General features: G+C 47.1%; 5 protein-coding genes across 9 annotated transcripts; 2 read left to right on the top strand and 3 right to left on the bottom strand.

Annotated features, from left to right (window-relative positions):
* Nucleotides 1-20,195: 20,195 nt before the first annotated feature.
* On the bottom strand, nt 20,196-39,458 carry LOC142906822 (uncharacterized). Of its 3 annotated transcripts, none has more exons than XM_076055408.1 (2): nt 39,342-39,458; nt 20,196-25,054 (listed from the first exon to the last, which is right to left on the bottom strand). In XM_076055408.1, exon 2 carries the CDS (start codon nt 25,042-25,044, stop codon nt 23,260-23,262), a length of 1,785 nt encoding a protein of 594 aa, XP_075911523.1. In that variant the 5' UTR covers nt 25,045-25,054; nt 39,342-39,458; the 3' UTR covers nt 20,196-23,259. The 3 variants fall into 3 exon arrangements, with proteins under 3 accessions (XP_075911523.1, XP_075911524.1, XP_075911522.1); XM_076055409.1 differs by having other exon boundaries at nt 20,196-25,084; nt 39,342-39,409; XM_076055407.1 differs by lacking the exon at nt 39,342-39,458 and adding an exon at nt 32,024-32,596.
* A 10,879-nt stretch (nt 39,459-50,337) lies between these two features.
* Nucleotides 50,338-55,369, bottom strand: LOC116957246 (uncharacterized). 3 transcript variants are annotated; one of them, XM_076055516.1, is made up of 3 exons: nt 55,255-55,369; nt 53,877-53,993; nt 50,338-52,473 (listed from the first exon to the last, which is right to left on the bottom strand). In XM_076055516.1, exon 3 carries the CDS (start codon nt 51,881-51,883, stop codon nt 50,669-50,671), a length of 1,215 nt encoding a protein of 404 aa, XP_075911631.1. In that variant the 5' UTR covers nt 51,884-52,473; nt 53,877-53,993; nt 55,255-55,369; the 3' UTR covers nt 50,338-50,668. The 3 variants fall into 3 exon arrangements, with proteins under 3 accessions (XP_075911631.1, XP_075911632.1, XP_032835200.2); XM_076055517.1 differs by having other exon boundaries at nt 50,338-52,443; XM_032979309.2 differs by lacking the exon at nt 53,877-53,993 and having other exon boundaries at nt 55,255-55,362.
* Nucleotides 55,370-56,275: 906 nt separating this feature from the next.
* On the top strand, nt 56,276-80,814 carry LOC116957224 (uncharacterized). Its single transcript, XM_076055355.1, has 4 exons — nt 56,276-56,398; nt 56,936-57,021; nt 62,442-64,790; nt 76,951-80,814. Exons 3-4 carry the CDS (start codon nt 62,482-62,484, stop codon nt 79,262-79,264), a joined length of 4,623 nt encoding a protein of 1,540 aa, XP_075911470.1. The 5' UTR covers nt 56,276-56,398; nt 56,936-57,021; nt 62,442-62,481; the 3' UTR covers nt 79,265-80,814.
* Nucleotides 80,815-80,947: 133 nt separating this feature from the next.
* LOC142906844 (uncharacterized) lies at nt 80,948-89,907 on the top strand. The gene is made up of 2 exons (XM_076055501.1): nt 80,948-84,242; nt 88,067-89,907. Exons 1-2 carry the CDS (start codon nt 82,926-82,928, stop codon nt 88,079-88,081), a joined length of 1,332 nt encoding a protein of 443 aa, XP_075911616.1. The 5' UTR covers nt 80,948-82,925; the 3' UTR covers nt 88,082-89,907.
* Nucleotides 89,908-96,611: 6,704 nt separating this feature from the next.
* On the bottom strand, nt 96,612-110,688 carry LOC142906817 (uncharacterized). Its single transcript, XM_076055386.1, has 2 exons — nt 110,549-110,688; nt 96,612-101,873 (listed from the first exon to the last, which is right to left on the bottom strand). Exon 2 carries the CDS (start codon nt 101,832-101,834, stop codon nt 99,102-99,104), a length of 2,733 nt encoding a protein of 910 aa, XP_075911501.1. The 5' UTR covers nt 101,835-101,873; nt 110,549-110,688; the 3' UTR covers nt 96,612-99,101.
* Between the last annotated feature and the right edge of the window lie 722 nt (nt 110,689-111,410).

Genomic DNA, 111,410 nt, shown 5'->3' with positions numbered 1-111,410 from the left:
GGTCAATCATACGACCAAGATAATATGTATTCCATAGAATCAGAGCCTCCCAACCGCCTTTGTCTTCCAACAGTAAATCGTGATGCAGGAGGGCGCCTCCCCTTAATATATCAAATACATTGCCCAAAACATTACGCAAAGTCACTTGCAGAGTCAAAACTGCAGAAAGTGGTATGGTACCAAGCTATAAGAGGTAAATAATGTTTTAACTTCCAACCGGTGCACGAGAAAACACGACTTCAAAGGCCACAGCGCCTCGCTTTGTGAGAGACCAGAAAATGTAACACCCCCAACCGTGAGGGAAGAGGGGGACGAATGCAACCAGGCAAAAGGACCCCCCCCCCCCTCCAGATTAATTGTTGCAGAAAGTAAAAAAAACTAGAAAAACATACTTAGGGGTAATTGAAAGCATCTGTTTCCATAGATGGCGAGATGGCTTGAGGAAGGGGAAAGGAACCAGGCCTTGATGAGACTTAACAGATTACTTCAATAAAACTAGAACACATACACCAGACAAACAGCTGTTCCCACAGGCTGAGAGCAAAATCAAAGGAATTCCGGTCCTTTGTGAGAAGGCGTACCGAGGTGGGAGAATTTCAGATATAAGCAAGAATACAGCACACACAATTCAGTCTTGCTGCGGCAAGCTTCGGGAGTGGGCCCCGCAATCAACCATGGATGTCGAGTCTTGCGGAGAAGAGGGGCGATGTGTTGCTAGGTGCTGAGTTCAGCGCTGACTGACAGATGTTCGCTGAAAGTTTAATTCTACATTTATCCTGATGTTTTGAGTCGCTTGCAGAGTCAAGGATTTCGATGAGTTGTATTGCACTAAGCAATAAGAGTTGGGAGAAGCTAAGAGGTGTGCAAATACAATTTATGAGTTCTGAGAGTAAGTGAGGAGCTACGACAAGCAGCTCACAGCAGGAGCCTTGAAGGAAGGGCGGGAGAGGCATCACCGGGTTCCCGCGTGAAGCTGGCAGCTGCACGCCAAAGGAGAGAGCATGTAGAGAGCACGAAGCAGTGGAAAGAGCTTGAACCAGGGCAGCCCTGAAGGAAGGGCGGGAGAGGCACCACAGGGGGCCTGCGCAAAGCTGGCAGCTGCCGCCGGAGGGAGAGAGGACGGAGCAGCGAAAAAGAGCCTGAATAGCGTCGCCAAGAGGTAGAGTGTCAGCGCTTGTGAGAGCACCGAGGGTTCGACTCACACACACCGACAAGCACCAGCTGGGAACCAAGACAAGAGTGCGGAACGGCGACCAGTGAACGAGCTGCAAGCACAGTCGTGCACCGCCGAAGGAGAGGACGGAGAAGGAGAGAGAGCGCGTGACCGGCGAAAATTATCCTTGTGTTTCAAAAAGGGTCGTCAACCAAAGTGGGTGCATCAACCATTATCTGATCGTGGAAAGCATTGCTGCCCATTGAGTTACGTAGATACGGTCATTAGAAGTATTTTAGTCATTCTTGTTGTTAATTGCATAATCTGTACCAATGAATTCATTGCTGAAACTAAACATTTATAAACATCTATGATATGAATCTCCACACAGGGATAATATTGTGTTAAAATCTATCTTTTGATCACAAAATATTGCCTGCGAATGTATTAAAGTCCTTAGCCAATTGATAAACATTTGTTAGACAAGCAGGCACACTACCACACACCATTGTTCCAAGACATTTCGTTTATTGCATAATCTTACCAATGAATTCATTAAGGTCTACCTTTGCCTTAGGCACATTTTTCTTTATTACTGTTCGTATGAATATTGTCACATTCATTTTTAAGGACTTTTTCCTGTCGCCGTGTTCGGTCGATTTACTCCAAGGAATTAGCTGACTGTTCTGTTACCCAGTTCAACAAACGCAACTATTGAGGGTTAAATGTACGGATCAATGAGGAGGACATCTCCAGGAGTAATGTGTTGACATTCCTAGCTTAAGAGTTCGCATATTAGAATTATATGGGTTTTTTTAGATTAAAGTTACTTAACACAGAAGAGTCTGAGTGGTGCCTTACTAAGTTCATGCATAATAATCTTAATTATAAGAACTGTATCCTGCGGGGAGATCTGAATTTTGAAACCTGACATAAAAACACTAAAACATAATCAGTAAAAGTCAAAGCGAGAATAAATGGATTATCACGATTGGTAATCCACCCTAGACAACAAAGCAGAGCCCAATTAGCATAATTACATTCACTTGCTTAACTTCATACAATTACACCTTCATTTCATTATCACGATTGAAAATACCGCTAGACAACGAAGCAGAGACTAATTCGCATAAATATATAATTTACATAAATGTGCATAAATTATTTTAATTTTCATTTACTTTTGATTATTTTTCAAGACCGAATATATAGAACACAGTGCAGCTGGAGTTGCCACAGATCCCGAAAAAAACGCGTGCGTGCACACGTGGCAGGTGTCCAAGTCGGTGGCGGATGTCCGCAGTTTCGTCGGATTTGCGTCATACTACCGGCATTTTGTCAGGGATTTTGCCACCATTGCTAAACCATTCCATGCCCTCACGGCCAAGGGCCAGAAATTCCATTGGGAAAAGGCTGAGGATTCCTTCCTCACTCTCTCGGCTGCCTTTGCCGATGCCCCTCCGCTCGTATATCCCGATTTCACCAGGCCCCTCATATTGGATATGGACGCCAGTGATACGGGCATTGGGACGGTCCTTTCCCAGCTCGTCCAGGGCACAGAGAGGGTCGTGGCTTACGGCAGTCGAGTCTTGTCTCCTGCTGAACAGCGCTATTGCATCATGCGCAGGGAGTTACTGGCCATGGTCCATTTATCCAGCTCTATTGTCGATACTTGTGCGGGCAGGACTTTGTCAAATGCACGGATCATGCGGCCCTCCAGTTCTCCCTGCACATTGACCAGCCGTCCAGGCAGCTGTCCCGATGGCTTGAAATCCTCCAGGGATTCTCATTTACTGTTGTGTACAGGAAGGGCGCCTGGCACGTCAATGCTGATGCAATGTCCCCCTTGCCGCTCCATATCGCATGCACGTGTGCAATGTCCCCCTTGCCGCTCCATATCGCATGCACGTGTGCCTCGGGTGCATCGCGATGTAAACCCTCGCAGGAGGGTACGCCCATGGTGCTTGCGGCGGGCCGGGAAAACGCGAATTAAGGGCACTCAGATGCCACGCGATTCTGTCTTGAATCTTGACCACGATGCGTGGGCCAAGCTACAGGTTGATGACGCCTCACTCCTGAGACTGCGCCATCATGCTTCTCGTGGGCCGGACCCCGCGGGTCGGCCATTTTTTGTGCTCCATGAGGGACTCCTCATGCGGTGGGAAGGGGAGTTCGAGCGTTATTCCTTGGTTGTACCCACGGTGCTTAGGGGAAAACTTACCAAAAGCCATACACGAAAAATGTATGCACCTGGGCGTTCATAAAACGTTAGCGACGCAAAAAAGAGGACTTTACTGGCCCGGCATGGAAAACGATGTACTCCTCCTGATAAAATTCTGTGCCGATTGTGCACGTCGTAAATCTCCTGCCCAGCAACCACAGATCCTGCTACAGTCCATTGTTGTGTCACGGGTGAATGAATTGGTGGCACTTGATATTTTGGGGCCCTTTCCGGTCTCCCAGAGAGGACACAAATACGTCCTCATGGGGGTCAAATACTTTATCAATTGGCCTATGGCCTGGCCTTTGGTTGACCAATCGGCCGCATCCATAGCCAACGCCTTTTTATATGGCTACGTTCTTGAAAAGGGGGCCCCCTGAGCAGCTCCTCACGGATCAGGGCAGAAATTTCTCCTCTAAGTTGCTTCAGGAGGTGTGTGACTCTCTTGGTACACGTAAAATGCATACCTCACCTTATCACCCACAAACGGATGGGATGGTCGAATGGTTGCACAGGACCCTCAGGCCATGCTATGCCAGCAGGTGACCACGTGCCAGACGGACTGGGATCTTCACATTACAGGTGTTCTCGCTGCCGACAGGCTAGCTACTCACGCCTCGACAGGGTTCTCACCATTTTACTTAATGTACAGGAGAGAGCCCGAACCCCCGGTACAGGTCCAGTTGGGCTTGCGCCCTTTTAAGCAGGGGTCGGTGGTGCCGGGGGTTCCTTGGCAAAATGGTGACAGGGCATGGTTACACTGCCCTCAGGACCCCGAGGCACGTCCCCTAAACTGTACTGTCCCTGGCAGGGGCCGTTCGAGGTTGTTGAGGTCCGGCGGCCGGAGTTTCGGCCAGCAGCACTGCTGCATGCATCTGTCGCGGCTAAAAAGATATATCTCGCCTAGTCCTGTTGATTAATTCCTATATCCTATGCGGCCAATGTCTGATGTGTCTGGCGAGCCGACCGCCACCCCTTGGGAAATGGGACGTGAGGTGGATTGTTCTGTTCCGCCTACAGGACTAGAGTGCCTATTGTCCAAGGACGGGGCAGCAGGGACTCCCAAGGTGGACCACCCGGGGGGTGGTCGTATTGTTTACCCTGTGGTGGGGCAGAGGCCTCGCTCTACTGACCCATCGGACCATTCCTCAAACCCGGGCGATACCAGCTCTGCCTGAGGTGACGGACCTGCCACAGTCGGTGTGTTTACCAAAGTTCCTGTGCCTGTCACCATTGCTATCATTGAAGATTTGGGAAGTGCGTGCGTTGTTGTATACAACACATGGCAGGGCTTAATTCTATCAGGAAATTAACCAATGGAACGTACCAAACAAATTAGCATAATGCTTGGTTGTCTGTTCGGGGAGCAAAGGCAAGCCATTGCAAGCAAGACTAGCATAGCAATTTGGGGACTCCCACCATACCTTCCCGTATGGGGAGAGCCTCGATGAGTCGCAAGACTCCCTACGGTAAGTGGAGATGTTATCAAATGTAATCCCAATTGAGTAGTATCTAGGTTATTATTTCAGACTGTGAGTGTATGATTGAGTTTCTGTGTGCGTGTAAGAGTGTAATGTTGGGAGTGGTGATGCAGTAGTTAACACAATCTGCTACTAACTCCATGGACAGCGTTTAATTCCCTCTCACGGCTATCAACAGTGGCAGTAAACATCTGAACCGTTCCTGTGCCCCATTGTATGATTACGTCGTGCAGTGTGTAAACATGGATCAAGATTGTTTCGATTATTTTGCTGTGATAAATTTCCACATAAGCCACTTCGTTAAGCTATCATTTGTGGTCAGATCGCTTCTAAAAAAGAAACTTAGTTGAGTGGGTCGTTCCTGATAAGAAAATTATCGTTAAGTGTTTTTTTGGTATATGTATTTTTTAAGTGGTTTGTTTACCTTTGCTACACTTTGCAATGTGGGTTGTAATGTTCTCATGCGTCCCTACTGGTCATCTGTGAAAACGAGCTTCATAGCATGTCAGATTCTTCCAGTATAAATACATATTCTGATTCTGATAAGCCGCGCTTGGAGCTGTGTGGGGGCTGACGCCCACCTCCTCTTCCCCCTCCTCCTCGGCCACTTCTCGCCGGGCCCCCGCCAATCGAGTGATCGGCCCCCCTGCACAAGCGCCCTCTCTGAGGGACATGGCTAGTGGCTGGCTCACCACCGCCCGGTGGTGAGCCAGCCACCCCATGTACACCACCACTAATGCGGAGGTGGCTGAGTGCACGCGCGTGTCCGTCAGGCGCTGTAACATGATACAATAAATCTGCGACAGAATGAATGAGTTTATATATTTTGAATACCTGGTGTGTCTGTGTGTTAAAATGTCATAGCTTGATTCATGCTCGACCACGTACACACAGGTATTCAAAATATCCGATCAAGCATGGGTCAGGCTGTGATATTTTGAATGTCTGTTCGACCATAGATCAAGCAGTGTGCAAGCTTTGTATCGTTAAAAATTGGTCGATTTGCGTTTAAATTCCTGTTCCAGTATTGATTATATAGACAAAGCCACGCTCAATTACTGCATATATGGTCCTAAACATTAACACAGTTTATCATTCACTCCATCGCTACGTCATTTTATCCGGCTACAGCGCCCTCTAGACGAGTGCTTCAGAGCCAGTAACGCGTGTGGAGTGTACACAGTGAGGGTATGTTCATTGTCATGTGTTTGTGTATAATACTGCAGTGGTAAGATGTTCACTACCGTGCCTGTATATTAGGAGTTTGCATGTTCTCCATGTGGTCACACTGATTTTTCTCCGGGTCCTCCAGTTTTTCCCCTTCACATTTAGAAATATTTGGCAGCTATAAATGTCCACGTAATGAGTTACTTGGTTGCACTATAATTTGTGGTCAGGTACGCTTTTGAAAAATAGCTCTATAGCTCGGTGGACCTTAACTGGTAAAATAAAAATTGTGTGCTGTGTGAGATAATTTTTCAGTTTAATGTCTTATTTAGCTGCAAGGTGTCCAACATTTATTTTTAAGGAGGGTCCTGTATTGGACTATATGGCGAACCGTGATGGGTGCACAAACCAGCGACGGCGACCGACATGAATGCGCACGCACTGCGGCAAACTCAACCTCGACCTCAACAGCGTCCCCCCGCCAAGGCCGGTGTAATTGAGGGGGCCGTACCCAGGTGGTACATGCGGACATTGCAGCCACGCCCTGTCCCCAGTTTTCAACGGGAGCCTGGACGCACGCTGCCCCAATGGAGCTTTTCATTCACGGCCTGTCCCTTGGCCCGAATTTCTCCTTGGACACTTCCTGCGCCTCTGTCAATCGCCTGAACGTGACTTTGCATGGGCATGGGCATGGCGGCCCTCTTTTTACCCGAGGCCATGCCCAATTGAGCTTCCAAGGGGGGATCGCTCTCCCTCCCATACACAAGATGAAATGAGGTGTGAGGGGCCATTCTATATGCAGCAAGGACACCGTGGGTGTGCAAATCCCAGTCCGACTGCACCTCATTGACCCCCTGGTACAGCACCGATGTTAAGAGTCCTGTGCAGGCGTTCCACCATCCCCTCTGTCTGAGGTTGGTAGTGCGAAGTCCTCACTTTTTTCGTACCTAGGAAGTCGCACACCTCCCGTAACAATTGGGAAGAAAAATTCTGCCCTGATCTGCGAGAAGTTATTCAGGGGCTCCCTTATCCATGACGTAGCCATGCGAAAATGCGTCTGAAATAGATGCGGCCAAATGGTCAGGCAGAGGCCATGCCATCGGCCACCAGCAAAGGTATTCCACGCCGACCAGGATACATTTATTTCCCCTCTGAGTAGTGGGGAACGGCCCAAGAATATCCAGTGCGACTAGCTCGTTAATTCGAGACACCGTGATTGAATTGTAACAGAGGCTGGGACTGCCTCGATGGTGGTTTGCAGCGTGCGCAGTCGGCGCACCCTTTAACCAGGTGGTATAAGTCACCCATCATACCCAGGCGAATAGAAGTCCCACTTCAGCATCAACAGCATTTTACGGACTCTAAGGTGCATTAGCTTCTGATGTACCAACCCGTGTTAGTTTACCCCGCAGGGCGGTGGGAACCACCGTACAATAAATTTTGACTTACAACTTTCGTGACTTCAGGGATTCACATTCTTTGGTTCTTTTCGGTAAAGTCACATAGATCGGAAAAACAAAATACGTTTCGATCACAACACAAGCGATCATCATCAGGATGAAAAAGGAGCTTTTTCCATTTTTCTTTTTACCCTTTTTCCTTTTCCTCCTGATGACGATTTCAGTTTTATCAGTTTCATTTATTTGGTATAGCCCTGTGAGCCATTCGGCTCTTGAATCGGGTGCAACTGTAACAAACAAAAAACATGAACAAGAAAACATCTTAAAGTGACTACGTGACTGTGCAAACAGAAAATCCAGGAAAAACACAGCAAAATATTCCTGAAAAAGCACTGTACACCAACGCTGTGTGCAAAAATCCGAGTGGGATACAAGTCAAACAACAACAACCACAAGACAACTTAGATTAAGGCCATCAGTCTAACTCCATACTACAACAAACAAACATGGCCAAACCATTAAACGTTTTCGAAATCACCAAAATAAAGCCATAAACGATCGCTTGTGTTGTGATGGAAACGTCTTAGTTTTTATTTTTATTGCATTTCTTTTATGTTTTCTATCTACGTGACTTTACTGAAAGAACCAAAGAACACCATACAATAGCGCTGCAGCTCCTCATCCCATCGCATCAACAGCCGTTGCGAAGGACTACAAGGGAGACCCCTGACGGAACGGCTCTACTACCCATCTTTCCTACGCAGTGCCACAATTTCATCAAGGAAACGTCCTCCATCTGCAGTGGTCCCCACTCTGCACACGTGAAGCCCAGCACACCATCACTGGGCTCAGCCACCACAACTGGCGCTGCATCCCCGGACGCCGCCACCACCTGAGGCAGGCCAGCCAGTGAAGATCTACACCGGCCCGCACCCATAGAACATGCGCACTGGTTATATGGTGGCAGGCGAGAGACAGTGCATATGCGTTGTGTGGTGCCACAACAGCGAAGCCGCTCCGTCGAAACCGGAGCCGTCGCTGTGCTGCTGCGACCGAGAAGCCACCCGGCTCCCGTCACAGCAACCCTCCCCCCCACCCCGCATAAACACACACACTCAAGTAGGGCCTCATGGGGAGGGGGGGGGGCACCTGCCCCGAGCTTTTACCCGAGAGGCCCCCTCGTGGGGATGCTCCACGGTTTCTCAGGGTCAGGGAATTGGCAGGCCCCCCTCCCCCCCCCCCAGGCCAAATGGCACTGCGGCACCGTGGCTTAACTTAGAATTAAATGACCACGGCGCACCCACTGAGAACCACAGTGAGGAGATGCCCAGGACACACGCGGACCAGCAGACAGGTGGGGAGCGGGGCAGCGCGGGTTAAGCATCTCTACCCATGGTGCACCGCGGGTTAGCGTCTCTACCCATGATGCACCGCTGATTAACGGCCCTACCCATGATGCACCGCGGATTAACGGCCCGATCCGTGATGCACCGGGGATGGGCGGTGCGAGGGCTTTGAAAGGAGCATAAAAAGGGACGCTTTGGGGAAGCACGGGGCCTTTTTTTTGACTGGAGATCAAGAGGAGGAAGGGATCGAGGAGCCGTCATCTCACTGTTACTCGCATGTCCGTGGGACGGGGCAAAGAACAGCCAGAGTCTGTTTACAGGATCATTTATCCGCGACCTCAATCGCTGCGAGGTCGGACCGTAAGTACGAGGGAGAGAGGTAAGACAAAGGGACGAAATTCGGAGAGAAAATAGAGAGCGGGCAGGCCAATTAAGAATCAGGCAGTAGAGAGACAGGTTAGACCTGTCCTGCTGGTCCATACTGACACGCACAGTCTAGTTCGTTTATTCGTGGGGAATAAACTGTCCGTAGGGTATAAACCGTGTCGTGTTGTCTCTGTGAGTACGGAGGGGCGGTGCGTGGTGTGGCGAGCCTGCCCGCGGTGATTCTTTTGTTTGCGCGTGAGTGAGTAATTTTACCCACGTGTTTACGCTCGCATGGGTGGGTTCACTCGGGGCTTGACGCGCATGCCGGGGCAGCAGTAACGTGCTATCACCCTGGGAATTAAAGTACGGGTCCTTCGATCATTAAATGCACTAGTGCGTGGTGTGGTGAGCCTATGCATCGTGTGGTACTGGTTGTAGTTCACCCGCGCCAGTACGGGGGCGTGTAGGAGCAGCGGCGCTCACGGCACGCGCCGCGCGTGTAGCTCGTAGAGATAAATTGGTGAGCGGGTATTCCGCAGCGCAGCCTAATTAGTTGCTTCCGAACGGCTGCGACGGTAAATAAAACAAGATTACACAATTCAAGCACGCGATGCTGCTGGCGGTGGTTACCGCGTGAGTAGAGCTGCGCTGTGAGGTACACGGGTACCCACGTGCATAATCATACACTGATTGTTGCAGTTGTGGTAGTGGTATGAATTTAACGGGGGAGTCGGCGGCCAATGGCCCCGACAATTCGGTGATGGCTGGGGACGGTAGCCCCCACAGTTTGGCGTCAGAAGCGGTATGAACCCCCGCGTTACCCCACGTGAAAATAAGGCATATATTCACCGGCCGGGGTACCCCTTCGTGGAAAGCGTTTGCCCGCAACATCCTAGGGGCTAAGGAAATTAATGGGTGGACGGACGCGCAGGCGTTACGTCAACTTATTATGAATCTGGATGGGAGGGCAGCCGATTTTGTGGAAGCCCTACCCACAAGCGCGCAAACCCAGCTAGCAGAGCTAATGCGCCAACTTGACTCACGGTTCGGCGTGAGTAATGAAGAGGCGAAAGCAGCCTTAGAGGCACGTTGTTGCCAACCCGGCGAGGACCTGCGCGATTATGCCGAGGATGTGCGTGAGCTAACAAAGATCGCACGCCCGAGATACACGACGGAAGCGATTGAGGAGCTGGCCGCCGAGAAAATCCAGCGATACTTGACTCGCACGGCGTGGTGGCAGCCAGACATGAACTGTACGCGCCTTCCCTTTAACACCCTTGTCAAGCGCGCGCGTAAGTGCGAAATAATTTCTAGCGAACGCGCGCAGCTCCGAGGACTGGGACGGGAGCACACCATCGCAAGTCTGTCCACCGAAGAGGAGGAACAGGAGCTCGCCAGGACGGTAAATGGTCGGGAAAGGGAGCCTCCGGTATCCCGCGAGACAACCCCGGGATGGGTAGCGGGGATACAGACGGGCATCGGGGGGATCGACAACAAGGTAACCCAAGTAGGTGAAAGAATAACCCAAGTGGACAACAAGGTAACCCAAGTACGGGCACATATGACTGCGCTGCAGACTACGGTGGAGACGGTTCAGACCGAGGTGAGAGGGCTGGCCGGGAGGGTAGCCCGACTAGAGGCGGAGTCTGGGCAGCGGCGTACGGGAGGGGAAAGAGGGAGCGGCCGGGGAGGCTCCTACGGGGCTGCCGCCCTTACCCGAGCATGTTACCTGTGCGACCGTCAAGGGCACCTCGTGAGGGACTGTCCTCAGATCGCCCACACTAGAAACGTGCCAGGGTTAAACGCCAATGCCCCCTAGAGAGCGGACCACCTAGGGGTGCAATCAACGAGGTCCCGAAACAAAACAACGATAATAAAAATGTTAAGCGAGTGACCCCCACACAGGTTCCGACCACAACACCCAAGGATGCGGTGAGGACGGGCGACTGGTTGCGGGAGCTGGTGGCAGGAATCACGGGGGCCACATCGCTGATGGAAGGACAGGTGAACGGGCAGCGCACCTGGATTCTACTGGACACGGGGGCCGTAGCCTCACTCGTGAGCGTCGCACACTGCAGCGTACTCGGGGTTGACGTGAGCTGCCTGTAGGTCCCTGATCGCACGCTGCACACAGCGAGCGGGGCCGGGATGGGGTTGCTGGGAAGGATCTCCGTCGAGGTCCGTCTCGGACACCAGGTGTGCACACAGGAATTCTACGTCTCGAGTGTGTTGTGCCATGAGTGTATTGCAGGGACGGACCTCCTGGAGAAACTGGGGCTCAACGTACAGTCCCGACAGCGATGCGCCACGGTGGAAGGCAGCGGGGAGTGGATCCCGTTCCTGGGACAGGAGCGGGATCGCCCTCGCTTCACACCCGTAGACGCTACGCTGGTGTCGGCCGTCACCATCGGGCCACTTGCCGAGATGCTGGTGCCAGTGGCAACCCCCTCCGCTGACCCCACACACCGACCATCAGGCGAGGTAATGCTAACACCTCACCCGGAGTTGGCAGCGCGGTACGGAGTCGTAGGGTCAGCCACGCTGGTAAACGCAGATGGAGGGCGACTGTTCATGCGGGTGTTTAACCCACACAGTACCCCGGTAGCTACCATACTCCCCCTGCACGCACGCCACTCTAACGACTCGATGTTTGCACTCTGGGCGGAAGACCCTGGCCACCCCGAGGACAACCAGGATCTGGCCTGGCGGGTCGGCCCCACCCCCCGGGTCGAGATCGTTCCCCTGCATGATGCGTTACATGTGCCTTGGGCAGATTTACCTAAGGCGGAGGCCGATCAGCTGCGCGGGTTGTTACGGGAGTACGCCGACGTGTTCAGTGAGCACGATTCAGATGTAGGCCGAACAGACCTTGTTAAGCACCAAATTGACACAGGTGCAGCCCGACCGATCAAACTCCCTGCATACCGGGTGGGTGCGCCCGAACGGGCCCAGATCAAGGAGGCAGTCGTGGATATGCTACGTGATAACATAATTCAGCCCTCGACGAGCCCCTGGTCTGCCCCGGTGGTACTAGTGACGAAGAAGGATGGGTCGACCCGGTTCTGCGTTGATTACCGAAAGTTGAACGCAGTCACCCTCGGGGAAGTCTTCCCCATACCGCGCATCGACGACACCTTTGACAGCCTCGTAGAAGCACGGTATTTTTCCACCCTCGATCTGGCGTCCGGGTACTGGCAGGTGGAGATGGCGGAGGAGGATCGGCCAAAAACCGCATTTACCACCCCGATGGGACTGTTCGAGTTTCGAGTGCTTCCGTTCGGACTCACTAACGCACCCGCGACATTCCAGCGGTTGATGGAGTTGGTGATGCGGGGCTTGCAGTGAGAACAGTGACTGATTTACCTGGACGACGTGATAGTGTTCAGTAGATCTCTGTCTGAGCACTGGCCCAGGCTGCGAGAGGTGTTCCAGCGATTGCGAGCAGCCCATCTCAAACTCAAGCCGCGTAAGTGTTACCTTGCGCAGCACGAGGTGGGGTACCTCGGACACCGAGTAAGCGAGGCAGGAGTGTGCACCGATCCGGAGAAGGTGTGCGCCGTAGTGGAATGGCCACGGCCAAAGAACCTGACGGAAATCAGATCATTCTTGGGGCTCGCCACCTATTATCGCCGATTCGTAAAGGGATTCAGCGGGGTGGCACGCCCCCTCACTCAACTCAACTCCCCTAAGAACCCCTATCAGTGGACGGAGGCCTGCCAGACGACCTTCGCCACCCTCAAAGACCACCTTACCCACACCCCCACCTTAGCTTTCCCCGATTTCACCACTGATTTTATTTTAGACACCGACGCCTGCAGCAGTTGGCTGGGCGCGGTGCTGTCACAGGTGCAGGGTGGGACGGAGCGGGTCATCGCATACGCCAGTCGGACCTTGAGTGGGGCCGAGCTGAATTATTGCGTGACCCGTCAAGAACTGTATGCCGTGGTCTTCGCGTGTAAACAGTTCCGACCGTATTTGTACGGCAGGAAATGCCGGGTGCGCACCGACCATTATGCCCTGCAGTTCCTCCTTACATTCAACGAACCGCGGGGGCAGATGGCCCGATGGCTGGCGCAGCTGCAGGAGTACAACCTGAAAATTGAGTACTGAGCTGATTCTCCAGCGCTGTCCTCTAGACAGTCTGATCCCTTCACCTGATGAAGGCCACTTGTGTTGTGGTCGAAACGTCGTGATTTGTTGTTTTATTTTTTACCTACGTGACTTTACCGAATAGAACCAAAGAGTATGGATCCTTGCAGTCACGAAAGCTTTAAATGAAGAACCACCACCATGTGAACTTCTCACCTCGGCTCTCAGTGAGCACGCGCGTAGATCGGCAGCTTCCTGGTGTCAAGTGAAGGCACGCAGGAGCAGGTGACATGACGTCCCTAGTGGGATACACCTCCCCCTCACAACGATGAGGTAATGCAGTGGTGACGTTAGAGAGCGGGGTTAGATTCCTATTCCATTGATCCCTCTATTGAACATTGACCCCTTGGGTGCGTGAGCTCAACAACGTGAACATTGTGTATACAGTGTGTGTGTACAAACTGTGTATAAGTGTGTGTGTACAAATTGTGTATGTGTGTATACAAACTGTGTATGTGTGTGGGGCCGTCCATAAATGACGTCACGCACCTGGGGGGGGGACGGTCAGACATTTGTGACGATGGGGGGTTGTGAGAAATGTGACGTCACGTGAAAATGCGCAAATTAAATAAATATAGACACGTTCTACTTAATTAAATAGACTTTTAAATAAATATTTTTTCCTACATCAGAGTGTAGCGCCACATTAAATACGCACTACAATGACAATAGTTTAAAGCGATTTGAAGTATGTTTTTTTGGGGGGGGGCAGAGCTTTGTGACGTCATATTTGAGGGGGGGGGTCTGACTTTTTGTGACGTCGTGTGACGAAGGGGGGGGGGGGTCAAAAATCGCGTGACGTCATTATGGACGGCACCTGTATACAAACCGTGTTAATACACCGTGTGCGTGCGCACGGTGTATTAACACAGTAGGGGGCACAGGTGGTGCATCGGCCAGTCATCTCAGTTCAACCATGGCACCTGAGTCTGCCCTGTGACCTCCTGCCGGCGGGAGTTCGACACTTCACGTGGCCTTAACGTGCACATAGCCTGGCACAAGCACCATGGTGACGTCACCACCACATATTGGAGAATGGCGGTCGTTGTTTTTGTTAGTGTTTGTGTATGCAGTGTATGTGCAGACTGTGTGTGTGTACGCTGTGTGTACATTGTGTACAATATCTAACGAAGATGACAGCGATGACGATACGAGCCCACTTCCAGAACCGGCAGCGCTGAGCTCCCGCTCTCAGCTGCTTTTATTGTACCCAGCGTGACCTGGCTCCGCCCTGTTTGCGCCTTTCTTCTTGAACCCTCTAGCAGGTTCCAGGGGCCTCCAGATAGGGTCTTCTATGACCCTTGCCCCAGTTCCTTCGCCCTGCCGACACACTTGTGTATATGCTCACCGGCGTGTGTACTGTTTGTCCACCGCAGTTGCCGTTGCAACTGCAACCAGTGGACAGGCAGAGCAACCCCAACCCCGAGGAACACCACCAACACGAAAAAACAATTTACCCCAAAAAAACGTTGGTTGCAAAACTTCCCGTGACCATACAGCACAACCGCAGCGTCTCCCGTGAACCATCACCGTGTAGCGCAACCCCGATGCCTCCGCGGACGGCCAACAAAAAAGACAACCCGCGGCACCCCCCCCACAAACCGCTAACACGCAGCGGAAACTGCGGCATGGGCAAGAACCCCATCAGGGACCGCGTAACTGTGACGCCCCCCCCCCCCCCCACGAGAACCGATAACACAAGACAAACAATATACACAACCCCCCCCACCCCCCCCCCCCCCCCCCTGAATCCCACCTTACAAGGGAGAGTCCGCCTTTACCAGAACATAGCTCACATGAGCCGGTCCTCGACACTGGTCACCCCTGCCTTGGCATTCCGAGGAATTGGGATTCCGAGGAATGGGAACAAAAAAAACAATGGCCTAAGGGCACGGCACCTCCCTGAATTCCGCAGTAGCATCTAATCGGATCCAGCCCCCGACACTTTGCACATGGCAGTCACGAAAAGCATCAGAGACTCGGATCTGGTGGAGCTTTGGAAGAGGTTGCCGGCAGGTCGGAGTGCGTCGGTGGCGCTGCCGGCACCCTGCTGACACCCCAGCATTCTATGGCGATGTGGCCCAGCTGACCACACCTGAAACACTCGGCCGTGGAACCCCAGGGCGAAGGGGGCTTCTCCGGTTGCCAACCCACCCGCGGGGGCCTTCTCCCGTGCGTCCCCAGGCTGCACACCACAGCCACCATGTCCTCCTCCCGCCACGGCCAATCCTCCACTTTGGGCCAATGCTGGCAGGCCTCGTGGCCCTGAATTTCCCAGGCCACCTTCAAGGACGTGATCCCCAAGCCTTCCACAAAGGGCAGGACAATCCCTGACTCCCTCGCCAGCAGTCTTTCCACCGCCAAGGAGTCGAGCACTATCTCACCCATCTGGGGGTACGCAGTCTGCCCCAGCACCAGCAGCGCCTCCCAGAAAGTGAAGGGTGTCTCGGCTTCCCCTCGCTTCCACTGGAGAAATCTCGTGCGGGCATCACACGGTAGGCCAAAAATATCCCCTTGCAGCACCATTGACTCCGCCGCCCCTCCAGCGCTGTCCCGCGCTCTTCGCAAAATATCGCCCGCCAGCCATGCCAAGCCCTACACGGGCAAAATGGCACTCACCACATGCACGGTCTCCGGCCCAGGCTCTTCCGCTATCCCACAGAGACGGGGATCGCCGTCAGGGTCCCCTCGTGACTCCGTTACATGCCGCTGGCTGTGGCGCGACTCCCGCGCTCCCCCGCGCTCCCCTCAACATGGTGGTCTTCGGCCATGCCGCGTGCTCGACACATGACCGCGGAGGATCGGGTTCCTTTCTCGCCAATTTGCCGCCGCTCTCCCACCGATCCGCAGCCGCTCTCTCTCCGCCAATGGGCTTCTTAAACGGGTTCCCGTGGCTGCCGGAGGGATGAATGTTTCGCCATTCCCATCCGCCGATGCCACTATAGGTGGGTTCTTTCTTCACCCCACTCCTAACACCAGTTGTATTGTCATCATTGCGGGAGACAAGGTTTCTAAGGGAGCACCTTTATTAATAGCTTCACAGGTTTGCCATCGCACTCCCTAGTCTAACCTAGCATAAATACAACCCTGACCATGTAATAACCAATGGCGCTGATCGAGACAGCGAACAACTATCTGGCCGTGCAATATCTAGCGAAGACGGCATTGACGAAGGCGGCGAAGATAACAGCCACGACGAGATGAACCCACTCCCAAAACCGACAGCCCTGAGCTCCCACTATCAGCTGCTTTTATGCTAACCAGTGCGGGCTGGCTCCGCCCTGGACGCGCCTCCCTTCTTGAACCCACTAGCAGGTTCCAGGAGCTTCCAGATGGGGTCTTCCGTGACCCTTGCCCCAGTTCTTCTGCCCTGCCGACACACCGTGTATATGCTCACTAGCGTGTGTACTATTTGTCCACCGCAGTTGCCATTGCTGGACAACAGTCGGCGTTATTACACTACACTACTACAGCACACCGGTGTGTTGGAGAACAAATCGCGTAGTGGCGGGTTTCACCAAACATTTAAATTAACGCGATCGAATTATGGGCAATTAAGCTCCACATGAATTAAAATATTATCATAAAGTGAATTCTTGGGAGCTTATTGGCTCTCACTCCTGTTTAGAGATCTACACAACCCACATGTCCACAAACACTGTCAGCTCTTACTCTGCAGGTTGAACCTAGGAATTGAGTGTTCAACTTCTCATTCTTTCATAAAATACCTTTGACAAAGGTGAATCTATTGGAGCTTCATTGTCTCAAGCTTACACATCTACCGGGTCTCCATTTGACTTTGTATTTTCTAAGAAATCAAGCCACACCTCCACTTCCACAAACTGCTGGGAGTTGCCTCGCTCTGCATCAGTCAGAATTCTCCTCCTGCTACACGTTGCCTCCATCGATGTGGAGGTCTGATTATGGAGTTGAATCATCTTCACATTTTACCGTCACTTCTTCGCTCTTCACTGCCGCATCTTCACATTTCACCTTCGCCTCTTCAAATTTCACCTTGATAGATTTTAAAGTGTCCAAGCTGGGATTTTCTTGCCGTTCTTATCATTAAGGATGGGTGCCTTGCAGCACTTTGACTTTCACAAGCCGATTTTTGACTCTACTACTTGGAGATCTTCTGATGCCTGTGTTCTCTGGTGATTTTTAAGAGCAGGTGAACCTGAAAATGCCTTCCCACACACACTGCACATGAAGGGTTTCTCCCGTGTGTGTTCTCTGGTGGATCTGAACAGATGACCGCGTAAATGTCTTTTCACAGACAGTACTTTCTTTGGTGTTCTTTAAGTCTTATTAAATTATCTCAAACACAACTGTCGGCAGTGGCAGAGCATGCTTGTCAACAAGGACACTCAATTGACTTTGATAACGTTGAAGTATTGTGTAAAACGAATTAATACTGGCCAAGACTAATTAGATAATCCATTGAAATTGAGAGAAATACAAATAACTTTAATTGCTCTGACAGCTACAGGCTTAGTGCGGCCTGGAAGCATATTATTAAATAAAATATGTATTACAATTCCCATTCCTTATAGGGGAAACAAATACAAATGAACAATTGAATGATTACCAATCTCCATATATAAAAGGCAAAGTTGTGATTATGTGTCTGTTCAAAATGTTTAGCGTACTTCCCGACATGCAGCAAACTTGAAATTTTCCATGTGGGTACTTCCAGACTGTACACCATGCAAAAATTATAAAAATACACTTTTTTTGGGGGGGGGGGAGCATATATTTTTTGTACGGACAGTGAGCTGTGACGTCAAATCTGTCATGTGACCCACGCATGTGGAAGCGTAACGCATTGTAGTGTAGTGGTTAGCGCACTGCGCTACGAACCCGGCGACCCGAGTTCGATTCCTGCTCACGGCCACCCCCGGTGACGATTATTTCAACCGGTCCTGGGCCTCCCCTAGGTCGACTCAGCCTCAAACGAGTAACTGGTGTAGTGTGTGAACATCGCCACTGGGGGGACAAAGGCGGCCGGGCGTGGTGCTGGCCACCCACCTCCTCGTGTGCCGTGCCGGCCTTCATAGGTGCTCGCTAACAGCACTTGAACCCTACAGTCTCACAGGCTACACGTGGGATCTTTGTCTTTATCCTGTATGTGGGGGGGGGGGGGGGGGCAGCGACTGCGTAGCGGTTCGCGCGCTGCGCTACGAACCCGGCGAACCGAGTTCGATTCCCGCTCACCGGTGACAATTATTTGAACCGGTCCTGGGCCTCCCATAAGTCGACTCAACCTCAAACAAGTAACTGGTGTGGTGTTTGAACATCGCCACTGGGGAGACAAAGGCGGCCGGGCGTGGTGGATCTAATTCCCGGGCGAAGCCGGGTAGTAAAGCTAGTCAATTATATAATTACAATACCCTCCCCGTCTCCGCCTCGAATCACTGCACCAGATTGAGCTAAAAGATTATGTCACCCTGTTGCTCTATTAAAGACCGGGAGCGAGTGGAGGGCCTCACCATTCTGGCAAATTGCCCAATGATGCTGGATGTAGTTACCAGCGAAACGTCACAGTACTCAAAATTTTAAATGATGTTGATTCACTCTTCAACACACCGGTGGGCTAAAGTAGTGAACTATTTGTCTTGGTAAACGTGACACATTTTTTGACTGTTTGGCAGTGTCGGGTGGTGGAGGGTTACGAAACATTTATAAAATAACGCGATGTAACCTAAAAAATATTTACGACTAATATTGGTCGCGAAAGCCTCCGTGTTAAACTGACCATGTACTGTGTTAGCTACTGGAAGACAAAGGCGGTTGGCGAGGTTCTGATCCTGTGGAATACGTTATCTTATTCTTGGTTCTTTCGGTAAAGTCGCGTAGAAGGGAAACAATAAAATAATAACCTGATGGTTCAATGAGCCACTGTCTACAGGAAAGCTAACCATATGGATGCTTACCTGAAACCGGATTTCCACCACCATCCATCCCAGAAGAATTCCCTCATCAAGACTCTGCACCGTGGTTTTCACACCTGATGATGATTGCTTCTGTTGCAGTCGAAACGTTGTGGGAATTTTGTTTTATATTTTTATTATTTTATTGTTTCCCTTCTACGTGGTGACTTTACCAAAAGAACCAAGAATATGAATCCCTGCAGTCACGAAAGCTTTAAATCAAAACATTATCTTGGTCGTGTGTGATTGATATATTTCGCATTGTATCTCTTCTGAATGACCCGAGGTCTAATACTTTCATAATGACTTGGTGCATGCTTAACCAAGATTTGTGGTATACCATAGTTGTTACCAAGGATATTACAAAGGGTTGTATTAATCTTTGTTCCCAGTCTGTATTGACAGGGATCTGTGCTTCTTATTCTCAAGTTATACTTTGATATCCTGAGGTTGAAGATATAGCTAAGCTTCAAACCTTACTGTTGTATTTCAAAAACCACAGTTAGCTCATAATGATTAACTGCCCTTTGATATATATGCCGGGTATTGGAAATTTAATGAAAATAATAAAAATATTTTTAAAGCGTAATTATTAGAAATTATGTTAATGTATATAATTATGCACATACATTATGCTAAACAGATATATAATCTTCATGATTTATGTGTGTGCGATTATGCTAATGCAAGCCGTTATGATAATTAGGCCCTGTCTCGTTGTCGAGGGCAGTATTACCAATCGGGATAATACAATTAATGTATGAAGTTATGCAGGTGTGCTGTAAGTATGCCAGATTAAGCTCGGCTTCGTTGTCTAGGTTCGTATTATCACTCGGTATAATACAATTATTCTCGCTTTAACATTTACTGATTATGTAATAGTGTGTTTATTTCAGGTCTCCAAATTCAAATCTCACCGCAGGATACAGTTCTTATAATTAAGATTATTACGCATGAACTTAGGAAAGAAACACTCAAACACTTCTGTGTTAAGCAATTTTAATTTCTAAACAAAAACATAACACTCTAATATGCAAACTCTTATGCTTGGAATTGTCAACACAGTACTCCTGGAGATGTTCTCCTCATTGATCCATACATTTAACCCTCAATGATCACGTTGTTAAATTGGGTAACAGAATTGATTAATTCCTTAAAGTAACGCGAGCAAATACGGTGATAGGAAAAAGGCCTTAAATTCATGCAACGACGTTGATACGAAGGGCAATAAAGAAACATGCCCCGAAGGCAAAAGTATATGGCAATTAATTCATTGGGAAGATTATGTAGTTACGAAATGTCTTGGGACAATGGTGTGCGACAGTATGCCTGCTTCAGAAAATGCTTATCAATTGGCTGAAGCTTCAATTAATTCGCAGGCAAGATTCTGTGATCAAAAGAACGATTTCAACACAGTATTCTCCCTGTCTAGTGTGTAGATTCGTAACGTAGGTTTCTAAACGTTTAGTTTCATAAATGAATTCATTGGTAATAGCTATGCAATTAAAAAGAAAGAGAAACAATAATGACTTAAATACATCTAAATGACCGTATCCACGTAACTCAATGGGCCGCAATGTTCTTCGTTATCAGCTCATAGTTGATGCACTTATCATGAGTCTTCTTGTATTTGTTAATGTGTGAGTGTTGTTGATCTTCTTGCGTTAAGAAAATGCCAAGATTGGGCATCTATTGTATCAAAAATGTGTTTGTCTCCTGCGGAGAGGTGAGGGTGTGAGGGTGGGCGTGTCTTACAACGGCCTCGTTGCTTTTTCTTGCTCGGGGTGTCGGCTTAGCTGCCCGTCCGCTGGCAGATACAGGCTCTTTCCACTGCTGGAGGAGTTGCGTTGGCAAGTTGCTCGTCCTTGAAGATGCCCGATCACGCTTGCCGCTGGTCCGTTGGCAGCAGCAGGCTCCTTCCACTGCTGGAGGAGCTGCGCCGCACGCGCCCTCTCCTTGAAGATGCTCGATCGGGCTCGCCACTGGTCCACTGACAGCAGCAGGCTCCTTCCACTGCTGGAGGAGCTGCGTTGCAAGCGCTCCTTACTGCCCCGTGCTCTTTGTCGATGCCCGATTGCGCATACAGTTCGTTCGCTGGTGGCAGACACCCTTGCTCATTATTCTATTGCTCGGCTGTAGCTGCTGGTGGGAGCTGGCACTCAGGATAGAATTACTTTGAGCGATACTTCTTCTGTCAGCTCTAAACTCGTGTTCGGTGACACCGCTACTCGGCAAGTCTCTCCATCCCTGGTTGATTGCAGAGTCTCACCCCGGAGCTTGCCGCTCGCCACCCTCTTCTGTCGCTCGCCCAGCTATCTCTTGCTGAGCTGTCACTTGTCGAGCTCCCCATGTCGAGCTGAACTGTGTGTCGTGTTGCTGTTTTTATCCGAAAAATCTCCCCTCTGCGCGTCTCTTGCGAGAGAAAAAAACAGATGCTTACTCCATCATGCTCTCCCCCTGCGGCCGCGCCTGATTGTCCCCCTCCCCTCTTCCCTTGGTGACCCCGGGCTGCTTTACATCAAATTGATGTTTGTTTGCCCTCCCAACCCCTCTCTTCGCGGTGTCCGCTAAGGGAGGGGACGCACATTTCATACGTTTTATGGCTACTATGTGTTTGTGTCAAATTGTTGGAAGACAAAGGCTGCCAGGGAGTCTCTGATTTAATGGAATACATTTATCTGGTCTTTGTGTTTGACCTACTCCTTGTACCTCTAATGAATTAGCCTAGGTCTAATCTCTTGTGATTATTATTTGGTTTGTGTTTAACCAAGATTTGTAATGTACCATTAGATGTTACCTCGGGTATTTCAAGGGTTTTATTAACTTTTGCTCCCTGTCTGCATCCAGGGATCCGTGTTTTTTTATTCGAGGTCAGAGATATCCCGAGGCTGGAGATATAACCAAGCCCTCACTTTCTTGACTGCCAGAATTCACATTCCTTGGTTCTCTTGGTGAAGTTACATAGAAATATACACTAAGAAACAATGTGAGTTGAATAAGGGTGAAATAATAAAAAAGTCATAATAAAGCCACTAATATAGACTGCAGTCTATCATGTCGACTTATTCTTATAGCCAAGCTTTAACTTTTTCCGTACAAAAAATATATATATCAGTTATAATGTCCGCTTGCCCTGTGCTCTGTGTCCGTGTCTGTGATTCTGGATATTTGTTTGTGAACTGTCAAAAGTGCCAAGCAGGTCATGGTATGTGGTCCTTTGGCAATCTGGAGATTTTGCAGATCGTCGTTAACCTCCCTTTGCCCTGGAGTTTATTAATTAATGGTCTTTTACGACCTCCAGATGCTTGGTGTTTGTGGGAGGTAGCGGGTTTGAGGCTGTCTATTTATTTATTTGATCGATTATTATTTTTAAAAAATGGCAGAATTATTCTTAATATAAATTTTGGAAAAAGGCCTATATATACAACACCTTGGGTGAATTTCGCTGTCTTTTGTTTTATTGTGGGTTTTTCCTTCATGGCGGCCTTCTCTTGAAGTCAACTGGGGATTTCCCGCAGAATCTCATTAGCCCCCCCCCCCTTGGGTTTGCCAATTTTAAAATTATATTTATGACTTCCCCAGCAGGCTTGTGAGTAATTATCCTCCAGCAGTCTTGTGTGGCAAGGCAGGAGGCAGCGGGGAGGGGGGGTGTGACTCACCCTTTCCGTGCCCCAGCGCTACATCCCAATCAAAATGATTACAAAACAGTACAAAGAATCAATCAATATAATTTCATGGAAAAGGCATATATACAACATGCTCTTCGAGTGTTTGTGATGAGATGATACGAAACAACTGAGTTGCTGAGGCGATTAAGCAAGCACCATATAAATGCTAAGATTATTATAACATAGTTTAACATAGTGAATGCTTCGGAGATTATTGGCTCTGGCTCCTGGTAAGAGATCTACCCAACCCACAGGTCCGCAAACACTAGTTGCTCTTACTCTGCAGATTGAACCTAGGAATGGAGTGTTCAACTTCACGTTATTGTAATTAAAAGCCTGTGACAAATGTTAATCTATTGGAGCTTCATTGTCTCAAGCTTACACATCTACAGGGTCTCCATTTGACTTTGTATTGTCTAAGAAGTCCACCCACACCTCCACTTCCACAAACTGCTGGGAGTTGCCTCGCTCTGCCTCACAATCAGAATTCTCCTCCTGCTTCACGTTGCCTCCATCGATTTGAAGGCCCAATTTTGGAGTTGAATCTTCATCTTCATATTTTACCATCACTTCTTCGCTCTTCATCACTTCACATTTCACCTTCACTTCTTCGCTCTTAACCATCACTTCTTCACATTTCACCTTCGCCTCTTCAAAATCCACCTTGATATATTTCATTGCGTCCAAGCTGGAATTAAATTCTGGTTCTTTTTTCAGCAGGGATGGGCTCATTGCAGCACTTGGGCTTTCACAAGCCGATTTCAGACTCCGCTCCTTGGAGATCTTCTGATACCTGTGTGTCCTCTGGTGTTTATGAAGCTGTGGTGACTGTGCAAACGCCTTCCCGCACAGAGTGCACTTGAACGGTTTATCTCCTGTGTGTGTTCTCTGGTGGTTGTGAAGAGTTGATGACCGTGCAAATGCGCTTCCACACACAGTGCACTTGAAGGGTTTCTCTCCTGTGTGCCTTCTCTGGTGGTTGCGAAGAATTGATGACTGTGCAAATGCCTTCTCACACACAGTACACTTGAAGGGTTTCTCTCCTGTGTGTGTTTTCTGGTGGCTCTGAAGAACTGATGACTGTGCAAATGCCTTCTCACACACAGTGCACTTGAAGGGTTTCTCTCCTGTGTGTGTTCTCTGGTGGCTCTGAAGAACTGATGGCTTGGCAAATGCCTTCTCACAGACAGTGCACTTGAAGGGTTTCTCTCCTGTGTGTGTTCTCTGGTGTTTTTTAAGACGTGATGACTCTGCAAATGCCTTATCACACACAGTGCACTTGAAGGGTTTCTCTCCTGTGTGTGTTCTCTGGTGGCTCTGAAGAACTGATGGCTTGGCAAATGCCTTCTCACAGACAGTGCACTTGAAGGGTTTCTCTCCTTTGTGCGTTCTCTGGTGTTTTTTAAGATGTGTTGACCGTGTAAACGCCTTCCCGCACACAATGCACTTGAAGGGTTTCTCTCCTGTGTGTGTTGTCTGGTGTCTCTGAAGAACTGCTGACTTTGCAAATGCCTTCTCACAAACAATGCACTTGAAGGGTTTCTCTCCCGTGTGTGTTCTCTGGTGGTCGTGAAGAAGCGATGGCTTGGCAAATGCCTTCTCACAGACAGTGCACTTGAAAGGTTTAGCTCCTGTGTGTGTTCTGTGGTGGCTCCTAAGAACTGATGACTGTGCAAATGCCCTCTCACACACACTGCACTTGAAGGGTTTCTCTCCTGTGTGTGTTCTCTGGTGGCTCTGAAGAACTGATGGCTTGGCAAATGCCTTCTCACAGACAGTGCACTTGAAAGGTTTATTTTCTGTGTGTGTTCTCTGGTGTTTTTGAAGATTTGATGACTGTGCAAATGCCCTCTCACACACACTGCACTTGTAGGGTTTCTCTACTGTGTGTGTTCTCTGGTGGGTCTGAAGAACTGATGACTTTGCAAATGCCTTCTCCCAGACAGTGCACTTGAAAGGTTTCTCTTCTGTGTGTGTTCTCTGGTGTTTTTGAAGATTTGATGAATGTGCAAATGCCTTCTCACACAGAGTGCACTTGAAGGGTTTCTCTCCTGTGTGAGTTCTCTGGTGCTGTGCCAAACTTCCAGTATGATCCGTGCTGTATGCACACTGGTCGCATTGTTTATTTTTTGTACCGAGCTGCGCTGAGTGCTTTTGCTCCATCAGACCAATTCTGCAGAGGAAGCGTCAGAGGAAGCGTCAGCTGCAGTCAGAAAAACGTATCCACACCATCTACGTCAGTATCAAGACACAGAGGAATTCATATATACACAGTCACACATGACTTACACATCTATACTTATTCATATATTCATGATATAGTGAAAATTATTCCCCAATTCATCACGCGGGGTGTTTAGGCACACAATGAGAGGGGCAATGGTCATACATATTCCTGGATGCCCTAGTATTTTCAAAATGAATGTTTACCCAAAACTCCAAGCACACAATTTCGGCTGTCTAGCTATGAAAGGAATATTTAAGAAAAATTCAGCTACAATAGCAAAGTGTGTTGAAAATAATACTATTTGTATTATGCAGAAATGCAGAAATTAATGTTCAATCGAAACTTCGAGGTGGAAGCCAGGCTCAGATTTGCTTGAATGCTCGGATGAACAGATCTAACTTCAGCTACATATGTGCTGAGATATTTTCCGGACTGTTTCCATTCTTACAAAAAGGCCCAGAGGAAAATTAAAATAAACTATTGTTTTGATTTAACCTCCATGTTCAATCGTTAATATACATTACTGCAAATACAAACTTGACATTGTCAAACACTGCATGGTAAAAAGGTGGTTGTGTGTCCAGAACCATGCCTGGTCACCTTCATCTGCTCATTATTAATGCTTTCTCACTTCAGCATGTAATTAATTTAAGATCAATCAACATAGCAGAGGCCCACAATAAGTTCAGCTTTCACTTACACTATGTAACACGATTTTTTTTGTCCCTGGATGGCTAGTGTTATCTTTTTATTGGTCATGCCCACAAACTTTATTTTTGTGACCAGGACTTTACGTGAAGGAATGACACAAATGCGCACGTTTTCTCATTGAAAATAGATACATTTCAAAATATCACTGTCCTGGTTACAAAAGCAAAGTTTGTGGGGAGGGAATAAGAGCCATTTTCTGTACTTTTGAGGCATAAGCAATTAGAAAATAACACTTACTACACAGGGACTTTTTTTGTTACAAAGTGTTATTAATCATGTTTGCTGTCGGCGATAATCAAAGTAATTGTTGAGTTCATAATGCAGTGACATAACTGCGAGATAAACTCATAAATACACGTACATTTCACATGGATCATTAACATATATACACAAAACATCCACAATTCATGATGAATTGCAAGTAACCTTATTCCAGTGCTAATGCCATGATAGGTGCAATTTAAGGCCATGTAAGTGTGGATTCCTTGTCAGCAGGCAATGGGAATGATCCAGGTGTCAAGGGATGACTGACATAAGAACCAGCGGGTGATCCCCACTGTCTTGCTGGGTTTAAGGAACCCAGCGTTCCACATATTATTCATGTGGGCATTGCTCTTCCGACCTCATCGTTATTGCAGAGCAACTATCTCTTATCTGCCATGAAGCATACCTCACGGGCCTCCTCCACAGAGGCCGATCTCCACTCCTGGCACCAGTCATAAGCAGCTCCGATCACCTCTATATCCTCTAATCTCTTCTCTAGGCAATGCCATGCCTGATCAGCCCCTAATATCTGGACAAAAAGCTGCTTGAGCATGGAGTGTCTGGGAATGCGGGATTCATGACCAAACCAATGTAGCCTCGGCTGCCAAAGAAACTCAAGATTATATTCTATATTGATATCTTAAGGATCTGTAAGCTTCTAATAGAATATAGTCTGGTTGAATAGAGTGAATCATAGGCAGGTCAGCCTTCATTATATAAGCCAGCATAGATTGTCATTTAAATAAGTTCATATTCTGAATCCACAGAGTAATATCTGTGGCCAAGAAGAATCACAGCTTTATTCGTTAGTTTTTAAAAACGCTTGTCCTGGCGAGGGTCGCGGTGGCAGCATGCTGAGAAGGGCGGTCCAGGACTCCCATTCCCTGGCGACAAACTCTAGCTCATCCTGGGAAATTCCCAAGCGATCCCAGGCCAGCAGAGCGACACAGTCCCACCAGCGTGTTCTGGGCCAGCCCTGGGGCCTTCGCCCAGTGGGAGGTGTTTGGTAGAGATCCAGGTGGAGTCTATTGGGGGGCATCCTTACATATATTCTATATTGTTATCACCCCTAGAGCCAGGCCCTGTGTTCACCAACAAGTGCCTCGTGGCCGTGTGACCCACGTAACTCAGTCAGGCCAACTCGAATTGGCTAAGTGGTGCCATCCTCTTCTTTGGTTATTTCGGTAAAGTCACATAGAATGAGAATAAAATAATAAAATAAAACAATAAAATTCTCACGACGTTTCGGCCACAACACAAGTGGCCTTCTTCAGGTGAAAGGAACAAACCTATCGGGACGACAGAGCTACAATGAATGCTGCTAAGATTCGCAGCGTCTTTTAAGCTGGTTGAGCGAAGTGGGGCACCTTGATAAAGGGGTTTACATATCAAACAGGAGAATTTATCATTGAAACAGTTGAGGGATTAGCTTGTGACTGGTCACAGAAATAGATATGTTAAAGTCAAAGCCTACACATCCACAGAGGCACCTTGTACATGGACGCCAAAGGGGGAAAGACCCAATGGGGGAAAGACCCAATGATGAATCCTCTTTGCAGATTGTACGGTCAGAATATCCGTTCATCCTGAGGGCTTGGTGTACGTGCTCCAGCTCACTGGCTAGGTGATGCTAGTCGGAGATGCAACGGGCCCTATGGTGTAGTGTTTTGACAAGGGAATTCTTCTGGGCTGCATGGTGGTGGGAGTCAGGCTTTAGATCGGCATCCATGTGGGTGGCTTTCCTGAAGACAGAGTGCCCCAATGAGCCATCAGGTCTCTTCTCGATCAAAACATCTAGGAATGGTAGCTTGACATCCTTTTCCAATTCCATGATTAATTTGATAGATGGGTGTATGGAATGGATGTGTACTCTTTGGTTCTTTTGGTAAAGTCACGTAGGTAGAAATAAAATAAAACAAATCACTCCGTTTCGAACGCAATACGTGCGATCTTAATCAGTTGACACAACCACAGCAAGAAAATGCTTAAGTTGGCGGGAGAGCTGCCGTGCCAAGAAGTTATATAGGTAAGAGAGGGGGGAGGAAGAAAGGGGGGGGGAGAGGGGGTGGAGGTGTGGGGTAGGGGCGTCGGGGGGAAGTGGGCGAGGCAAGAAGTGGGAAGGTGGTGGAAGAACAGATAGAGGACGTGAGGCAAATTGAACAACCATTGGAAGGATGTTATCAACCAGGTAATGCCTTAACTTGTTGTTCCCATCATTACCTGAGGGTTACTGCTAGCCCCACCCACGTCCCCCCCTCCCAGCCTCACGTCCTCTTCCCCTAGCGCTCACGCGGGCCTCCCCCCCTCTCTCCCTCCCCCCTTGCCTCCTCGCTCCTCTCTTACCTATATAACCTCTTGCCACGGCAGCTCTCCCGCCGACTTCAGCATTTTCTTGCTGTGGTTGTCCCACCTGATGAAGATCGCTTGTGTTGCATTCGAAACATCGTGATTTTTTTATTTCTACCTACGTTACTTTACCGAAACAACCAAAGAGTATGGATTCCTGCAGTCACAAAAATCTTCAAATCAAGATGGAATTGATGTGGTTGAGAAATTGGTTAAGTGCTGGCAGGCCATGTGGCTAGATGACGAATGTGTCATCTACGTATATCTTCCACAAGGAAGGACATAGGGTGGATGTCTGGATGGCATCTGTCTCAAATTTCTCCATGAAAACATCCGCTACCACTGGCGATAAGGGAGAACCCATTGGGGTACCCTCATTTTGTTTGTAGAATGTACCATTCCAGGTGAAGTAAGTGTTGGTAAGGCAGTGCAAAGCCCTCACGATGAACAGATATTCTGACCGTACAATCCGCAAAGCTGTCTCGCCATTGCCATGTGAGGATCCAACTGAAACCATAACTTTGCCATATATAACAGGGGCTACCAAAAATATTTCCAAAATCTTAAAGAAACACAAGATCTAGGTTCGTTTCAACACAGTACACAAAATCCGTGATTTGATCCCATCTGTAAAGGATGTGATTCCTGACATGCAGTACCCGTGTGTCTACAAACTGAGTTGTGGCTGCGGCACCAGTTACATTGGGGAAACGAAATGACATGTTTTGGACCGCGATCGCGAACACAAGGCAGATCTGAAACATGGTAGGACCAATACCTCTGCCGTTGCTGATCATTGTTTTAATGCTGCAGGCTCACACACAAAATATATTTTTCCAAGACGAAAGATGTGCATACCCAGACACAACTTCAACCGAGAAGATGGACACAAACTGAACAATCATTGGAAGGACGTTATTAACCAAGGAAAGTCTTAACTGACTGTGATGTTTCTATCCTACCTGCCTATGTCAGCTGTTATATCCGACTCTCTGAGTACATCACCAGGCTAAATATCTGTGAGGTGGCCCAGCCACAGGAGGATCACCGCCACCCCTGGTGGCTGGGACCGTCGCACATTGACATGCCAATCTCTCTTACATTGACATGCTAATCTCTCTCACATTGACATGCTCATCTCTCACATTCACATACAAATTCCTTCTCTAGCTCCGCCCACTTACTCTTGGGTTGAGCCCACCAAAATCTTATATATAAAAGTCTCCGCCCGCGTGCTTGCGAGGGATTTGGCTCTCGAACGGTGGGCTTGACGTCGAAAAAAATTGCCAGGCAGCACGCCCTAAGCCCCGCGGTGGGAATAGGCTATTCCGTTTTCCCATCCTTAAACTTTAATTAGTAAAATGAGCGATTTAATGCCATTCTAATTATTGACTTATTGCGCGAGCTCGACCGTACCAACTGGCGACAATTACGTGGGGGGGGGGGGGGCGGACCCTGCCAAGTGATGCGCGTTCAGTCGAGCTCACGGGGGACATTTTCTTTTACGCGTTTAACATGCAATTAATATAGACATAAAGCTGCGGCTGTTTCTTCACAGTGTGATGTCCTCTTCGCCCCCCCCCCGCCCCAACACGATGCGTACAGTTACTGCTATGAAGTCCGTAGATATTAATATTACAGCGCTTATATACCATTATTGTAGTATTATTGTTTATTATTATTAAACAAATACGCTGCCAGATATTACAATCATAATGTCTGTGTGTACAAAACTCATTTTTCATTATTACGTTGCTAAATATTCCCTTTTTTAACTGTGCTTTTATGACGCTGCGACGCTCTACTGCCAGTCTGTGATGTGGCCTGCTGCCTGTTGATTAACGTCAGTGCACTGGCACTCTATTATCTACACTGCTAATTTTCCTTTTGACCATTATGAGTGTATGCCAGTCTATAATCTGTTGCTGCTTCTTTACCTCACTCAGTGTCCTGCCAGCCTTTCATGTCGACTGTATTCTGCTTTTTCAGCTGCTGCCCGCATTGCCAGCTTTTTATGTCGACTGTAGCGATGCTTATGTCATTGAGTCGGCGTAGTGGCAGTCTATAATCTAGACTGTAACCTGCTTCTCAACTTACCTGTGCATACTCCTGCTCTTTAATTTACACTTATTTCTTCAATGCATTTAAATTTTTTAGATTGCTCACATCACGCTATTTACTCATACGTAGTACTGCGATACTGATAGCTGTGCCATCCTCGGGTATTGCTGTGCACGTCGATGTGTGTGTGCGAGTCGATGTGTGTGTGTTTGAGTCCATGTGTGTGCGTGTAGTTCCATGCGTGTGTTTAAGTCCATGTGTGTGTCTGTCTTTTCGATTGGACAACGCCCGATGTGTGTGTACGTCGAAGTGTTTGTGTGTGTGTCAGTCCAAGTGTGCGTGTCAGTCACTGTGTGTGTTAGTCCATGTGTGTTTGTTAGTCGATGTGGGTGCATGCCTCCACCTGAGTGTGTAAGTCAACGTGCGTTTGTGACAGTCAATGTGTGTGTCAGTCCATATGTGTGTGTGTTAGTCCACATGTGTAAGTCCATACATGTGTGTGTGTCACTCGATGTGTGTGTAAGTCAATGCGTGTGTGCGAGTCGATATGTGTGTTAATCCATATGTGTGTATCTAAAGTAGATGTCTGTGTGCCACGGTCCATATGAGTATGTGTGTGTAGCCCAATGTGTTAGTCAATGTATGTGTGTGTAAGTCCATGTGTGTGTGTAAGTACATACGTGTGTTTACACCAATGTGTGTGTGAGTCCACGTATGTCTGTGTGAGTCGATGTGTGTGTGTGAGTCGCTGTGTGTGTGAGTTGCTGTATGTATGTACGTCGATATATGTGTGGGTAACTCCATGTGTGTGTATCTAAAGTGGATGTCTATGCGTGTGTAGTCCATATGTGTGTGTGTGTGTAAGTCCATGTGTTTGTGTGAGTCGATATGTCTGTGTCAGTCCATGGGCGTGTGTTAGTCGCTTTTTGTGCGTGGCTCCATGTGAGTCAGTGTAAGTCCATTTCTCAGCGTGTCTGTAGGTCCATGTGTGCGTCTTAGTCCATGTGTATGCTTTATTGACCTGCTCAAGGTCTATGATACCATCAGTAGGCCTGGGCTCTGGGTTGTTCTTCATGCTTTCCGAGTCCCTGACCCACTGCTCACCATCCTTAAGGACCGTCATGATTGTGAGCGGCCCCACGTCAAACTACGTGCCCGTCAGTCAGAGCCATTCCCTCTACACCTTGGGGTGCGACAGGGATGTCCTCTGGCTCCCACATTATTTCACATATCTTTTGACCACGTAGTTCGTGAAGCCTTCAATGGCTGTACCGGTGGAATTACCATATGGTACAGATACAATGGGAGGTTCATCGATGGCCGGGTGCGGTCAAGGGATGGCTCCCTATTGCTCAGCCATGTTATGTATGCCGATGCTTTGGTGATTGCTGCTCACTCACAGGAGGAGTTGGAGGCACTGCTGCTGAACCTGGAGCATGGCACAAAGAGATGGGGCCTTACCATCAGCCCCATCAAAACGAACCACCTGCATGGGTATTGTGTACCATCGGACAATCCACCCCCACAACTCACAATTGGTGATGCGGCAATTGTGGAGAGATTGGAGAGATTCCCATTCCTGGCCATTTTGCTCATGACCGGCTCCGGTTTAACAGCAGAGGTCTCACTCCAAATCAGTCGAGCGCCATTATCTTTTCATTGGCTGCGTTACGCTGTGTGGAAGCTACCTGGTCTCTCGCTCCGCATGAAGCTTCGGGTCTTCTCGGCAACAGTCATGCCCTCCATTCTCTACGCTTGCGAAACGTGCACACACCTAATAGAACATCTTCGCCGGTTAGAAACATTTAGGCTGGCCTACTAACGATCCATCATGGGTTTAACCATGTGTGTGTGTGCGTCTAAGTCGATGTGTTTCTATGTGTGTAGGTCGATGTCTGTGTGTAAGTCCACGTGTGTCTACGCGTTTCACATGCAATAAATATACACAATGCTGCGGCTATTTCTTCACAGTGTCATGTCCTCTTCGTCCCCCCCCCAACACGATGCGTGCAGTTAATATTACAGAGTCCATAGATAATATTATAGTGCTTAGATAGCATTATTCTTGCACGGGCGGGGGATGGTGGGGGGGGTGCAGGGGTAGCGACCCAGCCCCCAGCCTGGCAACGTGCCACCTCCGTGGCCTCAGCAATGTAGGCCAGGACGGGGGGCTCCGCACGGAACTAGGATCATTGCTTACTGTTATGAAACAAATCAGTTGGCAGATATTACAATAATAATGTTTCTATGCACATAAGAACTCAGGTTCATTGTTTACGATTATGAAACTTATAAGTTGCCATATATTACAATGATTGTTTGTGTGCTGATAAGAACTCAGGTTCATTGTTTACTATGATTAAACTAATCAGTTGACAGATGCTGTACTGCGAGTCTGTGATGTGGCCTGCTGCCTGCTAATTAATTCACGTCAGTGCACTGCCACTCTATTATCTACACTGCAAATTTTGCTTTTGCCCATTACCAGTGTATGCCAGTATATAATCTGTTGGCTGCTTCTTTAGCTCACTCAGTGTACTGCCAGCCTTTCATGTCGACTGCTTTCTGCTTTTTCAGCTGCTGCCCGTATTGACAGCTTTTTATGTCAATTGTAGCAATGCTTATGTCATTGATTCGGCATACTGGCAGTCTATAATCTAGACTGTATCCTGCTTCTCAACTTACCTGTGTGTACTGATGCTCTTTCATTTACACTTACTACAGCTTAATTCTTCAATGCATTTCTATTGTTTCGATTGCTAACGTCACACTATTTACTCATACGTAGTACTGCGATGCTGATTAATATGTTATACTGCTAAATACGTTGGACTTTCTTAGCTACAGCCCATTGCATTTCGTCTATCATTTTGTTACATTGGTGGGAACATCACCCATTTCTATTTCGCCGTACCGCACCTTTACTCTTCACCAAAGCGGGGAGCACGCAGGGAGATTCAATGCCCCAAATATTGTTGACCTTGCTTTCTTACGGTGGGTGAGGAACATTGCCAGAGGGACATTGTTCCTCCATACCAGGAAAACACCATCGCACGATTTCCTGACACTCACAGAGCATACGATGCCCTACAATAACACATTTTCCTGTCGCAAGACCAAGATGCCTACCACGTCAACATTCCTCCAATTACAAAGCTGCAGGACAAAGACATCTTCTCAAAACTGTCTACTCTAAAAATACTTCTATTTTTTCGTGATCATGGACAGAAGAAACCGCATATGATGGTGCACCAACCTCTTTCACCAGTATGTTGTCGATTAGTATGCCAATATTGAGAGTGAGCACCTCCTTAACATTCAACTGAATCAAAACCGCCTGCGTGTGAACTGTATGCTCATCTCTGGGACGCCATCAATGCCGAAGGAGATAAAAACGCTCACAATATGGGCAGATTAGTTGCTTTGCCTTCACCCTTCACAGCTCCACCAAGATACATGCATGAGAAGACTCAGGATGCGATGACGTACATCAGCCAATATGCCACGCCCCATCTCTTCATCACCTTCACTTGCAATCCCGAATGAAAGGAGATCCAGCTTTAGCTTTATCCAAACCAAAAGCCACCAGACAGGCATGACATCTTAGCAAGGGTCTTCAAACTCAAAGTTTATGACCTCATGATGCTTATTACGACCAACGAAGGCGGCGTCTTTGGATAGACAAGTAGTACCTTGCACACCATTGGGTGGCAAAAATGTCCTCTTCCTCATGCTTACATTTCCCAATGGATGAGGGAAACAATTCATGCAATTCAAATTGACACATTTATCAGTACTGAGCTACCTTACCTTCATCAAGACCCTGCCCTTTTTTATGTGGTCTGCAACCAAATGGTCCATGGCCCAAGTGGCCAGTTCTATCCAAATGCACCATGTATGCAAGACCACAGCTGTACCAAGAGGTATCCACGGAACTACTTGAAAGACACTCAGTTGCCCCATGATGGCTATCCTCTATATCTTCACAGAAATACTGAGCATGGTGGATTTCAAACAATGCTCAGACCTGCCACTAACTCGCTAATTAAGGTTCACAACCGCTGGATCATTCCCTACTGCCCTCCCCTGTGCAAGATCTTCCACCATCTTCATAAAGCTATGACAGAAGCTTCTGTTGGTCAGTCCCCTTTCCAATTGACATTGCTCTTCTGCATAAATCTTCAAGTTTGCAGCCCATCTAACCCCATGGGACTCTGCCAAATATACAAAGAGGGCATGAGTAAGGACATCCTCCACGGAGCTCAATGACAAAATACAAACCTCGACGTCAACTTTTCTGATGTGATCTTCAAACAGGCCCTCATCCACCTTCAGGACAAACTGCACTCCATTGGTGCTAAATACCTCGCGTCTATGGGACTACCAACGCCCTACACGGACAACCTGCATGCCCTTGCTCAAGAGATCCTACGTTAAATATGCTATTATGCTTTACAGCTTCGTAAATTTACTTACGAAAATTAACCAAAGCTTAAGCATGCACAAATCCAAGCCTACACGAACATCTAGCAAGACATTGAGACTACAAATTGAGTATTTTTTTCCCCTTAACGCACCTGCCAGTACTGGGAAGACTTTTGTTTTCAAACTGCTCCTCGCTAAGGCTCGCCAGAGAGAGAAAATTGCTCTAGCTGTGGCATCATCGGGGATTGCTGTGTAAGTGGATGTGTGTGTAAGTCGATGTGTGTGTCAGTCGATGTGTGTGTCAGTCGATGTGTGTGTATTTCAGTCCATATGTGTGTGCATTTAGGTCCATGTGTGTGTGTAAGTCTATGTCTGTCTGTGTATTTTTTGCCCAGGCAACGCCAGATGTCTGTGTGTATACGTCGCTGTGTGTGTCAGTCGCTGTGTCTGTTAGTCAGTCCGGCAAAACAACCCCCTACCTCCTCGCGGTGCCGGACGGGCAACTCTGTCGTGGACAGTGCTGTGGGGGGAGGGCCAATTCCGATTGGCTCCTCCCCTCATGGCGTCTGTGGCCACCACAGTGGCTAAACAGGGGCTCTGGACGGGTGCGAGGGGCTGGTAACCCCTCCACCTTCAATAAATTACCACTAAACCACGAATTAAAAATTTAACTAATAAGCTTGTGCCGGAGGCCCCGGGGGGACAGGCGTCTATGACGTCTCCTGGCCAAACCCCATTTGGCAGAGCCAGGAGATTGAATCTCTACCCTCGGGGCTCCTCCAGAAACAACGAAAAGCCACTACGGATGGCCACGTGGAATGTTCAAATGCTCACTGCGAAGGAGAGGCTGCCACTGCTCTGTCGGGAGCTGGACCGGTACCGCTTGGATCTCTGTGGCATTCAAGAGGTCCGGTGGACCGGTTCTGGCTCCTGCCACCATGAGGGGTGGACAGTCCTCTACTCGGGGCAGCAGACTGCCAAACAACAGGGTGTGGCTCTTCTTTTGAACAAAAGAATGAAGGGGGTGTGGGAGCGTGGCAGTGAGGTGTGGGAAGCTGTAAGCCCCAGGCTACTTTGGGCTCGCCTTCCCATCAACCGGAGGTGAGGAGTGGTGGTCATGGTTACTTATGCCCCCACCGAAGACGAACATCCATGGAAGGAAGCAGGCAAAGCCGATGAGTCAGATGCCTTCTATGACCTCCTGTCACAGGTGCTGGCTAAAGTGGCCCCTCGGGATAGAGTCATCTTGTTGGGTGACTTCAATTCCCGAGTTGGTCATGTTGCTGGCACCTGGTCTGGAGTGATTGGAGGGCATGGGCCAGATCAGCTCAATAACGATAGGAGGCTGCTATATTTTTGTGCAGCCCATGGGCTTGTAATTACCAACACGCTGTTCCGGCATCGGCACATCCACACAACATCATGGATGCATGCCTGGTCCAACCAAGAATATCTGCTGGACTACATAGTGACGGACCAGCGGATGCGAGCCCATGTCCTTGACATCAGGACTTACCGTGGAGCTGATCTGTCCTCTGACCATCGACTAGTCATCTGTAAGATGTGCCTGCCATTCTTACGCTCCGGTGGTGGGTGTACACCCAGGACCCCATTCCAACCTAAAGTGGCCTGGTCTCAGTTATGTGATGAAAATGCAAGCGAGAATTTCATCATCGCTTGCGGCTGGGGTTGGCATCGTCCCTCACTCCTCCTGATGTCGAGGGTAAATGGGCGAGGTTTAGGACTGTGACTCATGCAGCTGCAATGGCTGCTTTGGGTACGCGGTCCAGACCTCCCCAGAGACCCTGACTGACAGAGGAGGTGTTCAGGATGGTTGAGAAAAGCGACAGGCCCACTCTCATCGGCTACAGAATCCCACGTCAAAGAATGAGGAGGCTTACCGCAGCCTTCGTTCGGAGGTTCGGAGAGCCGTGAGGCGCTGCAAAGATGGGTGGTGGTCGCGGATTGCTGAGGAGATGGAGTCTGCCTCAGTGGCCCGCGATCACAAATCTCTATTTCACTCCAAAAAAGTAACCTGCAGCGCCACACCTATTACCATCATTAGGGTGATCCAATCTACGACCCCCAGGAACAGGTTTGCAGATTTGCTGAGCATTTCTGTGAGGTCCTGGGGGAGGGAAAATCCCTCAGCCAGGAAAACATCATGGCACAAAGTGAGGATGACCCTGCTGAGGCTGCGATGCCTCAAATATTGGAAGAAGTCACCCCCTGTGAGTGGCTGGCTGAAGTGCCATCTGTTGAGGAAGTACTGAAGGCGATCCGGAGTCTGAGACCAGGAAAGGCAGCGGGCAGAGATGATCTCCCAAGCGAAATGCTGAGGGAGGGTGGCGTTTGTGCACAGACTGCCCTATATGACATCATAACAACAGTCTGGACCACTGGACGGGTTCCGCAAGATTGGAAGGATGCCCAGGTGGTCCCCCTCTTTAAGGAGGGGACCACACAGACTGTAACAACTACAGGGGCATCTCACTCCTCAGCATACCGGGAAAGGTCCTGGCAAGGATTATTCAACATCGCCTTGCCAGGCACGCTGAGGAGAGGCTTGCAGAGCCCCAATGCGGTTTCAGGAAAGGGCAGTCCTGCACAGATGCCATATTTTCTGTCCGTCTGCTACAGCAGAGGTGTAGGGAAGTCTAGCAAGACCTACATCTCTGCTTTATTGACCTGGTCAAGGCCTATGATACCATCAGTACGCCTGGGCTCTGGGTTGTTCTTCGTGCTTTTGGAGTACCTGACCCTCTGCTCACGATCATTAAGGACCTTCATGATGGTGAGCGGGCCCGGGTAAAACTACGTGGCCGGGAGTCAGAGCCATACCCTTTACACCTTGGGGTGCGACAGGGATGTCCTCTGGCTCCCACATTATTTAACATCTACTTTGACTACGTAGTTCGTGAAGCCTTCAATAGCTGTACCGGGAGAATCTCCATATGGTACAGATATAATGGGAGGCTGATCGATGCCCAGGTGCGGTCAAGGGATGGCTCCCTATTGCTCAACCACGTTATGTATGCCGATGATTTGGTAATAGCTGCTCATTCAGAGGAGGAGTTGGAGATGCTGCTGCTGAGACTGGAGCGTGCCACTAAGAGATGGGGCCTTACCATTAAACTAAGCACCTGCCTGGGTATTTTGTACCATCGGACACTCCACCCCCACAACTCCCAATCGGTGATGGGGCAGTTGTGGAGTGGAGCGTTTCCCATACCTGGGCAGTGTGCTTATGACCGGCTCCAGTTTAACAGCAGAGGTCTCACTCCGAATCAGTCGAGCGGCAATATCTTTTCATCGGTTGCGTAACGCTGTGTGGAAGCTACCTGGTCTGTCGCTCCGCACTAAGCTTCAGGTCTTCTCGGCCACAGTCATTCCCTCCCTTCTCTACGCTTGCGAAATGTGGACCACCCTAATGGAACATCTTCGCCGGTTAGAAACATTTAGGCTAGCCTGCCTACGATCCATCCTGGGTTTGACCAGGCTGGATTGTGTGAGGCGCTCACAAATCTTTGAAAGATCTGGGCAAGGTCCCATCGGTGAGCTCCTCCGGCAGGCAAGGCTGAGTTGGCTGGGTCATGTAGCCCGCATGCCCAGCCGCCCCATGCTGAAACAGCTTTTGTTCGGCCGGATCGAGGGGGCTAAACGGGCCCGGCACGGGCTACAGAGGAGATGCAGTGATGTGGTACAGGAGGACGTGGAGCTGAGTGGACTTGCCGATGACTGGTATCAGCGGTGTCAAGATCGGCCTCTGTGGAAGAGGCTCGTGAAGGACGCTACTGGGCAGTTGGAGGCAGTCGCCCTCCAACAACAACAACGGAGGGCGGAGGAGCGACGCTCACAACAACGAGCGGAGCGTCGGGTGGCTAAAGCACAGCAGGTTCGCACAGTAGGGGGCACAGGTGGTGCATCAGCCAATCATCTCAGTCATATTAGTCAGTCGACCCGTGGCACTTGGGTCTGCCCCGTGACCTCCTGCGCGCGGGCGTTCGACACTTCACGTGGCCTCAAGGTGCACATGGCCTGGCACAAGCGTCGTGGTGACGTCACTGCCACTTAGTGGCGAATGGCGGTTGTTGTTGTGTTAGTCGATGTGTGTGCATAGCTCAAAGTGAGTGTGTAAGTCACTGTGTGTAAGTCAATGTGTGTGTATCTAAAGTCCATGTCTGTGTGTGTAGGCCAATGTGTGTGTGAGTCGAAGCAGAGAATTAAAGCAAATACAATCAGGCGATGGGCAGGAGGCAAGGCCCCGCAAGGCTAGGCCCCGCGTTGTAATGTTCCAACCTGGACATCGATTCCATACTCGCTGCTACTCAATTGATATCCCTACGAGAGAGAGAGGAGCGAGGCTCTACCTGGGTAAACAACAACAACCACAACAACCACCACCACCACGATGTGAACTTCTCACCTCGGCTCCCAGTGAGCGCGCACGATCAGCAGTTTCCTAGTGTCTCGTGACGTCACGCGGCAGCAGGTGACATGACGTCACTTGTGGGGTACACCTCCCCCTCACGCCGATGAGGTAATGCAGTGGTGACGTCAGAGAGCGGGGTGAGAGTTTAAGTTTATGAAGATTCCTATTACATTGATCCCTCTATTGAACATTGACCCCTTGGGTGCGTGAGCTCAATAACGTGAACATTGTGTATCAGTGTGTGTGTACAAACTGTGTATAAGTGTGTATGTACAAACTTTGTAAACAGTGTGTGGGGCCGTCCATAAATGACGTCACGCACCTGGGGGGGGACGGTCAGACATTTGTGACGATGTGACGATGGGGGGGTTGTGAGAAATGTGACGTCACGTGAAAATGCGCAACTTAAATAAATATAGACACGTTCTACTTAATTAAATAGACTTTTTAATAAATGTTTTCTCCTACATCAGAGTGTAGCGTCACATTAAATACGCACAATGACAATAGTTTAAAGCGATTTGAAGCATGTGTTTTTTGTGACGTCGTGTGACGAAGGGGGGGGGTCAAAAATCGCGTGACGTCATTTATGGACGGCTCCTGTGTACAAACTGTGTTAATACACCGTGTGCGCACGCACACACCGAGTGTGTACACTGTTGGCACAATAGGGGGCACAGGTGGTGCATCGGCCAATTATCTCAGTTGAACCATGGCACCTGAGTCTGCCCTGTGACCTCCTGCCGGCGGGAGTTCGACACTTCACGTGGCCTTAACGTGCACATAGCCTGGCACAAGCACCATGGTGACGTCACCACCACATATTGGAGAATGGCGGTCGTTGTTTTTGTTAGTGTTTGTGTATGCAGTGTATGTGCAGACTGTGTGTGTGCACGCTGTATATACATTGTACACAATACGTCGACACTGCGTATGTGTACAGTGTGTGGGTGGTCCAAATCAGTCGGGCGGCATTATCTTTTCATCAGCTGTGCAATGCTGTGTGGAAGCTACCTGGTCTGTCGGTCCGCATGAAGCTTCGGGTCTTCTCGGCAACAGTCATGCCCTCCATTCTCTAGGCATGTGAAACGTGGACCCCTCTAAATGGAACATCTGCGCTGGTTAGAAACACTGGCTGGCGTGCCTACTCTCAAATTGAGGGAAGCCAAGTGGTAGCGCATTCTCTATTTATTGCAGAGGTTCAAATCCGACAGGCACCCCTGGCTACTCCAGTAACATCAACCAAAATATGCACCGTCTGCTTAAAGAGTCGATGTAAAACATACTGTGATGCCGCCGCCACGGAGCCGATCGGCGGGTGGCCCACCTGCGATCTCGCCGCCCCCGAGCGGCGAGGCCGACATTGCTCCACCCCACCACCTCCCCACCCCCCCCACCAGAACACACACGCACGCACTCCCCCCACCATTAGAGCGCGTGGGGAGACACCCTGGCCGACAGGTTTTCACCCAGAAGCCCTCGTAAAGGGATATTCTTCACGGTTCCCTGCGGCCAGGGAATTGGACGGTCTCCTCCGACGCTAACACCCACCGTGGCGCCGTGACTTGAGTAGAAATGACATGTTCACGGCGGGGCAGCCCCGCCACCGCGGTTAGTACGCACCTCACGCATACGGGTCGGCAGGGCAGGTAGGGGGGAGGGCAGAGCCACGAGCGGCGGGAAAGCAGGGTCGCCCTCTGGCTGGATGGCCGCTGAGCAGGTAAATTTCGATGCGGACGTCGCTGAAAGCAACGGCCCGGGGAATGCTGGGATACAGATGGGCCTACCGATTGGCGGGTGATCCCAGCGAGCTGATTGGCCCGCGAGTCGGCACCAGGTAGCCCCTTTGATGTAGAAAGAATAAAGCGGGTCAGGGCGAAGGGAAAAGGGTCTCTGGCTACTCGAGTCAACCCCAGGCCCGTCAACTCCCGAGTCCAGCCGCGCGAACGTCCGTGGGACGTATCGACGCGCCGCGAGGACCAGCCGGCAGTGACGACGAACCGTGAGTAAGCGAAGGAGAGAAAGAGGGAGTTGGGACTTAGCTTAAAAAGAAAACCGGAGAGGGTAAAGGGGAGAAGGACAGGTAGAGTATAGTGCCGACTATCGAGAGATAGATTGGTCCTGCCCCGCTGATCCCGACTGACTCAGTTAAATAAGGGCTCGCCGACCCAGTGGAATAAATCGTCGGCGATTACATAACGGACTGGTGTGGTTTTTGCGAGGGTGTGGAAAGAGAGTGGAAGCGTGGGTGCGCTTGCTGTTCGCGGTGGTCGCCGCGTGTGTGGAGCGGCGCCGCGTGGGGTGTGTGCGCTACAAACCGTCGGCTGCGGACTCCCACGTTGCGAGCGGATACCCATCTCGCACGCATGCCTATCGCATAGCCCTTTAAACCCGTTTAATCCAATCCCCCCAATCGCCGGAGTGGGTACGAACGACGTCGCTTACCCTCCGACCTCTAACCCCCTGTTACCCGCATGTGATTGGTGCGTGGGACTGCGCGGGCGGAGAGCGTCGCGTTCGGGTGCCGGCAAAGCGCTAGCGGGTCCCAGGGCGGTCGAGGGTGATGCCTCACCGGCAGGAAACCCGGACTCGGGGGGGGACAGCACAGGGGGGGGAACAGGAGCGCGGCGACCTTTCCCCGCCCGGTGAGGAGTGCAGCGGCGGTAGCTCCCACACTAGTGGAGAGTCTGGGGGCGTCGGTACTTCGCGGACAGGGTTGCAGGCAGGAGAGATCCCGGGGGCCGACGACCCTAACAATACTATTGTGTCATGCAAAACACATCGGTCTTTGCATGTTGGTGTCATTGTCAAAATTTGGGAAATTCCAAATATTATCCAGAAATTGCACAACTGAGATTACACGTCAATTATCGCCCCTGACTGACAGACTCATGCCAACATGCAGGCTGGTGCTGGGCCACCTTATGCCACACAGAGGCAGCTGCCACTTAGGGTTGCTCTTCGAGTGTTTGTGATGAGATATGATGCAAAACTCCGAATTGCTGAGGTAATTAAACAAGTTTAACACGTAGGCTTTCGCAACCATAAATATGAATGCACTCTCTCTAGTCGTCTAGCCTAGCCTAAACACAACCCTGACCATGTAACACCAATGGCGCTGACCGAGACAGCCAACAACTATCCAGCCGTACAATATCTAGCGAAGATGACAGCGACGACGATACGAGCCCACTCCCAGAACCGGCAGCGCTGAGCTCCCGCTCTCAGCTGCTTTTATTGTACCCAGCGTGGCCTGGCTCAGCCCTGGTCGCACCTTTCTTCTTAAACCCTCTAGCAGGTTCCAGGGGCTTCCAGATAGGGTCTTCCATGACCCTTGCCTTAGTTCCTCCGCCCTGCCGACACACTAGTGTATATGCTCACCGGCGTGTGTACTGTTTGTCCACCGCAGTTGCCTTTGCAACTGCAACCGGTGGACAGGCAGAGCAACCAGGCCGACACTGCGTATGTACCACCAACACAAAAAAACAATTTACCCATAAAAAAACCTTGGTTGCAACACTTCCTGTGACAATACAGCACAACCGCAGCGTCTCCCGTGAACCACCACCATGTAGCGCAACCCCGGCGCCCCCCCACAAACCGCTAACACGCAGCGCAACTGCGGCATGGGCAAGAACCCCATCATAACCGTGACACCCCCCCCACGAGAACCGATAACACAAGCCAAACAATATACACATGCCCCCCGAAACACACCTTACAAGGGAGAGTCCGCCTTAACCAGAACATAGCTCACGTGAGCCAGCCCTCGACACTGGTCACCACTACCTTGGCAGGGTCTTGCAGTCCTTGGGATTCCGAAGAATGGGAACAAAAAAACAATGGCCTAAGGGCACGGCACCTCCCTGAAATCCGCAGTAGCATCCAATCGGATCCAGCCACTGACACTTTACACATGGCAGTCAGGGAAAGCATCAGAGATTCGGATCCGGTGGAGCTTGGGAAGACATTGCCGGCAGGTCGGAGTGCGTCGGTGGCGCTGCCGGCACCCTGCTGACACCCCGGCATTCTATGGCGATGTGGCCCGGCCGACCACACCTGAAACACTCGGCCGTGGGACCCCAGGGCAGAGGGGGCTTCCCCGGTTGCCAACCCACCCGCAGGGGCCTTCTCCCGTGCGTCCTCAGGCTGCACACCACAGCCACCATGTCCTCCTCCCGCCACAGCCAATCCTCCACTTTGGGCCAATGCTGGCGGGCCTCGTGGCCCTGAATTTCCCAGGCCACCTTCAAGGACGTGATCCCCAAGCCTTCCACGAAGGGCAGGACGATCCCGACTCCCTCGCCAGCAGTCTTTCCACCGCCAAGGAGTCGAGTGCCATCTCACCCATCTCGGGATACGCGGTCTGCCCCAGCACCAGCAGCGCCTACCGGAAAGTGAAGGGTGTATCGGCTTCCCCTCGCTTCCACTGGAGAAATCTCGTGCGGGCATCACACAGTAGGCCAAAAATATCCCCTTGCAGCACCATTGACTCCGCCGCCCCTCCAGCGCTGTCCCGCGCTCTTCGCAAAATATCGGCCGCCAGCTATTCCAAGCCCTCCACGGGCAAAATGGCACCCACCACATGCGCGGTCTCCAGCCCAGGCTCTTCTGCTATCCCACAGAAACGGGGATTTCCATCAGGGTCCCCTCGTAACTCCGTTACACGCCGCTGGCTGTGGCGCTCCCCTCAACATGGTGGTCCTCGGCCATGCCGCGTGCTCGGCGCATGACCACGGAGGATTGGGCTCCTCTCTCGCCAATTTGCCGCCGCTCTCCCGCGGATCCGCAGCTGCTCTCTCTCCACCAATGGGGTTCATAACCGGGTTCCCGTGGCTGCCGGAGGGATGAATGTTTCACCATTCCCATCCTCCGATGACACTATAGGTAGGTTATTTCTTCACCCCACTCCTAACACCAGTTGTAGTGTCATCATTGCGGGAGACAAGGTTTCTAAGGGGGAAAATTTATTAACACCTTCACAGGTTCACCATCGCACACCCTAGTCATCTAACCTAGCATAAACACAACCCTGACCATGTAACAACCAATGGCGCTGATCGAGACAGCGATCAACTATCCGGCCGTGCAATATCTAGCGAAGCCGGCATTGACGAAGGCGGCGAAGATGACAGCCACGAGGAGACGAGCCCACTCCCAAAACCGACAGCCCTGAGCTCCCACTCTCAGCTGCTTTTATGCTACCCAGTGCGGTCTGGCTCCGCCCTGGCCGCGCCTCCCTTCTCGAACCCACTAGCAGGTTCCAGGAGCTTCCAGATGGGGTCTTCCGTGACCCTTGCCCCAGTTCTTCTGCCCTGCCAACAACACCCGTGTATATGCTCACTAGCGTGTGTACTATTTGTCCACCGCAGTTGCCGTTGCTGGACAATAGTCGGCGTTATTACACTACACTAGTACAGCACACCGGTGTGTTGGAGAACAAATCGCGTAGGGGCAGGTTTCACCAAACATTGAAATTAACGTGATCGAATTATGGGCAATTAAGCTCCACATTAATTAAAATATTATAACAAAGTGAATTCTTGGGAGCTTATTGGCTCTCACTCCTGGTTAGAGATCTACCCAACCCACAGGTCCACAAATACTGGCTGCTCTTACTCTGCAGGTTGAACCTAGGAATTGAGTGTTCAACTTCTCATTCTTTCATGAAAGACCTTTGACAAAGGTTAATCTATTGGAGCTTCATTGTCTCAAGCTTACACATCTACAGGGTCTCCATTTGACGTTGTATTGTCTAAGAAGTCCACCCACACCTCCACTTCCACAAACTGCTGGGAGTTGCCTCGCTCTGCATCAGTCAGAATTCTCCTCCTGCTACACGTTTCCTCCATCGATGTGGAGGTCCGATTTTGGAGTTGAATCTTCATCTTCACATTTTACCATCACTTCTTCGCTCTTCATCACTTCTTCACATTTTACCTTTACTTCTTCACATTTTACCTTCACTTCTTCGCTCTTCACTGTCACCTCTTCAAATTTCACCTTGAAACATTTCATAGCGTCCAAGCTGGAATTCAGTTCTGGTTCTTTTTTCAGGAGGGATGGGCTCATTGCAGCACTTTGACTTTCACAAGTCGATTTTAGATTCTGCTCCTTGGGGTTCTTCTGATGCCTGTGTTCTTTCGTGATATTTAAGAGCAGGTGAACCTGAAAATGCCTTCCTACACACACTGCACATGAAGGGTTTCTCCCGTGTGTTCTCTGGTGGATCTGAAGAACTGATGACCGCGTAAATGCATTTTCACAGACAGTACTTTCTTTGGTGTTCTTTTAGTCTTATTAAATTATCTCAAACACAACTGTCAGCAGTGGCAGAGCATGCTTGCCAGCAAGGACACTCAATTTATTTTGATAACGTTGAAGTGTTGTGTAAAACGAATTAATACTGGCCAAGACTAATTAGATAATCCATTGAAATTGAGAGAAATACAAATAACTTTAATTGCTCTGACAGCTACAGGCTTAGTGCGGCCTGGAAGCATATTATTAAATAAAATATGTATTACAATTCCCATTCCTTACAGGGGAAACAAATACAAATGAACAACAATTGCATGATTACCAATCTCCATATATATAAAAGGCAAAGTTGTGATTATGTGTCTGTTCAAAATGTTTAACGTACTTCCCGACATGCAGCAAACTTGAAATTTGCCATGTGGGTACTTTCCAGACTGTACACCATGGAAAAATATAAAAATACACTTTTTTGGGGGGGTGGGAGCATATATTTTTTGTAAAGGCCAATGAGCTGTGACGTCACATCTGTCATGTGTCCCGCGCATGTGGAAGCGTAACGCATTGTAGTGCAGTGGTTAGCGCTACGCTGAGCTACGAACCCGGCGACCCGAGTTCGATTCCCGCTCACGGCCACCACTGGTGACGATTATTTCAACCGGTCCTGGGCCTCCCCTAGGTCGACTCAGCCTCAAACGAGTAACTGGTGTGGTGTGAACATCGCCACTGGGGGGACAAAGGCGGCCGGCGTGGTGCTGGCCACCCACAACCTCGTGTGCCGTTCCGGCCTTCATGAGTGCTCGTTAACAGCACTTGCCCCCTACAGTCTCACAGGCTACTCGGGGGATCTTTGTTTTTATCCTGTATGGGGGGGGGGGGGGGGCAGCGACTGCATAGCGGTTCGGGTGCTGTGCTACGAACCCGGCGAACCGAGTTCGATTCCCGCTCACGGCCACTACCGGTAACAATTATTTGAACCGGTCCTGGGCCTCCCATAGGTCGACTCAGCATCAAACGAGTAACTGGTGTGGTGTGTGAACATCGCCACTGGGGAGACAAAGGCGGCCGGGCGTGGTGAATCTAAGTCCCGGGCGAAGCCGGGTAGTAAAGCTAGTCAATTATATAATTACAATACCCTCCCCATCTCCACCTCGAATCACTGCACCAGATTGAGCTAAAAGATTATGTCACCCTGTTGCTCTATTAAAGACCGGGAGCGAGTGGAGGGCCTCACCATTCTGGCAAATTGCCCGATGATGCTGGATGTAATTACCAGCAAAACGTCACAGTACTCAAAATTTTAAATGATGTTGATTCACTCGTCAACACACCGGTGTGGGGCTAAAGTAGTGAACTATTTGTCTTGGAAAACGTGACACATTTTTTACTGTTTGGCAGTGTCGGGTGGTGGAGGGTTACGACACATTTATAAAATAACGCGATGTAACCCAAAAAATCTTTATTATGACTAATACTGGTCGCGAAAGCCTCTGTGTTAAACTGACCATGTACTGTGTTAGCTACTGGACGACAAAGGCGGTTGGCGAGGCTCTGATCCTGTGGAAAACATATTATCTTATTCTTGCTTCTTTCAGAAAAGTCACCACGTAGAAGGGAAACAATAAAATAATAAAAATATTAAACAATAAAATTCTCACGACGTTTTGACTGCAACACAAGCAATCATCATCAGGTGTGAAAACCACATGGTGCAGAGTCTTGATGAGGGAATTCTTCTGGGATGAATGGTCGTGGGAATCCGGTTTCAGGTAAGCATCTGTATGGGTAGCTTTCCTGTAGACAGAGTGGCTCATTGAACCATCAGGTTATTATTTTATTATTCTTGGTTCTTAATTTATACGAATGTGTGCGATTATGCTAATGCAAGCCGTTATGATAATTAGGCCCTCCCTCGTTGTCGAGGGTAGTATTACCAATCGGGATAATACAATTAATGTATGAAGTTATGCAGGTGTGCTGTAAGTATGCTAGATTAAGCTCGGCTTCGTTGTCTAGGTTCGTATTATTACTCGGTATAATACAATTATTCTCGCGTTAACATTTACTGATTATGTATTAGTGTTTATGTCAGGTCTCCAAATTGAAATCTCACCGCAGTTCTTATAATTAAGATTATTAAGCATGAACTTAGGAAAGAAACACTCAAACACTTCTGTGTTAAGCAATTTTAATTTCTAAACAAAAACATAACACTAATATGCGAACTCTTATGCTTGGAATTCTCAACACGGTACTCCTGGAGATGTTCTCCTCATCGATCCATACATTTAACCCTCAATGATCACGTTGTTAAATTGGGTAACAGAATAATTGATTAATTCTTTAGAGTAACGCGAGCATATATGGTGATAGGAAAAAGTCCTTAAAATTCATGCAACGATGTTCATACGAAGGGCAATAAAGAAACATGCCCCGAAGGCAAAAGTATACGCAATCAATTCATTGGGAAGATTATGTAGTTACGAAATGTCTTGGGACGATGGTGTGCGACAGTCTGCCTGCTTCAGCAAATGCTCATCAATTGGCTGAGGCTTCAATTAATTCGTGGGCAAGATTCTGTGATCAAAATAACGATTTCAACACAATATTCTCCCTGTGAGTGTGTAGATTCGTAACGTAGGTTTCTAAACGTTTGGTTTCATCAATTAATTCATTGGTAAGAGTTATGCAATTAAAAAGAAAGAAAAAATGACTAAAATACTTCTAAATGACTGTATCCACGTAACTCAATGGGCCGCAATGTTCTTCGTTATCAGCTAGTAGTTGACGCACTTATCATGAATCTTCTTGTACGTGTTAATGTGTGAGTGTTGTTGATCTTCTTGCATTAAGAAAACGCCGAGGTTGGGCATCCCTTGTATCAAAAATGTGTTCGTCTCCTGCGGAGAGGCGAGGGTGTGAGGGTGGGCGTGTCTTACAACGGTGGGCGTGTCTTACAACGGTGGGCGTGTCATACAAACGGCTTCGTTGCTCTCTCTCGCTCGGGGCGTCGGCTTAGCTGCCCGTCCGCTGGCAGATACAGGCTCTTTCCACTGCTGGAGGAGTTGCGTCGGCACGTTGCTTGTCCTTGAAGATGCTCGATCACGCTTGCCACTGATGCACTGGCAGCAGCAGGCTCCTTCCACTGCTGGAGGAGCTGTGTTGCATGCGCTCCTTCCTGCCCCGTGCTCTTTGTCAATGCCCGATTGCGCGCGCAGTTCGTTCGCTGGTGGCAGACACCCTTGCTCATTATTCTATTGCTCGGCTGTAGCTGCTGGTGGGAGCTGGCACTCAGGATATAATTACTTTGAGCGATACTTGTCAGCTCTAAACTCGTGTTTGGTGACACATCGCTACTCGGCAAGTCTCTCCATCCCTGGTTGATTGCAGTCTCACCCTGGAGCTTGCCGCTCGCTGCCCTCTTCTGTCACTCGCCCAGCTGTCTCTTGCTGAGCTGTCCCTTGTCGAGCTCCCCATGTCGAGCTGAACTGTGTTGTGTTGTTTTTATCCGAAAAATCTCCCCTCTGCGCGTCTCTTGCGAGAGAAAAAAACAGATTCTTACTCCGTTATGCTCTCCCCCCGCGGCCGCGCCTGATTGTCCCCCTCCCCTCTCCCCTTGGTGACCCCGGGCTGCTTTACATCAAATTGATGTTTGTTTGCCCTCCCAACCCCTCTCTTCGCAGTCTCCGCTAAGGGAGGGGACGCACCTTTCATACGCTTTATGGCTACCAAATTGTTGTCAAATTGTTGGAAGACAAAGGCGGCCGGGGAGGCTCTGATTTGATGATATACATTTATCTGGTCTTTGTGTTTGACCTATTTCTTGGACCTCTAATGAATTAGCCTAGGTCTAATCTCTTGTGATTATTATTTGGTTTGTGTTTAACCAAGATTTGTAATGTACCATTAGATGTTACCTCCGGTATTTCAAGGGTTTTTATAAACTTTTGCTCTCTGTCTGCATCCAGGGATCCGTATTTTTTTTTATTCTCGAGGTCAGAGATATCCCGAGGCTGGAGATATAACCAAGCGCACACTTTCTTGACTGCTAGAATTCACATTCCTTGGTTCTCTTGGTGAAGTTACATAGATGGAAATATACAAAAAATATATATCAGTTATAATGTCCATTTGCCCTGTGCTGTGTCCGTGCCTGTGATTCTGGATATTTGTTTGTGAACTGTAAAAAGTGTCAAGCAGGTCATGGTATGTGGTCCATTGGCAATCTGGAGATTTTGCAGATCGTCATTAACCTCCCTTTGCCCCGGAGTTTATTATTTAATGGCCTTTTTCGACCTCCAGATGCTTGATGTTTGTGGGAGGTAGCGGGTTTGAGGGTGTTTATTTATTTATTTTTTCGATTATTAATAAAAAATGGCAGAATTCTTAATATTAATTTTGGGAAAAGGCCTACACACATATACAACACCTTGGGTGAATTTCGCTGTCCAGGGGAGGCTCGTGACCCCTGCTGTTTTCGCCTTTTGTGGGGTTTTTCCTTTATGGCGGCCTTTTCTTGAAGTCAACTGGGGATGTCCTGCAGAATCTCATTAGCCCCCCCCCCCTTGGGTTTGCCATTTTTAAAATTATATTTTATGACTTCCCCAGCAGGCTTGTGAGTAATTATCCTCCAGCAGTCTTTTGTGTGGCAAGGCAGGAGGGGAGGGGGGGGACTCACCCTTTCCGTGCCCCAGCGCTACATCCCAATCAAAATGATTACAAAACCAATACAAAGAATCAATCAATATTTTATGGAAAAGGCATATATACAACATGCTCTTCGAGTGTTTGTGATGAGATGATACAAAACAACTGAGTTGCTGAGGCGATTAGGCAAGCACCATATAAATGCTAAAATTATTATAACATAGTATAACATAGTGAATGCTTCGGAGATTATTGGCTCTGGCTCCTGGTAAGAGATCTACCCAACCAACAGGTCCGCAAATACTGGTTGCTCTTACTCTGCAGGTTGATCCTAGGAATGGAGTGTTCAACTTCACGTTATTGTAATTAAAAGCCTGTGACAAAGGTGAATCTATTGGAGCTTCATTGTCTCAAGCTTACACATCTACAGGGTCTCCATTTGACTTTGTATTGTCTAAGAAGTCCACCCACACCTCCACTTCCACAAACTGCTGGGAGTTGCCTCGCTCTGCCTCACAGTCAGAATTCTCCTCCTGCTTCACGTTGCCTCCATCGATGTGAAGGCCCAATTTTGGAATTGAATCTTCATCTTCACATTTTACCATGACTTCTTCACATTTCACCTTCACTTCTTTGCTCTTCACCATCACTTCTTCACATTTCAACTTTGCCTCTTCAAAAGCCACCTTGATACATTTCATTGCATCCAAGCTGCAATTAAATTCTGGTTCTTTTTTCAGCAGGGATGGGCTCATTGCAGCACTTGGACTTTCACAAGCCGATTTCAGACTCCGCTCCTTGGGGATCTTCTGATACCTGTGTGTCCTCTGGTGTCTATTAAACTGTGATGACTGTGCAAACGCCTTCGCGCACAGAGTGCACTTGAAGGGTTTCTCTCCTGTGTGCGTTCTCTGGTGGTCGTGAAGAGTTGATGACCGTGTAAATGCGCTTCCACACACAGTGCATTTGAAGGGTTTCTCTCCTGTGTGTGTTCTCTGGTGGTCATGAAGAATTGATGACCGTGCAAATGCGCTTCCACACACAGTGCACTTGAAAGGTTTCTCTCCTGTATGCCTTCTCTGGTGGTTGCGAAGAATCGATGACTGTGCAAATGCCTTCTCACACACAATGCACTTGAAGGGTTTCTCTCCAGTGTGTGTTCTCTGGTGGATCTGAAGACCTGATGACTGTGCAAATGCTTTCTCACAGACAGTGCACTTGAAGTGGTTCTCTCCTGTGTGCGTTCTCTGGTGTTTTTTAAGATATGATGACTCTGCAAATGCCTTCTCACACACAGTGCACTTGAAGGGTTTCTCTCCTGTGTGCCTTCTCTGGTGGTTGCGAAGAATTGATGACTGTGCAAATGCCTTCTCACACACAGTGCACTTGAATGGTTTCTCTGCTGTGTGTGTTCTCTGGTGGCTCTGAAGAACTGATGGCTTGGCAAATGCCTTCTCACAGACAGTGGACTTGAAGGGGTTCTCTCCCGTGTGTGTTCTCTGGTGTGTTTTAAGATGTGATGACTGTGCAAATGCCTTCTCACACACACTGCACTTGAAGGGGTTCTCTCCTGTGTGCGTTCTCTGGAGTTTTTTAAGATCATATGACCGTGTAAACACCTTGTCACACATAGTGCACCTGAAGGGTTTCTCTTCTGTTTGTGATCTCTGGTGTCTCTGAAGAACTGCTGACTTTGCAAATGCCTTCTCACACACACTGCACTTGAAGGGTTTCTCTCCCGTGTGTGTTCTCTGGTGGTCGTGAAGAAACGATGGCCGTGCAAATGCGCTCCCACACACAGTGCACTTGAAAGGTTTAGCTCCTGTGTATGTTCTCTGGTGGCTGCTAAGAACTGATGACTGTGCAAATTCCCTCTCCCACACACTGCACTTGAAGGGTTTCACTCCTGTGTGTTCTCTGGTGGCTCTGAAGAACTGATGGCTTGGCAAATGCCTTCTCACAGACAGTGCACTTGAAAAGTTTATTTTCTGTGTGTTCTCTGGTGTTTTTGAAGATTTGATGACGGTGCAAATGCCCTCTCACACACAGTGCACTTGAAGGGTTTCTCTCCTGTGTGAGTTCTCTGCTGCTGTGCCAAACTTCCAGTATGATCCGTGCTGTATGCACACTGGTCGCATTGTTTATTTTTGTACCGAGCTGCGCTGATTGCCTTTGCTCCATCAGACCAATTCTGCAGAGGAACCGTCAGAGGAAGTTTCAGCTGCAATCAGAAAAACGTATCCACACCATCTACGTCAGTATCAAGACACAGAGGAATGCATATATACACATTCACACATGACTTACACATCTATACTTATTCATATATTCATGAAATAGTGAAAATTATTCCCCAATTAATCACGCGGGCTATTAAGGCACACAATGAGAGGGCCAATGGTCATAAATATTCCTGGATGCTCTAGTATCTTCAAAATGAATGTTTACCCAAAACTCCAAGCACACAATTTCGGCTGTCTAGCTATGAAAGGAATATTTAAGAAAAATTCAGCTGTAATAGCAAAGTGTCTTGAAAAGAATATTATTTGTATTATGCAGAAATGCATAAATTAATGTTCAATCGAAACTTCGAGGTGGAAGCCAGGCTCAGATTTGCTTGAATGCTCGGATGAACAGATCTAACTTCAGCTGCATATGTGCTGATATATTTTCCTGACTGTTTCCATCCTTACAAAAAGTCCCAGAGGAAAATGAAAATAAACTATTGTTTTGATTTAACCTCCATGTTCAATCGTTAATATACATTACTGCAAATACAAACTTGACATTGTCACACACTGGCATGGTAAAAAGGTGGTTGTGTGTCCAGAACCATGCCTGGCCACCTTCATCTGCTCATTATTCATGCTTTCTCACTTCACCATGTAATTAATTTAAGATCAATCAAAATAGCAGAGGCCCACAATAAGTTCAGCTTTCAGTTACACTATGTAACACTATTTTTTTTTGTCCCTGGATGGCTAGTGTTTTTTTTTATTGGTCATGCCTATAAACTTTCCTTTTGTGACCAGGACTTTATGTTAAGGAATGACACAAATGCACACATTTTCTCATTGAAAATAGGTAAATTTAAAAATATCACTGTCCTGGTCACAAAAGGAAAGTTTGTGGGGAATAAGAGCCATTTTCTGTACTTTTGAGGCATAAGCAATTAGAAAATAACATTTACTACGCAGGGACAATTTTTTTTGTTACACTGTTATCAATCATTTGCTGCCGGCGATAATCAAACTAATTGTTGAGTTCATAATGCGGTGAAATAACTGCGAGATAAACTATTAAATACACGTACATTTCACATGGATCATTAACATATTATATAAACAAAACATCCACCATTCATGACGAATTGCAAGTAACCTTATCCCAGTGCTAATGCTATGATAGGTGCAATTTAAGGCCATGTAAGTGTGGATTCCTTGTCAGCAGGTAATGGGAATGATCCAGGTGTCAAGGGATGACTGACAGAACAACCAGCTGTGCTCCCCACTGTCTTGCTGGGTTTAAGGAACCCAGCGTTCCACCTATTATTCATGTGGGCGTCGCTCTTCTGGCCTCATCGTTATTGCAGAGCAAATATCTCTTATCTGCCATGAAGCATACCTCACGGGCCTCCTCCACAGAGGCCGATCTCCACTCCTGGCACCAGTCATCAGCAGGTCCAATCACATCCTCCATTCTCTTCTCTAGCCAATGCCATGCCTGTTCAGCCCCTAATATCTGGACAAACAGAAGATGCTTGAGCATGCAGTGTCTGGGAATGCGGGATTCATGACCAAACCAATGCAGCCTCGCCTGCCAAAGAAACTCAAGATTATATTCTATATTGATATCTTAAGGATCTGTAAGTTTCTAATACAATAGTCTGGTTGAAGAGAGGATGAATAATAGGCAGGCCAGCCTTCACTGTATAAGCCAGCAGAGGTGGTAATTTAAATAAGTTCATATTTTGAATCCACAGAATAATGTGTCCAAGAAGAACCACAGCTTTATTCGTTAGTTTCTAAAAACGCTTGTCCTGGTGAGGGTCGCGGTGGCAGCATGCTGAGAATGGCGGTCCAGGCCTCCCTTTCCCTGGCGACAGACTCTAGCTCAACCTGGGGAATTCCCAAGCGTTCCCTGGCCAGCCGAGCGACATAGTCCCGCCAGCGTGTCCTGGGCCAGCCCTGGGGTCATCGCCCAGTGGGACGTGTCTGGTAGAGTTCCAGGGGGAGTCTATTGGGGGGCATCCTTACATATATTCTTTATTGATATCACCCCTAGAGCCAGGCCCATCGGTGGTGTTCGCCAACAAGCGCCTCGTGACCGCGTGACCCACGTAACTCAGTCGTGCAAGCTCGAAATGGCTAAGTGGTGCCATCCTGTGCGTCGAACATCCGCAGGATGAAGGGTGAGGGGCGGATGCGATGCCAGTAGTCAATAGACATAAAATACAGCAGCCCTTTGCATATTGCGGAGATAACGTTCTTGGGAATTGCCGGGCGAAAGCTAAAAGCGCAATATTCAATACTTAAGCCTGACCTAAGTAATGGCGTTAGGTATACGTCAAATACAATTCACAACATCACAATTGAAATAAGTACTGGACAGTATTCCAAATAAACTAAACAATTGAAATAATAACGGAGAAACCGTATACAAAAAAATATCCCAAGACAAAAAGTCGTATAAATCTATAAATCATTAAAAGGGGAAAACCTCTTCTTATATTTTGATACTGGCAAAGGAGGTCCCATGAAGCAGTGAGCCAGGTGAAGACAAATTAAACTTTAGCAGAGAATTAAAGCAAATGCAATCAGGCGAGGGCAGGAGGGAAGGCCCCGCATGGCTAGGCCCCGCGTTGTAATGTTCCAACCTGGACATCGATTCCATACTCGCTGCTACTCAATTGATACCCCTACGAGAGAGACGGAGCGAGGCTCTACCTGGGTAAACAACAACAACCACCACCACAACAACAACCACGATGTGAACTTCTCACCTCGGATCTCTGTGAGCGCAGGCACGCGGATCGGCAGCTTCCTGGTATCTCGTGACGTCACGCAGCAGCGGGAGGTGACATGACGTCACTTGCGTGGTTCACACACAATCCCCTCCCCCAACGAGCGGCGGTGTAACTGAATAAATTATGTTAAGGAGACAGGCTCATGTCCATTGATGAGGCGTGGATGCTGAACCCGGCACAATAAACTCGCGACGGTTTTTATGAATAAATTATGTTAATTAACCGCCAGTGACTGGGCGTAGCTGTGCCCAAATAAGGATTTTTACTGGAACGGAAATCGGCAGTGACCAACCAGACGTGACGTCACGCTCAAAAAGCGGTGGAGGGGGGGTTGGGGGAGGGGGTGAATACCTTGGTGACATGACGTCACTAGAGAGGTACATCTCCCCCAGGCGTCTCACACCGATGAGGTAATGCGAAGTTGTGACGTCAGAGAGCGGGGGTTTGAGTTTATTTAGATTCCTTTTCCATATCTCCCTCTCTCTTGAACAGAGACCCCTTGGGTGCGTGAGCTCATCAACAACGTGCACATTATTGTGTGTGTATGAACATGGTATTCTGTGGGTCTCTCGGTAAAGCCACGCAGATATAAAAATAATAAAAAAAATCACGACGTTTCGATGGCAACACAAGCGATCGTCTTCAGGTGTAAAAAAATACAGCGAGAGAGCTGCTGAAGCAGGACGTGAAATAGGCCTGGGATGGGTGCAGCCCAAGGGGCCGTCCATAAATGACGTCACGCTCCTGGAGGGGGGGGAGTCAGACATTTGTGACGATATGTGACGAGGCGGGAGGGGGGTCAAATATTGGCCAAAAATCGCGTGACGTCATTTATTTATTGATGGCCCTCAAGGATTTTGCATGTCAATGTTAGATCGGAGGGCGCCCTGAGGCCGTGGCTTTACCGAAAGACCCATATAATGTATTCCTGCAGTCAAGATTTAAATAAACTTAAACTCTAAAACCCGCTTTCTGACGTCACCACCGCATTGCGTCATCGGCGTGAGACGCGCTGGGGGGGTGTTCGCCGCTAATGACGTCATGTCACTTGCTGGTGTCGCGTGACGTCACGATATAGCGTGAGGCTGTTGCACCGCGCGCGCTCTCACTGAGATCCGAGGTGAGAAGTTCACATCGTGGTTGTTGTGGTTGTTGTTGTTTACCCAGGTAGAGCCTCGCTCCTCTCTCTCTCTCGTAGGGATATCAATTGAGTAGCAGCGAGTATGGAATCGATGTCCAGGTTGGAACATTACAACGCGGGGCCTAGCCTTGCGGGGCCTTGCCTCCTGCCCATCGCCTGATTGCATTTGCTTTAATTCTCTGCTTAAGTTTAATTTGTCTTCACCTGGCTCACTACTTTGTCACTTTGTTTTCTTTTAAATATATCTACAGTTTTTGTTTTGTTATCTTACCAAGGCCAAGCCCACTTGAGCTGCTATACTGCTCTTGTTTTCAGAAGCGACCTGCCCACAACAAAGTGGCTTATCAACGTGTGGAAATGTCTAGATTTGAAGCTTTCGTGACTGCAAGGATCCATACTGACCGTAGTATTAGTATCTGTTGTTTTATTTTTTACCTACGTGACTTTACCGAATAGAACCAAACAGTATGTGGAAATGTCTGTCGGTTAAATACTCTGTTGACTCTAAATGTGCAGGGAAAAACTCCTGAGGATCCTGAGGAAAATCCACGCGACCACGGGGAGAGAGACACGCAAACTCCAAATATACATCCTTAATACAGGTTTGTTTGGGTTAGATCGCGTAAATGTGTAGTTAAACCCCTCCACCACCCGACACAGCCAACTAGTAGGGGTTGTCACGTTATCTACTGACTATAGTTGTATACCCTGACTATAGTAGTAACTACTAACTATAAATAGTATCTACTGACTCTATAGTAGTATCTACTGACTCTAGTAGTATTTACTGACCATAGTAGTGTCTAATGACAGTAGTATCTACTTACTATACAGGAGTATCTACTGACTCTATAGTAGTATCTACTGACTGTAGTAGTATTTACTGACCATAGTATATACTGACAGGATTATCTACTAACTCTACAGTAGTATCTACTGACCCTTTAGTAGTATCTACTGACTGTAGTAGCTACTGACAGTAGTATCTACTGACAGTAGTATCTACTTTCTCTATAGTAGGGGGGGACACATCCCCCCCCCCAATTTTCAAATATGCTCAAAATCTCCGCCCCCTCCCAATATATTGCTATAAAAATATAAAAAAATGTAATAATAATTGCTATGCTATATAAATAAAAACAACAATTTGCTATACCTTGGCCACAATATTTAGACTTGTCTTCATATAAATCAATGCATAGATTTCTGTTTATATTAATGTGGTTATGGTTGTACTTTATTAATCCCTAATCTCAAACATTACATACAATGAAACAAGAAATGGTAAAAAAGTAAAAACAGAGCAATGTAATACAATACAATACACAGGAAATGGCAGTAAATTAGTTTTCAAATTTAGATATTTTTCTGGGTTGGGACCCCCAGACCCCCTGGAAGATTTGGGCCCCCCCAATGTTGACTCCATGACTACGGCCTTGGTATATATCGACTCTATAGCAGTAGCTACTAACTCTATAGGAGGAAATACTGCTTTAGTAATATCTACTAACTCTATAGTAGTATATACCGACTCGATAGCACTATCTAATATCACTACAGTAGTATGTACTGGCTATAGTAGTAGCTGCTATCACTACAGTAGTATGTACTGGCTGTCGTAGTAGCTACTATCACTACAGTGGTATGTACTGGCTATAGTAGTAGCTACTATCACTACAGTATTATATACCGACTCGATAGCACTATCTACTATCACTACAGTATTATGTATTGGCTGTCGTATGTACTGGCTGTCGTAGCTACTATTACTACAGTAGTATGTACTGGCTGTAGTAGTAGCTTCTATCACTACAGTGGTATGTACTGGCTGTAGTAGTAGCTTCTATCACTACAGTGGTATGTACTGGCTGTAGTAGTAGCTACTATCACTACAGTAGTATGTATTGGCTGTAGTAGTAGCTACTATCACTACAGTAGGATGTACTGGCTATAGTAGTAGTTACTATCACTACGGTAGTATGTACTGGCTATAGTAGTAGCCACTATCACTACAGTAGTATGTACTGGCTGTAGGAGCAGCTACTATCACTACAATAGTATGTATTGGTTGTAGTAGTAGCTACTATCACTACAGTAGTATGTACTGGCTGTAGTAGTAGCTACTATCACTACAGTAGTATGTATTGGCTGTAGTAGCTATATTAACTTTAGCAATACGTGCTGGCTGTAGTATTAGCTATATTTAACTCTATAGCAGTGTGTCATGGCTGTTTTAGTAACTATACTATCTGTAAATCAGTGTGTACTGGCTGTAATAGTAGTTATACTAACTTTATAGCAGTGTGTACTGGCAGTAGTAGTAGCTATACTAACTCTATAGCAGTGTGTACTGGTCGCAGTAGTAGCTATGCTAACTCGATAGCAGTGTGTACTGGCTGTAGTAGTAGCTATACTAACTCTATAGCAGTGTGTACTGTATGTAATAGTAGCTATACTAACTTTATAGCAGTGTGTGCTGGCTGTAGTAGTAGCTATACTAACTCTATAGCAGTGTGCACTGGCTGTAGTAGTAGCTATACTGACTCTATAATTATAATCTTTGGTTCTTTGGTTGAGTCATGTAGATAGACAAATAGTAATACAAATGAAGTTAATAATGAAGTGAATTAAAAAAAATAACCATAGATGTAAGCTGTAGCCTGGTTATTAAGTTTTGTGAATGTACTAGCAGTCTATAATGTAGACTGATGAAATGGTTATTAATAACCAAGAATAAGTCTATAGCCTGCCAGTACACTCGCCCAGCTCAATCACCATTGCTACAGTCTGCATTATAGACTGCCAGTACACTCACCAAACTTAATAAGAAACCTACAGTCTACATTATAGACTGTCAGTACACTCAACGAGGTTAAGAACCAGGCTATAGTCTACATTATAGACTGCCAGTACACTCAACCAACTTAATAACCATTGCCATAGTCTAATCTTGATTTGAAGCTTTCTTTACTGCAGGAATCCATACTCTTTGGTTCTTTCGGTAAATTCACGTAGATAGAAAAAATAATAGATCACGACGTATCGATCGCAACTCAAGCAACCATCATCAGGTGTGAAACAAACACAGCAGGAGGACTGCTGACATAGGAGAAAGAGCTGCTGTAACAAGAGTTTATATAGGATAAGTGGGCGGAACTAGAGAAGGAATTTGTACATAAATGTAAATGTGAGAGATTAGCATGTCAATGTGAGACGGCCCAGCCACCTGAGGTGTGCCAATGAGACGATTAACATCTCATTGTGAGAGAGCCGGGCAACAGGAACAAATAACCCCTAAGAGCAAGAGGTACACATGGTGAGAGAGACACACAGAGAGTCGGAAATAACAGCTGACATAGGCAGGTAGGATGGAAAAATCACAGTCAGTTAAGCCTTTTCTTGGTTAATAACGTCCTTCCAATTATTGCTCAGTGTTTACTCATCTTCTCAGTGGAAGTTATGTCTGTGCTTATATTTCTGGATGGCTTCATGAACAAATCTTTCATGATAGCCGGTGGGTTTGCAGAGTACCTTCGTCTTGGAAAAATCAATTTCGTGTGCGCCCACAGTGTTAAAACAATGATCAGCAATGGCAGAGGTATTGATCCTACCATGATTCAGATCTGCCTTGCGTTCGCGAACACGGTCCGAGACATGTCGTTTCGTTTCCCCAATATAACTCCTGCCGCAGCCACAACTTAGTTTGTAGACACCAGGGTATTGCATGTCAGGAATCACATCCTTCACAGATGGGATCAAATCACGGATTTTGTGTACTGTGTTGAAACAAACCTCAATCTTGTGTTTGTTTAAGATTTTTGGAAACCCCTGCTATGTATGGCAAAGTGATGGTTTTGATTTGATCCTAAGATGGTTGTCTCCCCATGGCTGGGGAGACAGCTTTGCGGATTGTGCGGTCAGAATATCCATTCATCCTGTGGGCTTGGTGTACGTGCTCCAGCTCACTGGCTAGGTGGCGCTGGTCGAAGATGCAACGGGCCCTATGGTGTAGTGTTTTGATGAGGGAATTTATCTGGGCTGGATGGTGGTGGGAGTCAGGCTTTAGATAGGCATCCATGTGGATGGCTTTCCTGTAGACAGAGTGTCCCAACAAGCCATCAGGTCTCTTCTCGATCACAACATCCAGGAATGATAGCTTGCCATCATTTTACACTTCCATGGTGAATTTGATAGATGGGTGTATGGAATTGATGTGGTTGAGCGTTAATATGGCTACTACTACGGCCAGTACACACTGCTATAGAGTTAGTATAACTACTATACTTTTTAGCAGTGTGTACTGGCTGTAGCAGTAAGGTAGAACCCATTGGGGTACCCTCATTTTGTTTGTAGAATGTACCATTCCAGGTGAAGTAAGTGTTGGTAAGGGAGTGCCTTACCAAAGTTGGTACATCTGGATTCAGTCACTGTTGGACCAAGTCTTCAATGATTGCAATGGTGTCAGGTACAGGTACCTTGGTGAACAGGAAGTCTACATCGAAACTGACAAGCAAATCATTTGGAGACAGTGAGATGTCATTGATTAGAGAAACAAAGCGAGCTGAGTTAAGTATAGCTGAGGTGGTCTTGCCCGTGAAAGGAAGCAAGGTCTCAGAAATCTGGCCAGTTTCTAGGTGGGTGAGTTAATGGTGAAGACGATAGGACGGAGCAGGGTACCTACTTTGTGGATTTTGGTAAAGCCATAAAATCTGGGTGGTCTAGCAGCCGAAGGTTTTAGAGAGAGCTGCTTGGTCAGTTCGATTAGAGAAGTCAAATTAGTGATGATATTGTTGTTTTTTGTGGTTAGGCGGTTGGTGGGATCTCTATTGATTTTGGTATAGCTGCCATTTAAGAATGTCCTGAATTTTGTTGTTGTATGTGGTTTTATCCATGATGACAGTGGCATTGCCTTTGTTGGCTGAGAGGATGACAATGTCATCTCTATTTTTTAATTGAGCGAGTTCAAAACGCTCGTCCTTGCTGATGTTGCTAACAGGTTTCTTAGCGTTTTTGAGGATAGCAGCGATTTTCAGATATTGCAACATCTGCTGGGATGTGTCCCAAACCTTTGAGGGCTATGTCGACCTGGGCAATGATATCACACACTGGGGTGTGTTTAGGGGAGACTGAAATTCAACCCTTTAGCTAGTACCGATTTTAGGCTGTCGGAAATTGGGCTGTTACTCTGATTGATAAAAAAAATCTTGTTAACATCTGACTTTTTAAAGTGTGCCTTGGGCTTCTTGTTTGACAGGAGGTTGAATTTAGCAATCAAGTTAACTTTACATTTAGTTGACATTGAAGTAGCTGAAGAAACTGTCATGTTATCTACATGGTCCCGATCAGATGTGGACATTTTATCTGTTAATGCTAACAGAGAGTCTTGTCTAAATTATCAAGTTCAAATCGGGTTCAATCTTATTCTCTAAGATTAGAGCTAGGCTGGCCCTAAACATAGTCTACATTATAGACTGCCAGTAGACTTAACTTCGATTAAGAACCAGGCCTATCTACATTAGTGTTTTAATTTTTTTTACTATTTCGATTTTAATTAACTTGTTTTTTATATTTTGCTATCTACATGACTTTACCGAAAGCACCAAGAATATAGTACTTAATTAACAGTGCCGTGATAAGGCCTAGTCCCATGCAGGGGCCCCGGCCTCACGTATGCGCAGATGTGTGGTTTGGCGCACGCATTTCTGCAATATACAAATAGTATTATTTCAACAGCCTTTGCTATGTTAGCTGAATTTTGCTTTTATAAATATTGCTATTGTTGCCAGGCAGCCGAAATTGTGTGCTTGGTGTTTTGCGTTAATATTTATTTTGAAGATACTAGGGCATATTTATAACCATTTGCCCTCTCATTGTGTGCCTTCACAGGCCGTGTGATGGATTGGGGAATATCTTGAGTATATGAATAAATATAGACGTGTAAGTCATGTGTGACTGTCTATATATTTATTCCTCTTTGTCTTGATACTGACGTAGTTGGTGTGGATATTTTTTCTGTCTGCAGCTGACACTTCTTCTGACGCTTCAGCAGCAGAATTGGTCTGATGGAGCAAAGGCACTCAGCGCAGCCCGGTACAAAAAGACAATGGGACCAGGATGCAAACAGCATGGATTGTACTGGAAGTGTGACACGGCACCAGAAAACTCAAACAGGAGAGAAACCCTTCAAGTGCACTGTGTGTGAGAAGGCATTTACATGGTCATCACTTCTTAAAAAACACCAGAAAACGCACACAGGAGAGAAACCCTTCAAGTGCACTGTGTGTGAGAAGGAATTTACAGAGTCATCATATCTTAAAAAACACCAGAAAATGCACACAGGAGAGAAACCCTTCAAGTGCACTGTGTGTGAGAAGGCATTTACAGAGTCATCATATCTTAAAATACACCAGAGAACACACACAGGAGAGAAACCCTTCAAGTGCACTGTGTGCGGGAAGGCGTTTTCACGGTCATCAATTCTGCACAAGCACCAGAGAAAACATGCAGGAGTTGAACCCTTCAAGTGCACTGTGTGTGAGAAGGCATTTGCAGAGTCATCAGTTCTTAAGATCCACCAGAGAACACACACAGGAGAGAAACCCTTCAGGTGTAGTGTATGTGGGAAGGCATTTTCAAATTCATCTGTTCTTAAAAAACACCAGAGAACACACACGGGAGAGAAACCCTTCAGGTGTAGTGTGTGTGGGAGTGCATTTTCAGATTCATCTGTTCTTAAAAAACACCAGAGAACACACACGGGAGAAAAACCCTTCAGGTGTAGTGTGTGTGGGAAAGACTTTTCCGATTCATTCGCCCTTAAAACACACCAGAGAACACACACGGGAGAGAAACCGTTCAAGTGCACTGTCTGTGAGAAGGCATTTGCAGAGTCATCAGTTCTTAAGATCCACCAGAGAACACACACAGGAGAGAAACCCTTCAAGTGCAGTGTGTGTGAGAAGGCATTTGCACAGTCATCAAATCTTAAAAAACACCAGAGAACACACACAGGAGAGAAACATTTCAAGTGCACTGTGTGTGAGAAGGGATTTTCAGATTCGTCTGCCCTTAAAAGACACCAGAGAATACACACAGGAGAGAAACCCTTCAAGTGCAGTGTGTGTGGGAAGGCATTTTCAAGTTCATCTGATCTTAAGATCCACCAGAGAACACACACGGGAGAGAAACATTTCAAGTGCAGTTTGTGTGAGAAGACATTTTCAAGTTCATTTTGTTTTAAAATGCACCAGAGAAGACACACAGGAGAGAAACCCTTCAGGTGTACTCTGTGCGGGAAGCCTTTTGCAGATTCATCACATCTTAAAAAACACCAGAGAACACACACAGGAGAGAAACCCTTCAGGTGCACTGTGTGCAGGAAGCCCTTTGCAGATTCATCACATCTTAAAAAACACCAGAGAACACACACAGGAGAGAAACCCTTCAAGTGCACTGTGTGTGAGAAGGCATTTGCATGGTCGTCTGATCTTCAGATCCACCAGAGAACACACACAGGAGAGAAACCTTTCAAGTGCACTGTGTGTGAGAAGGCATTTGCATGGTCATCATGTCTTCAGATCCACCAGAGAACACACACAGGAGAGAAACCCTTCAAGTGCACTGTCTGTGAGAAGGCATTTGCATGGTTAACAGGTTTTCTGATCCACCAGAGAACACACACGGGAGAGAAACGTTTCAAGTGCAGTTTGTGTGGGAAGGTATTTTCAGGTTCATCTCCTCTTAAACGGCACCAGAAAACACACATGGGAGAGAAACCCTTCAAGTGCACTGTGTGCGGAAAGGGGTTCACACGGTCATCATATCTTCAAAGGCACCAGAGAACACACACAGGAGAGAAACCTTGCAAGTGCAGTGTGTGTGGGAAGGCATTTTCAGATTCATCAAATCTTAAAATACACCAGGGAACACACACAGGAGAGAAACCCTTCAAGTGCAGTGTCTGTGAGAAGGCATTTGCACAGTCATCAGTTCTGCATCGACACAAGAGAACACACAGGCATCAGAAGATCCTCAAGGAGTGTAGTCTGAAATCGACTTGTGAAAGTCAAAGTGCTGCAATGAGCCCATCCCTTCTGAAAAAAGAACCAGAAGTGAATTCCAGCTTGGACACTATGAAATGTTTCAAGGTGAAATTTGAAGAGGTGACAGTGAAGAGCGAAGATTTGAAGGTGAAATGTGAAGATGAAGATTCAACTCCAAAATTGGACCTTCACATCGATGGAGGCAACGTGAAGCAGGAGGAGAATTCTGACTATGAGGCAGAGCGAGGCAACTCCCAGCAGTTTGTGGAAGTGGAGGTGTGGGTGGACTTCTTAGACAATACAAAGTCAAATGGAGACCCTGTAAATGTGTAATCTTGAGACAATGAACCTCCAATATAGTCACCTTTGTCACAGGCCTTTAATGAAAAGAACGTGAAGTTGAACACTCCATTCCTAGTTTCAACCTGCACAGTAAGAGCGGTCAGTATTTGCGGACCTGTGGGTTGGGTAGATCTCTAACTAGGAGATCTGAATTCTGAGACCTGATAGAATTACTCTAAAACATAATAAGTGTATTTTCACAATTGGTTATACACCTGAGACAATGAAGCTGAGCCTAATTTGCATAATTGCGTACATTTACAGAATTTCATATAATTACACATTTTCTAATGTATTATCGCGATTGGTAATATACCCCTAGATAACGAAGCTGAACCTAATATAAATTAGCATAATTTTAAAAAATGTCTTTTTTTCAGCTGCACCTGTGTGGCATAAGGTGGTCCTGCACCAGCCTGCATGTGGGCATGAGTCTGTTAGTAGGGCGCAATGATTGATGTGTAATCTCAGTTGTGTCATTTGTGGGTAATGTTTCGAATTTGCCAAATTTTAACCACAATGCCAGCATGCAATCGCATGCAATCGCATACTGGCGTTTTGAATGACAATAGTATGTTTTAGAATCAGATGTTAAGAAGTACGGTGCATATTTGTAATTAATGTTGCTGGACTAATCAGGGATGCCTGTCTGATTTGAACATTGAACCTCTGCAACAAAAAGAGAATGCACTACCACTTGGCTTCCCTCAATCTGAGTACTGTAGGTGTAGGCCTCATCCGACAGAGATCAACTTGTAAATACGATATAACACGAAATACATTTCAGTGCAGTAATTACATTTTGTCAATATGCCTATCGATAATTTAGAATTATAATTTGATGAATGTTTATTCTTGGTTCTTTCGGTAAAGTCATGTAGAAGGGAAACAAAATAATAAAAATATAAAACAAAATTATCACGACGTTTCGACTACAACAATCATCATCAGGTGTGAAAACCACAGCAATATTTTTTTCTTGCTTAGGTTTTCACACCTGATGATGACTGCTTGTGCTGCAGTCGAAACGTCTTGAGAATATTGTTTTATAGTTTTATTATTTTATTGTTTCCCTTCTATGTGACTTTACCGAAAGATCCAAAAATATGAATCCCTGCAGTCACGAAAGCTTTAAATCAAAATTAATGAATACTTGTCTGATTTTGTGCGTACATGTAACATTTTGTCTATAAGGTCAAACATGGAACACGTGATTGTATAAGAAAGTGTGTGTTTTGGAAGTAACCTATACAGATAACTCACGTGACAGCTGTTCTTGTGATACGGGTCAACTGGTATTTTTTGTGATTGATCTGGCTCCAGGTGGCTGGGACTGATCCGCTGAAGTGGTGTTTGGAGCGTTTTTGTTTGGTCTGTTCCAGAGCCGGGTGGTGCATCGTGCGTGCCTTCAGAGTTTTGCTCAGCGGTTTTCTCCCATCAGCATTCGTGGTGGAGTAAGTCGGTGAGGCTGCAGTTGTTGCATTGTTGTGTGACTGTGTTGGTTGTTGTGTTATTGTGAGGGTTATTTGGGTTGGTATAGTGGCTTGTGATGTGTGCACTCCTCCAGAGAAGTAGTAGCCCTGTTGCCCTTTAACAATGTAAGATTTGTGTAGAGGTTAAATAAGTTAACACTATACAGCTGGAATATACCGGCAGTGGTCTTGGTTGTGTTTCCCGCATTGTAATATGGGGTGTCGCGTGAAATAGAGGCCACACCGTAATTTAAACGACAGTGATGCTAGCTAGGGTTTCGGATGTAGACCGAAACCCGCTAAAGCATGTCCCAAAAGGATGCACCATTGCAACGCGTTTTTTAGATTTTGTCGAACTCGGACTAGAAATGCTCCTTGCTGATTAACATCTGAATGTTCATAACCATCGGTTGGAGCAAGCCCGACTGCTGTTGAGACATTGTACACCAATACTGGTCCACAGGTGGCTTGCACTGAATCAGTTATGTACTCCTAGAAGGCTGCTATTTATAGTTTGTGTAAAACATTTCTCTGTGTCATGGAGAGACCAATAAATGAAAGACACGTGTCTGCTTATCTGCCTCATAGCAAGGAGGTAATTTTAAGAGCACATTTGAAATGTATCATGGATTTTTGTTTAAGATTTGTATTCTAGCCTAGCTTTTATTGGATTTTACTATCTGTTTAAATAAAACTTAAATAACCGTGTCCATCGATATCCTGCTGCTTACCACATGTTTACTTAAATATGTAAAAGCCTCTGGAGATATCGCCTCAAAGTCACGTGGGTGATGTCAGCGCTTCCCTATCTGGTTTGTGACCTCACCAAGAGCAGAACTCCCCTCGTCCACGGGACGTGACGACTGTGCACTGAGTCTTGGAATTCATTTGCACAGTCATCAAATCTTGACCGACAACAGAGAACATGCACAAAAGAGGAGCCCATCAGGTGCACTTTGTGTGTTAAGACGTTTGCACGGTCATCAAATCTTCACTACCGCCAGGGAACACGTAAAAAACCCCGTCAAGTACAGTGTTTGAAGGCCTTTGAAGTGTTTTAAAACTGAAACACGCGTAAGGAGATCAATAAGGAGCAGAGTCTGCATTCGAGGTTTGAAATTCCAAGTGCCACAATAAGCTCATAGCTTGCAACGAAAGAACCATTAGAAAATTCTTGCTTGGATACTTGGCCAGGAGGAAACGTGACATGAAGACTCCAGGGTTTGTGCTCCAGGTCAATAAAGGCAGCTGAAAGTGGGAGGAGAGGTTGGACTGTGAGTGAACCCGGGACAAATCCCAGCCGATTTTCGATGTAGATTTGGGTGGAATGTTTTAATAATGTAGAGTAGGAGCAGCCAGTATATATATGACCAAACGTGTTTGGGTAGATCCTGTAAGAAGGAGGCTGAGACACCGAAGCTAATAGCATGCACCTTGGGATACTTGTAAAAATATTTGTATTTAAGTGGCTGTAAAATCTCATTTCAAACAGTCGACGGCCACTCCCACGGTGTAACTGTCCCTGTGCTGCATGAGTTGACTCAGCAGCGGTCTAAGTGGATGTTCCTCTGCCAGTAGGGGGTGATGATTGATCTCAGGTGGCTAGTTTTTGGATACTTGTTGGACCAGAAGACGCCAAAAGGCGTACAACTCAAAAACAGCGCACTCTCAGTTTATACAGAGTTTGTACACACACAGTACACGCACAGTGTATACACAGTTTGTACACACACAGTACACGCACAGTGTATACACAGTTTGTACACACACACAGTACAGACAGTGTATACACAGTTTGTACACACACACAGTACAGACAGTGTATACACAGTTTGTACACACACACAGTGTATACACAGTTTGCACACACACAGTACACACAGTGTATACATAGTTTGTACACACACACAGTGTATACACAGTTTGTACACACACACACACACAGTTCCTATGATCACTGTTACATTGCTTTTATGGCTTTATTTTGGTGATGTCGAAAACGATTTTTGGTTTGGCCATGTTTGTTTGTTGTAGTACGGAGTTAGACTGATGGCCTTAATCTAAGTTGTCTTGTTGTTGTTGTTTGACTTGCATCCCACTCGGATTTTTGCACACAGCGTTGGTGTACGGTGCTTTTTCAGGAATATTTTGCTGTTTTTTTTTCCTGGATTATCTGGTTACACAGTCACACATAGTCACTTTAAGATGTTTTCTGGTTCATGTTTTGTGTTTGTTGCGGTTGCACCCGATTCAAGAGCCGAATGGCTCACAGGGCTATACCAAATAAATGAAACTGAAAGAGAGGGAGCAATGGAATAAAATCTAAATAAATTTAAACTCAAACCCCGCTCTCTGACGTCACAACTCTGCATTACCTCATCGGCGTGAGACGCGAGGGGGAGGTGTAACGCGCTAGTGACGTCATGTCACCAAGGTATTCACGCACCCCCCCCAACCCCCCTCCACCGCGAGTTCACTCACTTATGGGCCTAGTTCATTAACATAATTTATTAACTTGCACCGCCGCACATTTGGTATGGGAGTGTGTTGTACCGCTCTAGTGACGTCATGTCACCTCCTGCTGCCGCGTGACGTCACGAGATACCAGGAAGCTGCCGATCCGCGCGCCTGCGCTCACTGAGATTTGAGGTGAGAAGTTAACATCGTGGTTGTTGTTGTGGTGGTGGTGGTTGTTGTTGTTTACCCAGGTAGAGCCTCGCTCCGTCTCTCTCGTAGGGATGTCAATTGAGTAGCAGCGAGTATGGAATCGATGTCCAGGTTGGAACATTACAACGCGGGGCCTAGCAATGCGGGGCCTTGCCTCCTGCCCTCGCCTGAATGCACCTGGCTCACTACTTTGTCACTTTGTTTTCTTTTAAATATATCTACAGTTTTTGTTTTGTTATCTTACCAAGGCCAAGCCCACTTGAGCTGCTATACCGCTCTTATTTTCAGAAGCGACCTGCCCACAACAAAGTGGCTTATCAACGTGTGGAAATGTCTAGATTTGAAGCTTTCGCGACTGCAAGGATCCATACTGACCGTAGTAGTAGTGTCTGTTGTTTTATTTTTTACCTACGTGACTTTACCGAATAGAACCAAACAGTATGTGGAAATGTCTGTCGGTTAAATACTCTAAACGCGTGGTGATGTTGACTCTAAATGTGCAGGGAAAAAAATCCTGAGGATCCTGAGGAAAGTCCACGCGACCACGAGGAGAGAGACACGCAAACTCCAAATATACATCCTTAATACAGGTTTGTTTGGGTTAGATCGCGTAAATATATGTGTAGTTAAACCCCTCCACCACCCGACACAGCCAACTTGTATGGGTTGTCACGTTATCTACCGACTATAGTAGTATACCCTGACTATAGTAGTAACTAGTAACTCTACAGTAGTATCTATTGACTATAGTAGTATCTACTGACTAGTAGTATTTACTGACCATAGTATTATCTAATGACAGCAGTATCTTCTTACTATAGAGTAGTATCTGCTGACTATAGTAGTATCTACTGACTGTAGTAATATTTACTGACCATAGTAGTATCTACTGACAGGAGTATCTACTAACTCTACAGTAGTATCTACTGACTGTAGTCTCTACTGACTGTAGTATCTACTGACTGTAGTATCTACTGACAGTAGTATCTACTGACAGTAGTATGTACTGACAGTAGTATGTACTGACAGTAGTATGTACTTACTCTTTAGTAGTATCTACTGACAGTAGTATCTACTTTATAGTAGTATCTACTGACTGTAGTATCTACTGACTATAGTATCTACTGACAGTAGTATCTACTTACTCTATAGTAGTTTCTACTGATCATAGTAGTATCTATGGACTGTATAGTAGTATCAACTGACTGTCGCAGTATTTACTGAGTAGTGGTATCTACTGACTAGTATCTACTGATTCTATAGTAGTATCTGCCGACTATAGTGGGAACGATTCATTCGAAAGTAGTATTTGCTTACTCTTTAAAAGTAGCTTCTACTGACTGCAGTTGTATCTACTGACTCTACAATAGTAACTACCGACTTTATAGTCGTAACTACTGACTAGAGTAGTATATAGTAACTCTACAGTAGTTTCTACTGACTGCAGTAGTATCTACCGACTCTTTAATAGTATATATCAAGGCCGTAATTATAATATATATTGGGGGGGGGGGACACATCCCAGTCAGTAGGACACATCCCCCCCCCCCCAATATTCAAATATGCTCAAAGTGTCCGCCCCGTCCCAATATATTGCTATAAAAATATAAAAAATGTAATAATAATTGCTTTGGTATGTAAATAAAACGAACAATTTGCTATACCTTGGCCACAATATTTGGACTTCATTTAAATCAATGCATAGATTTCTGTTTATATGATTGTGGTTATGGTTTTACTTTATTGATCCCTAATCTCAAACAGTACATACAATGAAACAAGAAATGGTAAAAAAGTAAATACAGAGCAATGTAATACAATACACTATTATACATGATTGTAAAAAAAAAGTATCTCGTGTTAGTGAATTTTTTAATATTTTTAGGCAGGAAATTAGTTTTCAAATTTAGATATTTTTCTGGTTTGGGACCCTCAGACCCCCTGGAAGATTTGGTCCCCCCCAATGGTGACTCCATGGCTACGGCCTTGGTATATATCGACTCTATAGCAGTAGCTACTAACTCTATAGTAGGAAATACTGACTTTAGTAATATCTGCTAACTCTATAGTAGTATATACCGACTCGATAGCACTATCTACTATCAATACAGTGGTATGTACTGGCTATAGTAGTAGCTACTATCACTACAGTAGTATCTACTATCATTACAGTAGTATGTACTGGCTATAGTAGTAGCTACTATCACTACAGTAGTATGTACTGGCTATAGTAGTAGCTACTATGACTACAGTGGTATGTACTGGCTGTAGTAGTATCTACTATCACTACAGTATGTACTGGCTATAGTAGTAGCTACTATGACTACAGTGGTATGTACTGGCTGTAGTAGTAGCTACTATCACTACAGTAGTATGTACTGGCTGTAGTCGTAGCTACTATCACTACAGTGGTATGTACTGGCTGTAGTAGTAGCTACTATCACTACAGTGGTATGTACTGGCTGTAGTAACTACTATCACTACAGTGGTATGTGCTAGCTGTAGTAGTAGCTACTATCACTACAGTAGTATATACTGGCTTTAGTAGTAGCTATTATCACTACAGTGGTATGTACTGGCTATAGTAGTAGCTACTATAACTACAGTAGTATGTACTGGCTGTAGTAGTATCTACTATCACTACAGTAGTATGTATTGGCTGTAGTGGTAGCTACTATCACTACAGTAGTATGTACTGGCTGTAGTGGTAGCTACTTTCACTACAGTAGTATGCATTGGCTGTAGTAGTAGCTGCTATCACTACAGTAGTATGTACTGGCTATAGTAGTAGCTACTATGACTACAGTGGTATGTACTGGCTGTAGTAGTATTTACTATCACTACAGTAGTATGTATTGGCTGTAGTGGTAGCTACTATCACTACAGTAGTATGTACTGGCTGTAGTGGTAGCTACTTTCACTACAGTAGTATGCATTGGCTGTAGTAGTAGCTGCTATCACTACAGTAGTATGTACTGGCTGTAGTAGTAGCTACTATCACTACAGTGGTATGTACTGGCTGTAGTAGTAGCTACTATCACTACAGTGGTATGTACTGGCTGTAGTAGCTACTATCACTACAGTGGTATGTACTAGCTGTAGTAGTAGCTACTATCACTACAGTAGTATATACTGGCTTTAGTAGTAGCTACTATCACTACAGTGGTATGTACTGGGTGTAATTACTATCACTACAGTAGTATGTACTGGCTTTAGTAGTAGCTACAATCACTACAGTGGTATGTACTGGCTATAGTAATAGCTACTATGACTACAGTGGTATGTACTGGCTGTAGTAGTATCTACTATCACTACAGTAGTATATATTGGCTGTAGTGGTAGCTACTATCACTACAGTAGTATGTACTGGCTGTAGTGGTAGCTACTATCACTACAGTAGTATGTATTGGCTGTAGTAGTAGCTATACTAACTTTAGCAATACCGTCTGTCTGTAGTTTTAGCTATATTTAATTCTATGGCAGTGTGTACTGGCTGTTGTAGTAACTATACTATCTGTATATCAGTGTGTGCTGGCTGTAATAGTAGCTATACTAACTCTATAGCAGTATGTACTGGCTGTAGTAGTCGCTATCCTAACTCTATAGCTGTGTGTACTGGTCGCAGTAGTAGCTATACTAACTCGATAGCAGTGTGTACTGGCCGTAATAGTCGCTATACTAACTCTATAGCAGTGTGTAGTGGCTATAGTAGTAGCTATACTGACTCTTTTTATAATCTTTGGTTTTTTGGTTGAGTCATGGAGATAGACAAATAGGAATAGAAATTAAGTGAATAATAAAGTGAATAAAAAAATAAAAATAACCATAAATGTCAGCTGTAGCCTGGTTATTAAGTTTTGTGAATGTACTGGCAGTCTATAATGTAGACTGAATAAATGGTTATTAATAACCGAGAATAAGTCTATAGACTGCCAGTACACTGGCCTAGCTTAATAACTATTGCTACATTCCACATGAAAGATTGCGAGTAAACTCACCAAACTTAATAAGAAACATACAGTCTACACATTATAGACTGTCAGTACACGCAACCAACTTAATAACCATTGCTGTAGTCTAATCTTGGTTTGAAGCTTTCGTGACTGCAGGAATCCATACTCTTTGGTTCTTTCAGTAATTTCACGTAGGTAGAAAAAATAATAGATCACGACGTTTCGATCGCAACTCAAGCAACTGTCATCAGGTGTGAAACAAACACAGCAGGATGACTGCTGACATAGGAGAAAGAGCTGCTACAACAAGAGTTCATATAGGATAAGTGGGCAGAGCTAGAGAAGGAATTTGTACATAAATGTAAATGTGAGAGATTAGCATGTCAATGTGAGACGGCCCAGACACCTGAGGTGTGCCAATGAGATGATTAGCATGTCATTGTCAGAGAGCCGGGCAAGAGGAACAAAAAACCCCTAAGAGCAAGAGGTACACATGGTGAGAGACACACAGAGAGTTGGAAATAACAGCTCACATAGGCAGGTAGGATGGAAACATCACAGTCAGTTAAGGCTTTACCTGGTTAATAACGTCCTTCCCTATATATCTGGATGGCTTCATGAACAAATCTTTCATCTTGGAAAAATCTATTTCGTGTGAGCCCACAGCGTTAAAACAATGATCAGCAATGGCAGAGGTATTGATCCTACCATGTTTCAGATCTGTCTTGTGTTCGCGAACACGGTCCGAGACATGTCGTTTCGTTTCCCCAATGTAACTGCTGCCGCAGCCACAACTTAGTTTGTAGACACCAGGGTATTGCGTGTCAGGAATCACATCCTTCACAGATGGGATCAAATCACGGATTTTGTGTACTGTGTTGAAACAAACCTCGATCTTGTGTTTGTTTAAGATTTTTGGAAATATTTTTGGTAACCCCTGCTATGTATGGCAAAGTGATGGTTTTGATTGGATCCTAAGATGGTTGTCTCCCCATGGCTGGGGAGACAGCTTTGCGGATTGTACGGTCAGAATATCCATTCATCCTTTGGGCTTGGTGTACGTGCTTCTGCTCACTGGCTAGGTGGCGCTGGTCAGAGATGCAACGGGCCCTATGGTGTAGTGTTTTGAGGAGGGAATTTTTCTGGGCTGGACGGTGGTGGGAGTCAGGCATTAGATAGGCATCCATGTGGTTGGCTTTCCTGTAGACAGTGTGTCCCAACAAGCCATCAGGTCTCTTCTCGATCACAACATCCAGGAATGGTAGCTTGCCATCATTTTCCACTTCCATGGTGAATTTGATAGATGGCTGTATGGAATTGATGTGGTTGAGCGTTAATATGACTACTTCTATGGCCAGTACACACTGCTATAGAGTTAGTATAACTACTATACTTTTTAGCAGCGTGTCCTGGCTGTAGTAGTAGCTAGACTAACTCTATAGCAGTGTGTACTGGCTGTATTAGTAGCTATACTAACTCTCTAGCAGTGTGTACTGGCTGTAGTAGTAAGGTAGAACCCATTGGGGTACCCTCATTTTGTTTGTAGAATGTACCATACCAGGTGAAGTAAGTGTTGATAAGGCAGTGCCTTACCAAAGTTGGTACATCTGGATTCAGTCACTGTTGTACCAAGTCTTCAATGATTGCAATGGTGTCAGGTACAGGTACCTTGGTGAACAGGGAGTCTACATCGAAACTGATAAGCAAATCATCGGGAGACAGTGAGATGTCCTTCATTAGAGAAACCAAGTGAGCTGAGTTAAGTACAGCTGAGGTGGTCTTGCCCGTGAAAGGAAGCAGGGTCTCAGACAGAAATGGGGCCAGTTTCTAGGTGGGTGAGTTAATTGTGAAGACGATAGGATGGAGCAGGGTACCTACTTTGTGGATTTTTGTAAGGCCATAAAATCTGGGTGGTCTAGCAGCCGAAGGTTTTATAGAGAGAGCTGCTTGGTCGGTTCGATTAGAGAAGTCGAATTAGTGATGATATTGTTGGTTTTCTTGGTTAGGCGGTTGGTGGGATCTCTATTGATTTTGGTATAGCTGCCATCATTCAGAAGGTCCTGAATTTTGTTGTTGTAAGTGGTTTTATCCATGATGACAGTGGCATTGCCTTTGTCGGCTTAGAGGATGACAATGTCATCTCTCTTTTTTTAATTGAGTGAGTTGAAAACGCTCGTCCTTGGTGATGTTGCTAACGGGTTTCTTAGCGTTTTTGAGGATAGCAGCGATTTCAGATCTTGCAACGTCTGCCGGGATGTGTCCCAAACCTTTGAGGGCTATGTCGACCTGGGCAATGATATCACACACTGGGATGTGTTTAGGGGAGACTGTGAAATTCAACCCTTTAGCTACTACTGATTTTAGGCTGTTGGAAATTGGGCTGTTACTCTGATTGAAAAAAATATTGTTAACATCTGACTTTTTAACGTGTGGCTTGGGCTTCTTTTTTGACAGGAGGTTGAATTTAGCAATCAAGTTAACTTTACATTTAGTTGACATTGAAGTAGCTGAAGGAACTGTCATGTTATCTACATGGTCCCAATCAGATGTGGACATTTTATCTGTTAATGTTAAGTGTGATTTAAGAGAGTCTTGTCTAAATTATCAAATAAAAAATGGGAGCAATCTTATTCTCTCTGATATTAGAGCTAGGCTGGCCCTAAACATAGTCTGCATTATAGACTGCTAGTACACTTAACTCCGATTAAGAACCAAGCCTATCTACATTAGTGCTTTTTTAATTATTTTTATATTTCGATTTTCATTATTTGTCTTTTTTATTAACATTTTTCTATCTACGCGATTTTGGCCTAGTCCCATGTAGGGGCCCCGGCCTCGCGCATGCGCAGTTGTGAGTTTTGGCGCACGCAGCGTAGTAAAATAATTATTAATAGTACTAAATTGTTATATCATGGGACCTCCTTCGCCTTTTGGCGTCCTCTGGTCTAACACTGTTTGAGACGAGGCTCTAATGAAAGCTGTCTCTGATGTGGACCAATCAGTTTCAAGGACAATACATTTTTTTCAGAGTGTTTTTTTTGTTTGCATTTTGACTGCAAGTATTGTGGTTAATGCAGACATGATTCCTTGCAAAAGGTGTCAGTTTGGTGTTTTAACATCTTAACACCCATTTTGTTGCCAGAAAAAAATAGGAAAACCTATTATACTAAATTGTTAATTTAACTACTTTAAAGTTGACGGACGCAAAATACGATCAGCGCTGGCTCACCACCGGGCCTATCTCGTGGTACCCGGGTACTTTTTTTAAACGTAAACTCCACGGTTCACGAGTCAAATCCGTCACAAGTTTCGTATACACACAGACGGACAGAAAAACAGACAAATGATTTGTATAGGTAAGATGTAATGATCCATGCGAAATATGTGTATTGAAGAGTTTATTTTTGTAGGGAGCTGTGGCAGTTATTTCACTGCATTATGAATTCAATAATTAGTTTGATTATCGCAGACAGCAAACATGATTGATAAGTGAAAGCTGAACTTATTGTCGTCCTCTCCGATGTTGAACATGGAGGTTAAATCAAAACAATAGCTTATTTTAGTTTTCCTCTTGAACTTTTTGTAAGAATCGAAACAGTCAGGAAATTAACACAGCATATATGCTGCTGTTCATCCAAACATTCAAGCAAATCTGAGCCTGGCTTCACACCTCTAAGTTGCAATTTAATATAAATTTATGCATTTCTGCATGATACAAATAGTATTATTTCCAACAGCCTTTGCTATGTTAGCTGAATTTTGCTTTTATAAATATTGCTTTTGTAGCCAGGCAGCCGAAATTGTGTGCTTGGTGTTTTGGGTTAATATTTATTTAGAAGATACTAGGGCCTCCAGACATATTTATAACCATTTGCCCTCTCATTGTGTGCCTTCACAGCCCGTGTGATGGATTGGGGAATATCTTGAATATATGAATAAATATAGACGTGTAAGTCATGTGTGATTATGTCTATATATTTATTCCTCTGTGCCTCGGTACTGACGTAGATGGTGTGGATATTTTTTTCTGTCTGCAGCTGACAATTCTTCTGACGCTTCCTCAGCAGAATTGGTCTGATGGAGCAAAGACACTCGGCGCAGCCCGGTTCAAAAAGACAACAATGGGACCAGGATGCAAACAGCATGGATTGTACTGGAAGTGTGACACGGCACCAGAGAACTCACACAGGAGAGAAACCCTTCAAGTGCACTGTGTGTGAGAAGGCATTTTCAGATTCATCTGCCCTTAAAAGACACCAGAGAACACATACAGGAGAGAAACCTTTCAAATGCACTGTGTGTGAGAAGGCATTTACAGAGTCGTCATATCTTAAAATACACCAGAGAACACACACAGGAGAGAAACCCTTCAAGTGCACTGTGTGCGGGAAGGCGTTTTCACGGTCATCAATTCTACACAAGCACCAGAGAGAACATACAGGAGATGAACCCTTCAAGTGCACTGTGTGTGAGAAGGCATTTGCATGGTCATCAGGTCTTCAAAAACACCAGAGAACACACACGGGAGAGAAACACTTCAGGTGTAGTGTGTGTGGGAAGGCATTTTCAAATTCATCTGTTCTTAAGAAACACCAGAGAACACACACGGGAGAGAAACCCTTCAGGTGTAGTGTGTGTGGGAAGGCATTTTCAGATTCATATGTTCTTAAAAAACACCAGAGAACACACACGGGAGAGAAACCGTTCAGGTGTAGTGTGTGTGGGAAGGCATTTTCATATTCATCCGCCCTTAAAACACATCAGAAAATACACACGGGAGAGAAACCTTTCAAGTGCACTGTCTGTGAGAAGGCATTTGCAGAATCATCAGTTCTTCAGAGGCACCAGAGAACACACACAGGAGAGAAGCCCTTCAAATGCACTGTCTGTGACAAGGCATTTGCACGGTCATCAAATCTTAAAACACACCTTAAAATACACACGGGAGAGAAACCTTTCAAGTGCACTGTCTGTGAGAAGGCATTTGCAGAATCATCAGTTCTTCAGAGGCACCAGAGAACACACACAGGAGAGAAGCCCTTCAAATGCACTGTCTGTGACAAGGCATTTGCATGGTTATCATGTCTTCAGATCCACCAGAGATCACACATGGAAGGGAAACATTTAAAGTGCAGTTTGTGTAAGAAGACATTTTCAAGTTCATTTTGTTTTAAAATGCACCAGAGAACACACACAGGAGAGAACCCCTTCAGGTGCACTCTGTGCGGGAAGCCCTGTGCAGATTCATCACATCTTAAAAAACACCGGAGAACACACACAGGAGAGAAACCCTTCCGGTGCACTCTGTGCGGGAAGCCCTTTGCAGATTCATCACAACTTAAAAAACACCGGAGAACACACACAGGAGAGAAACCCTTCAGGTGCACTCTGTGCGGGAAGCCCTTTGCAGATTCATCACAACTTAAAATACATCAGAGAACGCACACAGGAGAGAAACCCTTCAAGTGCCCTGTCTGTGAGAAGGCATTTGCATGGTCATCAGGTCTTCAGATCCACCAGAAAACACACACAGGAGAGAAACCCTTCACATGCAGTTTGTGTGGGAAGGTATTTTCAGGTTCATATCCTCTTAAACGGCACCAGAGGACACACATGGGAGGGAAACCCTTCAGGTGCCTTTTGTGCGATAAAGCGTTTGCAAAGTCATCAGATCTTAAAAAACACCAAAGAACACACACAGGAGAGAAACCCTTCAAGTGCACTGTGTGCGGAAAGGCGTTCACACGGTCATCATATCTTCAAAGGCACCAGAGAACACACACAGGAGAGAAACCCTTCAAGTGCAGTGTGTGTGGGAAGGCATTTTCAGATTCATCAAATCTTAAAATACAACAGGGAAAACACACAGGAGAGAAACCCTTCAAGTGCAGTGTGTGTGAGAAGGCATTTGCACAGTCATCAGTTCTTCGTCGACACCAGAGAACACCCAGGCATCAGAAGATCCCCACGGAGTGTAGTCTGAAATCGACTTGTGAAAGTCAAAGTGCTGCAATGAGCCCATCCCTCCTGAAAAAAGAACCAGAACTGAATTCCAGCTTGGACACTATGAAATGTTTCAAGGTGAAATTTGAAGAGGTGACAGTGAAGAGCGAAGAAGTGAAGGTAAAATGTGAAGAAGTGAAGGTAAAATGTGAAGAAGTGATGAAGAGCGAAGAAGTGATGGTAAAATGTGAAGATGAAGATGCAACTCCAAAATCGGACCTTCACATCGATGGAGGCAACGTGAAGCAGGAGGAGAATTCTGACTGTGAGGCAGAGCGAGGCAACTCCCAGCGGTTTGTGGAAGTGGAGGTGTGGGTGGACTTCTTAGACAATACAAAGTCAAATGGTTACCCTGTAGATGTGTAAGCTTGAGACAATGAAGCGCTAATAGATTCATCTTTGTCACAGGCCTTGAATGGAAAGAATGTGAAGTTGAACACTCCATTCCTAGGTTCAACCTGCAGAGTAAGAGCGGCCAGTATTTGCGGACCTCTGGGTTGGGTAGATCTCTAACTAGGAGCCAGAGCCAATAAGCTCCCAAGGATTCACTATGTTATAATATTAGCATGTATATGGTGCTTGCTTAATCGCCTCAGCAAATCGGAGTTTCGTAGCATATCTCATCACAAACACTCGCCGTTTAGCTTCCTCTGGTCTAACACGGTTTGATACTAGGCTCAAACGAAAGCTGTCTCTGGTGTGGACCAATCAGTTTCAAAGACAATGCATCATATTATCAGTGTTTATTGTTTGCATTCTGACCACAAGTATTGTGGTTAATGCAGTGACATGATTCCTTGTTAAAGGTTTCAGTTTGGTGTTTTAACATCTCAACACCTTTTTTGTTGCCATAAAAAAGGGATAAACCTATTATCACTCAAAGAGCATGGTGTATACTGTATATGCCTTTTCCAAAAATATATATTAAGTGTGATTCTGCCAATTTTTTGGTAATAATTTTGATTGGGATGTAGTGCTGGGGCATGGAAAGGGTGAGTCCCCACACCCCCCCCCCCCCCCCAGCTGCCTCCTGCCTTGCCACGCAAAAGACAGCTGGATAATTACTCACAAGCCTGTTTTGGAAGTCGTAAAATGTATTATGAAAAAACGGCAAACCCAAGGAGGGGCTAATGAGATTCTGAGGGTAATCCCCAGTTGACTTCAAGAGAAGGCCGCCTTAAAGGAAACAACCCACAATAAAACAAACAAGATGGAAACAGCAGGGGTCACAAACCTCCCTTGGACAGCAAAATCCACCCAAGGGTTGTTAATAATTATGAGCTGACTAGGGTTTTTAAAATACAACAGTAAAGTTTGAAGCTTAGCTATATCTTCAACCTCAGGATATCGAAATATAACTTGAGAATAAGCACGGATCCCTGGCCATACAGATGGGGAACAAAGGTTAATAAAATCCTCGGAATATCCTTGGTATCAACTATGGTATACCACAAAACTTGGTTAAGCATGAACCAAGTAATTATGAAAGTGTGGAGGAGTAAAATGGGGACGTGACGTCATGTGTGCAGTCCAGTGCGGTGATGTCACGGAACTTGACGTCATGCGCGCTGGGCGGCTCGATGACATCACGTCTCGAGTATTTAGAGGACTCCGTGACGTAAGCGGGGTCACTGCGGTAATGGTAGAAGGGTGAAGAGGGAACCAGAGGTAGAGGGATCGAGTGGTGAGTCTGAGGAGAAGCCGGTGTTAGCCGTTAGAGGTGCTTCTGTCGGTGGAGCTGGCAGAGTCCCTAAACCGCCACGTTAGAGAGAGACCGGAGCTAGCCGGGCTGGGACCAGACAGAGTAGGGTCGTGTGGCAGGACTCAGTGTAGGACCCCTAATCCCTGGGAGTTGTTACACCCTTGTGTTATTTGAATATCTTTAATAAACCAAAGGCGCAAGCCCTTAACCTTCACATCGTCTCTGAGTCACCAGCAACTTATCAACAAAAGTATTAGACCTAGAGTCATTCAGAAGTGATACAATGCGAAATGGGTCAATCACACACGACCAAGATACTACGTATTCCACGGGATCAGAGCCTCACCAACCGCCTTTGGCTTCCAGTAGCTAACAGCACATGGTAGCAGTAAATTATGTACGCAAGAATTCCAAACCGCGACGAGTCCAGTGAACGCTGCTCAAAACGTACTTGGAGTTACTTGCAGAGTCAAAACTGCGGAAAGTGCTACGGTACCAAGCTATGAGGTGTAAAATGAAAATTGTTTTGCTTCCAAGCCGTGATGAGAGAACGGAATACATGGCGACAGCAAGCACACCCGTGCACAATAGGTCCCTATTTCAAAGGCCACAGCGCCCCTTTTTCAGAGAGACTGCAAGTCTGATGCAAAAATTTTTTTATACTTCCAACCCGTGATGGGAGCGTGGGGAACGCTGCCCAAAACGTTAACAGAAACATGGCGGTTATAAAGACATCTGAACAACAAACAGCCCAAGCGACTTCAAAAGGAAAACAGCTGCCCCTTTGTGATAAGAAAGAGCCCAAGGTGGAAAAATTCAGATATAAGCAAGAATGCAAGAACAGAAATCAGTACTGCTCAAATATTAAAAATAAAAACTGTTGCTTTTCACAATGCCATACGAAAGAAGTACTGCAAGTGGCAGGCTCCGGGGATCGCCCTCGTGAATGGCAAATTAATAGAGAGCTTTTCATCGGCAGAAGCCACGCATCACGGAGAGTCATTAAGAGAGGCTTCCAGCCAAGGCTGGTGCTCGCAGTATTACAATACAAACGTGGGGGGGGGGGGGGGGGAGTGCTGTAACATTATTATTCCCGGTGGCGAGGTCGCTGTGTACAGCCAACACATACGATCATAGCATGACAATCGTTCCAATTGTGCTCCGATCAAAGTCAACCCTTTTAGTGAAAGCTGGTGCAACCACTATTCGTGAGAGTGCCCCTTCAAATCGCAACCCACAGGCGAAGTTTAGTTGAGGATCGGAACAGAGACTGACACGGAACGATATAACTTGATCTGTAGCATGTCCTCTGTGCAGCACGAGTCGTACAGACAACTCGAAGAGGACTCTCTTGAAGAGGGGGGGGGTGGAGACGACAGGCGCTGTCTCTCCAAGTCACTCCACAGTGTACAAGGATCAAAAGTGTCTGGTGCCAAGGAGGGTGACGCGCGGCAACCAGCAGACGAGCTGCAAGCGGTGTCTGGCGACGGGATGATCGCGCACATCAATGGAGACGTAGCCGGACCCATCATCCCTGCCAGCACGGGCACCACCGACAGCGTGACCAGCGTACCGACTCGGCAACCACCCCAGCGGTGGAGAGAGATTGACGAAGCAGCCCAGAGCATCATGTGTTCAACACACGCAGACCCAGCGCCCCTCCTGGGGGCTTGAGGTGTTTTCGGTACAAGTGTAGAGGTGTTAACTACGCGCTGTTGCGTAACCTGCATTGCCACCAGGGCAGTGCAGCATTACCCCTGGGTACAACGGTTGGGGTCAGTCGAGGTGAAACAGATCGTGGCCAGGGTTTGGTGCGAACCAATCAGACGGTTCCACGTGGGAATGTATGATTGGTTCTACCTGGCCACGAAGGGGTATAAGACGGGTGACCCAACGGACCTCGGGGAGTTCTCTCCCTGCACGAAGATAGAAGACTGGGCTGAAGCCTAGCTAGGACCCTGGACCAGCCTTTCAGCCCTTCTAAGGGCTAAGGCTCGGCATACCCAGTGGTCAGGACCCACCGGGCCAGCGGTGGGTCAGATAGCCTCCCCTAGGTCCTAGCCGGAGGACTAGGATAGCGGTAGACGTGTGAGTCCCGCCAAGTCCGGAGGTTGTACCTCCTTAGGTATCAAGGAGGTTAGTGGTAGACGTGAGAGTCCCGCCAGGTCCGGAGGCTGTACCTCCCTAGGGTATCGGGTGAGGGGACCGAATATCCCTCTGTGTGTGTTAAGCGTTGTATAAGAAAATAATACAATAGACAGTGTGCCTCCTAAAGAAGTCTGCTCGTCCTTACAACACTACAACTGGAGTCAGAAGTGGTTGGAAATGGAAACCAGAAGTTCAGCCCATGCGTGGAGCCAGAACGAAGATAACGCTGTCTCACCTGCAAGCACCACCAGCTCCGCTGAAAACGCTGCCGCGTTGACGGCCGCCCAGCCACCGGTTGAGCAGCCGGTTGCTCCCCCTGCCATGGGGGATGGACTCAGGGCAGCACACCGCCGTCTCGCTCAACTCCTACACGCCGCGGCCTCCATTCTCGAAGAGATCAACTTGGAGGTTGCGGGCAGGCCGAGTCAACCGCCGGCAGACGTTCCCGCCATCGGCCAGGGCAGACATTTTGATTTTCCCGCCGGGGAACCACGTGATTCCGCCGGAAGCGGAAGCCAGGGGCATCCTGGGAACGCGGGGGGCCAATCACAACCCGCAACGTCATCAGCACGCGACGCTGCGAATTCAAGTTCCTCAGCGGACGCCGCGTCATCACTGTACCGACACGGTACAGTAGACTCTATCGGCCGGGAAATCGCCGATCTCCGGCTCGAGACGGTACAAGCTGAGGGGGAGACGACGTCCGCCCTCCAACAACGCCTGCCCATCTTCCGACAATTCACATCTGAAGGGGGCGACTGGGCGGCGTTCCAGCGTCGCTTCCTGAGCCACCAAGAGATGGTGGGCTGGTCGGACGCACAGGCGCTCCGAGCACTACCGGCCACTTTGGATGACGACGCTCTCGCCTCGCTCCTCACCATCCCCAGGCAACAAAGGGCGACTCTTCAATCGGCCCTCCGACGGATGTCCGACGTGTACGGGCCTCCATCCGACGTCGGCAACCGATTTTACGACAGGCGACGCCGCCCTAAAGAGTCTCCGTTGGCATTCTGGACCGCTCTACTGGCGATGGCAAGAACGGGTTACCCTCGCATGGACGACGAGGCCATTGATGCCATTGTTCTCCAGAAGATGCTGGAGCTGGCGCGCGAGCTGCGCATCGTCATCCAAGCGGTGGACGACGACGGTATGTGCTCGCTACGAGCTGCTCGGTGCATCCACGCACATCTGCTGCTCCACACGGAATCGACCATTGCCGCCTCGGCTTCGACGTCGGAGCCTGCCAGCAGGGACGCCGAGTTCTCCCCCGACCGGGCCTTCATGGCGACCAGGTCAACGGGCCGGCGATCGTCCGACCACGGTGGTCGCCGCAATGACCAGCAGCGGGGACGGCCTGCTCCACGCGGCGACGTGACGTGCTTCAACTGTGGCCGACGAGGCCACATCTCCTCTGACTGTCGTGCGCCTCGACGACGCCCCTCCGCATCCCGGGGCCAGGACTACAGGACGTCCACGGCATCGCGGCAAAACCAGGCAAGTCGCGACGCCTCTCACGCTCGGCCCTCATTCACACCATACACACTGCAACGCACCATAAGAAGGGCTCGCGATTCGGCGTGTGATGGGGGGTATTCTGGCGTTTGTTCGCGGCCACTCGGACCTGGGCAGTGGTCTGAGTTGGCCCATAGGGTAGTCGCGGCGACGGCAGGTTCGTCCGTGGTTGTCGGATCAATCGAGGGTGTGGAATTTCGCGTGTTGGTCGATACTGGTGCATCGGCTACGATCATTTCGGATTTGATTTACAATATACTGCCCGTACGATGCCGCCCCTTGGAACGGGTTTCTATCCCGTGTTTCGCCGCTAATGGCAGTTCACTTGGCATTATTGGGCAAATTCGGGCGCAAATTTCGATTGGAGACATTAAATTGGCAGGGCCTATTTTGGTCTCTTCTTCCCTCGCCGTGCCGTGTTTGTTAGGCACTGATTTTCTCGCGAAAATGCCTATTAAGATCCTTGTAGATCAAGGCTGCATCGAACTCCCGTCGGGTCGACGGATGGCGTTCTTGCCCACACCCTCACATCCGCGCATGGCTAGTGCCTCGGTGCAGGCGTTTGTCGCGAGCACAGTCCGCATTCCGCCAGGGACACAAATGCTTGTGCCCTTGCAACTTAAAAAACCGCTAGCCCCGGAGGCCTCGGCACATGGCATTTTGCTGGGGCCTTCAAACGCAGATGCTAAGGGGTTAGATTTGGTGGCTGCACAGACCCTCGTAGCAGCCGACAGGGAGCTGTTCTTGCAGGTTTTGAATGTCGGATTGTCCACAACCGTCATTCCGCAAAGAACTGTGCTCGCTCACGCGACCCCGGTGCCGTTGGGGACCGGAGTCGCGGGACACGTGCATGACACGCCGCAGGTCCCACCTCCTTCCGAATCGGATGAGAGATGGTTGGACGCGCTCTGCACAGACACGGGTGATCTGTCTCATTCGCAGCGAATTAAATTGCGCGCTCTTCTGCGAGAATTTTCCGATGTCTTTAGTAAATCTAAATTTGATATTGGCTGCACCAAGCTGCTGCGTCACCACATTGATACTGGTGACGCTGCCCCGATTCGACAAAACCCGTTTCGGCTTAGCCCGGCGGAGAAACAGCATGTTAAATCGGCTGTGGATGACATGCTGAAGGCCGATATAATTTCTCCCTCCACTAGTCCCTGGGGTGCTCCAATAGTGCTGGTCAAAAAGCACGATGGCAGTCTCCGTTTTTGCGTTGATTTTCGGCGCCTAAATAAAATCTCGGTAGCGGACGCCTACCCTCTCCCCCGTATGGACGAGTCATTGGATGCCCTGGCAGGGGCGCACTATTTCTCCACCTTGGACCTTCTGTCGGGGTTTTGGCAACTCCCCCTCGACGAATCGTCAAACCTAAGACTGCTTTTCGGACACCACAGGGCCTTTTCGAGTTTAATAGATTGCCCATGGGTCTCCACTCGGCCCCAGCGACATTCCAGAGGCTCATGGAGCTGGTCCTTGCTGGGCTCCAGTGGGACTCATGTCTCATTTATCTTGACGACGTCATCGTCTTTAGCCGCACGTTCGGCGAACACATCGAACGGTTGCGTGCTGTCTTCTTGAAAATGCGGGCCGCTAACTTGAAATTCAAGCCGCAGAAGTGTCACCTTCTGCGTGAGTTTGTGCGCTATCTGGGCCACATAGTTAGCCGCTCGGGCATCTCTACCGACCCTGAAAAAAACAAATGTGTTCAACATTGGCCGACCCCTACATCTGCGGGCGATGTTCGTAGTTTTATTGGTTTTGCGTCGTACTACCGCCGGTTTGTTGCTGGCTTCGCGACGATTGCCAAGCCGCTCCACGCCCTTACGTCAAAAGGGGTGGCGTTTCATTGGGGGGACGCAGAACAGGCTGCGTTCGACTCCTTGCGGAACGCGCTCGTGACGGCACCGTCCCTTGCGTACCCCGATTTTTCCGTGCCATTCGTGTTGGACACCGACGCTAGCAATACGGGGATTGGGGGTGTTCTGTCCCAAGAAGTTGATGGCATTGAAAGGGTTGTTGCCTATGGTAGCAGAGTCTTGTCTCTTGCTGAACAAAGATACTGTGTGACCAGACGTGAGCTGCTGGCCATTGTTTTTTTATTCAGCAATACAGGCCGTACCTGTATGGTCAGCATTTTACCGTGCGATCTGATCATTCGGCTTTACAGTACGCTCTGCGGGTTGACCAACCGTCCGGGCAGCTTTCTCGGTGGCTCGAAGTCCTTCAGGACTACGATTTCAATGTCACTTACCGTAGGGGTGCACAACACACGAATGCCGATGCGTTGTCTCGCCTTCCGCCGGCTCAAAAATGTGCGTGTTTTTTGGGCTCGGGCCGTTGTAAGCCGCCACTGCCTGCGCAGGTCGCGCCTCTCACAACGGTGTCAGCCGCACTTCCCGCCGCCTCAGCGCCGATGTTGGATCATGCAGATCCAATGGCCAGTGACGATTTGCTGGGGCTAACTTTGGCCGAATGGGGTCGGCACCAGGGCGAGGACATGTCGTTATTGAGGTTGCGTCGCCACGCGAATAATGCGGTTCCAAGATAGGGCAAATTTAATTCATTTGTCATGAAGCGCGGCTTGTTGATGCATTGGGATGCTGACTCGTGTCAACATAAAATCGTCGTGCCATCCGCCTTGCGATGCAAGGCCGTATGGGCGGCGCATGAGCGTTTATTGCACCTGGGTGTTCATAAGACCATTGGGTTGTTGCGGTTGCAATTTTTCTGGCCGGGCATGCTGCGCGACGTCACTGACATTTTGCTGGGATGCACCCATTGTGCGCAACGTAAACCGCCGGCTAAACCGGCATGTCCACCCCTGCAACCCGTTTCGGTCTCTCGTATAAATGAGTTGGTGGCTCTCGATATTTTGGGCCCTTTTCCTACTACGCCACGGGGTAATAAGTACCTTCTGGTTGGGGTAGAGTATTTTACACGGTGGCCTATGGCCTGGGCCCTCCCCAACCAGTCGGCGGCGGCCGTTGTGGACGCCTTTGTTCAAGGCTACGTCCTGGACAAGGGCGCACCAGAACGGTTGCTGACCGATCAGGGAATACATTTTTCGGGAGCCTTGCTGACTGATGTGTGCCGCCTGTTGGGCACTAAGAAAGTGCGCACTTCGCCCTACCATCCCCAGACCGACGGCATGGTGGAGCGCCTTCATAGAACTCTCACCGCTATGTTATGCCATCAGGTCAATGAATCCCACCTCGATTGGGACTTGCAGGTTCCGGGGGTCCTCGCCGCATACCGTATGGCACCTCACGCGGCGACGGGATTTTTCCCGTTCTTTCTAATGTACGGCAGGGATGCCTTTCCTCCCGCCGACGTTCGGCTGGAAATCGAACAGCCACCGCAAAAGTCAAAGCTCGTTGACCACTTGCGATTCAACCTCCGTAAGTTGGCCGAGGCACGGGAGGCCGCCATTGAAAATTCGGCTTCCCGCCAACGGGCGAATTTGCGACTGCGGGACCCTCGGTCGTACACGCATCGGTGGGCACCGGGAGACAGGGCATGGCTCCACTGCCCCCAGGTGCCGGTGTCCACGTCGGCCAAACTCCTCAGACTATGGCGAGGCCCGGTTGAGGTAGTGGAAGTCCTGCGTCCCCAATGTGTTAAAATTAGCTGGGGACGGCGTCGCTGGTGCATTCACCCCTCTCGGTTAAAACCCTTCGTCACGCCACGCGTCCCTCCACAACACACACGACATGGGGGCCGAGTGTGCGACGCGTCCGACGAGCCGGATGTTGCCCCGTTGGTGCCTAACCCACAGCGCAGGCGTGTCATTCCTCCTGCAGATGACGCGGGTGTGACGGCTCCATGCAGGCCACGTTCAGCCTCAATGGACCGTGGAGCAGCAGGTGTCCCCGTGGAGATGCCTAAAGGCCCACCGGATGCTCTGGCTCATCCTCCTCCTTCCCTTGTGCCGCCGACAAAGCCTGCCATCCCCTACGATGGTCCCGCGAAACGCACGCGCGCGAAATCTCGCCGGTTGTTATAATGTTTTTTTGGCATGTCTAGTGCCTTGTACATACGTTATGTTGTTAAGGGGGGTATTTATAGGGGTTTAATTGTTCTTGTTGTTCGTGAGGCACACTCACAATTCTTCTACCGTTGGTAATTTCGGAGTTTCCCATTGTTGCAGCCGGGACGGCTGGAGCTTCCGAAGGAGGGGGTGATGTAGAGGTGTTAACTATGCGCTGTTGCGTAACCTGCATTGCCACCAGGGCAGTGCAGCATTACCCCTGGGTACAACGGTTGGGGTCAGTCGAGGTGAAACGGATCGTGGCCAGGGTTTGGTGCGAACCAATCAGACGGTTCCACGTGGGAATGTATGATTGGTTCTACCTGGCCACGAAGGGGTATAAGACGGGTGACCCAACGGACCTCGGGGAGTTCTCTCCCTGCACGAAGATAGAAGACTGGGCTGAAGCCCAGCTAGGACCCTGGACCAGCCTTTCAGCCCTTTTAAGGGCTAAGGCTCGGCATACCCAGTGGTCAGGACCCACCGGGCCAGCGGTGGGTCAGATAGCCTCCCCTAGGTCCTAGCCGGAGGACTAGGATAGCGGTAGACGTGTGAGTCCCGCCAAGTCCGGAGGTTGTACCTCCCTAAGGTATCGGGTGAGGGGACCGAATATCCCTCTGTGCGTGTTTAGCGTTGTATAAGGAAATAATACAATAAACAGTGTGCCTCCTAAAGAAGTCTGCTCGTCCTTACAACACTACACAAGGAACGCAGCACCTCGGAAGCCGCTAACTCAACAGTTAGCAAGAAGGCAACACACACCCACACACATAACGCGCATATTGGTACTAATAAGATGTTTTATTTCAAGCTTTCGTGACTGCAGGAATTCATATTCTTGGTTCTTTCGGTAAAGTCACGTAGAAGGGAAACAATAAAATAATAATATATTGTTTAATATTTTTATTACTTTATTGTTTTTTCTACGTTACTTTACAGAAAGAACCAAGAATACTAATAAGATTGTTCCAAAAAGTTGAAAAGGGTTGCCATACCAAGGTGGTGCATTAACTATTAGTTGATCGTGAAGAGCATTGTTCTGTCCCTTGAGTTACATGAATACGGTCATTTAGAAATATTATTTCAGTCATATGTTTTCATTCATTGCATAACCTTGCCAATGAATTTATTGATGACAACATTTATAAGCATCTATGTTACGAATCTACACACAGGAATACTATTGTGTTGAGATTTTCTTTTGATCACAGAATCTTGCCCACGAAATCATTGATGTCCCATTCGCCAATTTAAAAGCATCTGTTAGCCAAACAGGCACACTAGTACTCACACTATTTCAGGGCATTTCGTTAATTGCATAATCTTACCAATGAATTCATTTGTCTACTTTTGCCATTGGGCACATGTTTCTTTAGCACGTTTCATATGAGTATTGTCATTTTTACAGACTTTTCCTATCGCCGTGTATGGTCGCTCTACTCAGAGGAGTCAGCCGCTTGTTCTGTTACTCAGTTTTATCAAACGTAACCATTGAGGGTTAATTGTACGGATCAATGAGTAGGACATCGTCAGGAGTACGGTGTTGACAATTCCGATCATAAGCGTGTTCACATATTAGAGTGGTTTTAGATATTAAAGTTGCTTAACATAGAAGAGTCTGAGTGGCTCCTTCGTAAGTTCATCTTTCTTATATATAAAAGTCTCCGTGCGCGCGCGCTTACGAGGGATTTGGCTCACAAACGGTGGGGTGTACGTCGACATTTTTTTTGACAGCCAGCACGCCCTAAGCCCCGTGGTGGGAATAGGCTCCAGTAAAACCTTGGTATACTCATTGTTTTTTTTCCGGTAAAGTAACGTATGTAGAAATAATTTTTGTTTGAACTAAAATTTAATTAAAATCACTACGTTTTGAACGCAACACAAGCGATCATCATCAGGTGGAAATGGGGTAAAACACATAGCGAGGGAATATATAGGGGGGGACATTGCACATAGAGAAGAACACACAGAGAAATATGTTTTGGGCAGCAGAGAGGGACAACCAGAATAACACCACACCAAGAGACATACACACATGGAGAGGCACACAGAAAGACGCCTGGAGAGATAACATACGGGGAATTATATAGGCTGCAGAGATGGGGGGGGGGTGAAGAGAAAACAACAAAACGTGGGAAAACAATAGGGGACCTACACTAAGGGAGCACGTGGGAAAACGAAAAGGGGCAAAAAACAGAAACGGAGACAGACTACGGTAAACAAAAACTAAGCAAATTGCGGCACGTATAGATACATACGAAGAGAAGACAACACAAGGCAAGATGTTTGTAAAGATGACCTCCCCGTAGAGGTGGATTATTATAGAATTGAAGCTTTCGTGACTGCAGAAATTTACTATACTCATTGTTATTTTTTCGGTAAAGTCGCGTATGTTGAAATAAAAATAAAGTTTAATCAAATTAAAATAAATCGCGAGGTTTTGAACGCAACACAAGCGATCATCAATAGGTGGGAATGGGGTAAAACACATAGCGAGGGAATACATAGGGGGGCATCACGCACATTGCACATAGAGAACGGTGAACTGCACGGAGGCAAATACAACAAGATGGAAAACGAGAAACCCAATAAACCTTAGAAACAGGATGTGATGCAAAACCAGTCGGCCAGTCTGTGCTGTGTATTGCTGCCTGCTGATTCATTAATGTCAGTGCACTGCCACTCTATTATCTACACTGTTAATTTTGCTTTTGCCCATTACCAGTGTATGCCAGTCTCTAATCTGTTGCCTGTTTCTTTACCTCAGTGTACTGACAGCCTTTCATGTCGACTGTATCCTACGTTTTCAGCTGCTGCCCATATTGCCAGATTTTTATGTCCACTGTAGCAATGCCTATATCATTGAGTCGGTGTACTGAGAGTCTATCATCTAGACTGTAGCCTGCTTCTCAACTTACCTGTACGTACTGCTGATATTTTATGTACACTTATTTCAGCTTATTTCTTCTATGCATTTATATTGTTTCGATTGCTCACGTCCCCCTATTTACTGATACGTAGTACTGCGATGCTGATATCTGTGCCATCATCGGGGATTGCTGTGCACGTCCGTGTGTGTGTGAGTCGATGTGTGTTTCAGTCCATGTGTGTGCATGTAGGTCCATGCATCTGTGTGTCAGTCCATGTGTGTGTCTGTCTTTTTCGAACCGACAACGCCCAATGTTGTGTGTGTCAGTCCATTTGTGTGTATCAGTCGCTGTGTGTGTTAGTCGATGTGTGTGCATGGCTCCATGTTGCTGTGTAAGTCAACATGCGTTTGTGTCTATGTGTGTCAGTCAATGTGTGTGTGTTTTAGTCCACGTGTGTGTGTAAGTCTATACATGTGTAAAAGCACTTCGACGACGATCTTATTTAGTATTTATTTCTCGACGGCTGGACAGCTCCACGTTCTTCCGACGTCAACACCGCTCTCCTCGTTCCGCGGCGTAAGTTGCTGTTCCGCACACGGCTCGCTCACGCTCCCCGCTCCTGCGCACTGCTGGCAGACGGCACGCAAGGAGACAGCCTCCGGCCCACCACGTGGCCGCTGGCGTTCCGGAGGCACGAGACGTGGTCCAGCTTCTAGACTCCACACACTGACCACGAGCCCCTTCCTGCTTCCCCTTATAACCCCTCACCTACATCACCAAGCCCCGCCTATAGCCACGCCCCCTCATTAACCTTCTTGATGGTTACCCACAAGTACCCTTGAGCTCCGCCCTTGAACTTTGGCCCAATTGATCGCATTCATCTAATTGGCTAATGGCTGAAGCAGCGGAGCCTATCCCACCGATCGGCGACCGTCGGTGTACTCTCGTATTACATCACCCCCCCCCGGTGTAAAAGACTAGCCATCCCAGCTAGGAATGAGGCAACGTGCAATGCGAGAGACACTGAGAATGAAGAATAATAAGATGCATAACAAACGCATTACGCAAGGTAAGTAAGAGTAACAACGAAAGGGAACATTTAGAGGGGGTACGCGACGCCGGCCCATCCCCCGCAGCAGCACGAGGCCCCGCCGGATTCAACCCAGGCTGCTGACAATCCCGGAGTGGGGTCAGCAGCCGGGGCGTTCAGGGCCTCTGAGTCTTTGGGAGGCAAAACAGGTCCCTTTTGGGGATCAACCGGCAACCGAGGTGGCACATCGGACGCATCCGACCCCGGCAGGGTAGTCAATGGGGATGAAGGATCAACGCGCGGAGCAAAGAAGGGTTTCAACCCGAGACGTGTGGACGTACCAACGGCGCGAACCCCGCCCGGATACGCACACATTGAGGATTGCGTATGTCTTTCAATTCGACAGGCCCTTGCCATGGCCTGTGCAGCTTGGGAGAAGTACCCACCGGCACCTGGGGACGGCTACATTACCAATGGCGACATGGACCTCCACCTGTCCGATGATGCTCATACTCCCCCCATTAGCAGCAATACACGCGTCGAAAGCCGGCCGCACACGAGAAGCAGGAATAGACAGGAGGTGGAAGATGACGTCGGAGATAATAGTCGCCGACGCGCCGGTGTCCGCTAATATCCGAACGTCCAGCCCCTGTATAGTACCCGGCACCGTGGAGGATCCCGCCGCAGCCGCCACAACACGGCGCGCCAATTTCCTCCATTGAGTGATCGTACGCGGCGAACCCTCAACGGCATCGTGTGAAATTTTGATTTAAAGCTTTCGTGACTGCAGGGATTCATATTCTTGGTTTTTTTCGGTAAAGTCACGTAGAAAGGAAACAATAAAAATATAAAACAATAAAATTCTCACGACGTTTCGACTGCAACACAAGCAAACATCATCAGGCATTTCCCTTCTACGTGGCATCGTGTGAGTCGCAAACTGGTGGAACATTACGCGCGTCGGAAGATGCATCAGGCGTCGATATATGCTGGGTGTCTGCCGGGTGTCTGACGCGTGCCGATTTGCCTGGCCGGGGTTACGGTCCGTCCATGGAGGCGACGCCAAAGATGGAGTCACGGAAGGCAGTGGAGTACGGGCACGACTCCCGACAGTCGCGCGTGAAGTGGCCCATCTGGCCACACTTGAAGCACGTCCCAGCCCGCCGGGCAGCCCCATCGCCGTCCCCGCGCGGCGTCGAGGCTCCGTCCCCGCGCGGCGTCGAGGCTCCGTCCCGACGCACCACCGGCCGCCATCGCGGCACCCAGACAGGCGCGGCAGCGGCCAGGTCTCCGACTCCCGCGTCGTCCGGAATGTGGACAATGCGAGATGGCGCTCATACCAATTGGCTCACCATCCTTGGCAGGGTCTCCCGTCCAGGTGGCCATCGGCGCCCAACGGCGCAAGTTGTCCTTGGCGTCGAGGCACCTGGCGGCCCACCGGGACGTGGAGTCGGGGTAGGCGGCCATTGCGAGCGCCACCAGAGCGCCGCAATAGGCAAGAGGAGACTCGTTGTGTCCGCGGCAACGATGCATGAACTTCCTCTGAGCGTCAGACGTTGGTTCATAAACTTCCGACACCTCGGCAAACGCATCTTTCAACATTTTCTTCTTTCCCGAGGGGATGGAGCGGAACACCGCTAACGATACATCGTCAAGTAGTGTAGGCAAGGCGTCCAACGCCTCCTCCTCCGTCCACCGCACTGAACGAAAAGCAGATTCGAACCGCCAAGTAAAAGCACTCCAGTCGCCTCCCGCGACTAATTCTTTAATGTTGGGAAGGCGATGGCTGCGCCTCGCGCCGTTATCCTTGGGCGATGCTGCCTCCGTCAGCCGCGCGCCACGCGGCTCCGCCAATATGGCGGGCTCAGACCGCGCACCCGTAATTTGCACGCTACTCATCTCTATCAGCTTCAGATTTCTCCCAGGCCCTTTGCGGTGTTGTAACAGCCCAATGTGACCTCGCCTACTCGTAATATTTAAAAGCAATTTGTTTTATTTTTTTATTGAAAGCTTTCATGACTGCAGGGATTCATATTCTTGGTTCTTTTGGTAAAGTCACCACGTAGAAGGAAAACAATAAAATAAAAAATATATAAAACAATAAAGTTCTCACGACATTTCGACTGTTATAATTCAGTAGGCTCACATGACATTGACTTCTCCAAGACAGAGGTTCTTTGCAAGCCATCTGGCTACTATGAGAGATTCATTCATGAGGCTATCCACATATACAAATACAGAGACAATTTCAACCGAGAAAATAGATTCTGGCTTAGCAATCATTGGAAGGATTTGATAAACCATTTCGGGTCTTGATTGATTGTTCACGCTTACGCTGGCTTTTAGATCGCATCCATTATTTTTTCGTCTCCCCCCTCCTCTTTTCCGAAAATAGATGGACTCGTCCATCTGAACAAACTGTCAAATCGCACTCCGTGGTGCTAACGTTAAAAATAACCGCCACTTTTTTCAAATTTTCTTGCTGTGGTTTTCACACCTTATGATTGCTTGTGTTGCAGTCGAAACGTCGTGAGAATATTGTTTTATATTTTATTGTTTCCCTTCTACGTTACTTTACCGAAAGAACCAAGAATATGAATCCCTGCAGTCACGAAAGCTTTAAATCAAAATTCAAGTGAAGGTTTATTGAGATTCTTAATGAGTGGCCATCTTTTAGTCTATTTGGGACCGGTTGAGAAGAAATGTATTGATTAGGTCCATGGAACCAGTGTAGTTAAGCAAGGTACAATACATGAGGATGACAGAGGATCTGTTCGGGAAGTGTGTTTTCAGGTAATTGTCAGTTCTCTCCCTTTGAAGGGTTCAAGTGTGGTGGTGATGTTGGAACGCACGCACACCAAACCCGGGTGAATTACAGCACTTACCGGTGCGGGGTGATTGTGTCATCCATGACCAGGGCCCTCCTGAGGGGAGGGGGCTGGGGGGTGCGTGTGATCCCACAGAAACCCGCCCCTCCGTGGCGAATTGTATAAAAGGCGGGACCCCGAGAGCAGAGAGTGCAGTTCGATCCAGTCAAGACGAATAACCAGCTGAAGACTGAAGTCCAGCTAGATAGACTCTGGGACTCCTCTGACCTGCTGCCCTTCTAAGGGCCGGGCAGAGCAAGCCAGTGGTACGACCCCAGAGCCGCGAAGGCTGATGTCCTTTTCAGGGCTGGATTCGTGTGGCTGGTGGTCGAGACCTGTGCCGAAGCTGGGCCAGGTCAATTAGTCTCCTTGAGAGGATAGGATAGAGGGAAGTAGAGGAGTTAACTTGGGGTGTAAGCTTGGGAAATACTTCCCTCGGTAGAACGGATGAAGAGGCCGTTACCTCTTCTCTGTTGTCAACCAAGGCCACCACAAGATACAAATGCGGCCAGCAGCTCTGGTTATGACTGCGGCTGCAGTAACCTGAAAAAACATGCACAATCTGCTTCACAGTGGATGTTAAAATGCCTCCGATGTGATTCAAAATAAATAAGCCATTCCATGCGAATGTAATTAACATTTACCAAATTTGCACAAGTACCCAAAAGCTACCCACCTGAGATCAATCATCATCCCCTACTGGCAGACGAACATCTACTTAGACCGCTGCTGAGTCAACTCATGCGGCACAGGGACAGTTACATCATGGGAGTGGCTGTCGACTGTTTGAGATGAGATTTGATACAAGCCACTTTGAGTTGCTGAGGCAATTAAGCGCCATATAAATACAAATATTTTTAATAGTATCCCAAGGTGCATGCTATTGAGCTTCCGTGTCTCAGCCTCCTGGTTACAGGATCTACCCAACCAGGTTTGGTCATATATACTGGCTGCTCCTACTCTACATTATTAAAACATTCCACCCAAACCTACACATCGAAAATCGGCTGGGATTTGTCCCGGGTTCACTCACAGTCCAACCTCTCCAGCTTTCAGCTGCCTTTATTGACGACCTGGAGCTCAAACCCTGGAGTCTTCATGTCACCTTTCCTCCTGGCCATGTATCCAAGCAAGAATTTTCTAATGGTTCTTGCGCTACAAGCTATGTGCTTATTGTGGCACTTGGAATTTCAAACCTCGAATGTAGTGTTTCAGTTTCAAAACACTACAAAGGCCTTCAAACACTGTACTTGACAGGGTTTTTAACGTGTCCCCTGGCGGTTATGAAGATTTGATGACCGTGCAAACGTCTTACCACACTGCACCTGATGGGCTCCTCTTCTGTGCGTGTTCTCTGTTGTCGGTCAAGATTTGATGACTGTGCAAATTCCAAGACTCAGTGCACAGTCGTCACGTCCCGTGTACGAGGGGAGTTTTGCTCTTGGTGAGGTCACAAACCAGATAGGGAGGTGCTGACATCACCCACGTGACTTTGAGGCGATATCTCCAGAGGCTTTTACATATTTAAGTAAACAGCGGGATATCGATGGACACGGTTATTTAAGTTTTATTTAAACAGATTAAAATCCAATAAAACCTAGGCTAGAATACAAATCTTAAATAAAAATCCAAGATACATTTCAAATGTGCTCTTAAAATTACCTCCTTGCTATGAAGCAGATCAGCAGACACGTGTCTTTCATTTATTGGTCTCTCCATGACACAGAGAAATGTTCGGTACAAGCCACCTGTGGACCAGTATTGGTGTACAATGTCTCAACAGCAGTCGGGCTTGGTTCAACCGATGGTTACGAACATCCAGATGTTAATCAGCAAGGAACATTTCTAGTCCGAGTTCGACAAAATTTACAAAACGCGTTGCAATGGTGCATCCTTTTGGGACATGCTTTAGCGGGTTTCGGTCTACATCCGAAACCCGCTAGCATCACTGTTGTTTAAATTACAGTGGGGCCTCTATTTCACGCGACACCCCATATTACAATGCGGGTAACACAACCAAAACCACTGCCGGTATTTTCCAAATGTATAGTGTCTACTTATAATTTAATCTCTACACAAATCTTACATTGTTAAAGGGCAACAGGGCTACTACTTCTCTGGAGGAGTGCACGCATCACAAGCCACTATACCAACCCAAATGAACATAGCAATAAGACAACAACCAACACAGTCACACAACAATCCAACAACCGCGGCCTCACCGACTTACTCCACCACAAACGCTGGTGGGAGAAAACCGCTGAGCAAAACTCCCAAGGCACGCACGACGCACCACCTGGCTCTGGAACAGACCAAACAAAAACGCTCCAAACACCACCTCATCGGATCAGTCCCTGCCACCTGGAGCCAGATCACCAGGCTACCTTGAGCAGGATCAGGAGCGTAATGAAATTCCCCGCCCCTTCCTCTTGGTTCCCCATAGCGGGGCCTTTAATTGAATGACACCCTTGGGCCCTTCCCCCATTTGGTTGGCGCGGCATGCCCACGAGTCCAAACCCCCGTGCCCACGAGCCAATCCAATCCCACACACCTGCAACTACTTTCCCACAAAGCCCCCCCCCCCCCCAGTCCCTCGCTTCTCCCCAATTAAAGAAACACCCTGTCCCCCAAAGCTATCACTCTGACTGTCACACACGTATGATAACATTAGAATACGTGTTGTGGAGAATGTATATCCTATACGTAACTGATGAATTATGCGAATGTTCTTTATTTCAAAGACAATTACTTTTTCCAGAGGCAGATGCTTCCTCAATCACGAAAAATACCAGTTGACCCGTATCACAAGAACAACAGCTCTCACGTGAGTTATCTGTATAGGTTACTTCCAAAACACACACTTTCTCCTACAATCACGTGTTCCATATTTGACCTTAGACAAAATGTAACATGTACGCACAAAATCAGACAAGTATTCATTAATTTTGATTTCAAGCTTTCGTTACTGCAGGGATTCATATTCTTGGTTATTTCGGTAAAGTCACGTAGAAGGGAAACAATAAAATAATAAAAATATAAAACAATAAAATTATCACGACGTTTCGACTGCAACACAAGCAATTATCAAGTGTGAAAACCACAGCAAGAATTTTTTCTTGCTGTGGAAACATTTCATAGTGTCCTGAGAATTTTATTGTTTTATATTTTGTATATTTTATTGTTTCCCTTCTACGTGACTTTACCAAAAGAACCAAGAATAAGAATCCATTAAATTATTATTCTAAATTATCGATAGGCATATTGACAAAATAAAATTACTGCACTGAAATGTATTTCATCGTGCTATATCGTATTTACAAGTTGATCTCTGTCGGATGAGGCCTACACCTACAGTACTCAGATTGAGGGAAGCCAAGTGATAGTGCATTCTCTTTTTGTTGCAGAGGTTCAAATCCGACAGGCATCCCTGATTAGTCCAGGAACATTAATTACAAATATGCACCGTACTTCTTAACATCTGATTCTATTGTCATTCAAAACGTGCATGCGATTGCATGCTGGCGTTGTGGTTAAAATTTGGCAAATTCGAAACGTTACCCACAAATGACAACTGAGATTACACATCAATCATCGCGCCCTACTAACAGACTCATGCAGGCTGGTGCAGGACCACCTTATGCCACACAGTGGCAGCTGAAAAAAATGACATTTTATTAAATTATGCTAATTTAATTAGGCTCGGCTTCGTTATCTAGGGGTTTATTACCAATCGCGATAATACAATGGAAAATGCGTAATTTTATGAAATTCTGTAAATGTATGCAATTATGCAAATTAGGCTCAGCTTCGTTGTCTTGGGTGTATTACCAACTGTGAAAATACAATGATTATGTTTTAGTGTAATTCTATCAGGTCTCAGAATTCAGATCTCCTAGTTAGATCTACCCAACCCACAGGTCCGCAAATACTGACCGCTCTTACTGTGCGGGTTGAACCTAGGAATGGAGTGTTCAACTTCACGTTATTTTCATTAAAGGCCTGTGACGAAGGTGAATCTATTGGAGCTTCATTGTCTCAAACTTACACATTTACAGGATCTCCATTTGACTTTGTATTTTCTAAGAAGTCCACCCACACCTCCACTTCCACAAACCGCTGGGAGTTGCCTCGCTCTGCCTCACAGTCAGAATTCTCCTCCTGCTTCACGTTGCCTCCATCGATGTGAAGGTCCGATTTTGGAGTTGAATCTTCATCTTCACATTTCACCTTCACTTCTTCGCTCTTCACTGTCACCTCTTCAAATTTCACCTTTAAACATTTCATAGTGTCCAAATTGGAATTCACTTCTGGTTCTTTTTTCAGGAGGGATGGGCTCATTGCAGCACTTTGACTTTCACAAGTCGAATTCAGACTACACTCCTTGGGGATCTTCTGATGCCTGTGTGTTCTCTGGTGTCGATGCAGAACTGATGGCTGTGCAAATGCCTTCTCACAGACAGTGCACTTGAAGGGTTTCTCTCCTGTGTGTGTTCTCTGGTGGATCTGAAGACCTGATGACCATGCAAATGCCTTCTCACAGACAGTGCACTTGAAGGGTTTCTCCCCTGTGTGTGTTCTCTGGTGGATCTGAAGATCTGATGACCATGCAAATGCCTTCTTACAGACAGTGCACTTGAAGGGTTTCTCTCCCATGTGTGTTCTCTGGTGCCGTTTAAGAGGAGATGAACCTGAAAATACCTTCCCACACAAACTGCATTTGAAACGTTTCTCTCCCGTGTGTGTTCTCTGGTGGATCAGAAAACCTGTTGACCATGCAAATGCCTTCTCACAGACAGTGCACTTGAAGGGTTTCTCTCCTGTGTGTGTTCTCTGGTGGATCTGAAGATATGATGACCATGCAAATGCCTTCTCACACACAGTGCACTTGAAAGGTTTCTCTCCCGTGTGTGTTCTCTGGTGTCTTTTAAGGGCGAATGAATCTGAAAAGTCCTTCCCACACACACTACACCTGCAGGGTTTCTCTCCTGTGTGCGTTCTCTGGTGTTTTTTAAGATATGATGAATCTGCAAAGGGCTTCCCGCACAGATTGCACCTGAAGGGTTTCTCTCCTGTGTGTGTTCTCCGGTGTTTTTTAAGTTGTGATGAAACTGCAAAGGGCTTCCTGCACAGAGTGCACCTGAAGGGTTTCTCTCCTGTGTGTGTTCTCTGGTGTTTTTTAAGATGTGATGAATCTGCAAAGGGCTTCCCGCACAGAGTACACCTGAAGGGTTTCTCTCCTGCGTGTCTTCTCTGGTGCATTTTAAAACAAAATGAACTTGAAAATGTCTTCTCACACAAACTGCACTTGAAATGTTTCTCTCCCATGTGTGTTCTATGGTGGATCTTAAGATCAGATGAACTTGAAAATGCCTTCCCACACACACTGCACTTGAAGGGTTTCTCTCCTGTGTGTATTCTCTGGTGTCTTTTAAGGGCAGATGAATCTGAAAATCCCTTCTCACACACAGTGCACTTGAAATGTTTCTCTCCTGTGTGTGTTCTATGGTGTTTTTTAAGATTTGATGACTCTGCAAATGCCTTATCACACACACTGCACTTGAAGGGTTTCTCTCCTGTGTGTGTTCTCTGGTGGATCTTAAGAACTGATGACTCTGCAAATGCCTTCTCACAGACAGTGCACTTGAAAGGTTTCTCTCCCGTGTGTGTTCTCTGGTGTCTTTTAAGGGCGAATGAATCTGAAAAGTCCTTCCCACACACACTACACCTGCAGGGTTTCTCTCCTGTGTGTGTTCTCTGGTGTTTTTTAAGAACAGATGAATTTGAAAATGCCTTCCCACACACACTACACCGGAAGTGTTTCTCTCCCGTGTGTATTCTCTGGTGGATGTTAAAAACTGATGACTCTGCGAATGCCTTCTCACACACAGTGCACATGAAGGGTTCAACTCCTGCATGTTTTCTCTGGTGCTTGTGCAGAATTGATGACCGTAAAAACGCCTTCCCGCACACAGTGCACTTGAAGGGTTTCTCTTCTGTGTGTGTTCTCTGGTGCCTCTGAAGATTTGATGACTCTGTAAATGCCTTCTCACACACAGTGCACTTGAAGGGTTTCTCTCCTGTGTGCGTTCTCTGGTGCCTCTGAAGATTTGATGACCGTGCAAATGTCTTCTCACACACAGTGCACTTGAATTGTTTCTCTCCTGTGTGTGTTCTATGGTGTTTTTTAAGATTTGATGACTCTGCAAATGCCTTCTCACAGACAGTGCACTTGAAAGGTTTCTCTCCCGTGTGTGTTCTCTGGTGTTTTTTAAAAACAGATGAATCTGAAAATGCCTTCTCACATACAGTGCACTTGAAGGGTTCATCTCCTGTATGTTCTCTCTGGTGCTTGTGCAGAATTGATGACCGTGAAAATGCCTTCCCGCACACAGTGCACTTGAAGGGTTTCTCTCCTGTGTGTGTTCTCTGGTGTATTTTAAGATATGATGAATCTAAAAATGCCTTCTCACACACAGTGCATTTGAAGGGTTTCTCTCCTGTGTGTGTTCTCTGGTGTATTATAAGATATGATGACTCTGTAAATGCCTTCTCACACACAGTGCACTTGAAGGGTTTATCTCCTGTGTGTGTTCTCTGGTGTTTTTTAAGATGTGATGAATCTAAAAATGTCTTCTCACACACAGTGCATTTGAAGGGTTTCTCTCCTGTTTGAGTTCTCTGGTGCCGTGTCACACTTCCAGTACAATCCATGCTGTTTGCATCCTGGTCCCATTGTCTTTTTGTACCGGGCTGTGCTGAGTGTCTTTGCTCCATCAGACCAATTTGCTGAGGAAGCGTCAGAAGACACGTCAGCTGCAGACAGAAAAAATATGCACACCATCTGTCAGTATCGAGGCACAGAGGAATAAATATAGAGACATAGTCACACATGACTTACAAGTCTATATTTATTTATAAACTCAAGATAATACCCAATCCATCAGACGTGCTGTTAAGGAACACAATGAGAGGGCAAATGGTTATAAATATGCCTCGAGGCCCTAGTATCTTCATAATAAATATTAACCCAAAACACCAAGCACACAATTTCAGCTGTCTGGCTACAAAAGCAATATTTATGAAAGCAAAATTCAACTAACATAGCAAAGGCTGTTGAAAATAATACTTGTGTATTATGCAGAAATGCATAAATTAATATTAAATTGCAACTTAGAGGTGTGAAGCCAGGCTCAGATTTGCTTGAATGCTTGGATGAACAGATCTAACTTCAGCAGCATATATGCTGTGTTAATTTCCTGACAGTTTACATTCTTACAAAAAGTTCCAGAGGAAAACTAAAATAAGATATTGTTTTGATTTAACCTCCATGTTCAATAGTTAATATACTTTACTGCAAATACAAACTTGACACTGTCACACACTGGCATGGTACAAAGGTGGTGGTGTGTCCAGAACCATGCCTGGCCACCTTCATCTGCTCAGTATTCATGCTTCCTCACTTCACCATTTAATTAATTTAAGATCAATCAACATAGCAGAGACCCACAATAAGTCCAGCTTTCACTTATCAATCATGTTTGCTGTCGGCGATAATCAAACTAAATGTTGAGTTCATAATGCAGTGAAATAACTGCACCACAGCTCCCCACAACGATAAACTCTTAAATACACGTACATTTCACGTAGATCATTAACATATTATACAAACAAAACATCCACCATTCCTGACGAATTGCAAGTAACCTCATCCCAGTGCTAATGCCATGATCGGTGCAATTTAAGGCCATGTAAGTGTGGATTACTTGTCAGCAGGTAATGGGAATGATCCAGGTGTCAAGGCATGACTGACAGATGAACCAGCTGTGCTCCCCACTGTCTTGCTGGGTTTTAGGAACCCAGCGTTCCACCTATTCATGTGGGCATTGCTCTTCCGACCTCATCGTTGTTGCAGAGCAAATATCTCTTATCTGCCCTGCAGCATACCTCACAGGCCTCCTCCACAGAGGCTGATATTCACTCCTGGCACCAGTCATCTGCAGGTCTGATCACCTCCACATCCTCCAATCTCTTCTCTAGCCAATGCCATGCCTATTCAGCCCCTAATATCTGGACAAGAAAAAGCTGCTTGAGCATGCAGTGTCTGGGAATGCGGGATTCATGACCAAACCAATGCAGCCTCGCCTGCCAAAGAAACTCAAGATTATATTCTATATTGATATCTTAAGGATCTGTAAGCTTCTAATAGAATGTAGTCTGGTTGAATAGAGGATGAATCATAGGCAGGCCAGCCTTCACTGTATAAGCCAGCACAGATTGTCATTTAAATAAGTTCATATTCTGAATCCACAGAGTAATATCTGTGGCCAAGAAGAATCACAGCTTTATTCGTTAGTTTCTAAAAACGCTTGTCCTGGTGAGTGTCGCAGTGGCAGCATACTGAGAAGGGCGCTCCAGGCCTCCCTTTCCCTGGCGACAGACTCTAGCTCAACCTGGAGAATTCCCCAGCGTTCCCAGGCCAGCAGACCAACATAGTCCCGCCAGCGTGTCCTGGGCCAGCCCTGGGGTCATCGCCCAGTGGGACGTGTCTGGTAGAGTTCCAGGGAGAGTCTATTGGGGGGCTTCCTTACATATATTCTATATTGATATCACCCCTAGAGCCAGGCCCTGTGTAAATGTTGTGGCTTGGCTCTCCAACGCACAACCGGTGTCCTGTTCTCGTGACGAATTGGCCACGTTCTTTTTACATGACAACCCATACTAGTTGACTGTGTCGGGTGGTGGGTTTAACGACACCTTTACATATTTAGACAATCTAACCCAGGGGGGTCCCCAACCCCCGGGCCGCAGAACGGTACCGGTCCATGGCCTGTTAGGAACCGGGCAGCACAGCAGAAGGTGAGCGGCGAGTTCGCGCGTGGCCCGCCCATTACTGTATTTACCACTTCCGTCCGTGCCGCTTTTCCACACTGCACACTTGTCTCAGTCACAGTTTTGGTAAGCCCACAAGCTAACCCCTAGCCAAAATGAGTAAAAAACAAACGTTGCTGGAGAGCTTCTTTGAAAAGGCGGAAAGACCCAATGATGAACCCTCTTTGCGGATTGTACGGTCAAAATATCCGTTCATCCTGAGGGCTTGGTGTACATGCTCCAGCTCACTGGCTAGGCCTCCTCCCCCCTCTCTTACCTATATAACCTCTTGCCACGACAGCTCTCCTGCCGACTTCAGCATTTTCTTGCTGTGGTTGTCCCACCTGATGAAGATCGCTTGTGTTGCATTCGAAACGTCGTGATTTGTTTTATTTTCTTATTTCTACCTACGTTACTTTACCGGAAGAACCAAAAAGTATGGATTCCTGCAGTCACGAAAGCTTCAAATCAAGATGGAATTTGTGGCTGAGAAATTGGTTCAGTGCTGGCAGGCCATGTGGTCAGATGACGAACGTGTCATCTACGCATCTCTTCCACAAGGAAGGACATAGGGTGGATGTCTGGATGGCATCTGTCTCAAATTTCTCCATGAAAAACATTCGCTACCACTGACGATAAGGGAGAACCCATTGGGGTACCCTCATTTTGTTTGTAGAATGTACCATTCCAGGTGAAGTAAGTGTTGGTAAGGCAGTGCCAAGCCCTGACGATGAACAGATATTCTGACCATACAATCCGCAAAGCTGTCTCCCCAGCAATGGGGAGACAACCATCTGAGGATCCAACCAAAACCATCACTTTGCCATACATAGAAGGGGTTACCAAAATATTTCCAAAATCTTAAAAAAACACAAGATCTAGGTTCGTATCAACACAGTACACAAAATCCGTGATTTGATCCCATCTGTGAAGGATGTGATTCCTGACATGCAATACCCTGGTGTCTACAAATTGAGATGTGGCTGCGGCAGCAGTTACAGTGGGGAAACGAAATGACATGTTTTGGACCGTGTTCGTGAACACAAGGCAGATCTGAAACATGGTAGGACCAATACCTCTGCCGTTGCTGATCATTGTTTTAATGCTGCGGGCTCACACGAAATAGATTTTTCCAAGACGAAGGATGTACATACACAGACACAACTTCAATCGAGAAGATGGATACAAACTGAGCAATCATTGGAAGGACGTTATTAACCAAGTAAAGTCTTAAATGACTGTGATGTTTCCATCCTACCTGCCTATGTCAGCTGTTATATCCGACTCTCTGAGTACATCACCAGGTTAAATATCTGTGAGGCGGCCCAGCCACAGGAGGATCTCCGCCACCTCTGGTGGCTGGGACCGTCTCACATTGACATGCCAATCTCTCTTACATTGACATGCTAATCTCTCTCACATTGACATGCTCATCTCTCACGTTCACATACAAATTCCTTCTCGAGCTTCGCCCACTTACCCTTGGGTTGAGCCCACCAAAATCTTACATATAAAAGTCTCCGCCGCGTGCTTGCGAGGGATTTGGCTCTCGAATGGTGGGCTTGACGTCGAAAAAAATTGCCAGGCAGCACGCCCTAAGCCCCGCGGTGGGAATAGGCTATTCCGTTTTGCCATCCGTAATCTTTAATTAGCAAAATGAGCGATTAGTGGCATTCTTATTTTAATTATTTACTTATTGCAAGAGCTCGACCGTACCAACTGGTGACAATTGCGTGGGGGGGGGGCGGACCCTGCCAAGTGATGCGCGTTCGGTCGAGCTCACGGGGGACATTTTCTTTTACGTGTTTAACGTGCAATTAATATACACAAAGCTGCGGCTGTTTCTTCAGTGTGATGTCCTCTTCGCCCCCCCCAACACGATGCGTGTAGTTACGCTATTAAGTCCGTCGATAATAATATTACAGCGCTTATATACCATTATTGTAGTATTGTTTATTATTATTAAACAAATACGCTGCCAGATATTACAATCATGTTTGTGTGCGCAAAACTCATTTTCATTATTACGTTGCTAAATATTCCCTTTTTTAGCTGTGCTTTTATGATGCTCTACTGCCAGTCTGTGATGTGGCCTGCTGCCTGTTGATTAATTAACGTCAGTGCATTGGCACTATATCATCTACACTGATAATTTTCCTTTTGACCATTATGAGTGTATGCCAGTCTATAATCTGTTGCCTGCTTCTTTACCTCACTCAGTGTACTGCCAGCCTTTCATGTCGACTGTATTCTGCTTTTTCAACTGCTGCCCGCATTGCCAGCTTTTTATGTCGACTGTAGCGATGCTTATGTCATTGAGTCGGCGTACTGGCAGTCTATAATCTAGACTGTAGCCTGCTTCTCAACTTACCTGTGCATACTCCTGCTCTTTAATTTACACTTATTTCTGCTTATTTCTTCAATGCATTTACATTTTTTCGATTGCTCACGTCACGCTATTTACTCATACGTAGTACTGCGATACTGATAGCTGTGCCATCATCGGGTATTGCTGTGCACGTCGATGTGTGTGCGCGAGTCGATGTGTGTGTGTTTGAGTCCATATGTGTGTGCGTGTAGTTCCGTGCGTGTGTTTAAGTCCATGTGTGTGTCTGTCTTTTTCGATTGGACAACGCCCAATGTGTGTGTACGTCGAAGTGTTTGTGTGTGTGTGTGTCAGTCCAGTGTGCGTGTCAGTCCATTTGTGTGCATATCAGTCGCTGTGTGTGTGTTAGTCCATGTGTGTTTGTTAGTCGATGTGTGTGCATGCCTCCATCTGAGTGTGTAAGTCAACGTGCGTTTGTGTGTCAGTCTATATGTGTGTGTGTCAGTCCATATATGTGTGTGTGTTAGTCCATAAGTCATGCCCAGCCACCGCATGCCGAAACAGCTTTTGTTCGGCCGGATCGAGGGGGCTAAATGGGCGCGGTACGGGCTAGAGAAGAGATGGAGTGATGTGGTACAGGAGGACGTGGAGCTGAGTGGACTTGCCGATGACTGGTACCAGCAGTGTCAAGATCGGCCTCTGTGGAGGAGGCTCGTGAAGGACGCTACTGGCCAATTGGAGGCAGTCGCCCTCCAACAACAACGGAGGGCGGAGGAGCAACGCTCACAACAACGAGTGGAGCGCCAGGTGGCTAAAGCACAGCAGGTTGGCACAGTAGGGGGCATAGGTGGTGCATCAGCCAGTCATCTCAGTCAGTCGACCCGTGGCACCTGGGTCTGCCCTGTGACCTCCTGCCAGTGGGTGTTCGACGCTTTACATGGCCTCAAGGTGCACATGGCCTGGCACAAGCGTCGTGGTGATGTCACCGCCACTTAGTGGCGAATGGCGGTTGTTGTTGTGTGTAAGTCCATACATGTGTGTGTGTCACTCGATGTGTGTGTAAGTCAATGCATGTGTGCGAGTCGATATGTGTGTGTTAATCCATGTGTGTGTATATAAAGTAGATGTCTGTGTGTCATGGTCCATATGTGTATGTGTGTGTAGCCCAATGTGTGTGTCAGTCTATGTATGTGTGTGTAAGTCCGTGTGTGTGTAAGTACATGTGTGTTTACATCAATGTGTGTGAGTCCACGTATGTCTGTGTGAGTCGATGTGTGTGTGAGTCGCTGTGTGTGTGTGTGAGTCGCTGTGTGTGTGTGTGTGAGTTGCTGTATGTGTGTACGTCGATATATGTGTGGGTAACTCCATGTGTGTGTATCTAAAGTGGATGTCTATGCGTGTGTGAGTCCATATGTGTGTGTGTGTAAGTTCATGTGTTTGTGTGCGAGTCGATATGTCTGTCAGTCCATGGGCGTGTGTGTTAGTTGCTTTGTGTGCGTGGCTTTAAAATCAGTTGGCAGATATTACAATAATGTTTCTGTGCACATAAGAACTCAGGTTTTTATGTCGACTGTAGCAATGCTCATGTCATTGAGTCGGCATACTGCCAGTCTATAATCTAGACTGTAGCCTGCTTCTAAATTTACCTGTGTGTACTGATGCTCTTTCATTATCACTTACTACAGCTTAATTCTTCAATGCATTTCTATTGTTTCGATTGCTAACGTCACGCTATTTACTCATACGTAGTACTGCGATGCTGATTAATATGTTATACTGCTAAATACGTTGGACTTTCTTAGCTACAGCCCATTGCATTTCGTCTATCATTTTGTTACATTGGTGGAAACATCACCCATTTCGATTTCGCCGTACCGCACCTTTACTTTTCACCAAAGCGGGGAGCACGCAGGGAGATTCAATGCCCCAAATATTGTTGACCTTGCTTTCTTACGGTGGGTGAGGAAGATTGCCAGAGGGACATTGTTCCTCCATACCAAGAAAACACCATCGCACGATTTCTTGACACTAGCAAAGCATACGATGCCCTACAATAACACATTTTCCTGTCGCAAGGCCAAGATGCCTACTACGTCAACATTCCTCCAATTACAAAGCTGCAGGACAAAGACATCCTCCCAAAACTGTCTACTCTAAAAATACTTCTATTCCTTCGTGATCATGGACAGAGGAGGAAACCGCATATGATGGTGCGCCAACCTCTTTCACCAGTATGTTGTCGATTAGTATGCCAACATTGAGAGTGAGCGCCTTCTTAACATTCAACTGAATCAAAACCGCCTGCGTGTGAACTGTATGCTCATCTCTGGGACGCCATCAATGCCGAAGGAGATAAAAACGCTCACAATATGGGCAGATTAGTTGCTTTGCCTTCACCCTTCACAGCTCCACCAAGATACATGCATAAGAAGACTTAGGATGCGATGACGTACATCAGCCATAATGCCACGCCCCATCTCTTCATCACCTTCACCGAATGAAAGGAGATCCAGCTTTAGCTTTATCCAAACCAAAAGCCACCAGACAGACATGACATCTTAGCAAGGGTCTTCAAACTCAAAGTTTATGACCTCATGATGCTTATTACGACCAACGAAGGCGGCGTCTTTGGATAGACAAGTAGTACCTTGCACACCATTGGGTGGCAAAAATGTCCTCTTCCTCATGCTCACATTTCCCAATGGTTGAGGGAAACAATTCATGCAATTCAAATTGACACATTTATCAGTACTGAGCTACCTTACCTTCATTAAGACCCTGCCCTTTTGTTATGAGGTCTGCAACCAAACGGTCCATGGCCCATGTGGCCAGTTCTATCCAAATGCGCCATGTATGCACGACCACAGCTGTACCAAGAGGTATCCACGTAACTACTTGAAAGCCACTCAGTTGGCCCATGATGGCTATCCTCTATATCTTCACAGAAATACTGAGCATGGTGGATTTCAAACAACGCTCAGACCTGCCACTAACTCGCTAATTAAGGTTCACACCCGCTGGATCGTTCCCTACTGCCCTCCCCTATGCAAAATCTTCTACCATCTTCATAAAGCTATGACAGAAGCTTCTGTTGGTCAGTCCCCTTTCCAACTGACATTGCTCTTCTGCATAAATCTTCAAGTTTGCAGCCCATCTAACCCCATGGGACTCTGCCAAAAATACAAAGAGGGCATGAGTAAGGACATCCTCCACGGAGCTCAATGACAAAATACAAACCTCGACGTCAACTTTTATGATGTGATCTTCAAACAGGCCCCCATCCTCCTTTAGGACAAACTGCACTGCATTGGTGCTAAATACCTCGCGTCTATGGGACTACCAACGCCCTACACGGACAACCTGCATGCCCTTGCTCAAGAGGTCCTACATTAAATATGCTAGTATGCTTTACAGGTTCGCAAATTTACTTACGAAAATTAACTAAAGCTCAAGCATGCACAAATTCAAGCCTACACGAACATCTTGGAAGGCATTGAGACTACAAATTGAGTCTTTTTTTCCCTTGATGCACCTGCCAGTACTGGGAAGACTTTTGTTTTCAAACTGCTCCTCGCTAAGGCTCGCCAGAGAGAGACAATTGCTCTAGCTGTGGCATCATCGGGGATTGCTGTGTAAGTCGATGTGTGTGTAAGTCGATGTGTGTGTATTTCAGTCCATGTGTGTGCGTTTAAGTCCGTGTGTGTGTGTAAGTCTTTGTGTGTCTGTGTATTTTTTGCACAGGCAACGCCAGATGTCTGTGTGTACGTCGCTGTGTGTGTTTGTCGATGTGTGTGCATGGCTCAAAGTGCGTGTGTAAGTCACTGTGTGTGTGTGTAAGTCAATGTGTGTGTGTGCGAGTCGATATGTGTGTGTATCTAAAGTCCGTGTCTGTGTGTGTAGGCCAATGTCTGTGTGAGTCGAAGCAGATAATTAACAGATCCCTGCAGGGTGGGCTGGTAGGACAAGTCTCTGCGCTGTCTATTGCTGATTTTACACCCAACAGCACGAGATTTCACTTCGTTAAAGTATTGAAAGGGGACGGACGGACGCATTAATCTATTGCAGGCTGGTACACTCAGTTTACAACTTCGTTCCTACCAGTAAAACAAATGCAATCAGGCGAGGGCAGGAGGCAAGGCCCCGCGTTGTAATGTTCCGACCAGGACGTCGATTCCATACTCGCTGCTACTCAATTGGTATCCCTACGAGAGAGGAGTGAGGCTCTACCTGGGTAAACAACAACAACCACCACAACAACAACAACACGACAACCACCACGATTTGAACTTCTCACCTCGGCTCTCAGTGAGCGCGCGCGTAGATCGGCAGCTTCCTGGTGTCTCGTGACGTCAAACGGCAGCAAGTGACATGACGTCACTAGCGGGGTACACCTCCCCTCACGCCGATGAGGTATTGCAGTGGTGACGTCAGAGAGCGGATTGAGAGTTTAAGTTTATGAAGATTCCTATTCCATTGATCCCTCTATTGAACATTGACCCTTTGGTGTGCGTGAGCTCAACAACGTGAACATTGTGTGTACAAACTGTGTATAAGTGTGTGTGTACAACCTGTGTATGAGTGTGAGTACAAACTCTGTATAAGTGTGTGTACAAACTGTATAAGTGTGTGTACAAACTGTGTATACAGTGTGTGTACAAACTGTGTATAAGTGTGTGTGTACAAACTGTGTATAAGTGTGTGTACAAACTGTATACAGTGTGTGTACAAACTGTGTATAAGTGTGTGTGTACAAACTGTGTATAAGTGTGTGTGTACAAACTGTGTATAAGTGTGTGCAAACTGTGTATAAGTGTGTGTGTACAAACTGTGTATAAGTGTGTGTGTGTACAAACTGTGTATAAGTGTGTGTGTACAAACTGTGTATAAGTGTGTGTGTACAAACTGTGTATACGTGTGTGTACAAACTGTGTATAAGTGTGTGTACAAACTGTGTATAAGTGTGTGTGTACAAACTGTGTATAAGTGTGTGTGTACAAACTGTGTATAAGTGTGTGTGTACAAACTGTGTATAAGTGTGTGTGTACAAACTGTGTATAAGTGTGTGTGTACAAACTGTGTATAAGTGTGTGTGTACAAACTGTGTATAAGTGTGTGTGTACAAACTGTGTATAAGTGTGTGTGTACAAACTGTGTAT

This window comes from Petromyzon marinus, chromosome 71, assembly GCF_048934315.1.
Source record: "Petromyzon marinus isolate PM22_M1 ecotype Great Lakes invasive population chromosome 71, UKy_Petmar_22M1.pri1.0, whole genome shotgun sequence".
Taxonomy (NCBI): Eukaryota; Metazoa; Chordata; class Hyperoartia; order Petromyzontiformes; family Petromyzontidae; genus Petromyzon; species Petromyzon marinus.
This window is presented reverse-complemented; position numbering and strand designations above follow the sequence as displayed.

Bases quoted from the DNA above. Each gene is read 5' to 3' on its own strand.
- LOC142906822 (XM_076055407.1), bottom strand. From the start codon at position 32,067: ATGGGAATCTCTCCAATCTCTCCACAATTGCCGCATCACCAATT. The intron at 25,055-32,023 runs GTGAGTTGTGGG...CTTCCTCTGCAG, and splicing joins CAATTGCCGCATCACCAATT to AATTGGTCTGATGGAGCAAA.
- LOC116957246 (XM_076055516.1), bottom strand. From the start codon at position 51,883: ATGTGTGACAAGGTGTTTACACGGTCATATGATCTTAAAAAACTCCAG.
- LOC116957224 (XM_076055355.1), top strand. From the start codon at position 62,482: ATGGAGCAAAGGCACTCAGCGCAGCCCGGTACAAAAAGACAATGGGAC. The intron at 64,791-76,950 runs GTAATCTTGAGA...ATTCTTCTGACG, and splicing joins AATGGAGACCCTGTAAATGT to CTTCCTCAGCAGAATTGGTC.
- LOC142906844 (XM_076055501.1), top strand. From the start codon at position 82,926: ATGGAAACCAGAAGTTCAGCCCATGCGTGGAGCCAGAACGAAGATAAC.
- LOC142906817 (XM_076055386.1), bottom strand. From the start codon at position 101,834: ATGGAGCAAAGACACTCAGCACAGCCCGGTACAAAAAGACAATGGGAC.